Source organism: Struthio camelus, chromosome Z (assembly GCF_040807025.1).
Source record: "Struthio camelus isolate bStrCam1 chromosome Z, bStrCam1.hap1, whole genome shotgun sequence".
NCBI classification, from domain to species: domain Eukaryota; kingdom Metazoa; phylum Chordata; class Aves; order Struthioniformes; family Struthionidae; genus Struthio; species Struthio camelus.
This window is the reverse complement of record NC_090982.1, coordinates 25,150,187-25,294,365: the sequence shown is the minus strand read 5'-3', so window position 1 is coordinate 25,294,365 and position 144,179 is coordinate 25,150,187. Positions and strand designations below refer to the sequence as shown.

The following is a 144,179-nucleotide window of genomic DNA, read 5'->3' as shown; positions in this document are numbered from 1 at the left end:
CACTACCGGGCCGTGGGGCCTGTGGTCCCCAGCCCCTGGGTCGCGGGAGCAGGGACGATGGTGCGCGGGTCCTCGCGCGCCGGCGGGGCAGCGAGTGGGCCAGCGGCGGGGGCCACGGTCCGCTGTCCGCCTTCGGGCCTCGCGGAGCCGCGCTCTCCCCTGCCGCGGCTCCGTCCCTCCCCGGGCACAGGTTCACGTCGCGGCAACCCCAGAAGTGGAGGAGGGGGCGGTGTCCACGCTTCCTCCCCCTTTTCCCAATTCACGCGGCAAGCTCTTTTGAGTGGAAACTGTGCAGACGCCCAGCAAAAGGCAGCATGCAAAGCCGCAGAGAGCCTCTGGCCATAAACGAAACGCAAAGGGGAGGTCTCCGCCTCTCTCCTGAATCAGCTATTTTTAAAAACCGGGCTGAGACTTTGAACCTTTCCTACAAACAAAAGAATAGAAATGGACAAGATTCCCCCCTCCCCCTTTTTTTTCTTGAATCCCACAGTATTGCCATGGGGAGTCATACTTTTCTTTCACGTGGTTTTGATTGGTCCTAAGCGAGAGGCGAACGGAGCTACGCAAGCCGTATTTCAAAGCCGCGGTGCAGGCGCGCGGCCCCGAAACTGCTCTTTTTTGGGGCGGGTTGCTGCCGCGGGGAGAGGCGGGGCGGGGGCGCGGCGGGCCCGGGGGGAGGCGGCAGCACCAGGGACAGCTCCCCGCGCTGGCGGCGCGGCAGCCCACGGCGCCGCGACGGGACAGGCCGGGGCGGCCGCCGGCGGCCGGACACGCGCGTCCCCGCGCCGCCCGCGGGAGCCGCTAGGCAGAGCGGCCGCGTTTCCGCCGCTGCGGACCTCGCTCCTGCGCCCGACCCTGTGGGACCACAGAAAAAAGCCGCTCCCTCCTGCCACCATGCTTCCTACCGTGTCAGCTTGCAACAAGTCTGGTGAAACGAAAACTCATTCGCAAGCATTTCAGAAGACAAAGCTCTGATTTGGACTGGAGGTCTTCATTTTCACAGTCCCCAAGCCTCAGTATATTAACTATTGCCTTTTTGATCAAAGTTCTCTGGAAGAAAAACATGGAGGAGCTGACAACCTTGCTGGACCAACAGAATCACTGTGCTGATAAGGTGCACTGCTGGGCAATTTTTTATTGCTTGTAAGCTCGCTATAATAACATGAAAATGGAGTGTTTGTGCTGCAAAGCTCACGTTTATTTTGAAGTCTTGCTGTATTTACGAATAAGTGGAGGGTTTGTGTTAAAAAGGCAATTCAAGATTTCTTAGGTCTCACTGTGCTTGGTACTGTACAAATATTCAGAGGAAATAGGAGGCAGATGAAAGTGCCCTTGCTTCTGTTACTGTGACAAGTCATGAAAGTGACCTGTTTCATCACCTTGGATTTCCATGTGTCTTAGGATACATTGGCTCTCTAAGTTCATTCTCTTGGGAAATTTGTGATGCCAGTTCTACTCCATATACACGTTCTGTTTTTCAGTCATTTACCATTCACGATGCCCAGTTGTTTATCTACATCTTACAAAAAAAATTTTCTTGGCCTCATACTTTAGCAAGGCATAGTCATGCTATTAAGAAAGCTCTCTGTTTAGTAATGGATGATGCAGACAATTTCCACTAGCAACAAACAGAATAATGCTACTTGGTCTGTGTAAAGTGTTACATTTGTTTCTGGTTTTATTTGCAGTGCTTGGCACGTTCCTATAATTTCGTTAAGCTAGTGCCAAATTCTGCTCCTTCACTCACACTGACTAGGTTTTTTTTGTACGCAGATGTATGGAAATGAGTAGAGTTCCATTCGTGATAAAGTGCTTCATGATGTAACTAGTTGCTTCTGGCTGAATAATTCAGCATTTATATATAATTCAGTGGTTTCTTAATGTTTTGGTTTCTCCTTCCTCCTTCTTTAATAGTGATTTTGCTATTGAAGTGCTGGCTGGCGTAGAAATGGGAAAATAATGATATTTCAGAGCTGTAGAGTTAAAAAGAAAACAAAAAGAAAAGTTGAATCTGTACACCCTGGTATATAGACCACTGCACAGTGGAAAACCTTCATTAGTTAAAGGTATAGTTAAGTCTTAAAAGACTAGAAATTAGTTTTAGCAACAGCTGGAGTGAATAGCAACATGACAGAATCAATTCAGTAGATGCAGTATTCAGAGCCTGATTCTCAGTTACAGGAAAGCCATGCGCTAGCAATGGGAAAAGAATTTTGAAGGGTCTTTGTTGTTGCCAGTCTATTCATAAGGTAATGAGAATCAGCCCATGTTTACTGGAACTGTATAAATATTTTAAGCAGGACACATTTTTTTCATTAACAAAGAGCATGAACATGACGTCTAAAGCAGATAAGCTTTCTATTCATTTTGTTTAAGTCACTTGTCACTCCAAGGCTGTGAGGTAAATAAGATAATTAAAACCAAAATCTTCTTTTGCATTGCTTTCAAAAGAGGCCAGTATTTCATATAAACCTCAAGAAGCAACTTTGTTCAAGCGTAAGTAAATGACAGAGTAAGTGTTGATTCCTGTTTTTTTTCAGAAGGTCAAAAAAACCCACCCACCCCACAATTTTAGGAAAAAAAAAAAAACCCTACAGGCTAAAACACTTGAAAAAGATGCCCAAGCAAATTCACAAATGCTTATTATCCAGGACAAAAAGCAAAAACATGCCAATGACAGAAAATATGGTATTTCACCTTAAAACTGCTTGGCTTTAGAGCTGAAGTCACACACACTATCTTCTTTCTGAATACGCTTGTTACTGGTTGAAGGACAATTTCACTGTCCAACCAGTGATAGCTTTTAAGGCTTTCATAGTTCAAAGTGATTTATTCCGGTTCCGAAGTTAATTGTGCAAGGATAAGTTGTGCAATAATGACCTTAAAATGATAATTTAGGAATGCATCATGTCTTTCATAACTCTATTACAGATGAGTACTGCAGGCTTAATAAATATGCATAAAAATACTGACAAAATGCCAATTAAATACAAATCCTGTGGCAATCAGACGTACCTTACAAGGACTACAATAATATCGATTTCTACAGTCAAATGGAAAAATTGTTGAGAGATCCAGGAAGATAATTATTAGTATGCATAATGTGCAATCAGGTCAATAGTACTCCAAAGCAGCTTACCGCAAAGGAAAAAGTTACTCACAGCAAATTTTCACAGTTTTCACTGTTCTGACTGAAGAGAAATTGAAGTTTCTCAAAAACATTATTTTACAAGCAACTCGGTGCCATAATAAAATTAAATCTAGATTCAAGAGATGTGGATTTTGAAAAACCTGAAAAAGTGGTACTGTCCTGCAGGATAAGCTTAATATATCATGTTCTAATAATGTGAGGGTTGGTGCTAATAAAAATTACAATTGTCAGTTATGTTACTGCTTTCGCTGTGGAGAATAAACATCATTGACTCCTGTTGGAGAATACCAGAGCTATTTCCTGAGAAGAGTGGAATAACATTGGATAGCAGGAATATTTGGGGGTACAATAGTAAGGTTTTGAATCAAAGCAAAACAAAACAAACAAACACCAACAAATGAAGAAAATAGCTTTAAAATCCTCAAGCTGGGATTCTTAGGTGTTCATGTGCCTGCAAGAGTGGCAGTGTCAGAACATCAGCAGCTCCCAGGTCACTTCTCCTACTGACTGCCACCAGCAGTGGTGATAGGTCAGCTAGGGGAGTCTGCTTACCTTTAAATAGCATTCAGTACTCCTCTCAGGTAATATCTGCTGATAGCAGAGAGACTTCGCCCTAGCAAGGAAGAATCTGACTTTCTCTTCCTTAATTTCTTCTGCTTGAGCTGCCAAAGCACTAGGCTAGTTATCAGGCTTGTCACAGATTTATCTTCTTCCAATCTGCGCCCTTTGGGGAGATATGTTTGCAGTGAGGTGTCCCGTTCTTTCCTTAGTTGGATTTCTTTCACTGGAAAAGAGGAAGGGAACCAGATTGAGGCCTGAGAGCTGTGGTTGCTGCTGACACTTGCACACTTCCTGACTGATCGGAACGTACCACTGAGATTCAGGGATATTGCTGGGCAAGAGTAGAAAGATAGTCAGCACCAGTGATTTAACATTCCTTGTCATGGATCAAAATAGATAGGGAAACAGCCAGTTAAAGATCAGAAAGGATGCACGGATAGGATTTGGATTTCTTTCAGGTGGCAGTATAAACACTAACTCAAACTTTATTTTATCTCTTTTTAATAGTATTGACACTGTCATGGAAGTGGCTCTTCTCTTTTTTGCAGTTGCTCTTTATCCATTCTTTCAAACAAGGTGACCATGAGCACTTCAAACACTGCATAGACACACTTCTAACTATTTTATGGCTATCTGCCTAGCTGTGTTTGTGATGTGCTGTCTATGTGTGCAGTTATTCATATTGAATGTGTAAACATCACAAGTTCAGTGAAGGAGACCTTAAAACGTGTTCTTGTGTTTGGTTACCATGCTGGATATAGCATTTGCTTTCTCAGGGCTCTGTAACTAACTATTTCCCCAGAATAGCTCAATTGGTGGTACAGGGAGCACTCAGATAGCAAGCAAATCAATGACTTTCATGTATCAGAGAGGCATAAGCACATGGAGATGCTGGTTGTGGTACTATAGCTAGTGCACTGTCTCCTAGTAAGCTATTTCTGTTTTTCCTACAAAGCATTTAGTTTTGTTCCACAAGAAACAATTTCCTGACCTACAGATGGCTCAATGAGATTATCTTTCTTTTTCCTGTGATGTGTAGGATGGAAATGCTGATGAACCACAGCATCAGGAAATGTGCTGTCTGCATCTATGGTTTTGATTTGTTTCTATATGCCTTCAAACCCAAAAGTTTAGCTGACTGCTGAGGAAGACAGCAATGCAGGACGCAGGACTCATTCTCCAGTTAAGAAAGTCTAACACACAATCAGCTTGTTTTTGTGGTGTCCATGCAGCAGAATGATTTGGAGACTCAGCAGTAATGCTCAGCTTCTCACCATGTAACTATGGTATGGCCCTAAGCAAGTTACTCCGTCTCTGTGACTCATTTTGTTATATGTGTAAGGATTGTGCTCCTGGGTCTGTGGGAGGGAAGGACGTGTGTTGTGCTTGCAATGTATAAAGTCAAATGCTAAATGCTACTGTGTGCCTTGTTGACAGGCTTTGCATTCTGCAGTTGCAGGGCACTGTCATCTTCTGAGTGCCTAAAGCCGGGAGAGAGCTAGGTAACATGGAAATCGAGACTAAAACAGTGCTTCAAACATGCACACGTCATGCATCTTCCACAATCAACGGGTATGTCATTGCATTACATAAACTAGTGAAGACATTTACACTGAGCACTTAATCCAGTCCTCAAGATGCGTACATAGATTTATACTGTTAACTCTTCTGCTTAAGTTTTAGTGTATATATCAGATTGACTTGGGGAATCAGTCACATGGTGCTTTTAACAAAGTGTCCTGTAGCTGAGTTCAGTTGCTAAGAGCTGCTGATGTCTACTAGCGTTTAGCTGCATGTAAAGACATGTTGGGGATCTGAAGGTTCAGTTTAATCTTGTAGTAGTTATTATTATCAATAGCTATATCACTACACCTAGGTATTTGTATTTCTACTGGCAAAGAAGGAAAATATTTCCTAGATATAGTCAACTCACGCTCATGTGAATGTGAATTATTCCAAAGGGCTGCACTTTAGCACTTTATTTCAACATATAGAAATGTTTGAATATGAAATTTTATCTTCTCTGAGCCCATGGACACCAAGGACCAATTATTTTCCTCATTTTTTTTTTTCCAGACATCTTGTCAGCTGATTGCAGAGACAGTTTTGGTAGCTGAGAGTGTAGTGAGTGTTTCTGGATTTTTCACCTGGTGGCTGAGGGGAGAGAGAAGCTTGCACATGCCCTACCTTGAATAAGAAGCATGGGGAGGAGGCTAAAACATTTTTTTAAAGCTGACCTGCAAAGAATTTATATTAAATTAGTTTTGTCCTGCTTCTGTAAAGTTCATGGATTTATAATAACAAGAAAAGCACCCAAGAGTTTTCTTTCCCTCTAGGCCACTTGCCTTTGTAGATCATCTAGAAAATTAATCAGTAGGAATATCAAACTTGATCTTCCCAAGTTGGCTGACAGACTATTGAGAATGCAAAGAGCTGTAAAATTTTAGTCCAGGTTATTGTCAAGCCTAAGCTGTGAGCATTTATAAAACATGCTTTGCATTATCACATCTTAAAGGGTAAACATTTTGGTGATTTTTAGTTTGTCTGTTATTTATATCAGTTCCTGGGTTCAGATTTTAAAATACATTGTAGAAAGCTCAGCTTTTTTGTTTGTTTGTTTGTTTTTTTATACCTAATTCTATAAGTCCAGAAACTGGGGCTATTAAAAGAAGGAAATAGGATAATATCACTCCCCCAACTGGCAACACCAGAGTAGTCAAAAACTGATCACAGCTGTGGAGCAATAGTTTAACCTTAATCACAGCATCCTTTCTCCAAAATATTCACTAAGTGCTGGAACTAAGTGGGTGTTTAACTGAAAACCAGAATAAGATTTTTAATTGCTCAGGTAGTTCCTTTACAAATACTGAACTTTTAGTTCCTTGCCTCTTGGTATGTCACAATTTTCTTCGTTCTCCAAGCTTCATACAGTCTTCCAAAATGAGAGATTGATGTTCTGAAAAGCTAGTCTACATTTTCTTTTGTTGGAAAGTAGCTTTCCATTGTGTCTTACAAACATCAAAAAAAAGTCTTCCCACTGACTTCGGCTTTTGCTGTTTGTCATTCAAAGCCTCTTTGCAGAGGCTAGAAGGCAGAAACACAGCTGTGGAGGTTTAGCAGACATCTGAGTCTTTGGTCAAAACCGAAGGCTAGGCAGGCCAAAGCAGAGGTTTCCATGCTGTAGAAAGGATGAGATAGGAGAGAAGAAAGCATAGTGAGAAGTTTTAGTTTCTGTTCGTCTTGCAATAACCTTTTGAATATGGACTAAATTTGCTCTTTCTTTCTTAACAAGTATGTTAAAAAACAATACGTATGTCAAATATTTTAAGAACAGCTTGGAAAAATCAGGATGTGTTGACACTAGATGTTTTAACATAACTTCAGATTTGTAATTTGGCAATGCTGCCACTCTTGTATTTTAAATAATACAAATATGATCTCATCCAGCAGTACAAAATATTTTGCAGTGCACATATAGCTGAGATGGTCTTGAGGGATAAAGAGAGCATGTTAAGAGATGGTTTAGAATGAAACTGTTTCTGCCTGAGGAGATCTCTGCTGTTTGTAATTTATCCTGGTCTTGTTAGAGCACATAAACTGCTAACTTTTCTGTCCTTAAAATTTTGGCAGATGGCCTTTTCATTTGAATAGTAAAGCATGCTAAACTTCTATCATACTTGTTATAAACTTCACACATATCCAATGTTTCCTTCAAAGACAGTGGTTGGTAAGACTATTCAGAAGAGCAAGCCTGTTCAGAAATACGGGTTAAATCATCTCTATCAACCAGTATAGTCTTCTAACTGTGGAAGAGGCACTGTGAAGTTGAAGATCCTGTCTACTGGGCGATATGTGAAGTGGATTCCTTACTGAGATCATTGCAATCTGAAGACACTCTTCTAAAAAACAGTTACTTGCCGAGCCTCAGTTCTCACCCTGCTGAATTACAATATGCTTCTACATATTTCCATTTAGCTTTAGTTAGCAATCACTTTATAGTGTGGCTATCTATTGTTAAACTCATCCCAGTAAAGCTGTTTTTCCTGGCTCCAGGCCACAGACTGTGCTCAAAGTGAGGAGAAATTAGAGGTTTGGCAATCCACATGGATCACATCTGTGAACAAAAGATGTTCAGAGTGATCTGTGTTGCTGAACAACCAATTGGTGGCATCCTGTTTCAGGGCAAGGCACAGCTTCTGAGTCCCTTATTGCTGCCCTGCAGTGGTGGAGGCCCATCCTCCAGGAGCTCAGCAGCGGCTGGGGACGGCTGCCTCACGTGGAGGTCAGATATGACTAATCAGCTGCTCTCGTTGGGCCTGCTGATGCTGCAGTGCCCTGTGCTACAACGAGTTATCACATGCTGTCTTGTTTTTTTGGGGGCAGCATATGATGGCTGCTATCAAACATATTGAGGAACGTGTTTGCTTTCAAGTTACATATTCACAAAAGAGGCTATTGCCTAGGAAACACAGGTGTTTCACTTTCTTCTGCTCTTGGAATGGCACAGAGCTTACATATAGTAGCAGACGTACATATTAAGCAGCATTCCTGTAGACTCAGGTAGCTCTAACTGTTTTGCAGATGTCTATAAAATTTTGCATATCTTCTTCAAGGTTTTATATAGGAGTGGAATGTGATTGAAAATACCTAATTCTATAAAAAATTGTTTGCAACTTTATTATTTGCAACTGCAAATTGCTAAGCTTGCTGTTTTTTCTTTCAGTTACTGATTGCTGTTTTGTCCAGTGCATCCTCCAGATTATGTGTAGTCTCATACTGATCCTCAGCATGTACTACTTCAGCACATCTTTCTGATCATACTCTACATACCCTGATCCCTTCAAAGTCTAGCATTTTACAGCTCAGGAGCCTTTTTTCCATTGTTCCCTGAGCAAAATTTTGTAACCTGAGGTACAGGCCCCAGGCTGACTGCTCGCTGCTGAGCAACAGTGTCTCTGCAGCTGGCAGGACAGTCCCGTTTGCAGAGGCACATCATTTAGTGCCACAGCCTAAGTCTGCTTGTCCATTCTTCTCTCATCAGTTTTGCAATTGCCACTGTGCTTCAGCTCTGAAGCGGCGTCTCTACTGAACAGGAGGCAGAAAACCCAGGGGTCTGCCTGCAGGCAGGGGGAGTGGGGGTGCCGGCTGGGCCAGCTGGAGAGGCTCTGCTGGCCAGTGGCATTTTTGAGGCATATGATCTCCTCCACATGTTGTGCTGGACATAGTTTTTCTGGCTGTTCAGTTGAATGGAGAGCGTTTCTGATCAGGAAAGTTTTATATGGTTTTTGAAAACAAAATTTAGAAGATCTTAAAATGATCAACAGCACTTCGAAACTGAACAGCCTTGGAACACCCAGAGAATTGCTCCTTATCATCTTAGCTTTATATTTTACACTTTCTGATTATATATGTGTCTATGCGACACATATGTTGATTTCATGACCTGTGGACATTCAAGCTTTACAAGCTATTAATTAAATCTGTATTGCTGCTTACAGGTGACAGCCAAGAAGACCACTGCTTTAGGCAAGCAATAAAAAGGCCTTTAATAATAAATACACTATGGCTGTTTGCTTACCTGTTTTTCCACTTCCTCAGAAACATTTTTAACAGCTGTACTCAAGGACCAAGAATAAGAATCAGGATCTACAAACACAGAGATAAGAGGACTGTGGTGAAATGGTTAACATGGTGACTGTGAGACAACAGCTTGCAGTAGTGCAGAAATGGGATGTGTAGTGAATTTGCCATTAATCTGTGTATAACATCTGAAAGCAATGAGCTACTACTTTTTATGAGATTACAAGCTGAATCGAAATCTTCTCCGTGGCACAGGTAGCTCCTGACTGCGGAGGCTGCAAAGACAGAGTAGGTGAGTGCAGCAGACACGGAAGTGTGCAGCCAGCTCCAGCCCAAGAGGACACGTGACTCCTGCTGACAGGGCTGATGGGTGCATCATCTCTCCAGTTCTGGGAGAGAGGGCAGAGAATGTGGTAGCAGAATTAGGCTTTTTCATGATCTCCAACCGGTTATTAAATTTAAATTTCCTTTTTTACTTTGTAAGTCTGACTTTATTTAATAGTTTCATAGTTTCCATTAGGTACAACAGGGTTCAAGGCTACTAGCGTTTTTCACGTGCATGCTGTTAGCTTCCTGATGACCTTTATTATTTTTACTTGTTTTTTTGTCTGGGATGACAAACAGGGTGTCCCACCTTCCATCTGCTGCCCTATCTCACACCCGCCTCAGGGGAGCCAGCAGCTGCATTTCCATTCCCTGCTGGAAGAGCCCTTGTGCCGTTCATTTTTATTGCAAAAGTCCACAAAAAAGGGCTGTCAAATGCAATCCCCACCGTGCAAGTGTGTGCAGCGGGCCTGTGTCAGATGCTCTGAATTTTAGGAGAGGGGAGTGTGCCACCTAGAGGAAACACGACCTTTTCGGTTGAGCGCGTGAGCGCGTCAGCGCTGCTTTGCACTTGCTGCGATGCTCTGACGCGGTGGCTGCAGGCCCTGCAGCGACCGGTTGCTCAAGCAGCCGCCCTGGACCCATGGGAAGTCCCTGAGTTTTTTCATGTCTGCCCTCTGTTCTGATAACTGCAAAGTAAGGGGTACTTTCCAGTTTTTCCCTGAAGTCGAGACTCTGCGATGAAACAGCAGGGTTTGGGTTGCTTAAGTTGTATTAGATGACTTGCTAAGCTTGTCTATGTGCTTGTAAAGCTTTTGCATAAGTCATTGTATTTTTTTTTCTATTCATGTAAAACAGTGCCTCTGTGTGTATATTTTAGTAGTTCTGACATTTCTTAGTGCTCTCTAGTTTCTAAGACTTAGTAAGAAACAGCTCTGTCATGGCAAACAGAATTCACCCTTCCCCCATACGAGAAGCTTCAATTGAAATTATTGTCTGCTTATTTTTCAAACTTTACATGATCTAAGCCATATGGCTATTCTGCCCTGGACCAGGTTTAGGTCAGCTGATGGAAATTTCAGGATATCTCCAGTTTAGGAGGATACCATGTAGGTTGGAGCAGAGCAGAAGGCAGAAGTGAGAAAGAATGGCTGCAAGAGGTTGCTGTGAGGAGCGGGAAACCTGAGACGGTGGAAAAGTAGAGAAAATAGAATGCAAAAGTATATGAATAAAAGGAAAAAGTGAAAGTTACAAATGCAAAACAGAAAATGTTAAAAAAGGAGGTGAAAATAAAGAAATTCACTTGAGCAAATATTGTCTCTTCTTCCTGCACCTAAGCTGGTCGTTTGCAGATCAGCTTCCCCAGGAGAAGGGGGCCATGACCCTCCTCCTTCTTGTCCTTGCTTGTAGTGTATCTTGCCTTACTAAGACGGAAAGCAATTCGTGGATCAGGTTCACAGATGTCCAGACTGTCTCCACTTCCAGAGAGTCCCAGTTTACATATTGACAGCCTTTTCCTCTCAAATTTCTGTTTTCAATGTTCATTTCTACCGTGCCTGGTTCTTTGTGAAGCTGGGAGTGAAAGGTAGCACCTGCAGAAGCCACCCAGTTTAAAGTTGCGGTTGTTTGTGAGAGAGTTAGCAGCTCAGGAGAGACACACAGATCCTCATAACCTCATTCCTCATTCCCTAGTTCTTGCAATATAGCAGAAAAGCGGTGTCCTGGATTTGCATCCTCTCTGCACCATTGATTGTATTTCTGATACTGAGAGCTTGGTGGATGACTACACTCTGTTTTGCATAAATATAGAGCCTCAAGTGTGGCTGTACTACCCATGCTGTAAATATTTGTTCAAGTCAGGTCCTCTTGCGCAAAGAGAAGCTTCGGTTGTAACTACGTGCACGAAGTTTCTTCTAGGTAAGAGGCCCTCAGCAATGTGCAGACATGACTCTTCAAGCCCTGTTAGAACTGCAGAGTAGGGATTCAGGACAACAGTCACTGCTTGACAGTGTTAGCTCTCTACTTACAAATCATGCATTTGATTTAGTGAACTGGACTAATAAAGGGAAAGAGTTCCACCTCTGTGACATAGGTTCAAGCTAAGGAAACCTGGGGGAAGTAAATTCCTGCACATTGAAGCTATAGGGAGTATGCTCTCTGGAAACAGGTAATATCCAAATGGCAGAAGTACCGCTGAAATACCCCATGCTTGCTGCTGCAGAATAAAGAGACATGGCTGTAAGGCCAATATGTTATGTTCGCTAACTTTACCCCTGATTACGTTGCACTAAAAGAAGTCTCATTTAAAGATTTCTACATAAAAGCTGCAATGACTCAGTGGCTTTAGAGTGCCAAAAGTTTTCCTGAAAACTCATTGCCATGTTGCTTACAAAATAATTCAGAATAACAGTTAATGAACGATATGCTCCGTCCACATTTTGGGACCTTTCATGGCTTCTATGATAAGTGACTAATATTAGCAGATGACTAACCATGGTCAGAGTGTATCTGGCCTGGCTTTTTTTTGTGACCTCATTTGGTCTCGTTTGGTGCCATCAGGCTCACTCATAAGGATCCTCTGTAATATCCATTAGCTTTTCGACTCTGGGATCTCCATGTGTTTGCTGCAATGCGCAGTGGTAGACGGGAAGTACTTTGGCCTATAGACACGTGCTCGCTGAGAGAAGCTGATGAAGATCCAAACACAGTCAGGCAAGCTCAGGTCAGAATATGTAGCTTATCTGCTGCTCCATGCTACCATTTGACTCTGGAGTAAATGTGGAGAAAGAGAAATGGACTGCCTTACCCTCTCGTTTACTCTGAATCATCTATTTATGTGGTTATCCGCTGAGGTTGGCCAGGTCTGTGGCTTCTTCAGTAGTGTCCTCTGTAGCAAAAAAATGATCTGGATTTGGGGTGTTGCAAAAAACAGCCAGCAGCAATGCAGGGCAGTTCTGCCTGCGAGAGTAAATACCTTATGACAGCACCAGGCCTCTCAGGATATTTCTGCATACCTGTGTTACTTTTGAGCTAGCTGGCCTGGTTATTGAAGTCAGGGTGAGAGTGCCTTCAGTTAAGTACTGCAGCATTATGGTGCTGCAGATTCATTGTTTCCTGTACCCCAGCCAGCTAAAAAGCACCTGAAGTAAATATGAGTTGCGATATTGCAATGGTGCCTCCTTATTGCAAACAGATGTAGTGTAGATTCTGCTATTTTTCTGAAGTGGTGGAACTCAGTAGCCTCTTGCATTGTACACAGAGCACAGAGGCAGAGAGCTCAGCTTCCCATTGCAGAGAAGAAGAGAAATACAGCCTCCCCAGTATGGCAAGGTGTGTAGGATGGAAAGACGATGGATTTGTCTCTTGGTGGATGAGTGCTGAAGTTATGAAGAGAGGAGTCATAGACAGATGAGAAGGTGGCTATAACCTTGTATTCCTTCCCAGCACCTTTGGGTCAGATGTGTTTGGGGAGGAAGTTGTTGCTGAGTCAGATTTGATATGAAAAATGAGGTGGGGGGAAGTCCCTTTTATTTTTAACATATACAAGGCTTCCTGCATGGGGAAATGTGGTTCTTCAACTAAGCCATCACAGGTCTTGCATCAACAGTCAGAGTTTTCAGTTTGAGTCGCCTAGATGCCAGATCTTCCTGAAGAAGAGACAGTTTTGATACCGGCAGGTTCATCTCGTTACTTCCAGACAGACTCCCAGGGCGTTCATGAAATTTTGCAATGTAGAAGAGATGCTTATTAGGAGTGGTAATTGGAGTTTACTTTAGCGAAACTTACAGTGACAATAGAGACAGTTCTCAGAGAAGTGCCTTGACACCATATTTGTTTTGAAGATTTTGTTTTGGATGGAGCTAAGAAATGGCTTGTATCTATGCAGCCGTAGGTTCCAGCAAACTAGTCGTGCTTCTGCCAGCGAGAGGAGTGGGACTCTGAGACGCTAAAAATTGAAACAGTAGGCAGGAAATTTTATTTGCGAGATCAATGCCATAGTCAGCTATAGGTCTGTGCCCATTTTGTTTTTGAATATGTGTTAAGGGAAAATGTATATCACAGCTCCTCTTTAGAACATACAGTGATTAATCTTTTTTTGTTTTTTGTTTTTTTTTAAATCTCAGACTCTCTCCATAGGAAACCAGTGGTGTAAAGCAGTGTAAAGCAGTTGTATCCACACAGAGATATTGTCATCTGACTATCTAGTCTGAGAAAGAAACTGTTGCACAGTGAAATAACAGTAAATATGAAAACATACACTTTGGACAGAAATGTTTACTTAGCTCTGGTTGGCCCTCTCTAGCAACATGGGGTGGTTTAAAATGATTAAGCATGTAAAAAAATGAATGTGTTGTGCATCAAATACCAAACTTAATACTGCACATAGTGAATCTGCAAACTATGACTAAAGGGGAAACATTTTTAAAATGCCTCTGATAATGAAAAGATTTATTGTAAAATATGTCTTAAATGGCTTGAACAAAATGCCCATTGTGTGTGCATAAAATGGCTTTACTCAGCAGTCATTCTAGGATTTAGCCCTTGGTGGGATTCAGATGCAGCAGGAGCAAAGGATTTGACAGCAGGGGGGCTGGAATCCGTAACAAACACCTTTTTAATTTAGGGCAATAACAGTGATGTGATTTGGTGTGGGAGAGCTGAATTTGATTATTTTTTCTGAGTGCCTGGAGCCACCACTGTGTGCGCTGATATTCTCATAAAAATGTCTTTAGTGTGTAAGATGTTGAGGTCAGATACTGTATGCCACAAAACTGAGTGTCAGGTTCTGTCTCTAGATTCAGGAGGTCCCTTTTTTGTCAAGTGATTGCACAGCATGGGGTAGTGTCTTCTCTATTTGTATCACCTGTTATATCCTATTTTGTTGCCTCATTCCTTGCTGATGTGTATATTCTCAGTACTCCAGAGAAATGAGGCCTTGTGAGTAGCCAGCAAGGGACCCAAATTCAGCAAATGCTTTTGGAAACTTGCACATATGAATTTTGTTCCTGATTCCACAGCACGAAAGTCGCTCTCACTTTTGCTCATTCATGCTCTGTGAAATACCCCAAAACAAAGAACTGTGAAATTTTTCGTGTGCCAAAACAAATAGGAAATAAGATTTTTGTATACTTGCTTCAAATTGAACATATTAAGCACTAGAAAATGCACATTTCAGAGAGGGGTACTAGGGCCTCTTTTCTTTTCAGCTTTCTTCTCACATAGTCTCTTTTTGAAAATGTGTCTATCTTTCTCCCTTATAACTTTCTATCCCTCAGCCTTTTTGCTGTTTGCCTTTTATCCTAGCCTTTTCCCTGCTATTACTTAGTCTTGTGGAACTTTGGTGGTACAGCTGGAATGAAAGGAAAATCAGAAACTAGAAATACGATCATAGATTAAATTAGCCCTAAAAACAGACTCTGGAATAAGAGGTTATGGCTGTTCTTCCAGAAAAATAACTTTAATCTGTGAGAATTTTCCAGTCCAACATAAAAAGCCTTTTTTCTCCGTGTTTGAACTAGAGCAAACAGGCAGTCAATGCCTTTCTAACCTTCAACACTCACTGTGCAGGTGAAAAAATGACAGGGGTCAAAAAATAACTTCTTTTCACTTAGAGATGCTCATGAGAGAGAAGGGCTACTTTTCTTGTAGTGTTATCTTCCTTACCAGCTCTCTGTCAGAAACTGAAATTAGTACTTCTTTTCTCTGTTGGCAGCTAGACTTGCAATCACAGCTGGGTAAATGCTATGACGATCTTGTTCTCAGTGATTAACTGTGTTGTATTTACATGCTGAAAGAAGTTACTCACCACGGTAAGTAAAACGTGTCAAGACCCTGCTGGTAGACAAACTGGAAGCAGCTGCGTTATCAGAATACGGCTTAGATCCCCACTTCCTATAAACCATGCTGAAGATTAAGTCAGACCTAAGCTAACAGGCCCTAGCAATGGATCCACCCTTCCATTTCCCACCTAAAGGGGAAATCACCTGCTAGCACATAAAGTTCAGAATCCTAGAGGGCCTTCATTTTCATTGCAGTATTTGATTTGAAAGTATCATTTCTTAAAATGTTGGTGCATTTCTGTATTTGTGAAAAGGCAGCTTGAATAGAACAAGAAGAAATCTTCAAATACGACATAGAGTTTGGGGGCTTAGATCATTATTACTGATGGGTCCTCTTGCTTGATTTTGTCATTAATAGGGAGTAGCGCTTGAATAATAATGAAACAAAGTCCATCAGTTGCTCCAATTCTTGCAGGCTAGTCTCCAGTCTTCTTCAACCTGGGAAAGACTGCAGTTCAGCAGATTTGCAAACTCTATTAGACTTCTCAAAGAAACAACGTTCTTGCTGGAGGGAGTCAAATCTCAACAAAGCCCACAGCTGGGTGTCCTTTGGAAATGACCGGAGTAAGACTGCATTGTTATTTCACTACAAAATTTATGTTCTGAATATCCCTTCTTAACTGATGTTAGCCTTAGAGATATCTGAGGACCCTTAGTGCACAAGTTTGCATTTCAGAAAGTCTTTAGATATGTTACCAGAACAGTCTGTGTCTTAAAACACAGTGGACAAATAAATGTGTCAGCCATGCCTGATCCCCGTTGGAATAAACTGCGCATTTCTGTGCCAGTTTGTTCCAGCAGTATTATCAGAGCATTGCTACTAAAGTAGGAATTTCACAAAAAACCCCATCTATATGATGTAATGAAGTTGCAGAATTTATACCCAATAACCCAAAATCAAATCTTTCCCTCCTTTCTAGAAGTGATTTGACCACATCTCTCACTTTCTGGATGCGTACTCTGACCACTGGCTACTCTCTAGGGGCTGTCTGTCAGTCCCTAGGTTCGTGGGACAGTACAGCCAACATATCTGCTACTGAAAGGTAAGATAACATCAGGAAGGGAGGTAGGATTTAGGTTCCTGTCCTGGCTTCACCAGGTGGAGGAACTTCAACAGGAGACACTGAAAAGTCTCAGGCTCTTTCATCTCTAACTCTGGCTCTGCTTTGTGTAAAAATGTATCATTTTAATAAGTTTTAAGTATCTTTATGTGCTTAGTGCTGTGGTTATGATTTGCCTTTTTAAACGATGAGACATTTTACAAGAAGAAGACACTGATGCCCTATAAGAAGGACATGAGCAGCCTGAGGCTCAGCCTGAGACAGCTTGGGGAAGAATTACAGAAAGGCACTGTGAGATCTGAAAAAATAAATTTTAATGCAGGTTAGGACACTAGAAAGGAACATAAAATCAGCAAGGTTAAACCTGAAGTGGAGATTAACGGGACGTCGGAAGAATAAATGCTTACAATTACAAGAGCAGATAACAAAGGTTTCTGGTACAGCAGAAACAGAAGGACTGAAAGAGAATTAAAGACTTCTTCAGGTTATTAAAAAGCCAGAGTATCAATGAAAATAATATAGAGTTTGTAGACTTCTTGATTTCATTCTGCAACAGTTTTTGCTAGGGAGCGTTCTGAACAAATACTCAAGGCTTACTGTCTTTAAGTAGTACAGATGAGACACTATGTTCAAAAGTTCTTATGAAATAAACACTATTAGTTTAACTGTGAATATCAGGTGAGAAGATAGAAGCAATAGGTAAGGTATGGGATCTATTTCTACTTTGGATGTTCTTTGTTCTGTGGCCCTGACCCAGCTGCTCAGTTTGAATTTATTCCGTTTGTTGCATGTGATTATTCTTATTTCAGAGGAGTTGTTGGAAAGATTAACAGCAAAGGATTTCTAAGGATCTTTCATTTCTGTAAAGTCTTTTGGTGAAAGACATGGTTCTGGTAAGAGATAAAGAAGTACTATTTCAATAAATTGTTTCCATAGACTTTCATTGGTCGGGGGAAACCACAACCTACCACAGTTTTCCTGTGCATTGGAAAGTACCCAAATATTGCTGGAGAAGTAATCAAAATACTATCAGTTTCTGAGCAATTTCCTCCACTTTATTGATTTATTGGTACTTTAGTCTGTTTCATACCATGTCCGGGTCACAAAGTTTTAAACACATTTTCTAATGAAAATCGTACTACAAAATGGAAACAGGGGTTGTTCAGTTAGGTTACAGGACTCCAGGTGTTTCTCTCGGGGGATTTGTGGATGTTTATGGTAAACTCATCTGTTGAAATCAGACATTTATAGTTTGTTGGCTCTTAGTGGTGTCATGCCACCACCTCCCTGTGAATGGCAGCGTTCAGCGACTGCACCCCGAAGGTTTTCTGCAGTGCTCTTTAGCAGCCAGTTCCCTGTACTGACTTGGCTCTGCAGTGTTCGCCTGCTGGGGGAAATTTTAGGGCCGCTTAGTCCTCACAGTGGCTTCTACTGCATTCTCTCCAGTGCTGCAGTGACCTAAACCGAGGGACACCTCTACTACTATCTTCCCTGGTTTGGGCCATTAAAAAAGAGAGAAGAGGGGCTTCTATCTTTGCCTTCTTGTCTCCTAAATCTTGGTGCCTGGTGCAAGAGGGTATTAGGAGATTCTGAGAACTGTCTGTGGCTCTCAGAAGTGGAGCTGTGTCCTTTTTGTCCGCGATCAGTTGAGTTCAAAGGGACTGAAGACAGCTGACTGCGTCAGCAGAAACGCACAACCAAGATGACACTTCCTCAGACTTTCTTTTTAGAGCTTTTCCAAGGCCTGCCACCCATAGTCATGAAAGGACCTAAAAATTTGAGTATTGCAAGCTGTTTCCAGCCAGGATTTCAATATGGGACGAGTTTTTACTCTGTACTTCTTTTGCTACAGAGGTAGGTTTGTGCAGATGAGCCATGCCACAGTTTTGATTAGTAGGTAAGCTGCGAAGCCCAGAATAAGGTGTCAGTGCTTTGTATATGTCCTGTGGCAAACATGAAAGAAAGGGAGGGATGGATGTGACAAAGTGCTATCAGAGAGGTGCAGTGGCATAACATGGCTCAGTAGAAGTTACTAATCAGCACATGCTGATGTGAAGACTAATCTCACTTTTTCTTTTCTGTTACCATGTGGATAGACCTACCACTGTTTTAAACAATAGTGAACTTTTTACTATTGCGCCTTCCCTTGTTCTTTTTGCTTGGCATACCACCTTTTCTTGGATTTGTCTCCACACCCAAAACAATTAACATAGCCAGTACTAAGCTTCCCCTAGTAATATTGGCTAGCAGATATAGCTGAGATTCAAAAACACTGAACTGCATTTTAAGGTGTAGAATAAAAACCTGAGATGGAGTAGAATTTCATGTCTGGTTCTCTTATTTATAGTGGCGGCAAAAAAGATAAGACAGTGAGGTAGAGTAATAAATGCAGGACTTAAATAGTGCTAAGAATTACGAAGGAAAAGGCCCAAGTGAAAAAAGCTTCGTATCATGTTTTAGGGGGCAAAATGGTGACAATAGTTGTATTTTACATGCATTCAAGAAAGCCTTTTTTCCCCTCTCTCAGGTTTTTACTTCCAGTATTATCTGATTTTGGTTTTCAGTTTCACACATGCTGGCATAGTCATAATTTGCCTCTGGGTCAAAATGACTAAGATTTGCACCTGAAAAAATAAGAAACTGATATGCGACTGATATGAAAAATAAAGGAACTGATACATAAACAGGTCAACCATTTCCATAAAAATATATGTGAATAATGACACCCAGCATCAAATAAAATACTTGTTTTCAGATTTTTGTAGGGGAAATTTCTGTTAATGGTTTCCTGCTGTGAATCTGATGGGCTGGTGAATGGTATCTATTCTTTTTTTTTTCTCTCTCAGCTTGTACATTAAGCTTCTTCAGAGAATGACTGGGTAGGATGGATACTTCCACAAGGGAATGAAGAGTGTCACTTCCCTTGGGAGCAAGGGAGTGCGCTTCAGTGGTATTATACCATGATATTGATACATACCCAAAGGAAAGAGCTGGAAACTTGCAGCAAAGATAATTGAAACGGCCAACAAAGCCACAGACCTGACCCTGATGGTGGCAGACAATGAGTCTCCTGAGGGATCAGGGAGTCTGAGAAGAATGTGCCGCATGCCTGTAGTGGCTGAAATCAGGCCTGGAAGCAGGCACACAGGCACGAGGCAAGAACTAGTGATAAACACTTTTTTTTTTTTATCTGCTGACTCCACTGCTTTACTTTTTAAAATCTGAAATAAAACTGCCTTTGTGAGTTTGCAAGCCTTCCTGATTTCTTTGGGGAGCTCATTACAAGAAAAATATCTCAACAAATCTGTATCACAGAAAGTACAGCATACGGCTGAACCCTACACGAGGGTATTAGAGAGCCTGTACCACTTCCATGCTACTAAGCCTGACATGCTATTTCTGGAGTCTTTACCCTCCTGTGTTTACAAAAGCAAAAACCAAAGCGTTTCTCAGAAGAAGGCTTAGGTATTGCCTTGTCTGGCAATGCAGCTGGTGCCTTGTCATTACTGCCCTCACAGCCCAGCTAACACCTGCATAAAGCACGTTGGAGCTGGGTGCCTGGCAGAAGTAATCAGAGGAGCCAGCAAGCTGGGTAAGGACCCTCTAGGGCAGGCTGGCAGGAAACTCTCACTGAAGAGACTTCATTGGGTAGCAGGCTCTCAAGGGGACCAGCTGGGTGGGAGAGTTTATCTGCTCAGAAATCACAGCAACATATTTTTGCTGGAGTCAGACAGAGGTGCAGGGTTAGGTTTTGCTTTCTCGCCTCTTCACCGTCCTTCCTCCTTATCCAGATTCTCATGAGAAATGTGAAGGAACCTTTCCTTCCTTCACTTGATTTGGACCGAGACTTGAACCAGGTTTCCGCCATGCAGGGGGATGTCAGGTGTTTGGTGAGACATCTTTTCCAAGTATCTCTTGCTAAACTTGTTCTGCTTTGGCTGAAATATGAAGAATCTCGTGGCTGCCCTGACAAGGAGCAGCCTTCCTGCTTCTCCTTTTGACATTGTATTGTATTTGTGCTTCTCAGGGAAAACAGTGAAGATATGAAAAACATGGACTGGCCTTTCTAATTTTCTCCTCCTTTAATACTCCTTATGAAATTAACATTTCAATAATAAAGACTACTACATTAATTTAAGCTGTGGTCTTGTTATCTGGTATAAACGTCCCCAACTTTCTTGCTTCCTGTAGCACTGGTTTGCATATAAAGATAAGTCTGGCTCCTTCCTCCAGTGCCATTGCTTTATCTGTCATGTGAGAGTGGGAGGGAATTCTTGAAATATCCCTGTATGTGTGTGATAAAAACTGTCTATGGCAAAAAAGTTAGCTTTCTCCTCACTCATATGCTTCAGCTATGCTTAAGAGTCTTCTGGAAACTTCCTGCATATTAAAGAGCCAACTTAAGTCACTAGAGCATCTTAAGGTTTATCCTGGCTAACTGACTTTTTGTGTGTCCTGTTTCTGAAACCTGAGGACCAAAAGTGTTACCACAAAAGAAGCACCTGAAAGCTGGGAATATCGTGCGCCTGCTAGCAAGCCTACTTCTAAAATCAGAAGCTGTCCCAAATCAATGACATATAGCTTCCCTAACATATAGCTTCCTAAATGACTTGTGTAAAGCTTCAGAATTTAGTAACAACAGAAACAAGGACTCATGGATATTGTAAACCACCTGAAGAGAGGGCTGATCTGAGAATAAACTTTGAGTTACACCTTCTGTTCGTCTTCTTTATGCTGGGAGAAAATAGAGGAAACATTGTTTGCTTTGTGCGTACATCTACGACTAGATCACTCTGTATTTTCTTTAATTTCCAAAACTCAAGAATGATATATTACTTCTGGTGATCTTTGCAAAAGCATAATTTGTGCCACCTAAATAAATATGTTTAAAACTGTATAACACAGATGTATATTTACCATCCATCTGCTTGCACACTGAAATGTGTGAAAGGAAGTTGCAAAGGTGCATAGTTTTTAAGTGATTTGCCATTTAAAACATTAAATTGGAGAATGACTAGATTATTTTAGAACATAAAATGAGATTCAGAGTTCAGATTTCATTCTCTGCCCACCAGATTGCAGTATTCCAGAATATTGGTTGAATAATTTACTTTTTATTTCTCCTTTCCAGAACACAAGCATGAGGTCTGAAATGACCTATCATGGAACCACTAGGGGTGGAAGAGACCATGGAGGGCTCTAGTCCAGCCTCCTGCTCAAAGCAGGATCAATGTTGAATACAGATCAGGTGGTTTAGGACTTTATCCAATCTGGTCTTGAAAATATCCAAGGATAGAAACTGCACAGCCTTTCTGGGCAACTTTTTCCACTGCCTGACATTTTTTCCTTTTATCCAGTCTGTGGCTCCCCTATTTCAGTTTATGACTATCTTCTCTTGTGCCTCTGCTGTTCATTACTGTGAAGACTTCAGCTCTGCCTGATCCGTTCCCTGTGCGTGCCGGGGCTGCAGTACAGTGCCCCGAGGCCACCTCTGCTCCCCGCTGCTTCCCCCAAGCTTCTCCTGGCCCAGCTTGGCCCAGCCCAGTCAGTGGTGGTGCCCAGTGCGGTCTGGGAGCACTGCGTGGAGGTGATAACCGTGCCCTACTCGGCCCGGCCTTGCTTTCACCACCCCAGCCCTGCCTTCAGCCCCGCGGCTACTCCACGCAGCGGTCCCTGGCCCCATGGCCCCATCTGGCCCAGGCACGGCAGTGCCTTCATCCTGGCTGAGCCCCTCCCTCCCTGTGGCCCCTTCCTCCCACCTGTCTAGGTCCCATGTCCCTGCCCTCATGCTTTTCGTCTCCATCTCCCAGTTAGATGTCATCTGCAAACCTGATGGAAGTGCACTCCATATCCTCCTCCAGGTCACATAAAGATGCTGAACAGGACAGCTCCCAGGGTATATTCCTGGGGTTTACCTGCCCTGCCTTGTCATTTTGTCACCCCAAAATATCCCTCTAAGGCCTCTTGACCCAGCCTAGGCCCATGACAACCAACAGCTATGAGAGGAGCAAGTGGGCCCCCTTTGAACCCCCCGCTCTATAAGGCGTTAGGGCACACCTTGCTGGGGTGGGAGGGAGGCTCCATCAGGTGCATGAGGACATTAATAGGCCTTAGTTGTCCTGATCAGCCCCACTGGCACCTGCGTACTTGCTGCCTGTGGACCAGGAGCCCCACCTAAGCTCAGGCTTGGGCAACCAGTCCTGGCCTGGGCTACGTGATGCTGTGTGTGTATCTGTGCCCAGCAATGTCTCCTGCTGCTCTTGACCCAACTCCCTTGGTGGACCCTGGCCCTGACTTGTTACCTGACCATGTTTGGGACTGAAGATAAGACCTTTCACTGTCACCAAGCAGATCCTGCTCAGATGCTGTGGGATGGTGCCCTGGTGGGTGCAGGTGCTGCTCGCCCTGGCATCACCCACAGCTCCTAGCTTGCCCCCTTCATGGCATAGTGCCACTCTTGCTACTCACTGACACACCCAATATCTATGAGGAGGCTACCAAGAAGAGGGAGCTGAAGTCCTTACAGCAGTGAACAGCAAGAGGATGAGAAACAAAGATCATGAACTGAAATAGGAGAGACTCAGAAAGGAGATAAGGAAAAGCCCTTTCCCCCACTGGGAACAGCCTGGCAGTGGAGCCGAGCACAGGAGTTGTGCCATCTCTGTCCTTGGAGGCTTTCAAGCCCTCAAAAGGGAAAGCCTTGAACAACCTGGTCTGCCTCCATGGCACCGCTGTGACTACTTTGAACGTGTGTTGAACTGGAGACCTCCTGTGACCTAGCCTGCCTGGGTCTGTGATCCTTGGTCGTTCAGGTGATCCTGGATGCTCTACCATGCTTCAGTCAGGAAAAGAGGTGTTAGAGCTTTGCTAGTGAGGAATTTATTGCTCTATAATCATGAAAGTCACACTGTGGTTTCAGCTGACAACCTCAAGAGTGGAGGGAGGCATGGAACAGCGCTTCTCGTTGTGGAGGTGGGGGGCTTTGCCAAGCCGTTGTGGGCTAACAGCTGCAAGTTCAAATGAACATGGAATACACTTCTTATGTTATTTGGTAAGCGCAACAGGATTATTTGGCTGAAATCGTGGAGGAACAATGTCTATGACACTCTAATTCCACGTTGCCCTTTCTGTTTTTGCTATCATGAGTACTTTTTGCAAGCAACTGAACAAAGAAAAGTTGTTTTGTCTTTTTGAAGCAAGCTTGAATACCATTCATTTCTCTTTTGCAGAGTGAGCTGGTAGGAATAGGCATTTGCAAAGTGTGCAAACCTTTATTTTAGTTTTTTTAGGCTTTGCATTAGCTTTGCATCATTGAATTAGTGACAGGAAACCTCAAGAACTGTATTACTAAGCAATAAATACCAAATAACTTTCAGTAATTCCTGGAAGTCACTGTACTACTACTTGATATTTCTCAGTAATTTTATGAAGGTATTTCCATCTGGCTGGCTTAGATCTGAAAAACAAAACTGTTTGCTAGAAGCAAAACTGAACACAGACAAAGGAAATGGAGTAGAAAGGCTTGAGCTTCATGAAATAGAAATTTCGTATGCAAAAGCTGTTGCTTTTTCTCAGGGAGCTTTCAGATATGGTCCAGCCTAACCAAAATAGCTTTGAAAATGATCACAGAAATGGGATACTCGCAGGCTAGCAATGTTCCTTCAGAGCAAAAAGACAGAGGTCTGAAATGGAAAGTTTGGTTTCAAGGCTGTATTGCTCTTCTTTGGTGTTATTGTGTTAACAGTGCAGAGTGGCATGAAGCTATGTGAAGTGCTGCAATCTTGAGTGCAAGTCTTGGAGCAGGATGACTGAGATGAACCTTGGCGCACTCCTGAATTGCAAATACTATTTCTAGTTGGTAGAGTGGGAAGACTGGAACATGGTTTCTTCCTCAAGGTCACAGAGGGAAACATATCGCACTCCTAGGATTATGAGAACTCCTAGCTCCTAGCCTGGTAGTAACTAATGACAACATTTTTCCCAGTGTGCTATGAGTTCTACTTCTCACATCAAGTAATGGGAAGGAAAGTCTCAGAATTCGGCTGTAAAAATTGGGGAAAGGTTTCTATTGACCAGAAAGGCCATGGCTTAAGGGCAGAGCTTCCTCTTCAGTTGAAAAGAATGCCCTTGTGATGTCCTCCTCCTCAAATGGACATGTGTTGCATCTGTCTCTGCCAAGCATGAGGCACTACTCTTCTGCTTAGATCTGATGACTAGAAACATAAATTATCAAGAGTTTCTGTTTGCTTCCAAACACTTTGTAGGTGAATCATTTTACATCTGTAGTTCATTTTACCCGTTAATAAAAGAGATGCAGTGAAAAAATATATATGTATATGTAAGTATATATAGGTGTGTGGTATATATACCTACATATAGGTATATATAAAGGGTGCACCTCTTTAGGTAAAGGTATATACCTATATATAGGAGTGTGTGTGTGTATGCATGTGCATATAGATATGTAGAAGCAGATAGATGTAGATGTAGATGTAAGTGTAGGTGTAGGTGTACCCCCCCACACCCCCACACACAGAGACTTGTCTCAGGAGTCAAATCGGGCAAAAAACAGTTTCAGGCTTCAGGAAAGTCTTGAATTTTTGATTCACACCTAAATTTGCTGAAAAGCAGAGGTTGCCCTGGTGACTACAAAGGGTCAGGGAAGACCTGAGATTCCGTGCAAGGTGACAGATTTATTACCTCGGAATATTTAAAATTAACTATTCCAAGGTTCAAGGAATAATTTTTTCCTGATGGACAGATGTCCTCTTCTCCTTGTTATTATTTGTACTGAGATGGTGGTTTTCAAGGTGTATTACACCCTAACTCTATTCATTTAAAAATATGTTATTATAAGTACATTAAGCTCTAAAGCCAGTGAAGTAGAGTTTAGAGAATTTCAACAGCCTTTGCAAGTGAATCTAGGAAAAATGCTGAAGAACACCTTTCTGGCTACAACAATAAAAGTCATATGTGCATACATAAATAACCCAAAATAGGTGGCATAAAGCTTTTTTCTCCATTTTGCATCTGGAATATTGAGGCACATGGAGAAGAACTACTTCTCCTAAGCCGTGGAGGAGTCCTGGGATATAGCCGGGAATGGAACCAGATGTCCTGAGTGTCAGAGTAATGCTGCAACCACAAGATCACAGGCAAGCTTGCCAGCTTTTACGAAGAGCTTCAGGAAACTATCTGCTCTGTTTTATGTTGGCTGTTTGCTTTAAATTGATAGTCCTGTGAAATACTTGATGTTCTGTGTTCTTCTGAAGGAGGCTTAAAATTGAGAGTTTAATGTCATAATGTTGTTAAAAATCTCATGTCACTGAAATCTAGGTATCTTTAGCACTGTTAATTTAGGGAACCATAAAAACAGTGCTTGTAAAAGAATCTTTGAATTTTAATCTAATTTCATCCCTCTCTTTTCCTAAAAAAAGTATGCCTCCTGAGTTGAGTATCAGCTTTCTTTTTTTCAGTTGTGCCATCATGGCTTTAAGATGATCTTGGAAGCAATAACACAAGGATATATCTGTGGGAAAAAAATACATCTTTTTCCCCTCTCATGTGCATATTCCAAGTCACTCACTATTCTAAGTGCTTTCATTTTTGATCCTCCTCTACTTTCTCCTACTGTCAGAGAAAGGATTTATTTTTTCACACAAGAATTCTCCTTCCCCCGCTCCAGGATGTGTGCATGGTCTCCAAACTTGGCTTCAGGCTTGCATCTTGGCAAGGAAGCTCTCAATTATTAGGCAATTTTTAAAAACAAATGCAGTTTCATCTGCCTTATGCAGAGGAGGAGTGCAAAATGCTAGATGTTTTCCAAGATACTCTGTAATGCCCTGAAGGGTAACCATTCAGAGCAAATGACTACGATATAAGCGCTTCACGTGAGCAGTGTTGCTAACATGTTTTTTGTTCTGATGTGGACCACGTATGCTTTGGACAACTGGGGATGTGTGTGTGTGATATGTAATATGTGCATCATTTGTATTGAGCCCCTAATATAATTACGTGTCAAACAGCCAGGAGTACACTTACCCAATTTGTCAATTACCCTCTGGGGCTGTGCCAGCTGCAAGATTTCACAGCTTACTTGCTGCAACAAGAGCTGTGACAAAACAGAAATTCCACTTTGCACTGCACTCAGAGGGCCTGACTTTTGGTTTTAGTTCAAGTGAAAATGAATATTCAAAAGAGGTCTGATGAACCCTTGAAAAAAGGGCCCTTTTGGCTTCTTTGCTCCAGTACACAGGGACCAGGCAAACAGTGCCCAGGAATGGAAAGCAGTTGAGGGAATACACCTGGGGAAGAAGCAGGGGAAGAGTAGCGAGTGGCGCAAGCTGCTGCTGGTACTTTCTGGGCTGGGAGAATGAGGGAGAGGAACAGGCCTGTGTTGGAGCAAAGATGTGCAGGGAAGGTGCCGATGGATTGCTGGAAAAGAATTCAAGGCTGTTACCCAATGGAGCTGACCAAGGTTGAGGGAGGCTTATTAGGCAAGCACTGGTTTGATGGCTCTGGGGTTAATCCTCTCTCATGGTGCCTGGGAAATGGAGTTTCCATCCCACTGCATTTCAGCACTTAAATTTTGTAAAGGAAGTGAGGTAGAAAATCAAAATGGCAACATTTGTCGAGGAGGAAAGATCAGACAGCTTCAGCTGCATGTTTTGCTGCAGTAGCAGTTGAGGCTGCTTGATTCATTAAAAAAAATTCTTTTAAATACTGACTCATAATTAAAGACGTTTTAGAAAAAAATTTCCATCAAAATGACCCCCACTATTTCATTTTCCACAAAGTATTCACGAAAGTCTGTATTCTAGGAGGAAATACTTCAATCTAAAATTTGTAATGGGCTCTTGAGCTCTAGTCTGTGTTGTTAGAGCCCACGTTGGGCTTCTTCTTCTGCCCTGGGCTGGCAGAGGGAGGCTACAAGCAGCCAGTGATTGCTGTGGCTGTGTTAGAAATAAGCCTGGTAGATTTTATTCTTGTCGCTTTAGTATCTTGACAGAAGTGGATGGACACCACCTCAGAGCCTAACACTAGGCAAGATTCAGTTATCATTAGCTAGTAAAGCCAAGGTACTGTCCTTCTCCTTTAAGAAATAAACCAAATATAGCTGTTCACATGCAGGCCACCAAAATCAGTCTTCACATATAGGAAGAAAACAACTTGGTTCTGTGACCCCTTCCTTTAGGCTTTCCCGGTCTCGCTAGTGTCCAATTTGGGGAAACCTTTGGGCCACACACGCTGTTTACCAGCAATGAAAAACACTCCATGGCCACAGCGACCTTTGTCAAGCCAAGAAGAAATCTAGGCAGAAGGGGACAGATGAAGAAAGTTCATCTAGCTTTAGCTGAAGCCTTTGAGGGTCAAAGTTTGCTATGTGGGATTCAAACTCTGCTTTCATTCTTGCCATGTCTGGTTTCCATTAGAGAGCAAACATTTCTTTCAAGTCCAAAAAGGTGAAAGGCCTTTTGGATAGAGAAGAACAACTTTGTACCCACAGAGCAGGGATCTGTTAGACCTGATAGACAGGATGCACACAGAAAAGTCTGGGTTCTCATAATGCTGGACAGAAAATTACTTTCACAGTAGTTATGTCCTCAATTTCTAATATCAATAGCAATAAAATTGCAGCTGTGCTAAAAAAAGATGTTTTTTGTTGCAATTTTGATTCAGGTTACTGAATAGAAGTCAGCTCACTTTCCTGTATTGGCTTGTGTTTCAGGTAAACCTCACCCTCCAAGGAAAGGATTCATTGACCTGGAAGTATTCATCATCTCAGCCACAGAACCTACCAGTGATGGGAACTAATATTTTTATTAAAATAATTTTACCTTCTTAATGATCTTCTTGGTACAATTTTTAAGTGAGGGCATCAAAAAGAAACATGTGAAAGTGTTATACTTCTACACGATTCAGGGCTTATGTCTCAATGCACCAAAAGAAGTGGTATAGATATTCTGAGATAAGTGAGAATTTCACAATACTCAGAGATCTCCTTTTCTGAAGAAAAGCAAATGCACTGAATACACCCACACTCTCCTGGCTTCATGGTCAGGGTGGAGCTCCCATCGGTTTGTTTGCTAAAATAAACAAAAGATCTGTAAATGGTTTTAGCTGTTCACACAGTCTCAAAACTTGTGGACTCTGAATAAGTGCTATTGAAAATACCTGTTTGCTCCTGAAAAAAAAAAGAATCTAAATCAATAATTTCTGGAGCGAGCAACACTAAATAGTATTAAAGCATCTTTCTGTTGCTTTCAGGACTATATGTACTATCCTCTCAGCACGGTTCCACTAGCAGGACTTTGTCAATTGCTATTAGGCTGGTGCAGAATTCTCTGAGGAAAGAGAATTTTGAAAATGACAGGTTGTCATTTTCCTTTCCTTCTGGCGCTCACACACAACTGTAGCAATCAAACCAAAAAAGGCCTGAAATTAAAAAACTCTGTTTTGCCTTATTAAAACACTAAGAAAATTCTTGAATATAATTGAATCGGCTTTGCTATGCAAGTGATGATATCATTTGGCTCAGGAAACTGAATTCTCATTGAAGAGTTAGTGCCACGCTATCTTGAAGTATAGTTCTGAGGACAACAAAGGAAGAAGAATAAAACTTAAAAAAAAAAAAAAGGTTAGGGAAGATATGATAACATGAATCCTTGTGGGATAAAATATGCCAGAGATCCTTTTCATTAAAAGGTGTAGGGGTTACTTTAAGCTTAATTCTCTCTTACCAGCTTTGAACAATTTGTCTAAAACTTAGATGCAAAGCCATTGCCAAGGAAGCGTTAAGTTGTTTCCAAAGGGGTGCTCCTACTGACTTCTACTTTATGCAAGATGGCATTCTTTTACAAGAAAATATATTAGACTGCTTTAGTACGGCACTGAGAAAGCTATAAGGTCAAGGCCAGCATGTGCTAGACTTTGTCAAGCTTAAAAAAAAAAAATCTGCCCCTCACCCTTAAACTGTAAAAGCAAGCAATGCTGCCATTTTTGGAATGCTTGTCCTCAGCTATTTTCTGCAGAAATTCAAATAAATGTTTTGGGTGAAATGCTGACCTCACTGAAACAACTGGTAGATTCTGGCATCGATTTTGATGGGGCCTGCGGTAACTCATCTACACTTAGAAATTCAAAAAATTTTGAAATAAAAAAACTTTGAATTTCTACTTCATTGTTTTATATTTGCACTTAGGAAATTCAGTTTAGGGGATATTAGTAAGTAGATAATTTTGAAAACAAACATCTTATTTTTAAGTTTGGAATTTTGAGATCTCTTTATTAAATATATGTTGATTACATACCTACATGTGGGCCAGTGTTTTTTTTTTTTTTTATTTTCAAATAAGCAACAAAAGTTCTCTTAAAACTTCTAATGATAAATCTCCTTCCTATAGTATTTTCTCCTGGGGTGTGGGTGTTGCCAGTGGCCAGACTGCAGGGCTTGTGTGGTCAGCAGATGGCTAATCAGCACTAGGATGTCTTAGGCCTGTTATGGGCTCTGCTGTTGACTTGTTTCATCACCCTGGCAACTAATTTAACATCCCTGGATATATCATTATCTGGCATAAATTGTCTTAGTGCCATGTAAGCCATTAACACTGGCTGTGAGGGTCAGCCTCTCTGTGCCTTGGTTTACTCTTGCGGAGAAACGAGCAGCATTGGCTGTGCTTGCCAAGTATATTGCACTGGGTAAATAATGAACAGATGTCAAATGTTTTGGGCTTCTCAGATGGCGGTGGGGGGGGAAGTGGGGAGAAACTGTAGGAGTGGCTAGGAGTGTTGTTATATTCAGAAATCTTCACAGAGCTAGCAGGTGAACTATTAGGAAAGCGAGCTGTGATACAGATTGGTGACTCTTAATTCCTCATTAGAATATTTGCTTACAGGATGGGGATCAGACAGATCTAAGTTCTTCTGAGCAGCTGTTTTGAAGTCATGGTAATGGGTACATCTGGCTTATGTAATGTTTAACTTGCAGTATTTTATTTGCTCTGGGTTCTGAAAGTATTATAAGATCAAGCGCATGCCGTGGGAGAGAAAAAGTCAAACAATATCTGAATTCCAGTCAGGTTCCAGGAAGACACAAGGCTGCTGATCTAAACTGTTTTTTCTTTTTTTTTTTCCTCTGAGGAAGCTATCAAGTCTCTGAGAATTGGCATTATGCACAAAACATATACCTACATGATGATGATCACTTCTGAAAGAGGGCTCTTTGTAGCTTAGGTTTTTGTTGTTAAATGGATCTTCTTGTATCAAAGAGGCTGTGTAAATATTATGGGCTGAGCTCCAAGGGACAATGCTGTGTAAGCTTTAATGAAGAGTTGCTATGCAAATGATGATGAAGAAATAGTGAAGTCTAACTGATTCCGTGGCTTCTTACTTGCTTTTTCTCTAACTCTGCAGCAGACACAAAAACAACAGGAGCAGTGTAGTGACTAGCCCAAGACAAGTAAGGTGAGAGAGGCAAAACACCTGCGAGGGAGCATGAGCTGTCACAGACAACAGCGGTGCATCTGGGTGGTGCCGCACTGGGAAGGGCGAATGGGGAAGGGAGATCCTGCAGACTTGGTGAGAGATGAAGGAAGGGCTTGGAGGAAACCTCAGGGCCACCACTGGACCTGCTCCCCTGATGCCTCCAGGGACCGCAGCTTTAAGTGCCGTGATAAAAATACAGCAGTGGGCTTGCAGGTGCTAGGGTTTAGACTTCAGTAATAAAATTATCTGTTAAAGGCACTGTGGTATTGGGAGGGTGGGTGTTGAAAGGCTTTTCCTTTTTCTAGAAAAACAGACCTGCTCAGCACCCAGTGCCTTCCTCTGAAAGTCACTAGGGAGCCGGAGCAGAAACCAAGTCCACCTGCAAGGGTGCTTCATGCTCTCCGAAACGTAGCCCTGTCACCCCACCACAGAGAGGGAGCTCTTTCCAAAATATGTCTCGTGAAGCCTTACGCACTCCCCTCAGGCATCAGCAGCTTTCACCAGCTCTTCGTTGTGTTCATATCCTAGGATTTTGCCTGTCCCCACCGCTGGCTGCTGTCCTTCAGAGAACAGCTGCTGTCTGCAGGGTGCCCCTTTCGGCTGGGAGCTGTGGAAGAACGTCTTTCTCCTGCACCCAGAATTAATTTGCGAGGCTGCAGCTCATACAAATAATTAGTGTGGTTCCTCCCTGCCCACTTCCCTTCACACTCGTTCAGCCTGAATTTCACGAGTCTTCTGCGCCACCCTTCCTCAGGGTGAGTAATATCTTGGTGCTTAAGAGGGACAGCTGGAAGGATAGATTTTATGAAAGTTCTCTGAAGTTCTCCACAGTTTACAGCAGTTAAATATCGACTTGACTACATCATTGTTAATTCCCTTCCACAGATTTTGAAAGGAAAAAAAAACCCAACACTTCAGGCAAAAATACATTTCCAGGTGACCTGAACTGGGTTAGATATGTTTGCTTATCCAAACAGTGTTTTTTACTATCCTGGTTTATCTTTTTTGCAATATTTGTCGAAGATCCCATTGGAGCTTGAAAAAAGCCAGGGAAGGAACAAATAATTTGACTGATTTTGTTAGGACCTTTTCTGCAGGTTTGAATTAAATGAAATTTCAGTTAAAGAGGACAAAGAGTGATCTGAGGTGGTAACTGAAGATCAGCATGTCAGCCCTGATGAATTTAACCCAGCACATGAAGGGATTACTGGAGACCAATGCTTTTAAAAGGAAAGTAGGATTCTAACCCTCGCTCCTGAAGACTGTATCTGCAAATATGAACTGGGCTGAAGGGAGCGCCTCAGTGCAGAGCAGTCTTTTTCTGCCTGCTGGAGCTTAGCCAGAAAACCCTTGGTAGACTGGAGGGCCTTTCCTTAAGAAACAGAAAAGGTATTTTCCCCATGTAGAAAACTTCAGCCTTGTTTTATTATTTTTTCCCCACTTGCTAGTGGGAGTCCATCTGATAACAGCCTGAGAAGGCCGAGTGCTCTGCAGGAATGTGTTTCCCCGGAGAGGCGGGAGGGCAGCTGTGCAGTGCCTCCAGGAGTGTGCCACCACTGCCACCGCCTCTGTGGGCACTGCGGGCACGGGCCAGGGAACGTGCTCAAGGCTAGTCCTGACCTCCCACCTCTTGGGGGGAGCCATGAGTGCCCTTGCTGTGTCCCCTGGGTCGCTGAGGAAGGCCTCAACTGTGGCTGCTGCCCTGAGCTGGATGCAGCGCGTATAGATACTTTTCACAAGCCGCTTCAAACCGTTTCCCACAGGCAGCTGGTGTTTACCCAGAGATGCCGGAGGAGTTGCATCCCTTCCCAGTCAGCATTTCTTGTTCTGTACTGTCATCACTTCTAGGCTCGTCTTGCTCCAGAGATTTATATCAACAACGAGAAGAGTGGAGCCTTTGGGAAGGGGAAAAGCTGGAGAGCACTGATTACCATGGAGGGACAAGCTGGACCCGTCGGAGCCTGAGACCCAGCTCCCCCTCTGCTGCTGGCTGCTGTGAGACCTTATGTAAGTTGTTTCACCTCTCCGTGTCCCTCCTTTCCCATCATTTGTTTGTCTAGTATATTTAGATAGCGAATGATTTAGGGCAGGGCCTGTCTTTCCCTGACTGTGTGTATGTGTACAGTGACTAACATAATAGGCTTATGATTTAACCCGGGACTTCTGCTCTAGTTTAAGTAGCCCCAAATACATTTTTAAACTCCAAACAATTAATCTCCAAGTGGTATCTGCTGGCAGGAGTTGGAAGTCCCCTCTGTTTTACAGAAATCATAATTTCTGTTTTGAGTTGGTATTTCCACACAAAACCAAGCACTTAACAATCTTTGAGAAGTTTGATCTCAAGTGCAAAGAGTGAGTGGAGAGGGTTTTTATACTTTGAAAATGTTGCTATGAATCCACAGTTCTCAAGCCTGCGGTCCCTCGCATGTGTGGCACACTTCCCTGCTACTTGACAAATTCTTATAGTCTCTTGATGGGGATTTTTGATAAGACTTTGCATTCCCATAATGTTTGTTACAACTTCTTTCACCTTCCCGGGAACACTGACCTGGGCAAAGATATCTAAAATATCCATGAGAGATTTTTGATTTGCTCTCTCAGACTAAGCCGTAGCTACGCCACGTTTCTGTGCACAGTCTTGGTCGCTGCTGAGGGGAAGCATGTCCTGCGTGCTGCCTTGGCAGGCTCCGCTTGGGGTGGGTGGATGGGTGTGAAAGATGTTTTCTTCACTCCGCTTGTGGTAAATTCCAGACCCCATCTTCTCCCCAGTGCAAACAGTGAGCTGGAATGGAAATGGATTCGGACCTTAAGTCTGCAGTCAGTTTATCTCTAGTTTAATACCAAATGACACCATAAAGTCTATGCTGAAAGTTTCTAGGCATTGATATTACACCAGGCCACCCAGAAGCCAGCCAGCCAGAACAGAAATACCACTGTGATGAAGTTTCCTCCTTTTTTTGTTTTGTTTTGTTTTATTTTGTTGCATGGTACACATAATACAATGCCTCCTAGAAAAGTTTCTAGAGGCTCTCACAAACTCCTAATATGATTCCAAATAAAGGGAAATATTATTCTAATTTTGACATGGGAAATGGGGGCACAGGAAAGGGAGTAGAGCTCTGGACTAAGATTAGCTGCAGAGACACTTATCCAGAGATGCACAGAGATACACAGTATGCCAGACTTTCTCCCTGCCAGGGTCTCATCAGACTCTGCCGCTGGAAGTACATGGGACTCGGGGGAGGTAAGGACACAGGCCAGAGGGTGTCCGTCGGTGGCTGGGGATGGTGTGCCGCTGGTGCCTGCTCCTACAGTGGTCAGGATCATGAGCTGAGAGTACTGGGAGCAGAGGGCAGAGAGGCTGTCATGAATATTTATCTGCACATCTGCACTCAGCTGCAGAGGAGAAAAGTTAATGTTCTCGACTGTTCCCTTCTTTTCTCCCTACAGTGTCTTGTCTATTAGGCTATCTCCTGGCTTTGTAAGGACAGCTAAATCCCTTCATTTTATTATTAGTAGAAGGAGAGGCTCTTTTTCCAAAGTCAGATCCAATATTGAAATATTTGGAAAAGTTAGTTTCTGCCTGCTTTAGTAGAAAATAACTGTACTTTTCTCCTTCCTTCACTTAAAAGCACAAAATGAGAGGGCCTGCCCTCAGTGGATTTAGCCACTAAAGTGAAGCTTCTTTCCTAAAATATTTTCAGTTTGCTGTGGGGAGACAGAAAAGTGCATCTGTGTATGCAGGAGCCAATCACCCTAGACTTGTTACTCGTTGCAGACTAATTGCAGGAAATTGTTTTGATACCACAGACATACAGAAAGGTTGAACTGTGACTTACTATGTATCAGATACCTGACCTGACTTGCTGTTATCCCAGAATATTGCAGGGTTTAGATTACCAGCCAAGCGTACAAAATAAGATTGCTGACATCAGGGTATAGTACGTAAAGGGACGGTCCTACTAGGAGAGCAAGAGGGACGTCTTGCATTTCTACAGGCTGACATCACATCTGGAAAGCTGCTGCCCTCTGGTGAGTCAGCACGCCAAAGGCAATCATACGAGTCTGATTATCCAATCGTTTAGCTGGAGGAAGATGTTTTCGTTCTGCCAACAGACTCATTATAATTAATCCTGTACCTTTCTGTGAGAATTTCTCAGCGTAGAACACTACAAAGAACCTTTCTGTAAATCTCCACCTATTTTTCTTGACTGTGTCCTCCTTTGCATGCTTACAGTATTTTTAAGCTATGTAGGTGTGTACTGCCTGATATGCCTTTACCAGCTGTGTGTACATTGGATTGGGGGCAGGGACGTCTTTTTGTTTGCTACTAGTAGAGCAGCTAGCCCTGTGTGGTCTGGGTCATGTCTGAAACACGGTAGCACTGCTCCAGTACAAACAGGGTAGTGAGAGTGGTGCACCTGGCGCGGTTTTCTTTTTGGCAGCCTGGATATAGTTCTCAATTCCTTTGCAGGTAGGAAAACCAGAACTCCAGATAAGAAGTAACTTTTTGTATCTCCTCCATTGTTCGAAGACTAGTAGAATTACTATACTCTCTTTTATTGTCAGCTGGTGCAACTTTTGAGATGCCAACCAAAACTTATTTTTCTGATGGTCTGTTCTCTTATGGACTATGTATTTTACTGTTGGGAAAAGGAGGAAGTACTGTGGTGTCATAACTACCGCAAATACTCACCTCTTCTGGTCACTGCCATATCAAAGAAGCAAAGCATCTCTTTGTTGCAGGTTGTATCAAATACCCTGCTGCACTCTGCAGCAGAAAAACAACAGACAGTTACCAGCTCATGGGTTAGCTGTCACAGACTCAGATATTTCTAAACTTTATGCCCACGTGTTCTTTTCTGTTCTTTTCCATCTTCTAAGAATATGTGGGGAGAATGTCTAAAGATAGCCCTAAAGACAGAGGCAGAGAGGCTGTTGTACCTCTGGGAAGAAAAGAGGCCAACTACTGTCCTCTCCAAATAGCATGGACAATCAAACTTGCCTAGTAATTATTTCTCTATCAAGCTGGCAGTTGAGCTTCAGTGTGTCTATAGAAAAATTAATGTTATTAATCAGATAGTTTTAATTGGCAGATAACCAATCACTGCCTTAGTGGTCAATCACCCTACTTTTTAAAAATCTGTATCTTTACTGTAGGCCTGATTCTGTTTAATTTTAGCTTGCAGTGATTAAACGGCATTAGGTCTTTTGTCTGCCAGACATAAAGAAACATATAATATTGGAAATCTTTCCCAAATGAAGCTGTGATCAAATCGCTGTCTATTGCAATAACCAATGAGATTTCTTAAGCATCTTTTATTAAAAGGAAAGTTTGCAAGACTTTGGATTGTTCTTGTAGCTTTTTTGTCAGTATCTACTTTGACATGTAGACATCAGGACTGGACAGAGATTTCTGGGAATGACCTACATTCCTGCTATGTAGCTCATTACAATAGTTGTAATATTTGCAGAAGTATCTAAGTAACATATAGACCTAACCATTGCTGACAGATCAGCTTATGAAATTGAGAACTGAGATCTCCTTGACTTTTGGTGAGACTTAGGCTCTACGGTGTTTCAGATACTTTTATTAGAAAGAGTTTGGACTACACATTTATAAACTGTACAGGTCCATTTAGGTCATCAAAATGTTGAATTCTGGTTCTAGAGCTAAACACAGTCTCTGACGTTTCGAATGCTGCTGTCACTGACAGCTGTTTCCCTGTTTTATAGCTGCATGTGACAGGGAGAAGAGGAAATTCCTAGGAAGATTGTGTCAGTTGGGAGGGACTTACAGATGGGACTTGGTAGTTACCAGGGACTGGGAAGGGTGTTAATCTATTCATATCTCCAGAGAAAAATCATTATCATTCTCAGCAGGGTGTCTAAGAAAAATGTGACTCGTTGCCTTATGAAGCTCGCTAGCTCTCTTTGCTGAATGTAGAGGAACCCTAAACAGTTGTGTCAGCCTTGTTTCCTATTTTTTTTACGTGGCTAAAGATGAGAAAAGTCCTATATGAGTTTAGTGTAGTGTGTGTTGTGGTTTAAACGGGATCATAGCTTTATCACAGTGCCTAATGGTGGTGTTTCTTTGTCACCAGCAAAAGCAGGATTAGCATAAATCATCCCACTGCACTGGAGGATTGTGGGGGGAGCAAGCAAGCAAGAAAACAAGACTCTTGTAACAGCTGGCAAAACGTTCAGACCTTGAACAGGGAGCGTTGTGACACTGGTGCAAATACCCAGGAGACTGCGTTTGCCCGAGGTGGCAAGGCTCACAAAGGGATTTCTCAGATAAATCCCTCTCCTCCCTGTTCCATCCGCCTTCCTGCACAAAAGCCCTGCCCAGCCAAAGCCGATCCAGAGAATTGCAGGGAGCAGGCTATTTTTATTTCAACTGCATCATAATAGCAGTGTGCAGGGGGGGGAACTCCTGCTGAATAAACAGGAAGGAAAGGAGGTTTGGTGCATGGCATTATCCCAAAGTATTTCTGGGCTGTGCTGTTAACCCTGTGATGGCTGTTTTATAATAATCCTCTCCTCTCTGTTTCCAGTCTGGATGTAGCCTCCTGGCTAACCTAGAGCTCCTACTGTTTCCCACAGACCTGAGCTTTCAGCTGCGCCAGAGTTTGAGAGGCTTGGTTCAGTCTTTCTGTAGATAAGTCTGAACGGGCTCTTGGCAGAAATACATCCCATAGGCTCCTGAGAACGGTTATTGCTCTAGGGCAAGGACGCACATAGATATGCCACAGTCAGCTAAATGGAGATGGGGAGGCAAAGTATGGATGTTGAAATCCCTGGAAATAGTCCTTTGTGCCCAGCTTGCTTTGGTGTGCCAGATGTGGTCTATTTGAAAACTTTATTTCCCTAACGTTTCTTGAGATAATTTATACTAAGAACTAGGCTGGATTTACACCCACTGGAGTTTGTGGATTTGTTCTATATTTAAAAAATTTAAAAACTGGAGCCAGCTTTGTTTGGAAGCTTCCACTAATGACCTCATTCCTCTTCTGCAATCTCTAAGAACTCCCTCTGCTAGGCATTTAGACCTGGATCAAATAAGGAAGCTTGTGTACAAATTCTTGCTCAGAAAGCCTCTAAATTCCACTCTAAATGTCAGAAATGTGGTGATCTGTGAAATCATGTGTGACAGAAGCCTGTATTAGCTTTTCACAATTAGCAGTGGTATTAAGGCCTTTTTTTTTTTTTCATGAGAAGAGCAGCAAAAGCAAAAATAAATAGGCTGTTTTTAAAAGGAGCTTTTAATTCAATAAAGGCAAACCCTACCATTGAGGATGTCAGGAACTTACTGGTTAACTTACTGTTAACTGTATCGAAACAGTGGGGAAAATCACCTGCTGAAGAGACAGGAAATATGGAATGGAACAACAACCCAGCAACAAGGTAGGCATACTGACAGTGACAACTGCCCTAGCTAGAGGAGCCTCTCTCCTGCATACAATATATTCATCTATTCAGAGACAAAAAACAGGTATAAGTGGTTAATAAATTAAAAGAATATTATTATCAGATTTTGGGATCCATATGTGCTCTCAGTGCACTGTACAACAGGTCTTTGTTTTCTCATCAGAATGAGATATTCAAAAGCCAGCTGGACACAATCCTAGGCAATATGCTCTAGGTGACCCTGTTTGAGCAGGGGGGGTTGGACTAGATGATCTCCAGAGGTACCTTCCAACTTCAACCATTCTGTGATTCATAATTCGAGGCATGCCTATTATTTCATCCCAGTAAATAAATGTTCCATTAGCTAGTAGATCAAAGATATTCTGGAGCAAAGTTCTTGCCATATTTTGTTTGAGAAATTGTGGTTATAGACCACCAGCATTCATTGGCCATCTACCAGCCAGTTTTTTATGGTCACTTGGCAAAGAGGCTGGGAAAAGTATGTAGAGTTTGCTACTATTAGCAAAATCATACGCTGTAATATTAACCGTGGACAATGAAAGTAGATAAATACAAAATGTGGATGAATTAAAGCTGGTCTTAAAAGGATGTGAACGCGTAGGAAAAAACAACCAACCAACCAAAAATCTGAGAATTTAATAGCTGTATTAGGTCTAAAAAAATTTAAGACTGACAGAAAAGGTAACTGTGCACTTGGTACTTTTCTGGAGCTAGTGGAAACTTAAACTAGGTATCTGCCAAAGGAACACAAGATCTCACAGAAAATGGATACCCCACAGCCCATATCCTTTAAATTTCTTCACATAGGATCATAAGTAGTTGTCATCCACTATAACCATTCTACTTCTATATAAATTATGTGCCTTTTCTACGGCCTGGAGATGGTATATGGGGGAAACACAGTCTCTCTTAAATGCAAATGTTCACTTCTGTTCATGAAACAAAGAATCCTGGTTAAATACTGAATCTCATTCGTGGGTGGAAACAATAGCAGTGTTTCTCTGAGTATAAGATGCTCAGGGCAACAATATTTCAATGTTAGTATGAATCACCTGAACGCCAGTCAACAAACCCTTACCTAATTTAACCCCTAAACCAATGTTTTTCTGTGGTCGAGGGATGAGACAGAAACCTCCTGTCCATCAATGATGTTTAATGTATAGCTCTGGGATATTTATGTAATTTCTTCAGGTACCAGAGTCAGGGACTTGGTGACAAAGAGAGGGACAGAGGGCTGAGTGCCCTGATCAGAGCTTCAGCTGAGTCTGTTGCCACAGGCAGTCTGTGCAACCTGGGGCAAGCTAAATAGCACCTAAATGAGGCTCACTATGGGGATCACTTTTGCTTGGCTTAGGTTTTTTTTCCAAAGATAGGTGCTTATCTGCAGTCGAGGACCCTGGGATCTGTGTCCAGGAGGATGCGACCTTATGACTGCAACTGTGGCTGCTTTTGAGAAAGAAGTGAGGTTAAAGGCACACCTTTCTGCATAGTGTTTCTTATGTTTGCCTAGCTACAGATGGTTTCCTGTGCAGCAGCTATTTTTATTGTATCACCTTCCTCAGGTATTAACTCTTCCAGTACGTAGCACAGGGACCTTTCCTTGCTGGTTCTGGACCTCTGAATTTCACTCCAAGGACCAGAAAGCGAAGAATTAGGTATCTCAGCATCTGATTGGAGATTATTTTTAATCCCTTATAGGATCCAGTCCTAAGTAAGTCCTAAGTAAGTTAGAAACAGATTCAGAATTTCTGCTTAGGAGCTCCTGCTCCTTTGTTCAGGAGTTTGGGCTTGTATAAGCCTAGACTAAGAACCACATCTTTTCACATACCAAAATTGTCACTAGATTTTATCCAATACTGACTGAAAAATAACATGAAGAGTATGCTGCTAAATCACCAGCAATTGCCTGAGAAAGGCATGACAATACCTGTGTTCTTCTCGGCCTTTTCTTGTAAGTCTAGACATACAGAGAAGGATGGTGGAAGACAACATCAAGTAAATCTGCAGTGTAATTCAGACTGCCAAAAAAACAGAGGGATAGTTGAGATCCATCTTCTTGGGTGAAAGAAGGAATTCTATATATTAAGGCAGAAGCAGGCCTAAGTAATATTGGGGGTTCTCTTAAAATACTTGAAATGTCTCCTAATATCATTCCATTGTCTTCAACAACACTGAAGCAGAATTTACACTCAAACACAGACCAAGAAATGCCTTCTGTTCATTGCTGCTAATGTAACACTGAACTGCTTGGCTGATCATATAAAACAGGGATTGATGTTTTAGGTGAGGATATAGATCTCCAATGAAGCAGACAGGCCTCAGATAAATTCCTTTCTCTCATTCCCTGCTATCAAGGGCTGGAAATTATAAATTAGATGGAAATACACTAATGCTTTAGATTATAGTTGAAAACTAAATTTCATTGTTACTGAACAATACATTTATGTAGTATTAGGATTTGTCTTGGGAAAATGAGCAGAAACTCATTTATAACTTTTTTTTTTTTTGGAGAAAGAGGACATCTCATTAAGAAGCATGCCTAGAGGGTCCTGGGGCTCAGTATGCAATTGCGATTCTATCAGAATCACAAAATGGTTGAGGTTGGAAGAGAGCTCTGGAGATCAACTAGTCCAACCCCCCTGCTCAAGCAGGGTCCTCTACAGCATATTGCCCAGGATCGCATCCAGACGGGTTTTGAATATCTCCAGCGAAGGAGATTTCACAACCTCTCTGGGCAACCCGTTCCAGTGCTCTGTCACCCTCACAGCAAAGAAGTTTTTTCTCAGGTTCAGATGGAACTTCCTGTGGTTCAGTTTCTGCCCGCTGCCTCTTGTCCTGTCGCTGGGCACCACGGAGAAGAGACTGGCCCCATCCTCTCGACACCTTCCCTTCAGATACTTGTACACGTTGATGAGATCGCCCCTCAGTCTTCTCCTCTCCAGGCTGAACAGGCCCAGCTCTCTCAGCCTTTCTTCAGAGCAGAGATGCTCCAGTCCCCTAATCACCTTCGCAGCCCTCCGCTGGACTCTCTCCAGGAGTGCCATGTCTCTCTTGTACTGGGCAGCCCAGAATTGGACACAGCACTCCAGGTGAGGCCTCCCCAGGGCTGAGGAGAGGGGCAGGATCACCTCCCCTGACCTCCTGGCAACACTCTGCCTAATGCATCCCAGGATCCCATTGGCCTTCTTGGCCACAAGGGCACCCTGCTGCCTCATGCTTAACTTGCTGTCCACCAGCACTCCCAGGTCCTTCTCTGCAGAGCTACTCTCCAGCAGGTCAGCCCCCAGCCTGTCCTGGGGCATGGGGTTATTCCTCCCTAGGTGCAGGACCCTGCCCTTGCCTTTGTTGAACTTCAGGAGGTTCCTCTCCTCCCAGCTCTCCAGCCTGTCCAGGTCCCTCGGAATGGCAGCACAGCCCCCTGGTGTGGCAGACACTCCCCCCAGTTTAGCATCATCAGCAAACTTGCTGAGGGTGCACTCTGTGCCTTCCTCCAGGTCACTGATGAATACATCGAACAAGACTGGACCCAGCGCTGACCCCTGGGGGACACCGCGAGCTACTGGCCTCCAACTAGACTCTGCACCATTCACCACAACCCTCTGAGCTCGGCCATCCAGCCAGTTCTCAAGCCACCTCACCCTCCACTCATCCAACCCACACTTCCTGAGCTTACCTAGGAGGATGTGATGGGAGACACTGTCAGAAGTCTTGCTGAAGTCCAGGGAGACAACTTCCCCAGCTCTGCCCTCATCTACCCTCATCAGCCTGTCATTCCATCAGAGAAGGCTATCAGATTGGTCAAGCATGATTTCCCTTTGGTGAATCCATGCTGACTACTCCTGATCACCTTCTTGTCCTCCAGACGCTTAGTGAGGACCTCCAGCAGGAGCTGTTCCACCACCTTTCCAGGGAAGGAGGTGAGGCTGACAGGCCTGGCGTTTCCTGGCTCCTCCTTCTTGTCCTTTTGGAAGACTGGGGTGACACTAGCTTTCTTCCAGTCCTCAGGCACCTCTCCTGTTTTCCATGACCTTTCCAAGATGATGGAGAGTGGCCTAACAGTAACATCCGCCAGCTCCCTCAGCACTCGTATGTGCATCCCATTGAGGCCCAAGGATCTGTGGGTGTCAGGCTTGCCTAAATGATCTCTAACGCAAACCTCCTCAAACAAGCGAAAGTCTTCCTTTCTCCAGACTTCCTCCCTGGTCCCCAGGGTCAGGAATTCCTGAGGGCTGACCTTAGCAGTAAAGACTGAAGCAAAGAAGGCATTCAATAACTCTGTATCCTTTGTCACCAGGGCACCCACACCACTCAGCAGCGGGCCCACATTTTCCCTAGGCTTCCTTTTGCTATTGATGCATTTAAAGAAGCCCTTCTTGTTGTCCTTGACATCCCTTGCCAGACTTAATTCCAAATGGGCCTTAGCCTTCCTTGTCGCATCCCTGCATACTCTGACAACGCCCCTATATTCCTCTCAAGTGCCCCCCTGACCCCGCTCATTTCCGCTTTTCCACATTCTGCATTCTTCCTTCTTCTGAGTTTGCCTACATTGCTCATCCGTGTAGGTCTCCTGCCCACTTTGCTGGACTTCTTACTCTGAGGGATGTACCAATCTCAAGCTTGGATGAAGTGATGCCTTCTTTGTTTGTTATTACAAGGTCGAGCAGCACACCTCTCCTTGTTGGCTTCTCCACTACCTGTGTCAAAAGTTATCATCAGTGCTGTGCAGGAACCTCCTCGACTGTGCCTAGCTGTGTTGTCTTCCCAGCAGATGTCAGGGGGGTTGAAGTCCCCCATGAGAACCAGGGCCTGTGATCGTGAGGCTACTTCCAGCTGTCGGTAGAAGGCCTCATCGATGACTTCTTCCTGATCAGGTGGCCTGTAGCAAACCCCCACAACAGTGTCACCCAGTTAGCTCGCCCTCTAGTCCTTACCCATAGGCTCTCCACTTGCTCTTCATCCACCCCGAGGCAGAGCTCCATACATTCCAGTTGCTCCCTCTCATAAAGAGCAACTCCACCACCTCGCCTTCCTGGCCTCTCTTTCCTAAAAAGCACGTAGCCGTCCATGGCAGCATTCCAGTCATGCGAGCTATCCCACCGTGGCTCTGTAACTGCAACAAGATCATGGCCCTGCAACTGCACACAGATCTCTAATTCTTCCTGCTTACTCCCCATGCTGCGGGCACTGGTGTACAGGCATTTCGGAGAGCAGGTTTCTCAGGAGGGGTGCGAGAGGATCCTCCATAGCCATGTCCCGTGCGCACTTCCCTGGCTACATGCACCTGCTGGAGGCATCCCGACTTGAGCGGTGTTTTAGTGACTCTCCTGCCACTATACCATTCCCCTTTCCCCCATCTTTCCTAGTTTAAAGCCCTCCTTACCAGGCTGGCCAACCTGTTGGCAAAGACATGTGTGCCCTGCTTAGGGAGGTGGATTCCATTTCTCCTCATCAGCTGTCGACCTTCAAACAGGGTCCCATGGTCAGAAATCAAAACCCTGCTGCCAGCATCAGTGGTACAGCCAGTTGTTAACTTGGAAAATCCATCTACTCCTCCTCCCATCCTTCCTGCTTACTGGCAGGATTGAGGAGAAAACCACCTGGGCTCCCAGGCCCTTGGCCACCATCCCCAGAGCTCTGAAATCCTGCTTGATGGTATCCAATTTGCCCTTGGTGTCATTAGCGCCCACATGGAAGAGCAGCAGAGGGTAGTAGTCTGACGGATGGACAAGCCTTGGCAGTCTTTCTGTGACATCTCTTACTCGAGCTCCAGGCAGGCAGCAAACCCCTCTAGACAAGAGGTCAGGTTGGCGGATAGGTGCCTCTGTCCCCTGCAGCAGGGAGTCACCCACAACAATCACTCGCAGCTTCTTCCAGGTGTTCCCGCATGGCACGGGGTCTGTTGGGCCAGTTGCTTCCCTTGAAGCCATGCCCAGCTCCTCCTCAGCCTGGAGGGCACTAAACCTCTTCCTCAAAGGCAAGTCTTGAGGAGGAGCAAGGCAAGAAGCCTTTCTCCTTCTACGAGAAGTGGCCAGTTTCTAGCATTCTTCAACAGTGTTATGACGTGCTGTTTCACACAGCACAGAGCCCTCCAGCAGCTCCACTGCTGTGGGGTGTTGGGACTCCCGGAGCTGCACGGTCTCTGAGAATCCCCTGTCAATCTCTTGCTCATCTTCTCGGATGCTACTCTGCCTGCTAACTGCCTCCCATAACTCCTTTACCTGACCACACACCTCATCAGCCACAGCACACCTTCTGCAGGAGAGCTGAGTGTCAGCCCAGGCCTCACGGAGAGGCCCCAGGCACTTCCTGCAGCCTGACACCTGTAGAGCTGCTTCTGCTGCCTGAGGGTCTGTCTGGGTTGAAGCCTCAGACACAACTGATACAGCAACTCCAACAGCTACTGGGGAATGTGCTCTGCAGCATGTCATGACCATACCTGAGGAAGCATATGCTACCAGGTTTGGAAACAAAGGTGCCTTCTTGCATCCTGCTGCAGAAACTGCTGCCTCTGTCCACTGGGAGCTGCACTCTAGACCTGGCTCTTATATAGACCTCTGCCTAGCAGTGACTCACAGGGTGCTTGACCCACCCCAGTCAAGGGCCACCTGGATCAAAGGCCCCAACTCCGTCTGATCAGGAGAAACCAAAAGAGCTTGTTAGTAGCAGCTGCACCTAGCTAGAGCTTCTCCCGGGAGAAGTTAAGGCCTCCTGTAGTTGTCCTTGCCAAGCTCCCCTTTCCTACTAGGAGCAATCACCCTCTAGTTCCTCGAGTGTCCCTTGAAAGCCCCCACAACTTCCAACAAGGTCCTTAAAAGTTCTAAGTAGAGCCCAGATGCTGCTACCCCAAACCGGTGCCTCTATTCGCTGCCTCTGTTTGCTGCACTAACAGAAGAGACGACTCCTCACCTCGCCTCACCTCACCTCTCCTTCTTCCTTCCCCTCCCCTTCCCTCCTCTCCCCTCCTCTCCCCTACCATTCTTTGTCTCTGGAAGTTTGGGAATTTGCAATGACGCCTTTTGTGGCAAAGACAGCAGTAAAAATGTTTAAAATGTTTTTTGAGCTTTTATCTTTGAACAAGATTAAGTTTCTTCTCTCTCAGATGTAACTGTGGCAGGTCTGTGAGAAATTTAATTTTGTAGCAAGTTGTTGGCTCATTCTTGACATAGGGGATGAGTCATTATACCCATTCTGACAGTGAATAGACTTAATCCTGGGAAACTCAGTTACTGATCAAGGAAGGATTTTCTTGTTGCTGTTAATGACACAGCTGTATTAAACTTGACCTAGCCTGTTATTACTGTTAGCCTGTTTGAAAACAAAGGTGACTAAAAGTGGGGTGGGGAGTGAAAAAGAAGATCTAACAGGTTGCTGTAATCATAACATTTTTAAAACACCTCCTCAAACCTATTAATTTTAACTTTTGGACTTTGTAAAGTAGCCTGGAGAAAACACATGATTTATTACCTTTGGCTCTTAATGAAATTGCCTAAGTTAAAAAAAAAAAAAGCTGTTAGTGTGATACTACTTTCCAAACAGGGAGAGCAACAATCCCCTCTCCAAAGGCTGCAGAAACAACTGTGCTGCGAATCTGCATGTGAACACCTACACCTGGCAATAGTCAGCATAGAGTAAAACAAAAGGACGAGTTTCTCCAAAACCGCAAATGCTACTGCCCTACATATAACAGTGATTTTCCTAGTCAGACCTCCTCAGCTCTCCTCTCAGCGCATATGAATAGTGCTGTCCCAGGCTTCCAGCCTGTAGCTTTTTGTCTAGCTTGTCACAGGTCTGGTTAAAGTTGCCATCTCTGCCAGCTGCTTGTTGCTCAGGAAGGAGAAATTAAACTCTTTACAGTCAGTGAGACCCAGAAACAGTAAAAGTGTCTGACTAGGGATAGGTGGGGAATCTTCAGATCAGATATTTGTCTTGGCTATTTGTTACGGGGGAAAAGGGGAATTGTTAAGTCTTTTGAAGTGGAAGTTTTCAGCTGGAATGTTTGGAACATTTCTCATCAGAATGAGAAAGAGACATTCATGTGAGACATTTAGCCACACAAAGTAGATAATTATCTAGTTTTGTATCCGTAAGTCTCTTTGTCTGTCTATGTAGTTTGGCAGGGGATACTGCAGATGACTGCCTAGTGGTTATGGCCTTTGCTTGAGACATGGAGGATCATTTTGTTTCCAGACCAGAACTGGGAAGGCCAGAGCTCCCAAATGCTCAGTGATTGACTGGTCTGGAAACAGGTACTCAGTGAGTTGGTTTTTCTTCTCTTCTTCACTCTGATGTGAAATTGAAGGGGGAGGAATTTATATAAAACAATTAAAAGCTGTTGGCATTTTTGGGAAATATGGCTGCCCTTTAAGGGTTGTAAGTTCTGCAGAACACTGTCTTCCTTACAGTAATCAACCTTAAGACCTTTCCTCGGAGAAATATTTTGAATTTATTGCAGTCAGTCAGTACGTCTGTCATAAAGATAAGCACGGGAATTAAAATACCTGTGTGGGTTATTATCTGATAAAACATTTCTTGGTTCAATAAACAGAATCAGAGTTACTTTCTCTTTGTTTGTCAGCTGATTGCAGGCTGAGGAGATAATGAACACCAGGAAGGAGCCTGAACTGTGAACTTTTGCTTTATTGCATTGAATAAGCTCTGTTAACTAGTCTAAACCTTTCCCCTCCCCCTCAGTTAAAAGCTGGATTGGAATTATTCCTGTATGCAAGTGTGACATTTAAGAGTACTCCCTACATTCAGATGTCTAACCACTGGGCCTACACGTGCAGAGTTACGGGAGGTAATGCAACTGCTACTTCTTCCAGGGTTTGTAGGAGCAGCCCTTTTGTTTGCGCCAGGCAAACACGGCTCCATTATTAATTTCCAAACAGTAAATTACAACTATCCCTGCAGCAAGGAGGTGTTTGCATTTCAGAAGGGCATTAAAAAAGTCATTGGGGTTACGCCTACAATGAGCTGGTTTATGCGTCATTTATTGCTTTTTGCCTAAGCTGAGAAACTTGTATTCAGAAAACTTCCACTTAAAAAGCCCTCCAGTTTCTTGTAGAGAGTAAAATATTGCTATCTTCATATGAACTTCAGGGTAGAACTGCAGTAGAAAAATTTGCTATGTGAAGATTAACCTCTATTTTAATAGCTTATCATGAAACACATAATTTTTTGTGAATTCAGGAGATACAGCTGCCTCTCTCTTCAGTAGGTATGCAGGGGCCCAGGTGCCCCAAGCGGGCTTCTGAGGCTATATACAGTTGCTGAAGTCCTCATACCTTGACAAGCTCTCCCTATTAGTTCATAATGATGTCAAACTGGCAAACAGTGCTTGTTGTTTTCTAGTCACCTGATGGATATTTACTTTGGTGAAGATGGCAGGGACATATGGTTCTTCTGAATCTCGATCATACATTTCATATTCTAAGAGGACAGTTTTATAAGTGTAAGGTGTGCTGAGGTTAAGATACTGGGCCTCTACCTGCAAGACCAGTGGGAGAAGATGAACAGAATGCACAGTATGAAGAGGGGGGAAGATGAGGTCAAGGTCATCTTTGCAGACATCCTGCAGAGGCAAAGGCCCAAGCCACACAACACAAGGAGAGGGGACAGCTAGAGGCTATGCGTGGACATGGTGCCTTGGAGACTACCGAACTACCAAAGAGAAGCCTGGGACATGCGAGGAGGGACTAGCCATCAGGGTGTCAGGAGCTGGCACCAGAGCCAGCTGAGACTGCACCAACAATGTGCAGGAAGGGAAAAAGGCAAGTGATGGATGGCCCCTCCTGCTGATCTGATCTGCTGTCATAGGAGGATTTTGCCTGCCAGAGTCCTGATCCAGGGTTGCAGAGAGATTGCTGATGCTCATCCGGCCTTCTGCCATTTCCTCCTCACTGCTCACCCACATGGACACCACTGATACTGCTGGGGTGACCCTGGGCATATCTAGAGAGACTGCAGAGCACAGTACTATTTAACGTCTCTATTATTGACCTGAATGAGGGGGTCTCTTGGAAAGTTTGCAGATGACTGGGGCAACCAGGATGCACTGGAGGGCAAGGCTGCTGTTCATAAGGACCTGGACAAGCTGGAGAAATGGGCCAACAGGAACCTCACAGGGTTTGTTCAACACAGGATAATGCAACACCTGGCCCCGGGACAGATAACCTCCCTGTGCAGGGACAGGCAGGGGCCAACTGTCCAGGAGCAGCTCTGCAGAAAAGCTCCCAGAGGCCTGGAGGGCCAGAGCTCAGCCATGCACAGGGCAGCAGCCCCTGCACCCAGGCAGCAAAGCAGCTCCCATGCCCAGGGCTGTGTGAGCAGGCCAGCAGCCAGCAGGTCCGGGCATGGACCCTGCCCGCTGTCCGGCAGAGGTGGGACTGTATCTGGTGACTGTCTCTGGACGTGGGCTCCCCAGCACGAGAGAGATGGTGCCATGCAGGAGCGAGGCCAGTGAAGGGTCATCGTGATGGTCAGGCCTGGAGTGCCGGCTGCAGGAGAAAAGGTGGAGGGAGGTGGGCTGGCCTGGGCAGGAGAAGGGGAAGGGGAGACCTTAGTGCTGCCTGCTCCTGCCTGATGGGAGGGCACAAGGAGGAAAGAGCCAGGCTCTGCCTGGAGGTGCACAGCAAGGCGTGTGGGGCAACGGGCACAACCTGGAACATGGGAAATCTCAATTAGACATTAGGAAAAGCTTTTCCACCATGAAGGTGATAAAATATTGGAACAGGGCCTGGAAAGGTGGTGAAGTCTCTGTCTTTGGAGAGATTCAAATTTGACTCAACAAATCCCTGAGCAATCTGATCTAACTGAACTTCAGCAGGAAGCTGGATTAACTCCAGAGGTCCCTTCCAGCCTAAATTATTTCGACTCTGTGAAAATCATTTTGAAAAAAAAAAATTGCATATTATTGCATATTAAAAAAAAATAGTTAGCTTGTATAGCTTCATGTACACAGATTTGAATTTTTCCTTTATGTGCTTTTAAAAATCCAAATATTACCGTGCCATTTCCACAGGATTTCTCAGTTATGCACATATATAAAAGAAATTGGAAGGCCATCAATTTAGTTTTTATATATTGTTAAATGCGGTATATAGTTATCATTTAAGACACATACCAGTTACAGTAAGCCATGACATTTTTATTGTCATGGTAATTGGGACCATTAGTCATGGATCAGAATTTGATTTTGCAAGGTGCTAGGCAGAAAGGTCCAAAAAAACAGTCTATACCACAGGGAGTTTTTGAGCTCAACAGAGGTAATGTTTTTGTATTTTTAAGAAGGTTTGCAGGTGGTTTTTCTTTTTACTGAAGTTTAAGAAAGAGAGGCCATGTAAACAAGAGGGATAGTTGATGAGCACCTGAAATGACAGAACAAAAGACCAAAAGTATGAAGAAATTCTATATTAATACAAAGTTAATCCTGAGAAACTTTGTTAATTTTGAATGTCTGGACAGGCAAAATTTCTTTTATTTATGTCAAAATAAAGATAAATCATGCAAGTAAAAAGTTTTGCTTTGCATGTAGTAGTAACATAAATATACGACACTTTCTATAAAATCCAACTTAAAAGTAATATCTGTTTCCCAGACTAAGCTACCCTTATGGAAATCCAGCACTGCTGACGGAAGTCATGCCAAAGTATTGAGGAGCCTTCTTGAGTAAGAGAGACTAGAGTGACATTTTGGAAAATTTCAGATTGCATAGAAATATTACACCAAAAACACAGCAAAACATTTCACGGTGGTGGAAAATGCACAAATATCCATAAATCACACACATAGAAAAAATAGACTTTGCCTAACTAGTTGAGCCTTTAATTTTTTCACAAATTGTGTCTCAAACAGATGTTAAGCCTTTTCTCAATGTCATTTCTTCTATATTTTCTCTAAAAAAGGGGAAGCTGTGTTTTAAAAGGCTCTTACATTCCCACCCCCACCAAGTCTTGCCATTGCTGCCTGTCTCTTACAGCCTCTCTTTCCCCACCTCTTAATTTTCAGATAAAGGATGGACTCAGCATCTTGTAGGACTTGCTTGCGCTTTCTTGTGTGAAGGCTGAGACCGTTTGGGACGACACCCTATACTCACCTTCTCAGGTAAAGCGATACAGCTTTCCAAGAACTGGTTTTTCTTCTTCCCATAACTAGACTGTCCTGATCCAACACTGCCGAGGGAGTGAAAATCTGACTCATCTTTCTTTACAGTTGTAGTTGCAAGGCTCTAACAAAAAACAGATGGGGAAAACATGCCCAAATATTTAACAAATTGAGCTGCTCTTCCCTGAGATCCTTCCCTCCTTCCCCAGCAACAGCATGCCTTGCTGTGAATTGCACTGTCTTCACAGGAGCGGTGCCAGATAACCAGTGGTGTGGCTGAGTCAATCTCTAACTGCTGAAGCTGTGTTATGTCTTTGTTATTGTATCCGGAGCTAATGAGGCCTACCAGTTCCAGTTCTAAACTCTGTCTTTCATGATAAATGTTATTTACTGCTCTGTCAAGGGTCCTCCTACTACTTAAGTCATCCGTCTGAAAAGCTTGGGGAAGATGTGTGAGTTGAAACCAACCCGTAGTTCTTGTGTCCTGATTGAGTGATTTTGTGACCTTAAGAAAAGGGATATTCATAACATCTTTTTCCTCAGTATTCCTTTAAAGATCGAGGTTTGCATTTTTGAAGATATTGGTTTGCTTTTCTCTAAAACTTGTGGCTCCTGATTCAGTACTGTACTTGTAAAATTGTTTAAATATACCAAGGAAATATTAAGTGTTGCTGTTATGTGGATGAGAAGATCTTTTCGGTGGTCAGCAAGCAGTTTTAATGAATCAGTTCTCTTAACCTGCTTGCATATGGTATTTGCAATTCAAGAAAAAGGGAGATAATAGCTAGAGGTTTGGCTTTTCACTAAAATGTAGTTGGGTATATTTGATTTTGTGGTTATGTGTGTGGCCATGACAGATAATTCTCAGAATTTTTACAAACAAAGCTGTGCATTGTTTATAGGAGCTAAGTTAATGCCACTGCATCTACCAGTAAGGAAGCATACATAAAGAAAAATATACTTTAATCTTCCTCTATCCTTTGCAGGGCTATATATGGGCTACATCCCAGAGTAGTAGAAATACGAGGCCCATAGGGCTGCCATCTCACTGATTTCTGTTTCCAGACATGCAAACAATTGTCATATGTTGAAAGAACACTGATTTTTTCAGTGGAGTTCAGCATTGCAGACATTTCTTCTGGCTAGGATGCAATAACTGGGCACAGAAATATAGCTTGAGCTAATGGCTAGAGAACTTTTAAAGCATATTTGATTTCTAGTGGTGCAACTGATATTTGTGCAACTTGCTGCTTGAAATTTTGGGTTATTTCCAGCATTTTTTTTTATTTCAGCCTTCCAACACATTCAAAAATGTGTGTTTTTTAAATGCATTTGCTCAGTAGTTTCATAACCAAAGATATTTGTTACTACTCATGTTCAAACCATGTTCTTAGTAAGGCTGCTGCAACCAAAGTAGGTAAGAATTCTGCACACTGCTGAGGGAGAAAGAACTGCTTGTATGACTATAACATAAAGTAAAGACAACTGTTTCTCTAGTGTTAGTTCATACCCTTGAGTGCATGCATGTGACTTCTGGTAAAGGCAACGGGAATTGTGCTGAGTACAGTTTTATAACCAGCTTTTCAGTTATAAGCTGGCATAACCAAGGAGCTGTTTTCTGCACGAAGTGCAAGACCTGTGATGGAGCTAAAATCATCTTCACAGTGCGGAGCAAAAAAGGGTGTGGTTATAAAATTCAGATGTGGATTTTATATACTGTAGGACAGGTCCTTCACTTATCTACAACAAAAAAAGCCCTGCCCCACCCCCGTCACTGGGTGTATAACCATAATGGGATGTTTGTTCAGCCACTAAGGAGACATTTTACATTTTTGAACGTGGTCCAGATTCACATTTCTGTCCCTCTGCCTTTGAGGAGGGTATTTGGGAATTGTATTTGATCCAGACTAAATGTTAATTAATTTTGTTATTAAATGTTTTTTATTGCATCAGGTACCTGAGTCAAGAAACATCGATTAAAAATGCATACATTTTAATCCCTGGTTCTCCCCCCAGTGCTAAATAGCATTGTATTCTTGTCTGGCTAGACACTGTGAGTCAGATCTTTACCTTTCAGGGCCAAACTGCTGGGAGGGAAAACATTCCCTTGAGAATAAATAGGATGCACTGAGTGATGCACCAGTTCATATTTCTCCCTAAAATGCAATGTTTCTTCCTGAAGAAATGACCCCTTTATGGTAAAAGTGCAGCCTGTTCTTCTGGCCCTGAATTTTTGGAAGCATCAGTTCTAAGATGTTTCGTACTAAAAGGTATCTGGAAGACCAAATTATTTTCTCTTTAATCTATAATAAATGATGAGTCTTAACAGAGTGCATGTTTACTTCATGCTCATTCCTGAAAGGGGCATGAAAAAAAAAAGGACAGACAGCCTGTTGTTCTTGCTTCTATTGCTGTCTATAATACTTCTTTTTCTTTTACAGTTGTTCAGTAGCCCATAGAAAATTCCTGTTCAATGCAATCAGAAAGAGTCTCTTAGTTATTTTTGTGTACCTGTGCACTGAATTTAATAACCAGTTACATTCCTGCTGTAAGTTGGTAAGAGGCTTTGAAAAAAATCCATCATCTACTAAATTCCATGAAACTGAAATCTGCAGAAATTCTCTAGAACTGGACTAGATTCAGTTCTGTTGAATAAAATGATTCTCTAGAGTTACTAGTCTGAGTTATTCTCATCCCACAAAGATGAATTATTTAAACATGGACATGAGGAGGATGACACTTCTTGACTGGGACATTATATAGTATATGGTGTGGTAGGGTTTTCTCCTTCTCCCTGTATATTACACCACTTTTCAGCACACCTATGACCTGTTGCTCCAGCTTTTCTCCCAGGGGAATTAGACTTTGTGAAGCCAACAGTACTTCTGTAAGTGGGAGCATTCACAGTGGATTTTTTAAAGGTAGGCTCAAAGACAAGGGCAAAACTCCCATTGACTAGTGGGAAGAGGGGCCACCTCCATGTCAGCCTAGTGAGGCAGCAGCATCGCCTTCTGTGAGGCAGAGGAGGCTGAGGTCTTACTGAGAGACCTAGGGGCAGGCTGCAAGTTGAACGATTTATCAGACGTGCACTGAAGTCCGAGTTGCCTTCGATTTGGGTAAAGAGCAAGGTGCAGTTTGTGAAAAGCAATGTTCATGAGGCGTTATATGTTGTCAGACCTTATCTGGACAGGGCCCAATTAAGGCTGAGTGTACACTCACTGCGGCTGGTGGGGCTTTTCTAACAGCTGCAAAGATCTCTTGGATAGGCTTTAGGTATAAAGCTAGAGGTTTGACTTCATACCAAAGCGTGCAGGTATCTTGCATGCAAGTCATTTGTGTGTGTATGCAGGAAGGGGGGACGTGTTAAGGATGTGCCTTTACGGAGCACCTGAGCACTGCCGTGACTCTGGCGGGGAGGAGGGAGTCACTCTCCTTGCCCATTGGTGCTCTGTCAGAGTAAAGGTGTATTAAAACTTGTATGTTGGGACTTCTCTGAATCCTGCCAAGAGACAGGAAGACACATGAACTGTTTCTAATGAAGGTAATCCAAGGTGCTGTTAAACCAGATTTTTCTGTCTTATGTTTGGTCCCAAGAGTATTTGTCGGCTGCTGTTTATATATGTTGCTTCTTCAAGCCTTTCAGCTGAGGGAAGTCTAGATATCTGTTCTACTAATAAAAGTTAAGTTAGAAGGCAGGCGCAGTCTGATTAAGCCTCATGGAGAAACAGTCTCCCACGCTGCTTTAAAATTCTACAGTTTAATTTTTTTCCCTTTCTACATTGAAACAGAACCATCAAACACTCCAGAGCTTTTTGTGCAGAAGCTCTACTCAAATGTGAAGGAGTGGCTTCTGTAAGAGGTTGTACATGAATTTGAGCAAGAAGTTTCACTGAACTGAGCTTTTCCAGTTGCCTAAAATCTCCCAGTCTACTCTAAATAGGTAACTGGTGGTGAAAATATTTACAGCAAGATGAGAACATAAGAACAAAGCTTTTCAAGGTAGCTAGCATTACTCCTACTAGTAATAGTTAAAAAATAAGATATATTTATCTACAGTCTGCACAGCTTTTGCTTGTGTCATAGTTCCATGGTCCCTTTGAAGTTGCCTGTTAGTGTATTCATACAGCTAGAAGAATTTTAAGTGTTTTGTATGACTTTTCAGTTGTAAATCCCACATCTATAGTATTAAATATGTTAAGAGTTTCGGGTAACTAAGTGCCTTTTTCGAAAACCTTGTCAGCCACACATTTAGAAATTTGCTTAAAACCTATATGTAAAAAGAGAGCCTGCAACTGGATATAGAAATAGATGGAAAAAAGTTGCATGTCAATGCAGATGGAGTACCTGCATACATATATGTAAATGGCTGGTTGAAAGTTTCCATATATCTGGCTATTCTGAGGCAGAACCGTGAGGCAGCATGAATGTTACATGTAATACACATTGGTTGGAATCACAGCCACCACCCTCTGTGGTGAAGTGCAGTCTTGACCTTTCATACTACACATATGCTGCAGAACTGGAGGATGATTCATCTCTGAAACAAAAATCTTCCAAGGCAAAGATCTTTTATCATGCTGTGAAATAGCCCTGTGATAAAATCTCTACTACTTAACCTTGGGATGATGATAATGTCCATGTCATTAGTGCAAAGTCTAAAAAGATTAGGACAGTGAGCATGTCACGTAACTTGCTAGAAACACTCAACTTGTGAAGTGGCACAGTTTCAGTACGAGTACTGCTGCTCTCCTTCCTCCACACTGCCGTCTGCACCCTGTTTGGCGAGCGGCACCTTGATAGCCCCGTGTGTGGTGACTCAGCTCCTGCCAGCTCCCTGCCATGTTGCTCCCTGCTTCCTCTCTCCCAGAGGGAATCCGTTAAGAGAACTGCAGACTCACATATGCAGTGTTACAGGTGCAGGCTCAGACCAGCCTCTTCCTTTGCTACTGACCAGCTGAGCCCGGACTGCAAAGTGCATTGCGCACACGCTGCTAAGGACACCACTGGGGATGTTTTCCTGTTTTTCTTTCTACTGCTGGTGACGAGTGACAGCAGAGAACAAACCTGAAATAGAAAAAGCTATGAGAGCAGCTTGTTCAGGCCTATCCTATGGAAAGCAGAGCTCTTGGCTAAGCAGACTGACCTTAACTGGTGCCTTAATCCCTCACAAAGATCCAGTCTCAAATTTTCTCTTTCTCTCAAGGGCCAGTGTCTATTTCAAACAGGAAGAAAATGCCTGTATGTCTTCTATCTATTTAAATATTGAAAAAAAAGCTTTAGTGAAAGTAACTGTTTTTAAGCTTGCTGAATTATTCTTAAACTTATACTACCGTATTTAATCATTCACTAGAAACAGCAGAATTATGCCTGGAGCTGATTCCAGAGACCAATGACTTAACAAGTGGGTAAAATGGATATTTCGAGGATCAGTCAAGTCACATGCACAGCCAAAAAAAATCAATGATCCCTTCTCATAGACCACATATATACCATTACTTATACAGACGTGCATGCAGTCTGGGTGGAAACTTCTCAGAAGCTGATAAATAAAAATTGCTGTCTTCTCCTTTTCACAAAACAGAAAAAGAGAAGAACGTAGGGAATGGGAAATGATTTGCCCCCTAAATCATACCGTTCTTTGGAATATTGGAGCTGGCAGTTTATTTACAACATTTGGATTACAAATGTGTATGTTCCCCTAAAATAAAAAGAAGAATAATATGAGTAGGAGATGAGCTGTTGCAACCTGTCATATCTTCCTTTTTGGGATTAATCTGATTGCTCCAAATTTATTCAGGCCTCACATGTTCTTGGCTGTATCCCACAACCTAATGAGAACTGTCAGTCTCTCACCCACGCATAGACTGCATGCACCCTTTCAGAATTTCCTAAAATACTCTTGGACATGTCCTAGCAACAAGATATTGGGGATTCTGCCCTTTTTGTGTCTGAACAAGATAAACGACTGCCTTGCTGACTGCAATAAGGCTGTAAAATAGAATAATTTAGACACTGCTAATAGAAATCTGTTTTAAGCTATAAAGACTTGAAGTTTTTCCTGCTAGAAAAGTAGTTTAGATGCACTAGACTTCCATGAGAAACAGGCATATTTCCCACATAATTTTGGTATGGACTGCAAGACCTTGTTTTTCCTGCTCTCCATTTCCAAACACACCTAGTATCTGCCTACCATCATTATTGTCTTCTGGCTGGGGCAGGCTGAGAGATTTTGGGTGAAATCAGCTAAACAACTCTTGGGATTATACACCAGGTCGGAATGTGCTAAAGCTTCGTCAAGAAAGAAAACATCAGTTTTCTACAGGGATGACAAAAAAACTAGGATCCTTCAACCCTAGCAAATGTCCTTGACTCATTTTTTTTAGACCGAGGCTTACAATTGTGCTTTGTTTCAAAACCGGAGATGAGCTTCCCTTCATGGAGCTTGTGGTGGCGGTTAACTCAGGCTTCCCCAGTGATTCATCAATGCCTTGGAATAAGGGAAGTCTTCAGGATAGGAGTCATGCCTTCAACATCTAATGTCAAAGTCTCAATTAGAAATAGCTTGACGCAAACCAATTGGTACCAAGATGCAATGGCCAGCTGAAAAAAGGCAGTGTCTGAAGGCAGTGGTTTAGCTCTTGGTGCCAGCCAGCTTGGAACTATTTTGATTTGTATTGTGACTTACGAACAACTGAGGATAATGTACAAGTGTGACATCTTGATGCAAGGAGGGCAGAAGTCAAAGGCAAATCGGTAAATGATTTCTAATAGATCTGGCAATCAAAAAATTGGCTGTTGGACAACAGCCAAAAAGCAGGGGTGAGCCCTGCTAATATCCAAATGAATGAAATAATCCGGTAACTGTCGTCCAGCCCACTGACACTGAATTGTCTATTTACTGCCATGGACTTTCTAGGAGACCATTTCTAACAGTAAATGATGGTAAGTATTTAAGTATTTGCTGAACTATTGTCTATGAAATAGCAAGCAATACAGCGACATGTTGTTACCGTCAACAAGGAATACAACAGCTGCAGCTAAACCATATAAAGCCCCTTCCCTGTCTTCTTGCAGTAAAGAAATGACCTGCTGCTTCTAGAGAACAGAAGTTGCAGATGCCATGAGGTCTCATGTAAGGCTGCAAGAGGGGAAGAGAGGAGGCAGGATCCTGGCTCTCTTGAAGCCTCTAGGGACAGAAGTATGCCAGTACAGTGGTGCACCTGATGTTGCTTCATTGTGTTTGGCTATTCTCCTCCTGCGCAGCACAGGGGCTCTGAGACTTGCTGTATCAGTTACCAGCTTTCCCAAAGGTGGGTCAACGAGAGCAGCATTACCGTCTGCTTTTACTGGGGTGGATGCAGCTTAGCTTCAATACCACTGAATCTGGCAGGCCACAGCTGGTAAGAAAGTAGGGCAGCAGTGCATGTCTCTGGGGCAGTGATTGTACTTTTTCCTCAATTACGCACTCGCTTAATCTCAGAGGGGAAATTACTACGTATTTCTCAGTAATAAAAACCGAATCTCTCTCTGCTCTGATTGGCTGAACGTGTGTTGGTGTACATCTCTGTATTACAGAAAAAAGCCTGCAGTTTGGTGCTGTATGGAGAAGTCTGTACATCAGAAATACTGTCACATCAATGTCTGATCTGCTTTTCACCGTATTTCTCCCAGAGTCAAGCAGAATAAAATAATAAAGCTCAGATCTGTATGCAGAGGGAGAACTAAAAGAACAAACCTTGCCCGTGGTCGAGGAGGAACTGTGGAGCTGTATTAGGAAGTTAAGGATTAGGGAAAGTGACAGAGGGAGGTGGAGTTAAAAACTGAAGGGGTTATGTTCACAACAGATGTACATACGGACACCTGGGGGACCTTGCTGCTCTGAACACAAGGAGCTAATAGCATAATGAGGTATGAGAGGGAAGGCAATAGTTCATGCTCCTCTCTGACCACTCAGTGACTGTTGCCTGGGTGAGAGCTCGCTGGGTCTCAGTCTTAAACTGTATTCTGCGGTGTAGTTATTACCTTCAGAAAAATAGTCAGCACTGTGACAAAATACATGAAAGATTTTCTCATAATACTTCATGACATTCTTGTGTTGTAAAGGAGTAAAATATGAAGAGTTAAGTAATAGGAGATTTCCGTAGCCAAGCCTGCTAGAGAAATTCCTAAGAAGATAATATCATTTTTAAGTATGAAGATTAATATATAGTAACAAGATTATCCTGTACTTTAAGAAAGACAGAATTGGCTTTCTTAAAGTACAGGAGGTGGCTCAGAATTGAGAATTAGAATCTCGTTAAAAAATTGAGCACGGTAGCAAAGCTGTGAAAGAATTTTGTCTAGATCTTAGTTAATGATCTTTAGTAGTATGTATTACATATTTTATTTTAAATAAATTTCCTTTCTTTTCTTTCCTGTATGCAAAACCTTTCTTTAATATTTCAGTCACTAGTTAAACTCAAAGCTGTAAAAGAGCAAACCTGTTTTTCAACACAGCAACGACTCTAAGTGTAGCAAACAAGTGTTCTAAGTGGCATTATATTTTTATTGCAGGGTTGTAGGGTCAGCAGTTGTATTGTACCCCGCTACGATAGAGTATAATCAGGATTTAAGATATCAGTTGGTCTCATATAGCAAGGGAAATAAAATCATAACATGAAATAACATGTTTCTTTATCTCCTTATAATACAGTGTTCAGTAGCTTTGGTTTGAAGCGTCCTCCAGCTTCTCTCATCTCCTCCCACCCCCTAGCTTTGATTCATGAAAATGTCTTCTGTTTTATGAACAACTAGAAAACTAAAATGAAACTTAGTACAGTTTTTGTCCCATGTCAAGATGTAATCAACAAGTCTTTGTATGCCTCCTATGAAAAATTAGGAATGTCTTGGGTGTTCTGAACTCCTATGCACCCGTGGACAAACATGTTCCTTCTCTACTATGAAGATTCTGTTGATGTTTCATTAACACTTACTCTGTTATCATGCAGGGGACAATGATGTTTAATAATTCTTTATACAGTGCAGTAAAGAATTCAAATTATGAGGTACGCAGTAATTCATTATCTTTAACATTTTTACTCAGAGGCTGAAATTCTTTCCACACTTTCTGCTCAGAATAGGATCTATTACGGAGCTTGTTATTTACTGTTTTAACAATTTTTTTACAAAATGAGCTCAGCTAATGAGAAGAAAAGTGTTTTTAGCGGCAATTTCTGTAAACCTGAGTCAGGAGAAGGCTGAGTCAAGATGGATTCTTTCTTCTATGCATAGAAACATGTTAATTTCTAGCATTGACTATAGCTATGAAGCAAGCTGTCTATGAGCTATGGCTCCCATTACAGTTTTTATTTTGCAATAAATGCATAGTCTAGAACCCAGTAAACAGCCGAGTACAAGAAGGAAGACAGTCCAGTTTATGTTGTAATGATTTAGGCGGCTTCATCTGTGGTGCCATATCCCACTCCCACTCATATCAAAGGGAGTTTATCTTTGATTTCATGTGTCATATAATGAGGCCTCTGGGCAACCATTAAACACACTTGGACTTGAATACTGAATTTGCCTGCTCCCTCTTTAGATAGAGAAACTCATTTGTAGGTTTGACCTGTGAGATACCTTAGTGGTGACACCTATACTGCCTAGGGATGTTGGATGATAAGGAAATGTTTTCTATACTTAAGCTTATAATGTAGCAGTTAAGTGGGATTTAACCTTGGTAATTTAAATGATAGAGTGTATAACTGTTCGATAAAGGCCAAGCAGAGAGTTAGGGCAGAGTGAATTCAAGGGTTTTTGATTACTGAATATGCTTTGAGTCTACTAGGGAATTGTGCCTCTCAGGTCTGTGAGCAAAGTTTATAATGAGATAATGCATACCAGATGGAGTTATAAAACACAAATGCATCAAACTTTCTGCTAGGCATGGAACGCTTACTTCCTGTTGGTCTAAGCAGGAAGGCAACAGTTAAAGCGCGGTACTGCAAGTTACAGAGTAGGGCTCAGTTCTTGACTTTGCTTCAGATATCCTTGCAAGCTTCAGCACTTTATTTTTCTGCTTCTTATTTTTCATATCCAAAAGGCAGAGATCATGCCATATCCTTGTTTTGCAAGGATAGTCTAAGGATAAACAAACTAGGTTGTTGTAAGGATAAACAAACTAGGTTGTTAATTAGGTCTTCTGTGACATGGGAACAGAAATATACCCAAACCTGGGTAGAATCCAGATGCGGAGTTTCCTCTCAGAGCAAATCTTATGACAACAACAACAAAAAAGAAACTCCTTTCCAGATGAGGATTGCATTATCAATAGTTTTACAATAAATATTTGACATTTATACCTTTTAAACTGATCCCCCTAGGTTACTGATATTACTGTAAACTTTTCTGGCAGTATATGATCAGTTTTGTTCACCTTACACAACAGTTTGGTAATATATATTGGGTAGTCTAGAATTTAGGTTACCTTTTAAATAGCTTTAATCAGATCCATTGACTTCTTGATCGATAAGCAATGGCTTTATAAGCATTCTTTTCATATTTCTCTATTGCCAAATAAAACACTGTGGTTAACAGGAAAAAATTGTAGGAATGAAGGAATTGTAGGAATGTGTAAAGCATTCTCAAGAAGAAAAGAAATCCTTTCTCTGTTTTGTTGACTGGAATGGCAAACCATCAATCATGTGCATAGAACATCTTATTCTAAAAATAAAACAGAGTTTTAAAAATCTCTTAACTAGATAATAAAAAAGAAAAAAGGAAACCACAGGAATCTTCAGCATTAACCTTGAGATGACCTTTAGGTGATTTAGAGGACAGCCTATTACTTAGGTGTGACTCACTTGCCTGTTTTATTGATTTGTCCGACCACTAAAATATATGTAGGCATACATGCTTCTGGGGCTCATTTGATACTCAGCAGAAATATTTAAGAACAGCATGTGCCAAGACATAAGATTGTGCATCCACAACTCTAGCAGACTTTGATACTCTAAAAGAGAAGACATCTCAACAGATAAGGATCACTGCATAATGCATTTATCTTTTCTAGACTAAATAAGATGCTTTCCTACAGACAAAAAAAAAAAACAACTTACTTAATCAAGCCCATAACTTATCTCACAGGAACTTACTAGGTGAAGAAGAATGGCAAGTCTGACAGTGACGCTACCACAGTGTCAAGTGACTCCAGGAGGCCATACCTCAGTCACATTCCTGGGACATCTTTAGTGTGGGTAATCTCCAAAAGGAAAAATGACACTCCTGTACACTGACTCCTTTCTTAACCATATTCAATTATATATTTCATTCCATAGACTTGGCTGTGGTATAAGCTACCAAACAGTCACATTACAGGAGCGTGTTTAACAATTAATTGGCCAAAGTAACCATTTTAAATGACCTATTCCATCCTGGACGACTGCAGATAGAGGATTAGGCTCAGTTTTCACTGATAAGATTTGCCTCAGGCCACCCAGGTCCCTGGGCCTGCTAACACAGTCTGTGGAAGTGAAACACTAAGGCAGTTAGACACACACTAGTCCACAGGACCAGATAGGATGTATCTGAGGGAGCTGGCCAATGCCATTGTGAGGCTACTTGAAACCATCTTCAATAACTTTGGTTCTTGATGATGAGAGAAAGGCAAATGTCCTACCTGTCTTCAAGAAGGCAAGAAGGAGGATCCGGTGAACCACAGGTGAGCCTTGGAAAGCTGATGGAGCTAATCCTCTTGGAAGCCACTTTCAGCCACTGGAGGGACAAGAAGGTAACTGAGAACAGCCAGCACAGACCTACCAAGGGCAAATCCTGACCAATGAACTTGATTGCTTCCTATGGTGCCTTTCCCTGGCTGTGTGGACAGCTGGAGGGCAGTGGCTGCATACCTTGACTTGGCTTTGGCATGCTCTTCTGTAGTCTCATTTCCGCCAAATTAGTGAGATATGGAGTGGATATGTGGATAGGTGGAAAGCTAGCTGTGTTCAGAGGGTTGTGATTGCCATATGAGGTCCAGCTAATGGCCAGTAACTAGTGGTGTACTTCAGGGATTGGCTCTGGGTACGGTACTGTTTAATGCCTTCATTAACAACCTCGATAATGGGATGGAGAGGCCTCTTGGAAAGTCTGCAGATGACACCAAACTAGGGTAAGCAGTAAATGCACTGGAAGGCAGGGCTGCTATTCAGAGGGACTTGAGCAGGCTGGAGAAATGCACTGATGGGAACCGAATGGAGTTTGTTTGACAAAAGGTCAACTCAACGCCTGGCCCCTGGGACAGATAACCTCCCTGTGCAGGGACAAGCAGGGGCCAACTGTCCAGGAGCAGCTCTGAAAAAACCCTCAGGGGCCCTGGAGGGCCAGAGCTCAGCCATGCACAGGGCAGCAACCCCTGCACCCAGGCAGCAAAGCAGCGCCTGTGCTTGGGGCTGCATGAGCTGGCCAGCAGCCAGCACGTCCAGGGAAGGGGGCTGCTTTGCACCTGATGGCCGTCTCCAGGCTTGGGCTCCCTGGCACAGGATGGACAGTGCCGTGTGGGGGTGAGTCCAGTGAAGGGTCATCGTGATGGTCAGGCCTGGAGTGTCGGCTGCAGGAGAAAAAGTGGAGGGAGGTGGGCTGGCCTGGGCAGGAGATGAGAAGGGGAAGGGGAGACCTTAGTGCTGCCTGCTCCTGCCTGATGGGAGGGCACAAGGAGGAAGGAGCCAGGCTCTGCCTGGAGGTGCACAGCAAGGCGTGTGGGGCAACGGGCACAACCTGGAACATGGGAAATCTCAATTAGACATTAGGAAAAGCTTTTCCACCATGAAGGTGATAAAATATTGGAACAGGGCCTAGCATGTTCCTTGGAGCTATTCAGATCTTAGGTGCAGAAGTTCCCAAGCAACCTCATCTACCTGGACCTGCTTCCAACAGTGAGATGGAGTAGATGACCTCTAGGAGTCTCTTCCAGTCTAAATTATCCTGCTATTACTTTTTTTTTTTTATGGTGAATTACTTCAACTACAGCAATTCAACCACTTTGGAGAATAAATTCCAAAGAAAATAAATTCTTTAGCCCATGTTCAAACTGATAAAAGTAAATTTGAGATGTTTTGGAAGAATTGCTTTGGAAATACAGAAAAATAAATTTGACATTGCTTACAGGTTCAGAAACTTACTCTGCTTGGGGATTAGGCCTTTTGCTGGGTGGGAGGTTTTCCTCATTAAGCTAATAGTGGTGCTTCCTTGTAGGACAACAAGAGGATCTGTGCTTCATACAGACACTTGGAGAATCAAGGTACCATTTTGAGAAGGAAAGCAGGTGGACAGAAAAAGGCATGCATTTTATCTGCTCTTAGTGGTGTGGGATGTTTGCTTTTAATGTAAATAATGCCTACTACGAAAAACAGGTTCACCTGCCTATCCGTAATAAAACGCCAAACAGAAAATGCCAAACAGACTTTATAAAATGAAGATAATAAATGGTGTTGAATTCCATCCACATTTCTCAGATAACTGTCACATTTCAAGCCATACACTAGACACAGAGTAGCTATATAAAAAGAAACAATTAATAATTTCCTTATCAACGTTTAGAGATTGTCTCAAATTCATCCACATAAAGGGAATGTACCACTCCCAGTTAGAGTCCTAAGGTAAGATAACTAGAGCAGAAGAGTAATGGTTGGGGGTGACAGGATAGCTTCATGGAGCTCATGTGCTTTCACTCTGCTTTTTTAGACATAACAGAAATGAGAAGGGCTGGCTAAGAGAAGAGGCTTTGGAAAAACTGTCAGAGGTAGGAGAAGCTGGCTCTATCCCTTTTTCCTTGCAAGGGGAAGGAAAGATTTTTGATGTGGTTATGATGCTTAAGGAAAACTGGAAAAAGAGCTGAGGTGGTTTTGTTGCGACAGTCCACAAGGAAGGGGGTGTCTTCTGTGGCTCACTCAACCAAGATTTCACTGGGAAAGAAGTGGTGAGAGGTGGGACCCTCACAGGGACTCAGAGGATGGGCGATGCTGAGCAGTCTCTGGTTAGGTGTCTGTGTCCCTGCCTTCATGGAGGGTAGGGAGGCAGCACAGGAGAGGCACTCCTGCCCGCCGCACACTGGTCAGGGAGGAAAGAAACAGATGACAGGAAATGCGATAGGCCAAAGCAGTATTTGAAATTCCACTCTTCTCCAGGGCTTAGGCTCTTCATGGTGGGTGTCAGGGATGTGCTCTGTCTCAGCAGCGTTCACAGCCTGAAGCACAGTCCAAGATGCTCCTTTTGGAGACACACAGGTGACTTCCTCTTGCCTTTTAGAACAGCAGTACTAACGACTGCACTTTCCTGTTGTAGAAAAGCATTAGTTAGAGCTGTTGTAGTGAGAGCACTGGCTGCATGATGATCAGCCAAGCATGATACCTTTGACACTTTCCTCAGCCTCTCCATGGCACTTGAGCTTCTCCTGGAGAGCTAGAAGACAAAACTGAAACTTCGTCTTTCTGAGTGAGGGCTGTAGCCATCAAAACATGGTAGAAGTTATTTTAGCAAATTTATTTTTTCCTCCTTGTTTTTAAATGAAAATGGGAGAAGACTGTATTTCCTGCTATCCCTCATATGTGCATGATACAGCTAATGGGTCAAGACTGTCAGGGTGTGCATACGAAATGAATCCTAGTTTTACGACTGGTGTTGTGTAATATATTCACTGAGATGCTCAGCATTGGCTTGATGGTGGTGCTGTGCATAGAAAAAGAACCACAGACATAAAAGGAAGTGTACTGGTAAGTACTCAAGTCCAAGTCCTATTTGCAGCAAAGCTTTTAGATGTGGATCAGGGCGTATGCTCTTTCTCATTTCCTTTCACATGAGACTGTTCCATTATTCTTGTCTTTAAAAGACATTTAGTTGGCATAGCGCTGCCTATTGCTGCATAGAGGCAAAGGCACATCAGGCTCCAAACTATTTTAATAGGAATAATTTTCTGCAGCAAATATTCTTGTTTGAAGTGAATGTCGGAGATTCAGCCAAGGCATTGGGAGCGCAAGTCCATAATTCTTCACACGTCCTAGCAACACATCTTCTTTATCAGAATTTGGAAGAGATGTTTTATTACTAGGTTTATGAGTGAGGTTATAAATTAGTTGATACAAGCATGACTTTCTAATTTTGAGCATGCTCTCACTATGATCTTATACAATAATTTCAGTGTGTACCTCCATGGCTCTCGTTGAACTCTCCAGACCAATGTTACAATGATGCTACATCTGCTGTGTCCTTATTTTTCTTCTTGCCATAGAAAGCTATCCCAACATGAAGCAACTGAAAAAAGTACATTGAAGAAAACTGCTAAGTCCTAAATGAAACACATTTTTTTAAGGCCAGGCTCTGCTAAGGGGAGACAGTCAATTTAGACATGAAAAAGGCTCTACTTCTGCAAAGGGATGCACTACTTTGTACAAAATTCAGCCGAGGTTTTGACAGGATCTTCAGCTGGACAGAACTGTGTGGTAGACTTGTCTACACTTTTTCCTTAAAGCAAGAATCCGGTTTGCAACACTAAAAAGGCTCTTTAAAAGTAGGTTTGATTAGAACAGGAACTAGAAAAGGGTCCTTTTAAAACGGAGAAAACTGCAATCACTTGGGTCAAAACAAGAAAAAAGGGGAGTTATAGACCAGTCTCTCTTCTTCAGGTCTGCTCTCAATCCGGCAGCTCAGTGGCTTTCTGGGTTGCAACTAGCTCACCCTGTGTCCCTGAGAAACCTCTTTCTTCATCTCCTTTCTCATGCTTGGCGGCGTTTTCAGTTCCTCCTCTACTCAGTTGCGTGTCCGCTCTTGCTCCTGCCGTGGGCACCGCACGGACAGTGCCGTTTGCCCTGGCTGTCCCCACCTCGGACACTGGGAGGTCTCCTGTCCCTGTGGCTCTTGGGACAGGAGAGGTCTCCCCCTTGACTCCACAGCGTTTCCCCAATCCTCGCTGGCACAGCCTTGACTAGGCAAGCGAGTGCCCTCCGTCCCTGCTGCCCAGCCACACCCTTTTAAAGGAATTTGCTGTATATTCCTATATAGCAGAGGACTGTACAACCTCTCACCTTGCTGAATCACAGCGGCCTACACACAGCTGCTTGTGTCGTCTGAAACTGCAACTGTATTGTTAAATAACAGGAACCACAACCCACACTGCTGCCAGACACTTTCAACCATGCTACATTTCCAGAGAGGTATTGATATCAGCTTTGGACATAATGAGAAATTTCTTGAAGTTTGCATCTTTGGGACAGTAAATCCTAAAGTATCAGTAGCAAGGCTGTTCTCGGTTCATTTCTAGCTGTGCATGCAAAGTAGTAAAAGTGATGAATATGGAGTGAGCGAGAGAGAGCTTATTTGAGGCAGTATAGCATTTGAGCAGCTTTCAAAAATAACGTAGGCACAGAGGATGTCAGTCTTGGTGAAATTCACAAGTCTAAGCTCCTAAGCAACTTCGACATATTTGAAGACGTGTGGTGGTTTCCTGTAGCTCTCCTCCTGGCAAGTCCCTTTGTCTGATGCATATTAGGCTGAGAAGGAGCAGGCATTAGGGAATGATAACAAAGGCATTACAGTACTATAAGGTAGCTAAGTGGATCTGAAAAGAGTGAGAGAAAATGGGTACGGAGGGGTGTGACAGCATTTGTGCATATTCTTTTTTAACATGAAAAACCCAGAGCAGTCCATGCTTTTTTTTTTTTTTAAACTATGTTTCAAAAGAGTGAAGCCTGAAGTACAAAGAGAGATGCACCGCAGAACTGCTAATGGAACAGTTCTACTTTCTTGCTTTACCCCAAGCTCCCATTAATCTCACCTCTCCATTAAAAAAAAAAAAAAGCTATATTTTTCTGTGGAAGACCACATATTGGTCTGTTTCTCCTCCTGCTGGCTACCAGTTAAATTACTTCTGATATCGAGATGTCACACAGTATTACAACAGTGTGAATGGAATAGGGACCTGAGTGTTCCAAGTACCACTAAGAAATGCTGAAACACATCTCTAAAGAACATTTTTCTTTGCAAAGAAGGTTAAGGCAGAAAGAAAATGATGCAGAACTGTGATTTTCTTTTTTAAGAACTTTCTGAACAGCTATCTTAAAAGGACAGAACCAAAGGGAAAATGGTCCCTTAAATGTCTGCAGACAGTAGCACTTTCCTGTCAGATAAATGAAAGATATCTTGCAGACTAACCTTTGTTATTGCAGAAAGGACAGTGCTTATTGGTAACTGGAGTCAGGAGACCTATGTTTTTATTTCCAGCTGAGCTGCAAGTTTCCTGTGTGACCTTGGAACTCCCCTTGTACCTCCGGTTTGTAACATTGGATAATAAATATCTCAGTGAAGCATGAGTGATACTCCTCTAGCAGAAACTGTTTGCAGCTCCTTTGATGGGTAGTGCCAGGAAAATTATAGCTTTCATTTTATGAGATGGATAACTCTTGAGCTGAGGGGAAAACGCAGGGGAATCTCTTGCTCTGAGTGAGGAGGAACGTGTCACTTCTTTATTCACTGCATTCGTCTGGTCATTCAGGGAGGTTATTATGGGAGGAGTATGATCTTTTTGGCTCTCTGGGATGCTAAGGAAGATCCAGAGGTGGGAAAAGATAAGTGTCAAAACTGCATCCCAGGAATGGGAGGTAAATGAAGGAAGTAATTCCTAACCATGAGATCTCCTGAAAACTACTGGGCTCAGGTTTGTTTTTAGGTTCTCCCAAGTTGAGTCTTCTCTTTCTCCTTCTCTGGAGACAAACAACGTGCTGCATGTATGTCTTCTTTAGCTGATTTCCTCTTAACTACATTTTAAATGTAGGAGCTTTGCTGCCTATACATACCTGTGAAAACTGATGTAGAATTCTACTACACAGGCACAACATGTTTTTGCGTTCATTATGCTCGGGTAAACACAGCTCAGTTTTATGTGAAGGTAATGGACAGTGGATCCTCTCATTTTCTCCATCACACTAGACTTTCTCCCAGCTCCCTAAATAACTAGGCTCCTAACCATGTGCTATACCAGACTTTATTGGAATAATGCAAAAGACCTGATTCCAGAAAAAAGATATAATCACAGGGATTTTCCAGATTCATTTTTCTCAGCCTGAGCCCATGAAGTGTCTTCTGAAACAAGGTTAGCAATCAGATGCCAAAGACAACACAGCAGCAGATTTCGAGTGATACCTAACAGTGTCAACAGGTGGCCAGCACAGGGCTGGAGGGACTTGCAAAGAAACAGGAGGGAAATGCAGTGTCTCTTTGATTCAGTTTCCCATGTACCTAAATGGTGGTGCTGGTGGGCTCTGCTAAGTGCACGGCAGCCCGACTCCTCCAGTCATCCAGACCTGGCGACCACGCTCTGCCTCCTTGTGTGCTCCTTAGCTGGGATTTCCTTTCAGAGGATGCCAGAGTGTGCAGAGGTTGGTAAGTACACACTGGGCATGGTCAGTGCTCCCAGTGCCCCACCACGCACCAAGGCTGAGGGATGGGTTATGTTCCCATGGGGCTCAAAACCAAAGAGGAGACAGGAGCCGCTATCTGGCAGAGGAGCTTGACCCACTGGCCAGCAGCACGTCTGGATTTGGGAGGTAGTGTCTGCAGCTCGCTATGTGGCATTGGTTCGCTCACTGAGCTTTTTGCTAGAGAAGAAAAACACAGTCTGACACTTCATTGTCCAAAAGGCTCCTGAGCCCTTCTCTAGGGATTGGCAGACTCTCCTGGGCACCTCCGAAACTGGGGGTAGTTCATGCAACCACTGCTGAGCCGAGAGAATGCTGGGAACGGCATTATAAATCAACTGGTAGGAAACAACAAAAACAAAATCACTATTCATGTCTACCACTCCTCAGGTAGGGTCACAGTTCAAATTTGAGGCTGAAGACCTGGGTGAAGAAATTAGCTCATTGCACAGTAGCTCTGAGCTGCTTGACCAGCTTGGCAAAGAAGGTTTTTTTGCGTTAATTTAGGAGTACAGGAAGCAGTTTAAGGAAGATGCAACCTGTAAGTTCCTGTGTTTCTTCCTGTTAAGTAAGGATCATGGTTAAAAAACAATTAAACCGAAGTTCTACTTAACCTATTTTAGCATGTGTTCCTGCCAAAGGGAACAGATCGCTTCTCAGGCCAGAGTATCCATCTGTGAAATCTAAGGTCCTTCCCCTTTGCCATCTGAGAACTTAAACATGTCTGCTCTCAGTTGCTAAGACAGTGTTTGCATTTATACATCTTTCTAGGGGTGTCAGTGAAACATAGTGAAGCTAAAAGCTGAAGTCTGCTGTGAGACCTGTTCTGCTCCAGCAGCCAGGACCTCAAAGTGCTCAGCACTGACCCTAGGGGAAAAATTGCTCATGAGAAGTGTGCGATGTTTTCAGAATAGGGCTGAAGGGTAGGACTTTCTGTTCTTGGTCCCACATGTTAAATCTGTCATAAAATGCTAGCTAAAAACAGAGCATTGGTTTAAGTGATACTAAGTGACAGCAATGGTATAAACACAAATAACTGGTCATCACCTGTATGTCTACTGACATGCAGGCAATGATTTGAAGGCTATGCAGCTACTTTAATGCATACTTCTGAACTGCACTTCAGTGGAGAGATTTAAAATATTTTTGAAAGGTTTCAGACTGGGAGTATATGCAGCACTGAACAAACAAACACCTCCTTTTGGCTCCAGTCTCTCAGACAGGCGAAACTCGCAAGGCAGTAGAGGTAAACAGTTGGACTCGCACAGAGCCTGGGTCAGATATTTCAGGCCACTGGTGGTTGTATTTCAGCCAATTCAGGGAGATAAACAAGTGCCATTGGCAGGCAGTCCATAGAAGGCAGTGGCAGAACAGTCCATGAAGGAGTACAATGGTAATACTGTTTCCCATAGACTAAAATAATGAATCATGGCTTCCCCTCGCTACTGTCGTTCACATAACCTTTACAATAATTTATAATTAGATTAGTTGCCCTTTGTATAGGTGCACATGTTTTTTTTTTGAAGGGTTGCTAAGGTAACTGATGATTTCCTTATTTCATCCTGTGTAAAGGGAAATTTTACTTCCTAGTGAGCCAGGACTCGAGACTCGGAGAAAACAGATACTTGTTTATCAGGAGTTTCGGTTCTTCTGTGGTTATCAGACAGGACTCTCAACCTGTTTTATTGGGAATTGGTTATATTATTTCATTTTAATGGTAAAAGAAGAGCTCACATGGATTGTTCTGTCTCCAAAAGACAGAGTGGAATTTTTAATTACATTTGTAAAATGCTCGTGACAGTTACAAACTTTTACTTGAACTATTTGCTTTGCTCTGCTTTCTCTCCTGTAACTGTGAGTGCAGTTACTGCTGGACACACACTCACACACAAAGAACAAAAAGAAGAAAAAGCAAGAACTGTCTGTATGGATGAATGGCGGTGTCCCTCAGCTTGAGCTGACTCATGCTGTCTTTTGAAGAGCAGAAATTGAAGCTGAAGCTTCATAAATGTTACAGTTTAGTGCAGATTTCTTACTAGATTTCCACTCTACTCTCCCATTTGCGTAAAGTTTGAGATGGAGTGCATTCTCAGCTGCAGGATATCTAATACACACCTTCAAAATAAACAGTAAAATTCCCCAGTGTACGTGCCCTCTACTACTCTCATAGCTTGTGACAAAAAGAAAGAAGTTCTCTGGCTTCTGGAAAAAGAAAAAATCATTGAAAACATTGTACATAACATTGCATATGTTACGTTCAGTGGGCGGCTGACTCCACGATCCCTTGGGAGCCCCTGCGGGCTGTTTAACAGCAGTCTGTCCACCCACGCTGCACGCTGCAAACAGCCGCTCCCCGGCAGCCTGCTTGTGGCGTGAGCAAATGGAGGAGGCCAGCCATGGGTGACAGCATGACATGCCAGCCAAGTTTGTAAAGAGCGTTTCCCTTCTGTCACTTAAATGCTCTTAAATGCACCAGTGTATTTATCCAATAGTGCTCTGGATTCCCTTTGCTAGCGTGATGGTGAAAGCAGGCCCTGGGAATCTCCAAGCTTTCCCTCCGGTGTCTGCACTGGAGCAGCACGTCGGCACTGCCGGCAGGACAGCAAAGAGCTCCTCCAGCCTGTAATTTACTGCTGCGCTCTTGGGCAGCCCAGGAGACATATAAAAGAAATATCTCCAGGAAATATTGGCTGGAGGTTTATAAGTAGTCTGTAATTTGATGAGTTAAAGGACAAAGGTGAAAGAGTATATTTTATTATTTAATCTGTTAGAAAGTTCAATGCAATTCAAGGTTATTGTAATAAATAGGAGTGTTTACCTAACCTTTCTCCAGCTGATTCATCACGAATTGTATGATATGTCCTCAGTGACAAAGCGCTGTATGACTCTGACCAAGGAACAAGCAGATAAGAGCTTTACAGTGACCTGTGTATATCTCTAGTTTTGTATAAACCAGCACATAAAAGCTAGGCACATCCCGGGATGCAAGTTTATATGTGTAGTCCCACACAGCAACTGAACCCCAGAGAAACTTTCCAAAATATCATCCTAAGAGCTTTCACAGTCAACATTTTTATCTCTGTCTCCTCCCCCTTCTTTTGTTAAAGGTTTTCTATAATGCTCTTCTAACTAATGACAAAAATATCCAGAATAAAATGGTGGTTGCTGCTTTTCCTACTTGCCCACATCAGAGGATTTCCCTACAGAGTAAAAGCACTTGTTCTTCATCAAAAGTAAAGATTTACGTAAGACGGTGTCTTGAACTACTGACGGGGTGTGAAAATCAACACTGGGCCTGTTCTGAGGTTTAGTTTTACTGGTAAATGGATCTCATTGATGATTTTTGGGCAAAGTAGTTCTTTGTCAAAAAATATCATTCACCCATACCAAAGCTTTTCATAAGGAAGGGTTATTTACAAAACGTTTTGCCATGTCAAAATGCTTTATTTTTTTTTATTTTGGTTCAAAGAGTTATCAGAATCCAATCTTTGTTTCTAAAAGAGTTTTTGTCTAGAAATTAAAGATCATTGAAAAAAGTCTATGGTCAAATGACAGCAAAACTCCTCATAACATTTTGAGTTTCCAAATTTCCATTTTTTAATTCTTAATTTTTAACTTTTTTTCTTGATTAAAAAGTTTGGGAATTTCTAGGCTTGAGATCTTGTTTTCTATGTTGAGAACTTGCATTTGGACACAGGAACTATTTCTCTCTTGAGATTTCAAGATTAAAAAGGAGTTCTTTAGCTTGCTCAGTGCACAAAATGGCACACACGCACAGCTACAAAAAGCAGCGGGAAGAGTGACTCAAATCATTTTGCCAGTCCTGGGTTTCTTCCAAGCTGGCTCAACCCTTTCCTTCTGAAAGTTACCCCTTTTTAGATAAGTTAGCAGCTGGTTGGAAGGACCAATCTAATTCTTTATTGTGAAGATTGACATTGATAACAGGGCAGGTTATTTTAAGCCATCTCTGACAGCTTGTTACAGCGCACTGTGCTTTGGTCTCGATCTGGCCTGTTCCAGGAACAGAGGTACTACTGCTAATTGCTAGAAACCCCAGCTGTCAGTTCTTGCAGCACAGTAGGACTATGGACAGCAACAATTTCTCTGATAGTTAGGGTCTGTTGGCTGTGGGTAGGAATTGGGGGTGTGTGCTGACATGCGTGAGGACAGGGAGGTTGCTCATGGGAAGGAGGCACCATATCTTCACACTGGGCCGTGTTGCTGATACAGCCTGTTGAGATGCACCGTAGGACCATGTGGGCAGCATTGCCAAGCCAAAGTGGGGAGAATTACAGAAGGTCACAATATGAATAAACATGGTTAAGGCCAAATCTGGCAGAAGGGTAGCAGGAGCTGACAACAATGCAAACTGAGTGTCGTTTCTCCATAGCCATTTTTTAGTTTAGGGGGAAAAAAAAAGAAACAAACAGAAAAGCCTTTTTGGGAGTAAAAAGGAGTTTATTTTCAGAGGGTAGGGAGTCTACCTGGAGTATGAGGAGAATAATTTTGTTCAAACAATCTGAAATTTTCAGAAAGTTTAACTGTAACTGACATCACATGGGAAAGACCAGTGAGATCTGCAATTGTCTGACAAGACACAGTTTCATCTCATTTTAGAGCGCTGAAGTAGGAAGACAATTTTTAAAGTTTGAAAAGCAAATGATAAAGGTGTGAAATACAAACAATACCGGTTCTGGCACAGCAGGACACTTCCTTTTTACTTTTTAAAGACTGGTAAATCTTTATTGCCTCAGGTGTTCCAGCCCTGAGAAGTGGTGTAAAACTGATTACACTTAAGAACTGACATTATGTGAGGCCTGTACAATTGTAATTGTTGAAGTGGCTATTCCTTTCCAAAGGAAGTGAGTAAACAACAAACAAAGAGAAGGGAAGGGAAGGGAAAGGAAAGGAAGAGAAAGGAAAGGAAGGGAAGGGAAGGGAAGGGAAGGGAAGGGAAGGGAAGGGAAGGATGGTAGTATACTTACTGCACAGAAGTAGTTCAGTGTGCGCTATAAAATATACAATAAACTTTCTGTGCCCAAATTAGTGTCAAATTAAAATCTTATTAATCATTTACATGCCAATAGTAATAAATATTACAATTACATTATTTACAATGCCTTTGAATTGTTCTGGGCATCTTATGCACATTTTTTGAAAGAAATTGCACCTAAGATATAGGTGGCAAGCCATAAAAATCCAAAATTATGATGTAGTCACAGTCCTGTATTCTGGCTGTGGTACTCTAGCACAGAAGAAAAATTTTCTCCTCAGAGTGTTTTCAAACAGCATCTTAAAGAGGTTAGGAATACCACAAAACTGAATTTATATGGTTTATTTGAATAAACCTGTGCCAATGTTACTCTTGACATGCTTCCAGCTCACTGGGTCTCGTCCTCAATTAGAATGTATTTACATAATCTCTTCAAGGCAGGGACTGTCTCTTACTAAGAAAATATAACAGTACACAGTGCTAATGCTAATCAGGACTGCTACGTGCTTCTGTAATACAAATAATAAGATTACCAGGAAGACACTGATTATGCTTCTAATCATGCATAATCTACATTCTTGCCAGCTCTGTTTCATCCTTACCTTTGTAAGCAAACTTGTCTCCTCTTTGCTTCAAAAGCCTTCATGAATCAGACATAGACTGTTCCTCAAGTTTTCTCAGCAGTCACAACACCATCCTCCTCCAGCAATGCCCACTGCTCTAGACTGGATAGTCTTTTTAGCCTACTGCTGCTTTGGCAGAGGACGTTTTCCACAAACCTACTTTCCCTGACATGTTTCTGGGCTTTCCCAAAGGATGTCACTTCACTCCTTCAACAGGGGAAAATAATCTCGTCCACCTCTTTCCTCTGTCAGCTAGTTATCATATTGTCACAGGGTAGAAGAGCAAGGATTTTCCCGATGACCTCAGCACTTATTTGCTCCTCTAGGTTTGCAAGGCCTATGATGCATGCGTGACAACGTGAGTAAAATGCCTCCAGGCAGGTAATAGCGGGGATTTCCAGTGTGTTTTCTACTCCTCTATGCATGCTCTCACTCATGAAGCGTGTGAACATCTCACGGAACAGCAAGTTGTTCAGACCTTAGTGAGCTGGGAAAGGTAGGGCAGTTGAGAGTCCTCTTGCTTTTGCTGCAAGTCACCTCACAGAGGGTAGATGGAATACAGTGGAACGTGGTTGTTCAGAAAGAGGATGTGTGCATTGGTGCAGGGAACCTTTTATATTCAAATATTCAAATATTTGAAGTAAACTTCGCATAATAAGAAATTTTGGACTGCATGTTCTGTTCTCCTCTATGAACATAAACTATTCAGCCTTAATCTCTAAACTGCTCACTCTCTCCTTTAAAAAATCAGGAATTTCAGGCACAAGCCTCTGGAGAGGAGACAGTGTATGCTCTGCTACTATGGTGGCACAAGCCTCTGTCCAGGTGAAGGACATCTACAGGTTGGCAGTAAGGCAGCAGACAGCAAATGCCATCCTCCCTTCTGTTTAATGAGATATCACTCGATAGCCAGCAGCAGCATTTATGTAATGGGGCCAATATCCTAACAACATATGTTGCTGTCTGCTTAGACTTGGTATGGACTAAAGACTGTTGAGTCTGGGAAGGTAGTCACTGAGCATTTTAATTATGCTATTTAATTAATGAAATAAGTAGGAAAGGAATTGGTAAAAAATGAGCATTTTGCAAGCTTTACAAATTCATCTGCTTCAGCGGATGGCCCTCTCTAGTCAGATTTTTCAAATATGCCAAAACCTTGCTGTTCTCATATTTGTTGGTGAGACTTCACATTTTTGGCCTCTATTAAAGAGAAATCTGAGATCTGTTGCCATTGAATGAAGGACTGAAACCTTCCACTATTTGATAGTAAGGCCTAGACAATTTCTCATGAGTCTGAAGCTGAAAGATACGTAAAGCCAAACAGTAATTGTTTGCACAAAGAAAATCTATTAGCAAAGTGTTTTTGTTTCTCCTGTCTCATTCGCCTTTTGACAGTATGACTTCTGACTTTTAATATCAAACATGTGCAGTTTTTCCCTTGCTTGCATTTTTCATAATTTCTTCTTTACTAATATTAGCAGTGCCACTCTAATCAGACTTTACAGTTATTCAGGAAATGGGATTAGAAAGGGGTCCTAAGATGTAGGCATTCACAGAAGACAAGAATGACTCTGAAGGACTGACCACAAGGATCAGACCGTGGGTGGCTGTATCCGTTTATTTCATTATTGAGAGACAAATATCCGGAGGCTTTAGTGGAAAAAAACAGTCAGGAGGAGAGAGGAAGTTTAGTATATTTAAAAGATCTACCAAATCCTTACAAAATTGTAAAGGAAGGATCCTTTGAACAGGTAATAAGAGGAAGAATGAGAATCATTTTGGGATTCTTAGGGGAATCCTGTGTTTTAGCTTATAAACCATTTATTTTTAGATTTTTTTTTTTCTCTGTATAATTTTCTTTATCACACATAGAGTCATTTGTCTACCTCTGGCTTCAGAAATTTTGTCATGCCAGATTCGGATTTCCCTGATTCTGCCTCTGGATGCATAACCTTCTAGGACAGAAAAAAGATTTAAAGGACATTTATGTTATGAGCAATTATACTTTCCACAAAGATCCTGGGGGTTTGAACCTTAGACAGAGAAACCCTTTCTTCCACGTGTATGAGGCTTACAGTTCTATGAATGGGAATAAACAGTCAAAACACTTGTGTTCAGCAGTTCAATTAAAAAATCTTTTTGCACTTTTCAGACATCAACCAACCAACCAAAACTTTCCAGCTGGACATAAAACATCACCAAGGAGCTTCCACAGACCATGAACCCCTATTTTATTTTCTCTTTGAAGATATCCTCTAAAGACATTAATATATTTAAAGATGTAAGAATCAAGAAGATTATACAAATATAAACATTTAAAAATTTATACTGTCACTTGTAATTTACAACTGGGCAGGCTCTGCAGCAGTGGTATTGGGTATGCAGAGGATCCAGCCCAGCTCTTCTCAGGTAGTGTGAGTCTTGCCCATTCTCAGGGTTCCTCTCAGCACAGGGGTTGAGGCCTCAGGAGAGAGTTGAGAAATCTGGGGGCTGATGAAGGGGGTGGGCTGATCCCTCCTAGAGCAGACAATAAGTGTGCAGGTGGAGAACCAACGCAAAGCGTTCATCCGAAAGTATAGAGGTTGGTAACGGTAGCCCAGGTTTATTAATCCTGAGTCAGGTATGCAATGTTTTTACTTCCTCAAATGTCATCTCAAATGTTGAGGTAAATGAGCAGGCCAGGCTGGCATTACAAAAAGTGTGGATTCAGTGGGTGAAATGAGGCAGAAGAGAGGAAAGCAGATAAATAACAGTATTGGAAAGGCTCTTAAAATGGAAAGCTACCAAAACCCTATAGCGGGGCTGGAGCTAATGGGAGAGATATGGAGAAAATACTAAATCTGGAATATTACTTTGGCTTCAGCATTTTGAATGACCTTAAGGAATTAGGAAAAACGATATAGAAGGGATCTGTGGTAGTCAAGGCAAGACTTAAGGCCCCAGCAAGGGAGAGGGTGAAGGACAATCTACTCAATGAAAACAGAATGGATAAAGCAATGGCTTGTATATTCAGAACAAAATAAGCCATCCTTTCTGATATAGGAGGAGGTAAACTCATTTCACAAATGAAATGAGCAGCATGAAAAAGAAAACGAACTCTTTGGAAGAGAAGCTAAACCAGAGGAACTTATGATTAGAAACTACAGGATGACAGTTAGGTCTGTCTGAACTGATTTTGTTGCCCAAGGGGAAGGCAGAAGCACAGAGAGCAAAAGCAAGCTCTGAAGGGCAGTTGCCAAAAGTTGAAGGAAAGAAGGGTAAACCTGTCATGCAAGTTAGAAAGGAGCAACCAGATGTACAGAAAGAAAGGACTCTGAGTCATGAAAGACAAAAAAAAAAAAAAGAATAAAATATCCAGCAGGTAATGATTGATAATCAAAGGTAAAAAAAAAAAATTTGGAAAGCCTTCCACTCTGCAGTACATAAACAGTATTTAATTATTGTGAGTAACAGGAAGAAAAATCCCAGGGCTCTCTTTAAATCCAAAATAGATTGTAAATTCGGAACATAGGAAAAGGAAGAAAGCATGTACAATATTGTTTCCTAAAGCAGTAAAAACTAGACCCAAGAGGTACGCTGACAGCAGCAACACATCTGTTTAAATGTGTTAAATTTGGATAGTGGATATTACATTGCCAATTCAGTGTCAGAGCAGACTACCTTGTCCTTAGCTGCAACATCTGCCTGACCTTCCTCTCCCCGCTGCACTTGGTAGCTGATCACACAAGCAGGAGTTGGGTATGTTCTTGTCATGGCTGTACTTGTGTGGGGCTGTCCTTGTCTCTATCTTGGTCCATATTTGAATTTCACCTAAAGAGAACCAGTGAGCAACGCAGCAGAACTCAGCTCACTCATCTCGTTTTGCCCCAAATGCTGGAGTTTGAAGGGACACACCTTTTCTCTACCAGAAGTGATGAACTGCCCTTTCTGAGAACTCACAATGGCGGGAAGAACAACTGAGCGAAACACATTTCAGCAGATACCACCAGGCAGGTGCCTGATAAGCTAGCTTTCATGTGTGAGGTTAGTTGGGAAAGTGGTTAGCGTGGTTATAATCGGAAAAATGACTGTCATTTGCTCCAGCCCCTTAGAGAGCAGCTTTACTGCTGGGGGTTGATTTTAGAAGTGATAACCGTACCAGTTCACCAAGGCTCAACTTGCCACAGCTCAGGTGTGGTGGAAAGTGGGGGCTGAGAGGAAGGGAGGGACTTTGGCTCCCGGCCACCTGGCAGCACCTTCCCCTTGTGCACCGAGCAGAGCTGCAGGCACCCTGTGGCAGGGAGCTGCGTCCCAAGAGCGGCTGCCCGCCGCCGCCTCCCACGACCCCTGTGCCGGGAGCAGATCTTGCAGTTTTACTAGGAGCGATGGGGATTGCTGAGGAACCAGGTTAGGAGAGGATGAGGCAGCCTTTAATGCAAAAATGCAAAATCTGAGGAAGAAGGAGAAATTAAGGCTAGTCAAAAGGCTATCGGTCCACAGCATGTCTGGTGTAGGCTTCAGCGAAATTAGGATTAGGGCTTTGCTTACCTTGATTGAAAGGAGTAAGATGTGGAAAGGGCTAGGAGAAAATGGGGACAACTCAGCTGGAGAGTTAGAAAATGCTCCTAACAGTGGCTCTGAAGGAGTTCCACAAGTGTGAAAGAGTTTCACAAAGTGGCGGTAGAAACTCAGTACCAACCTGTTTAAAATGGACTGAATGAAGCACTAGAAGCAAATATTGTAGGAAATATTTTGTGCTGAAAAGAATACAGATTTGCAGACTCTGTAGAAATTTTCTGGGACAAAATATTTCTTCCATGAATCTAGAACAAGACTATAAACAGAGAGCAAGAATAAAAAGAGCAAGAACATAAACAAGAACAAAAAATAAAAAAAGAACAAGAATAGACACAAGAACAAAACAGAATAACACAAGAATAAAAAAATAAGAAAGCAACACGAATAACAACAAGAATAAAAAATAGTCCTTTCTCAGTGAGCCCATTAACCCTTAGCAACCTCTAAGTCTCTGTTTTGTAACAAACAGGGACAACTGAGCTAAGTCCCCAGCCAGTCATGCCATCTCCTAGACATGGCCATGTTGAATGCTATTCCTTGCTGGTACTCACCTTATGTGATCACGGAAGGAATGAGTAGGATAGTGTAAAGTACTATGTAGTCCAGGATGTAATCTGATAGAAATCAGCTGAGACCGTGCTGCTGTTGTACTGGTTTAATGCCAATCTAAACAAATATTAAGCCTGAGTTTTTTATGCCTGCATATCCTACAGGGTTCACAGTACTTTGTACACTTACTAAAATGTAGTTGCCAGGTTGTACAGACAGATTTGGTATCCCTGAAAACAGTAAAATATACTTATGCTGTGAGAAGAACGCTCAGTCCAGTTTTCAAGAAAGGCAGATCACTGGGGTTTTATTTCTGACAATCCCAAACATAATTTTTTAAATATATTTTTCTAACTTATCAAAACACCCAGCGTTTTCCTAGGCCTCTGGCTCTGACAAATGTGTTTTTTGTTACATTAAAAAAAAGACCATGAGAAACTAGAGCAATTTCTCAGTACGGAATAAGTGAACAAACTGGGTTTTTTTGGCATTGTCCTAAGTTTCTTTTGTGGCTGAATTATTGAGCTCATTCTTCGAATCTTATTATGACAGACAAGAGATAGAACTTTGTAATGCATTAGTAATGCTTCTGAAACCACTCGTCTTCTGAAGTGCCTGGGCTATTTTCTGAGGTCATGGAAAGGATCCATGAATGGTCTCGTCCATTCTTGGAAACTATAGCTATAAACCAAAATTTATTTTTAAAACATTGACTACTAATTAGAAAGCTCTTCAGATACATGCATCAAGTCAGATGCTGAGCCAGACCTTAAACTGAGTCTAATCAAATGGCTTTGTAAATGATCAATTTTGTTTTAACACTTTTTTCTTGCATTACTCTCTGGTTTTACCAAAACCAGAAGATTTTGAGAGTCAGTCACACAAGTACGGACTGAGTCTTCAGCTGACCTATTCCTGCAAAATTTATCTGGATCAGCAACTTTATGAGATAGTATGCAGAGGAAAACTTCAAATTTGAGGAGTTTCCTTCGTTGCCAACATCAAAGTATTGGGATGAATGACAGGGAAAAAAAGGAAGAACGTATCTCTGAAGGATGCATATAAATGAATCATGTGAAAGAGGGTGCTTAGCAAAAATTGCTAATATTTCTCAATTATTTGCGTATGTAGAGAAATGTATGGTCTGATGACAATGTCTAGTTGCAAACATTTCTCTTCTGTTGAGTTGAAGAACAGCGCATTGGAATCCGAACAGGCTGGCAAAATGATATACAGGGGCGAGTCTTAGAACACTGGGTCTCTGGATTTGTTGCCTGTATTTATTTTAATAAAATAGTCGGTGTAGTTGCCCGTTTTGCCCATTTTTTTGATTGCCTCAAGAATGTGACAATACTATGGGACTCATTCTCCCAGATCTCTGGGGATACGGGAACTTTGCAAGAAGAAGAAAGAAGTACAGGCTACAGACAATGAACAATACAAGAAAACATCTTGCCACTCAGGAAAAAAAGTAGGAAAAATAAGTAACAAGCTTCGACACTTAGATATGCTGTGGACCTAAAGTTTTGTGGAGGAGTGGTTCGGTAGGTGGCAAGATCAACCGCTATGAAAAGAGCTGACATGCAGCAGAAATGCCCCAAGTACACAGAAAATACTAAATCAATGGGGATACTTCTGCCTTTGTGAGATCGGCATGATTGACTAACTGTGAAAAAAGGAACTTTTGTTACCCTGTTGCCACCCCCACACTTCCTCTTCTGCATTAGCCTTGAGACCATGATCCACAAAGCACAGCCATCTTCCCAGGCCCCTCGCTGAGGACCAGCATGTGCCCTGTAACCAGCACCAAGCACCGCAGACCCCATGGTGATGCTTGGCTCTCGGCGAGGTCTTGCCAAACCCTTGCCGTGTCACTGCTGCTTGCCAATGACTGCCTCTGCAGTGGAGGCCTGATGCCTGTCCTGTGCACAGAAAGCAGATTCATAAACAAACCCTCTCACCTAACAAACCAATGAGATAAGTGTTAATTGGAAGAATATTCCAGCTTTTTTGTGGCTTTGGGCAATCAGGGGTATGGGGAAAAGAAAAGGGCCCTCGGCAGTTGGTAGGAAGAGCGTGCTCAGCAGCTGGCAGTGTGAGAATTGCAAGGCATGAGTTTGGCACAGTATCAGGCATCTGAAAATCACTGCAGGTAGCAGGAGCTTTTACTTACCAGCACCATCCATCCCTTTGGTCAAAAGAGACCCTGCAAACCTCCCCATATGCTGGCCCTTTCCAGCACATCTCACCCACTCTTTCTGCCTGCAGGGCTATGCACCAGCTGCAGGAAGGGACTTCCCAGGCAGCAACCCGTGCTGTGCACATTTCACAGGATTTACAAGCATGCACTCAGGTGTACTCCGTCTAAAATCTCTGTTTTTGCTGGCTCTCATTATGAAACATTGTCAGTCTGAAAAACTCAAGTAGGCACATGTCGTGGACAGGAGGAGGAGGAGGAAGAAGCCCATGTCTCCTGTTTTGGTGAAGACGGGGATCTGTGGAAAGGGTGATGCTTGAAAATATGCCCTGGACCAGAAAAGGGAGCTCTGGAATGAGAAAGGTGAAAAACAAACAAAAAACTGTATCAGCCGCGCTAGAGTGAGCAACGACCACAATCTGGGCTGCAAGAAGCTCTGACTTCCCTGTCTAAGCCTTGCCCCTTGGCTAACTAACTCACCCACGCAAAAGGCTGACTGCAGACACAAAAGGCTGGGGCAAGGCTACTGAAAAAAAGAGCTGAAGATTATTACTTTGATTTCTCTGAGCTAATTATGGACCCAGTGGCCAGCCCCTAGGCAAGGGAAAAGCAGAAGGAGGATCCTGTGAGGCCTTCATAACACCTTGAGAGTGTTCATATTTGGTGTTGAGGGAGCATTGCGATGAGCCCAGGATAGCTGCACGGGAAGCTTGGGTGTCCCTGTGAGGTGCCAGCAGGGCTCTGGATGGAGACCTGGGGGAGCTGCGGGGGGGTGAGTCTACCCTGTTGCTGGCAGAGGTTGCACAAGGCTCTGTTCAATATGTTCAATAGTGCTTTCCTTCTGTAAGCTTTATTTACAGTTGATATTAGCGGATGTGCTATTTGTAGCTGGAAGTGAGCAGCTTATTGAGCGAGTCTCTGTGCCCTCATGAGCAAATGTTGCTTTGCAACCAGGCACGATAATGTGTGTGAATCATACCATCCCAAATGTTTGGCATCCGTGTGAGTCACAGTTTTGCTACCATCAGGTCCAGCAATTTTACAATTCCTTCCTGTTTTGCAGCATCTGGAGGTTTGTTATCCTTGTGACCTGCCCACAGCACTTTGAAAACTAACTGAGGCACAAATGCTAAGAGTTGGCTTGAAACTGTATTTTTGTTTCCTAGGAAATCTGACAATTACAGAGTCTGTTTTGAAGTAGAGTGAAGAAAAACAAACTTTGTGAATGTCCTACAAGAAAGAACACTTTGAAAACACCTTGGGTTGACTTTTTTTTGTTCTGAGGGTTTTTTGATAATAAAGATTTTACTCTGATTTTAGCTATTTCCAGGTTTCTAAAAATCACTTAAGACATAAAAATTGCTTGAACTGAAAAATCAAAGTTTTCATTATTAAAAATAAGAAGCTTTGGCAATACCAAAGTACATCACTTAAAAACTTCCTCCCAACTCGAGCTCTGTCTTGTAAAGTGATTTGGATAAATGGCCTTATTTCTGCCAAAGGATTCAGCGAAAGAGTTCTGGAATAACGCTTTGTATACAAAGGCATATACACACGTATATACAAACACAAAACTTGTGAGAAACATGAAAGATAACTCAGAAACATAATCATGCAAATTTATGAGATGACCACAATTTAATAAATTATGGGGCAGATATTGAGGTGGTTTTTACTACTGCTTAGGTCTAACATGTCTGACATTTCTGTCAATAACTTGGAAAAAACCATAACATTATTAATTAAAGTTTTCTGATGGCATAAAGACTGGGGAACAGATAAGCAGTGAAGAGGCTGGATTATGGACTAGCTAATCTGGATTAAATGCATAAATGTATAAATTAATAAATATTAGCACGAAGTCAGAAGGTAGACAATGTTCTTTAGATCGGGAGCAGTGATTCTGAAAAATATTTGTGGATGGTATGTAAGCTCATCCGATAAAACTGTGGCCAAAATAGCTAAAGAATCCATTGGGAGGTACTAAGGGGAGATGGAGGGGTTTTTTAATTTTCTTTCATGTGTCACTGATACAACTATTTGTGCAACACCACGAAAGATGTTGATAAAGTGCATGGGGTTCATGGAGGAGCCACAGGGGTGAGTAATGGCTTGAAAAACATACCCTGTTCTGGGAGATTCAACATAGCTGGTTTACCAAAGAGGAAGTTAGGATGTGATTTGATCACAGCCTGTCAGCACTCACATAACGTACAGAACTTTGACATTTGTCTCTGAAAAGTTGCAGGCAAAAGTATCACAGGAGCCAGTGCATGACAACTGAGGCAAGACAAATGCAGGTTAAAAGTGAGATGCAGCTCTTTAACAGTGAGGCTAATTAACTTTTGAAACTTTTGAATGTATCAGAAGATGTGGCAGATTCTTCCGCTGAAAGTTTTAAATTGGAATTTGGGTGGTTAAAAGAAATATGTTCCAGTTCAAATAAAATACAGGGCAGAGGAATCTTGTGGTCAGTGTTATTTAAGAGGTCATGCTGGATGGCTGAAGTGATTCTTCTTGGCCCTGTACTCTAGAAATGTCTGTGTTTACTGACACCTTAACTGGGTATATTTTTCACCAAAAAGGTGTGATGGATGGTATTTGTTTCACCTGGGTGTTTTCAGTGATATGTTATGTTCTGTTAAGAGGTGATGAGGTTGGTTTGAACCCTTTGGGAGAAGAAGGTGTGTAGGCAGCTGCCACTGCAGCCCCCTAGGTGAGGATGAGAGGTCCAAGTGTCTGAGGGGAGAAAAGGAGAGCTTCCTCGAGGGGGCTGGAGAGAGTTTACTGCGGCTCAAAAAGTTTCTGAGTTGGCTAGAACTGAGCATGGACTCGAGGATCTGCCTGCGGAGGTGAAGGAGGCAGAGGAAGAGTTATGTACAAATCCTTTGTTTCTCTACTGCCTGGCTTACTTTCTTAGAGTTTTCCCAATTAATCAAATTGTAGTGTTCTAGTTTTAGTTCCGTTAAAACTAAACTTTTCTGACATTAATGGATTTTTGGTCTTTTGGGGAGTATTTCATCGTAGGTGAGGGTCTAGGCACATACACTTCAAGCCTCTGGACTAGTCAGGGTATCCCCACAGCTTTCTTTGTTTAGTTCATTGTTCTAATCCTTCCACCCCTTCCAGAAGCTTTAAAGACTTTTCTACCAGCAAGACCAGTGCAGTGCCTGTGCAGCATGCTGGAGGCTCTGGAGCTAGTTCAGATACAAACCTTCTTCATCTCCTGCTTTCTGACAACTATTAGTGAGACCTGTTTGTCTATTGTGTCCGCAAGCACATTTGATGGGGAAGCCTCCACACAGATGATCTGTAGCTATCCAGACCATGCCATTAGGGTCTGACTTCAATCTCCCCTGCCATAGGTTCCCGAACCTTACTGTTCCTTGTCCTGTTCTTTTTCTCTTTGAAGAACTGTATCTCCCTTCAGACTTGTCTCAGCTAGATAACTCCAGTTCTTTCAGTTTTTCCTCATCACCTGTGTTTTTGAGCAGTCTAAGCATTCTCCAACAGCAATATGTTCAGTTACAGGTATTCAGATATTCATCTTTCCTGAGAGATGATGCCTGAAAGTGAGCGCAGAACTCAACTGAAGTCATGTCAGCAGAGTATGGAGAACTTCACCCTGGGCCTCTAAGCTTTGACACCGGTTTGCACCTTCCAGGGTGAGCTCTTTGTCATTGTTGCCGCAGAGGAGGACTTTGGCTTTTTTGATTTAGCATCCGCATTCTTCTAGATGCCCTTCTGCAGGGCTTCACCCTCCATCATTTCCCACCCTGTGTTTGAACTGTTTGACTGTGACTGTTTGTCTAGAATTTTGCGCTTGTCCTTACAGAAAATTGGAACCCAGTGTTTTCAGATCTTCTCCTTAATTTGTCAAGATTATGCTGAACTCTAACCCTGCTCTCCTTCACATCTAAAGAGATATTAATGAGGATATTGAATTCTTGACAAGGATAAACTTACCCAATACATACTTTTTGTTTAACAGTGCTATCATAACTGCTTGAAGCACACTTTTCCAAAAAGTTTAGCAGCCATCTCAGAACAGTGTAATCTGAACCATGTTGACCTAAAATAATGTCATAGGAGAGTGTGTTTCCAAAGCCTTATTTCAATCAAGACCTCTGAAAAACTGTAATGCAGGCCAGAGAAAATAAATCTAGAATGCTTTTCCTTTATTTCCAGGCCTATTGTCCTGTTAGGTCCTGCACATATCCACATGCTGCTTTGGTAATGAATGTATGCTTCCTTCAAATATCCAGAATGGTGCAGATTTTGAACTACAAAACGGGACATACAAAACTGGGAACATTGTTTGTGATCATTGATTTTCATGAGTTACATGAAACAGTGTGTGATGACTTTTGTTTCTTAAGCAACAGGGAATATTAGTTCGGATGGTAGTTCAGTACAAATAGGACAAACAAACCCAATGATTCAGTAATACGCATTTATAAAATGACTTTCATCATCAAGGTACTGTTTAGTTCTTGTAGTAAATTTCACTAAAATGTGCCCGGATTTAAGTGGAAAAGGGCACTAGAATATCACATAATGCACTGGAACGAGTGAATTTAAAGTATGAATGGCATAAAGGGAAGTCTATGCAATCTTTGAATTATGGTGTTCTGTATTCCCTGAATTTTACATTTACATTTTAGGTTAAGAACAACAAGAGGCTGTATCCAGAAATGCTTCCATCAGCTGCAAATGCAGCTCTGTTTGGGCATCTCTGTGCGAGAGTGATGAAAGCATGAAGTGTTATATGCAGTCATCACCCCGGAGAAATGGTTGTCACCTGCCCTCTGCTTATGCATAGTAATAAGGTGGTGAAGCGGAGAGGAGAGGGAAGAGAGTTAGAATTCTTACAGCAGAAAGTGTGAAACCTCCTGCTTCTTGTCCTGTATGTATCCTTGTAATGCTTGTACTTATCCACACAGCTTTTCTGTGGGAGACGTGGAGGTCCTCTACAAAAGTGTGTCATCCTGCCTCACAAATCACCACAGACTTGCCCTCCTCTTCACTTGGTATCCCTCCCGCTCTCTCCATATGAGCAAATTCTGCCTATCTGAAGAGTAGCCTGCATGCTGTAGCACCTGCTGCTGTCCTCAGTAACACACCTGCAGCAGCTAAGGGGTTGGCCCCTGGGATATGGCTGCAGCACAAGCAAATTAGCTTTAAATTAGTGAAATTAGTGTACTTGCAGCTGCAGAAAATGCAATTCAGGTTAAAAAACTTGAGGTCCTCTGAAAGCCCATGAGTGTTTCACTCTGTGCTTCCAGGACTTGGAGCTTTGCATGACTTTCATTCATGCTGTTGCCACAGGGTAGGCACTCACTCCTATAGGTGGGACCAATAAAATCTAGGGACCACACCACTTTATTTTGAGAATTTGAAAGCGTAGGTCTTTCTTCTGGCCCCTGGTGCTCATGTGAATCTGCTGTTTACTGTTTTGCAAACCGTTCAGTCATCTGTTCTGTTTCACTTGAGCTTCCGCTGACTCATTTCCATCAAAGTCCAAATCAGAGCCAGAGAAATCACCAAACATGAGTGAAACAGATACCTTCAGGGATACTTGGACTTTATTTTGAGACGATGAGGCCTGGAAGCCTTCATTTTTTCTTTCCGACATGCCCACGCAGGTGTTAAAATCAGGTGATTGTGATGGCATGTCTCCAGAAAAGCACTGTGAAAAAAGCTGACTGTTTTACTGACAGCAGCAGTGTCAGTGAGGCTGTACTTTCACCTCCATATATGCTAGATTTCACCAATCTTTTTTTTCTTTAAGGTTTCAGTATAAGGATTCCCATGCAGTGAAGGACATTGGGCTTAATACCTTTACTCTGGAAGGAGAAGAAACTGTGACAGCTGTAGGACTCATCTTTACAATTGCAAGTAGAGAGAATTGCACATTACTTTGTTTGTTACTGTTGGTGTTAAACCAAGCAGTTGACCAGTTTGGAGACAGTTGTGATAAAGGTCATATAAACATGCAATAGATGACAGGTCCTGACCAAAGGACACCGAAAATTGCAGCACTGACACCTCTTTTGCTGTACATCGGTCATACCATACTTAGTTCCTGAATACACGAGGTGCTACATCCTTGCATCAAGAAGTCAATATTGCACCTTTGTGTGCAAATAATAGTTTTAAAAGTATTTTGCTTTCAGCTGTGATTTTCACAAAGGAAGTATATGGCAAACAGGATGCAATCACACAGTTCATAAGATGGGCAACACTGTCTCACCGGAAGGGTTACAGAGAGGTGAATTTCTCCTTATTGCTAAAACTTTGTCCAAATATATTTATGTATGCTTAGTTTTGGACTTTGGCAGGAAGCTTTAATGCAGAAACAGCATGCCCTTCCGTCCTTCGTGTATTTAAAAGCTCTTTCGGTGTGAGTCATTGAAATCCTGTGGTTTGTGTATCCTGAAAGGAGAAGGGCTCCATGTGATTATCAGACGTTATGAAAAAGTAACAATTTGAAAATAAAATGATAAGGAAGTTCATTATTAGGTAGGAAATGTCTGCTGATTTTTTTTTTGTTTTTTATCTTGTAGGTTTTACTGTTTTGTTTGGTTGGGCTGTGAATGTACATGGACTTATGTGGCTTTGCTTCATAGATATATATCATTTTTCAGATGTGCTACAGAATTGCAAGAAGAGAAACCTCCTTACGAACCAAAGGGAATAAGATTCAAACCTGAAACTAGTGAATCATTCTGAATGGTTGTCTATATGCTGAACTGACTCACTGTCCTATGCCACTGCATGATACGAAGTAACAGCTGTTAAGGTGCAGATTGCCTCATCTTAACCTAAACTTCTACAAAATAGGGAAGATGTCAGTTTTTACTGACCTTCTGTGGGTGCCCTAATGACATTCTTACAGTCTAAACCTAATGCTTTCTCCCCAAAACGTTTTGGATTTCTTTTGGTGCTTTCTCAGGGTAGTTCTCAGCATTTACTGTTGATCTTTCTGTCTTTATACTCCGCTGAAATCGGAGGACTTCCAAGGGCTTGCTGTTGTCATGAGTTGTTGTGACAGAACAGGTTAACAGAATGGACCAAAGGAATGTGGGGTTTTAACTAAATTCTGTTAATCCATTTCTATGTGTAGATTGAAGCTATCACTATCTGGGATCTCTAACATCTTATGAAAGTATTTCATAAAAAGGCAGTAGGAGAACACTCTCACTGACGTGTTTGGTGTGTATATGCCTGAGGCATCTCTCAGTGAATGGATGGAAGTGTCTGTTGGGGAAGCTCTCTTCTTCCTGGCAGTGAAAAAGCAAATAGAATGAAGAGACATAAAATTTCTCCATGAAGCTAATTACCGCTGACTAGCTCAGCCAGTTTGTAAAACTGAATAACACTTCAGAGAATTGTGGTATGTGAGTTTATTTAGAAAAATTAAACAGTGGCGTAACCTTCTTAGTGATGCTTCATCCCACAGAAACAGACTTCTTTATAAACTGTTCTCAAAATTTAGAGCAAGTCTGAGTTCTAGAAAATGCCTGGAACACCAAGACACTATAATTTTTGAAGGATGGGTTACAGTGTGTGTAGGCCTTTCTGGAGTGCTGTATTCTGTTATAATACTTCTTCTTTTCTTCCTATGTTTGAAAAAGGATCTTTTATGCACAGCAATCAGGTTGCTGTTTGGTGAGAGAATGTGTGCATATACCCCGTTCTCCTCTTCCGAAACACATAGGCGCACTATCGTTAATTGTGATCTTGTGCAAGAGCTGACAGCTGGAGCAATGTTGCGGTGGAGTAGGCTACACAGTCACTCTAGGCAGTGTTGTGTCTTGTAAACACAGGTACAGGTATTTGGTAGCAATAAGTCCATAGACTTAATACTAACGGATTAATAATGGACTTAGTACTAAGTCCATAGCATTTCAGAATGGGGCAAAGGTACACCATGCTGTATGACCTAAGCAGGAGTTACTTGGTGTGTAAATAAGAGACCAGCAGCTTTCCCAGCATAGTCAAGTGTTGTAGTCTGAAATAATAACTGTTTTTATTTGTGTATCGTGCATTAAAAAAATTGTTCTCCACATGACCTTCATCTTGACACTCACTTTATTAATAACAATAAGAATACACATCGCTTCTAGGAAGTAAGATTAGAGATTCTACAATCTTAGAAAGAAAAGAGGGCTATAAAAGACTGCCAAGTCTTTCCATGCCTGTAGGACATAAATGAGGTCAGTCTCAAATAAAGTACAATATAATTTATGTGAACATCTGGGTGACATCCAAAGTCTTTGGTTAAATAGAATTACAATGGAGAAGAAAGTTGCAATCAACAGAATACTAGTAATAACAAAGTTGAGTACAGTTGGTGAAATTCTTCTCAGCTGAGGTAAAATGGTAGACTATTCTTTGATTTTCATTTAGGCAGCGTTTCACTTTAGCTCTGCACCCAGCAATTTAGGGAAAAGAAACTTGAAAGAGGGTTAACATGGAAAAAGGCTGAAATTTGTATGAAGCGCTACCCAGGAGGATGAAGTTGAACTCTGTTTAACCCAGAATCTTGTGTAATTGAGATTCCATTACACAGGATTGTACAGAATTCTACAGGATATTGATTCACTCTCAGATTTGATAGGGACTCTCTGTAAACCTCCCAGGGCAGACGGAAAACCAGTCACATGCTGTGTTGGAGCCTTCTTCAGTAAGCGTAGGAATTGTAACTCAACTCTCAATTTCCAAGGCAGATCCTGAAGTACTTCAAGTGTACAGCATCCTCTGTGGTTACTTAATTGTGTGGGGTTTTTATTTGCTAAAAGTGTAAGGCTCTGTTTTGCAATCATTTCTTACAAACTATATAGTAACATTGTCCTGTTGCTAATCATCTATCTCACATGCATCGGTTAGGAATTTGACCCCAAGTGGTCAGCAGTTTGTTTTATATATTGTAGAAACTGAAGTTACAAGTAAAATGAGAACCCTAGAAAAAGAGAGCATTTGACATGGGTGTAAAGGATTGTGGTTAACCTTGTAAAATTTTATTTGGTAATTTGTTCTAAATCACAAATTATGGAATTCCTTTCTGTTTTGCACAAAGTATTTCCTTATATTCTCTTTCAGATATTGAATGAAGTCAGGAGAAAGGGATAAATGGTGGCTTATTAATTTCATTGTAGGAAATTAAATACACAAAATGTCTCAGAAGAATTAGAAAACAAATTTATGTTCTTCTTTGAGGGAGAAGATATGATGATTCAAGTTTGGTGAAAAACGGATCAAGCCATAATATCCCATCAGAACTGGTCCCCTTGCTGACAGTATCAAAGATTAGTGACAACTGCCCCCAACTCGGTCCCTTCAGGGCAGCTGGAATATGCTTGGAGTTCTACGGGGAGAAACTTTTTTGTTCCCTCCTCTATCAGTCTGGTATTTTCATGACCACTTAATTCACTGAAGAATAACATTTCTGGAAGAAATACTTCTAATGTGGAGAACCTCTTTTAGGAGCAAAACCTTACAAAAAGGTTCCTGAAGTCAAGTGACTTGTGACGTCTGGGAAATGGGCATAAGAGACTTAACTCCAAGCTCTCTCCTTTTCAGGCAGGAGAACAGGAAATACAAAAGGTGCCTGCAGGACTGCATAGGCCTTCTTTTGGCCTATAAGCCATTGTAGCCCATCATTTAGGGTTTTACTTTCAGTAGCTGAAAAATGAACAGTGATGCCAGCTGATGTAGAAGAATTTTGATAGATGTTGATAAGGACAATGTATTTGTTTGTAGATACAATATATTCACTTTTATACCATTTTGTGACCCTATAACACACTAAGTCCCATTTCTTTTGGAGGATTTCCTTCATAAGGCGATCCTTCACCAGTAAAGGTGCTAATACGTGGCTCTTCATGACATCCCTTGCAGATGTGAGACTTTGCTTTAAAGCTAGATTTTATACAGTGTAACAAAAGAGAAGCAAATAGGAATAAGAAAATCACATTAATTTTGAAAGGTATGAATCTCAGCCAGAGCAGAAATCTCTCAGGGTATAATTTTAATTTAAATTATATTTTTCTCTAGCCCTTCACTTCATCTTCTGTGCTGGCAGCTCAAACTTCTCATGGTTAGTGCCACCTTGGCAGAAAGATGTTTTATTAAGACCTGTAATTTTTTTAATCCATAGGCTTTTAGTGTGCATCAGCAGTGATTCTACGCGCTGAACTCAATTTGATACCAAACAAAAAAAATCCACAAGCCCAGAGCTGAATCCCTTTATGAGCAGTAAAAGTAACAGGCATTAAAAAGTGAGCTATGTAAGCAGAAAGCCTTCCTCAGGCATACCAGTCCACCCATATCTCCTAAGCTAGGCAAATACTGCATCTATTTCATAAATTCAGGAAAGCAAGCCAAGGTAAAGCTCCTCTTACTTTAGATCAGCTTACTGTGGCCTTCATGACTGCTAGCTCTGGATGCAGAAAATGTGTTTAATTTCTGCATTTTTCACTGCTTCCTGCTACCTCTAGAGCTGCTAATGTTCCCATCAATAACCAAAGCAAAACAGTGATGAAAGAACGGTTTGAAAGAACAGACTGAACAGTTCCAGTCTTTTCAGATCCTTTTCTCATGCCCGTTCAGCTTCATCCAAAACACAGCTACTAATGTGATATTTCCCCTGTCTTTTGTTATCGTCCCCAGTGAATCCCTTTTGAGACCCTCTGGATCTCTGTTAAATTTACAAAGTCCAGCTACAATGATGGGCATAAACACTCTGACCTGGATTCAGATCATCTCTCCTCTTCATCATCTTCAAATCTTCGTCTCCATCAGACAAGCTTAATTCACTAGCCCATCTGATTCCTTTTCCTGTCTTTTCCCACACTTGCTCCTTGGTGTCTGACCAGCTCCCAGTGCAGGGAGTATCCCTTGCTTGCCACACACGGATTACCCCTCCAAGCACTTCTTCAGACTCCCCAAAGCACCAGGATTTCCTCAGTCAATACCATCTCTAGTCTCACTTTTTAAGGTTAAAAAGATACTGTGTAAAATAAATTCAAACTTTTAGGAAAGAGAAATAGTGTGAACTCTGGATTTAAATTTTAGTTCTAAAAGGGCTTGGGATTATAGTCCTGTTACCTCATCTTTCTAAGTCTGGTCAAATCTGCTCTATTTTCGGTCAATAAAATAGAGATAATGTGGTATCCTTTGTCATGGCTATTCAGCTTATAAAGCTCTGTGAGGCACTAATTCCCTGACCGTGTGGCTAACTTCAGGCATCTAGCTTGAGCAGCTCACCTGGGAGCTGGATAGGGTGTGTGAGCACAGGGTTTGGCACAATGCGCTCCAATCTTCTTTGGAGTGCCTACACAAAAGGTAATGGGAATGTAGCCGATAATTTAATACTTTCCTTAGGTTTATCTCCTATGTCAACTGTAAGTGATTGGGGCGGGATAATGTTTATTTGTGCATTGGACAGTGCGAGAGGAGGGCTAGCAGCGGAGTGCTGCCCGAGACATGCAGGGCCGTGAGGGGAGCCCGGGGAGAGCCCTGTGCACGGTCTGCAAGAGCATGGCGAGAATGGCCGGGGTGCTGGTGGCTTTAGGAAAATTCAGCAAAGTGCAGCTGAGCGTGAGATAAGAAACCAGTCCTGTAAGGCTATTGTGAAGGAGAGCAAATAGTTAAGATAAGTTCCTACTTTTACTGCGGGTGTCTGAGTGAAAATTAGTTTGCTTTATGATTAAGAGTGATCTTTTCAGGTGTTTGAGAGAGGAATGTAGAATTCAGCAGTCGAAAGATGAATCAGAGTCTGCTGCGGTTAGTTTGCGAATTCCCACTGCATAGTGTAACGTAGTTAATTCCTCTAGACTTGAATTGTTCTATGTTGAAGAGGCACAACAACAACAACAAAGCAGACTGATTTCTGCACGTACAGATGTACATGACCTGAAATTACGGATCAATTTCCTTGTAAAGAGGGAGAGAAAAGGTTAAGGGAGAGAGCGCACTGGTCACAGGGAAACAAATACAGTCTAGTGGCTATGAAAGTAAATTGTTGTGGCTTGCTTGGTAAATAATGGTAGATTTTTATGGAAGATAGATAATCCTGGTGAATAACAAACGTGTAAAGTATTTATGAGAAGAATTTAAGATGTATAAAGATGATTCCAATTAGATCAGCCACTTGGCTTAAAAATACAGGAATCTATCCTTAAAAAGTATGAACTTTTAGAGTTTGTAATAACACAGACTTTCTATTAACGTTATGTTACTTGGTGCAACTAGTCACTGAATAAATTTTAGCAGATGTAAAATCTTATCACTAACTTAGAGATTAGTGATCACAATCCTTAGAATTTTGGAAAAATATGGATGATTTCCACAGAAAGAAAGAAACATTCAAGTGGAAGAAACATAAAAGAAATTGTTCATTAAATTGCCAGTAGGATAGTACAACAAATAAAACAACCAAATACTGGTAAACTACCTGCCGGGTGTCAGGTTAGGAACCATTAATTTTTTCTCTTGTATCAGTCTAGAACTGTATAACTCTATATTTTTTATCCAGTTAATTGTCCAGAAGCAGTACTTTTCCCACTCTAACAGGAGTGCCTGAGTTGAATGTTAAATAAAAATTAAATATTAAATATTCTTAAGTCTCTTTCTTGAGTCTCTCTCTGTATTATTTTCAGTACTCTACCTGAAAATGAAAGGAGAAAATGAAGGAAAACTTTGAAGTTGGAAATTGGTGATCTGTCCAAAAGTTGTTTTGGCAGTTAAAGTAAGAACTGAGCGATACTTGAGTATCAGAGCCCAAGACTGCTATTTGGAAAATCTCCTGTCCTCTAGCACCACTCTACAAATTTCTTGTATTATTTTTATCTGAAAGTTATCAGGACTCAGGAGTGGTGCGTCTGGGCAGCTCAAGACCTGCCCTAACCTGAACAGGGCTGTTCTGCGGGTATTTCACACCCCACTTTAATCCAGAAATGAGGCATGGCTCCATCTATGTCCCTTGGGGATCTTGATTCAGAGTCTGTTCTCAGAACAGCCCTAAACACATGCCATTGCACAAAAAGTCGTGTAAGAGGGCAGAGGACAAAGGGGCATAACTAACTGTGACCCTCAGACAAAACAAGAAGACATATCCTTCTTCCAAAAATCACTCTGTACTTTATCCAATGTCTGCTTAATGTAAGAAAATGATACTAGGATCAGGGGCTGAGACTCGGAGTTATTATTGACCAGCCATGTGCTCTTTATTATCCACTAGAACTCTTTTAAGTGAGCATTTACATTAAGACAGGCATTTTAGGTGGAGGCACTAGAAAAACAAAGTATTGCAATGTTCTACCGTTCCTTATCTAAATGTTGCCATCCGTCTTTGCACTGTGCTTGGTACTGGTGAAGCTAGGCAAAATACAATGAACTTTTTTTCACCCATCACACTAGTTTTGCTATTGGCAGTATTTACTGGCACAAGTCCTCGAACAGCCATATAACAAATAGTCTTTTGTATGACACCACATCTTGCTTCCTCATCTGTTCTTGTTTTCATGGCAGCTTGCCTGTAATATATAGGCCTTTTTACTGCTCTTTCCAGACGTTGCCTGCCTCACAGTAGTATAAGACAACAATGTGCCATCCTGCCTCCTCTCCGCTTTCCTAGCAATATTCCAGCTTCTCCTCATGGGAAAGACGGTGTTGACTTGAAGTGCTGATGCAGTTGCAGGAACAGAGGCTCTTTAACGCCTCTGTGGGATTTCAGCGCGAGAAATAAGTGCACCCAGAACCTGGCCCCTCACAGCCAGTGTTCATAGCACATTCACCAGTGTAGACAGTATGCGTTACTGTAGTGCCTGAAGTACATTAAATACCTTTAAATACCTTAACAGCAGATTTTTCATGGGCTTAAGTGGAGACAGATGGTAGCAGTAGGAACCCTACACAGCTCCTGTCCCTCAGGACTGTGCTGGTTCATGCTGCTGCTAGAAATGCAGCCCTGGAGAGACTTCTTCCTCCTATGGCAGGAGGTAAAGTCTCCTTAGGCTGTTTGCAGGGGAGGGCTGAGGCTGGGGGATGGAGGGCACCTCCAGATCCAACCAATCTGGATCCAACCCAATCGCTTTTCTGCTTCTCTAGGACATGAAGCCCAAGAACCACCTATGTGGAGCTTAAGTGAAGGACATTTGGCAAAATGGGAGTTACCACATCTTCAGGACACGGATGCCTACATTTAGGTGTGAGCAAAATTTTGAACGGTAATTAGAAAGATTATTCCAGATTCGGGCTGGTTAATGCATTTGCTTTTGGTGTGCTAACTGAACCAGAAGAACTGCTGACTAAACAAGGAGTAGAAATTAACTAAAGCCAAATCGAAACAGAACTATTTTCTGCAAAGTGTATCAAGAACTACCCCCAAATCCATTTCTGTTCTCCCTCAAGTCAAGCATTTTGCCTATTTTATAGTGATGCCTTCTCCTCATTTTTTGATTATTTAACTCCAATCTTCCTTTTTTTTTCTTTTGTTTTTCTTAAATAGGTCCCCTTTTCAACAAACTACTTTTCCCATTTCCAGTTTTCCATTTGGAAATGCTGAGAAACAAATTGCTGTGTTTTAGGAAATGTTCCTGTGTTATTTTTCAGATACATTTTGATGAATCTGTTTATCTCTTCTAAATAATTTTTATCTCTGTGCTACTTCATTTCCCAGGGAACTGACAATTCATTTGAGTACTTTGTCCAGCTCTGTTCCAGCCACTTGTTTGCTGCAAGTTTTTAATCTGTGCAACGCTGAAAACCACTTAAGCACTCTCTGTGATTCTTTGTTCCCTGGATGTGGTAGAAGACAAGAAAAGAGAAACCAACTTTGAAAGATATGTCTTAGTTGTTACTAATTTCCTCCAAAAGCTGAGCCTAAGCATATCCCTTGAACCACTCCTACTTATATGTATTATTCCCAGCTTGATTGTTAGTGTTCCTGCTGCACAGCACTTTAGAAGATGCTCACCCAGTCTGTTGATCTTCAGGGAAACCCCCTAGCTTTCCTTTCCTGTTATTCATGGGGATTTCCCAGTCTGCTGCAGAAAAACAAGGATCAAAGTGTCTTTAATGCTGATGGATGTCTCCACTTCTCTGCATTTAAAAGCTAAAGCAAGCGAGTGTCCATAAATAGAACTATTAAAACAATAGAAGTGGGAGGAACACAATCGGAGAAGTAATATTTTGAATATTTTGCAAAATGTTTAAATAAAATGGCATTCATAACACAGCTTAAGGCATTAGTATTTACCATACAGAAGGGGTACTGGAGAAAAAAGGAAGGAAATCTGTAGTTTTGTAATTGTACTTTTGCTAGTGAAATAAGCAGGAGAGAAAGAATAAAGTTAGAGAGCGACCTTAAAGCAAAATTGGTTAGAGATAGGCTTGGGCCTGCTGTTTTAGATCTGTCTGTGTAATCAGCATGTTTAACAACAAAATATACAGTGACAGAGATGTTTCAGCCCAGACTGAAGGCATGGGAGTGGAGTGCGGATTTGTGTCTACTGCTTTAGTTGAATATAGCAGCACATACAGGAGCACAACTCTGCAGTGCTCTTTGCTTTCATTATTAGGAATCAATGGTCTCACACCTACGCATCTGAAGTGATTGGTGCTGCCTCCTACAGCTGACCAGCCATTTAAAGAAATGATGTATCTATGCATGCATATGTCTCCCCAAAACGTAGCTGAAAAGAATCTCATACCCAGAGAAAGTATTTCTATATATATTTATGTATATAGTGAGTAATCGCTAATTTGTTTTCCAGCAGAGACAGTGGTGGAAGTGCTGACTTTCAATCATCACCAAAAGACAGTATACCTATTTTACAGATATCAGGATGGAAAAAGAAATTAACATCAGCTCTGCCAAAAAATATCCTGCATAGCAATAACTAGCCTGTGACATCTCTGGATTTCAAATTATTTACCTATTCAGTCAGGTACTTGAGACAGGTATCAGTTACAGTGAGAGGGAATAAATCTACGGGAGCTTTTAAAATCCGGGAGGAGTGTGAACACTTTCAGCCAAAACATATGTGTACAGCTTGTTTGCTCATGTACTTAAAACAAAAATGGAATCATGATGAAAGGAGAAGTCGGTTTCCCACTAAGGTTTGACATGAATGGGACTGACCACATGTTTAAAACTAAACATGTATGTAGTACTATGCTGTTTGTACCCACTACTAGCTCAGAACTTGGCATTTTTTGCAGTGAGCCTTATAGTATTTTGGCATCCAGTTAAAAAACAAGAAGTGCTCTTTCATGCACGCACAACTGTTTGTAATGATTATATTCAATTTTTAGCAGGATGAGGAAATCTGCAGCCCACTTGACATCTGTGCCAAAGCTCACAAATCTGTGTATTTTATCCCCGTTTACCCTTGCATAACACATACATGTCGGTAATGATACTCGACTTGTTAAAAGGTGAAGGATCTGAAGATAGAAGAAAGATAATAACTTTGATTCTACATGAAAATCTGTCCTTGTAAAGGCTGGAAGTCATTGCAGTCTACTTCACATCTATAGATTTAAAAGTTAGAAAGGAAATGCTCACCCAAGTATTTTAGATTAAAGCTAGTAAATAACAAATGGCCAATTGCTTTCACCTTCTGAGAAGAGAGGGCCAAGTTAGCCTTAATACCTCAGATTCGAATGTAGTTAATAGGATGATATTCTCCCCCTAACCTCCATGTGCTCAAACAAGAAAAGATTAAAGATCTGTGCTAAGGTACTAGTGAAGTTATGCAGGAACTGGTCATTTATATCTAGGAAATCTGAGGGCTTAAAACAAGCTTATTTATTATTCAATTCCGTTCCAGGTAATTCTTTTCTGTCTGTTTGTCAAAGGCTTTCATATTTGGCTCAGTGCTGCCTTCTGCGCTGTGCGCAGTACATCTCCCTGGCCCTGCCTGCGTACATTTGAAGCCCTTGTCGGGATCCTTTTAGAAATACTGCAAATCAGACTGACCTCTGTTTAAGATGCCTACTGGCATCTTGGCTTGCGCCAAGCCTTTATCTCCTTGATGTTCATAGTCATGACACTATGAATATCAACGATTAGGTGTTGGAATGCCTGGAAAGGGTCACAAAACTCTCAGTGAACAACGTAATAATGTATAATACTGGTTTTTAAATATTTTTTAATTTTGATCTTTTTTTTTTCTCCTGGCCACGAGCTCCTTGCAGTGCAGGACAGAGAGAGGAGATTATTTGATGCACTTCTATTAGCAACAGGAGATAAAATCGCAGAAGAAATGGATGATGATTTGGCTTTGAGCTGTTCCATATTCTCGTTCATGATTGCTTGGGGCAGAGATGTCTAAAAGTGTTACCTACGTAGCATGTTTCCCAGTGGTGGAGAGATACCATAATGAGTTACCTCTGGGCCCTCAGACCAGTGCGGCTAGTGCAGCAGGTGGCTCTGCTTTGGCTGACTTCCTCTCTCCTGGGGTAACTTGGACCTCGCAGTGCTCTACGACACTGCAGAAATGCTCCTTCGCTTCCCTCTGCCTCACTGCCTCCATGTGGCAGCTGCCTCCCAGGTGCCTGTGACAGAGGGCAGTGACACTACCAGACTTACTATCTCGTGCAACGGGCACTGGGGCTGGGGACAAGACCTCTCTGTTGACGTAACTCTGTCTGCTCTCTGTACAAATGCAGATATGAGGTGCTCTGTGAGAGTCTCCTGTGAGACTTAGCTGTGAAACAGGCATTCTGCTCCAATACTTAATGTTACAAATACATGTAAACAAACCTTTTCCTTACTTCCTCTCTTTTAAGCAAAATGCTCATTTTATTCCATGAAAAGGGGAGAAAGTGAAAACAAACATTCCTGTTAAATTAGAGAGAAGACTCTTGTCCTTGAACCAAAGGTTTCATGAAGACCAGTCCAGATGGGACAGCAAGTACAAAGCCCCTCACTTTGACAAAGAGAAAGTGTAGCTCCCAGAATTGCTAAAAGGTGAGCAGTAAAATTGTGGTAGCACAGTACCCCCTTTCGAAAGACGGGCTCCACAGTGTGTCATTTATTGCTATCCAGGTTGCTCGTTTGATGCTTAGTCCTGATGAATGATGTAGTAATAAGGCCATTGACTCTTCCCCCCACCTTTCTAGTGGCACCTGGGGGGATGCTGGGTCTGTCAGGAGGAAAGTGGTTTACTGCATTAATACCAGGCTGTCTGCCAAATGGCAACGCTAGATGGTGCTCCTAAACCTCCTAGAGGAAGAACACACCTTCCAAAAAAAGTGATCTTAGCCTGAAAATCCAAGGAACATTTCAAAAAGTGATTTGTTTGTATCTGTGCATGCCTTTTTATGCTCTACTCCACACCACTTATGAGTTTAACAGTGACATTTCAAACAATTTTCTCCACTAGTCCCTGGTCATAATTATTTTAAGGAGGTTCACACTTCTCCATTCCCGTTTTCCTTTAATACCTACATAGAATTAGAGAGTAGTTGATTTCATTGCACTTTATTAACGTTTGCAGAAGATAGAGAGCAAATGTTGTCAGCTCTGGTCCCAGTCAAGCGAGCACTTACTATGTAGGGGATGACTCTCGCAATGCAGGTTGTCTCATTGAATTTCATGATACTGTTTGTGCGCATATATCTTTGCTGGACTATGGCCTGCATGTCCACACATGTCTCTCTAATATAATACTTTCTGCACGTTGTTCTGAATCTAACAGTAATACTCACTTAGGACTTGATTCTACTGATAACTGGGAAAAACACATCTTACTTCGCTCACGTGAGAAAAGTTCACATGCATGCTGGTGTTGGCAGAATTGGCTGCGGAGAGTGTGTCCTCCCCTCCTTTCTTTTTGTAACGCTTAGGATCTTTTTGGTGTTCAGCAAGCAGCATGAAAATTGCGGGAAGAAAAGTGTGTCACAGTTTGGAAAAGTGTGTGCTAGACACCAAGTCTGCATGCATGTGGTCGCATCTTTCCTGAAGGTGCATCATCTAAACGTTTGACATTTAGAGAGGAGCCACTTCAGTCTTAGACATTCGCAAGAATTCATCCCCTAAAACTCAAAACAGCCACTTGGACAAGTAAAATCAGCCAGCTGATCTTGTATAGGCATGGAGCAGAGGCAGATAGGCATTGCCAGAAAATGATTTCAGGAAGCTGAATTTCTCTAAGTGCAAGGGGGAGCCCCAGAGAGACAAGTTTCTAACTTAGCTCAGCTAAGGCAATCTAGTGGGTGCCTAACCTAGGGTTAAATGACTGTCACTCACCTCATTACTTACCACAGGGTGCATTTGGTACTAGTATTAGCCTTTACTCTCTGCTGTTACAACCAGGCTGTAACTGATGTTACCTTGTTGCCATGTATTTCGGGCTCATTCCAAGACTCATTATAGACGGAAGTTTTCTTCAAGCCTTTCTTTCTGCTAAAAGGACACTTACAGAATTTTTATTTTGTCTGTTTAATGAATTTCTTAAAGAAAAAAGAATTATTCAAAATTCTTGAGATTGATTTGGAAGGCCTGTCTTAACATTTTGCATCATCAATATTGGCATTAGACATGCTGTGAGGGCTGTATAATTTCGTATTCTCCTGTCTGCGATGCTATCAGCACCTCATGTTCCCAAGTATCTCACACGCCTGGCTAGATCAGTCCAGGATTGCAGGCCGAGCCAGATGCCTATCTGGCTGGTTTATCTGGGAGCTTTCTTCACTGCCTACGCAGTCCTGAAGGAAGTGCTGAGGAAAGATCTGTAGAAGTTAAAGCACAGCCAGGTCTTGAACAGTGGCTTGTTATTGCCAGTGCAATAGTAGAAACATCTGCATTTTCTTTAGCATCTTCAGGGGCTTTTCAGTAGTTATATCATAAACTGCAGGACCTCAGCTGCTGACTGCACCGTGGGAGGGCTGGATAACACCTCGGGATGAGAGGCCACAGTGCCCAGCTTCCCTTCCAGTGTCTCCGTGACCAGGAAATCACATTGAGAGGTTTGCTGTCTGGGTGGTAGATATAGATGAGAATGTATACCCCGTCTGAAGCAGAAATGGCAACGGGGGCAAGCAAAGCCCTTCTTCTGACTTCTGGTTAAACCGTAGGGCATGTTTGGGTTTGTTCAAGGTTTTTTGCCTTTGTGCAGCCCTTTTTCTGGCTGTTGAATTGTGAGCTCCCCCTCCTGTTTTGGCACTCTCTAGTCACACTTGCTGTGTGCCTTTCACATGTGCATATCACGAGTTATAAATGATGGTTAATTCTTTAACTGCCTGTGGTAATTGCGTATTTCAAAAGGTGAGTCACGCTGAGCTTAGGGCTCGTGCCAGCTGATTTCATCATGCGGTAATCTGTGTGGGTCTTGTCCTTGGTGTTGCAGGGTTCCAGTTTATCCACAAGTACAACTTGAATGAGAAAGTTACGGACTTCAGGAGGCTGAGGAGATGAAATAACTGCTGTAATGAGGAGACTAATAGGCTCTGCCACTGTTTCCCTTGACTGTGGGGGAAGGGAGAACTTTTGATGTTAGTAGCAATAGCTGATTTAATCTCTGACATTAGGCCCATGGTAAGCATTAAGATTAGATTTTTGGGCTGATAGAAAGCATGGAGCTGAGTAGTTTATGTGTTTATCTGTGCTGGAGCCAGATTAAGTTTGGGAAATGCAATACAATTCGTTCTGAGCATATTTGGGATTGGAAGGTTTTAATCTCTCGTTGGAGCAGGTTACTAAAGACTTTGGTAAGGACTGGCAGGAGCCTTAGAGAGAGGGTAAATGTGAAGGGAAGAGGGGAGCACGTTCCACTTAAGTTCTTGCCGGAACGCTGTTTCCTTATTGTCCTCTTGTCCAAAGGAGTTCATGTGGTTAAACTCTAAGGTTGGGATCATAGTTTGGGTTATTAATGTCCTAAATGCAGGGCCGCTTCCAGTTAAGATCCCTGAGCAGCAGTGTGCGTCACCATCAGTGAGCTAATTCCTTTTCAAAAGACAGGACTACGGTAAGATGCATGAATAAACTGGCCGGCATCTTGGCAATGGTGAGTGTTGTACTGTGGGCAGGGGAGCACGTTCCTGTTATGGCTCTTAACAAATCACTGTTTTCCCTTCTGGAGCTGAAGGGTTACTTGGCGGGTTAAGCTTATGGTAGGTTTAGGATTTAGAAATGGGAAAACCATGGAGGTAGTGTATTATATGTTTGAAAAGAAGGACTCAGAGGATTTTAGCACAGGTGTGAAAGAAGGTCTTCACTGTTTGGATGGGTGAACCCAGAAGGCCCTCACTAATGTTTTGTCAAAGCTGAATGAACTGAGCACTAGATAGTCTCTAGAAATGCCTGTTTTGTGATGAGAGGGGACAAGCAGCCCTTTTTAATGGGTAAAAGATTTTCCTGCCACTGTTCCTTTCCGCAGCTGGGGACTGTCAAATAGGGTTGGTCAAACCCTGTTGCTGAGGAGCTAGAAAGGGAAAAAACACGGAGCTTGTGTGTGAGCGTGTCTTAGAAAGTGCCAGACTGAGTTTGGGCTGGTGGTAGCTTAAGTCACCTTTGTGCTTTTGTTGTGGGCCTTGAAAAAGTAGCAGTAGGTTGGCTTAGAGGACCTTCTGGCATGGTCACTTGCTGTGACTGTTCTTCTGATGGAAATGAGTACAAAATTGTCAGAGGATTTCACTGGGACATGACACTACATTCAAAACCACAATAAACGTAACACCTGCAGGTCTTCTTGTAACTTGAAAAAGTGACAAATGAAAACACTCAGTGTTCTGCATAGTATGGTGACATAACCATATAGAAATCCACCAGATTTCTCATGGGCTAATAAATTTCCTCTCTTGTCCTACCAGATTTTGTTGTATCTTACTTTATAAAACTTGGTCATTTAAAAAAGAAATACTCCCAAAAATATTACTTAAGCATTAATGTGCTAAGACAATTGCTTGAAAAAGTAGGAACGGTCTGAGCAGGTCCAGGGGCCGGCCGTTGCCCAGTGCAATGGGGGCCAGCAGCATGCATGCACTGGGGAGGGAGGCCAGCGCGAGAACTGCTGCTTTGCCTTCCTTACCTCTTGGGTCTTTCAGATCGTCTATGCTTACAGCTGATTTCTCGGCCTCTTTTCTGGGTATAGGGCCTTGTCTAGTAGACATGCTAAAAGTCTGCCGTGTACAAGCCACTGATACCATTGGTTTCGTAGTTTGCAAATGCATAATCCCTGATATATCACAAGCTTCTGACCAGCAGACCACTGTGAACATGAATTAAATGATGAAATATTTCTAAATGCATCGGCAAGCAGAAATGGAGTAGCGTTCACAATTCATTGTAGGCAGTAAAAAAGCTCTACGTTTTTTAATAGATTTACATCCTGTTCTTCACAGGGAGGTTAACCTTCAGTGTTGTGTTGTCTCCTTAAGCCATTTTTTCAATGTTCAGGTAATAAAATGACGTGTGGGAATTCAGGAAAATGTGAGGAGTTATTGGGTATGTTCATTTCATGAGAGCAGTGCTTTGTGCTTACAGAGAAATTTTCTACTGAAGGAAGGTTCCCTGTGAGCACAGTGCACTGTGCTGCTCTTCATTGTTGCGGGCCCCCTAGGACTGCTTGTTGGTCCGGAGTCCACTGAAGTCAGCGGTGTTATCTCGGCTGAAAGGTGGATCAAGAGCAAAACTGGAGGATAAATGAGCTGTCAGAGTCTGTCCTTTGCTTAGTTCACTGACTCGTTTATGCTCTCTAGTGTGACTGCCTTAAACATGTTTTAAGCTCAGATGTTGAGACACGCTTCCCACTTTTGCAAAAATCTTTGGCTTTGAATAAATAAAAAACTTGGCGGCACCTCTAGGCATACTAGGTTCTTTCCCTTGAACCTTGCAAGAAACAAACCATTACCCTGCTGTAACAAATGTTTGTTGAAGGGTAATGTTAGATACTCAGTAAAATGGCTGAATGGATAGCGAGCCCCTTTCAAACAGCTTAACATGCAGGCCACCAGCTGATGATCAGTTAATAAACAGACATCTGCTTAATTGCACTAAATGACTACCTCTATTACTTAAACAAAGTTAATAAATTTTCATTTTCCGTAAATCTGTTAATGATTTCTGACAGGGCAGGACAAAATTGTCCTTTCCCAGGACAACTCGCATCAGTGCCTGAGCTTGCTGAGGTTTTGAGTGTTTCATGATTTTCACAGTGCGGTTGAACTGGTTTCAAATGAAGGTTTAGATCAGAAAAAGAAAAAGGAAAGTGAAAAATGGTATGAGGATTGAAGAAAAGGAATTAAGAAAAAGAACCCTCCTATCCATACTCTGGAGATCAGAATTAAGAGTTTGCGGTAAACACTGGCAATATAAACTGATTTCCCTTTTTCATACCACTTTAAGTAATAGTTAAACTATATCTGAGACTAAAATATATGTATTCTGAAACTAAAATGCGTGTGTGTATGGATCTGAGTTCAACTAAAGGTAGTGAATTTCACACTGGAGGATCTAATACTAAAGTGGAAGGTCCATTGTTTCTTGACATACAACCAACCAACTTTCTTCCAGTTTTAAACATTTCACGGTAGACTGAGGACCTTTGATCTCAGAGTAACAAATGCCTTTTGACCTCCACATGGAAGTGAAAAATGGCTTTTACCATTTACAAAACCAAAGTAGCTAACAACACTGACAACTGCAATTTTCTCCTTCCAAATTCTCACAAAACAAGTCATACATTTTGTTCTTGCTTTATGTCAAAGCTGGGTCCCTCCTGTAATCCGTTACCTTCTAATTATCCAAGTGCTTTTTTAGGGGACACAAGTAAAAGAGAATTAAAAAATAATTGTTAGGGTTTTCTATGAACTAAGTCAAGTCATTTTTGGCTTTAAAGTATATACTAAATGAAATATCTAGCTGACAATAGTTGTGTGCCAGGTGTTTTTTTAATGGGATCATATTCTGATGAATTTATGCTCTTTATGATATATTTTATAAAAAATCAGTAGCAATAGAGGACATCTTGGCTGTACCGAAACAGTTAGTGTTTGGAGCTAAAATGGAGCTCCAAATGTGTACTATGCTTGCTCAGTGCAGTATGAAAACATTTTTCACTCATTCACTCAAAGACGAACCCAAAGAAGGGTCACGAGTCACAGTTATGTTTATGTATATACATGAATTTACTGGCATGAACAGTCCTGTTGCATGAGGTTTTGGTCCCTTTGAAAAAGGTGGCTAAAATCCCACTGACTTCCATGACAGCAGGTTTTGCCCACTGAACTCACCTGGATTATTCTGTGAACAAGAACAGGATGTGAACAAAGCCATGGCCGTCCTCTGCTGCAGCGGTTACGGCACGGGAGTGTACATGGGGATGGTGTTGGCTGGCCATTGGCACTTTCCAAGATCTCTGCGGGAGCTGAGTATGGAGGGTGTGGAGAGACTTCAGCATTAGGAAAATGCTGCTTGATCTGCAAGAAGCTTAGTCTAAATGCACCTACAAAACAAGTGAGTGTGTGCAGAAAGGAAAACAGGTTAAGAGTTGAAACTGTAATTGCCTACGTGCTAGGATTTATACAAGATGAGAAGCTGTTAGACCACAGTGTTCAGGCCGAAGGATTCCTCTTTGCATCTCTCTGTCAGTCTGAGCTTCAAGAGAAGATTTAAAATTTTCCAAATTGGCTCTTCTGACCGCAGATGTTACCGATAGTGATCAGCCCTTGTAATCTTCTCTCTGGTAATTTACGCATTAAACACACAATTTAGGTGCAGTTTCTGCCTCTTGTGTCAGGACCCAAATGGCTCAAAACAAAATATACTGGAATGGAAAATAATAGTAACTGCCCAGGGGAATATTGGAAGTGTTACAAGGAATTTACACCTTCTTCAAACAATAGTCTCTTGAAGAGTTCTTGCAGTCAGGGGTAAAAACAGGGCAACAAAACTCATTCTTCTGTTACAAAGCTACTTATGAACGATGCCGAGTTCCTGACACAGTGCAGGCAAAGGTAATTTGCATCATCTTTTCTTCCACTTCTCATTTTGGCCTTGCCAAGAGTCTATATGAACTTTGGTGTCATTTTCTTCTCACCTAAGAGAAGAAAGCATTGTGCCTTCCCACCCCTTCTTGAACATATAGAAGTGTTCAGAAAGGGCAAACACTTTTTTTAAAGGCAGAAAAACTAATTTTAAACTGAAAAGATCATATTTTTCTTATGAGACTTAAAATATTATGCCAAACATCACCTCTGAAGGTCATGAGATTCTTTTGCAGGTTAACTCAAGGGGAGAGCAATTGGATCAAAATAGAAAAGTCACTAAAGAGGAAAAAAGAGGATATTTGTACATATGCTTTCCTGGAATTTTGGCTTTAAGCCAGAGGCCTATAAGGCTGCTGCGAGCAGAGGCTGCGTGTTAGATACTGTGTTAGAGAGGTGTTAGATACTGTGCTGATGCACCTAGTCCAGATACTGCAGCTTATTTTAAAGTATACTGCTGTGTTTTGCAATAGTGAAAGGAAGAGCTTGCTGCCCTTCTTGCCTGTTGTCCTCCATCAAAAACTGTATTCTCTTCTCCAGGCCCGATATAATCTAGTATTTGGTTGGTGTTACATTACATTAATTACCACTTAATGGTTAAATTTAATTAATTGTCACTAATTCATTTTTCTTTTCATAGAGAATAATTTTTGAGGAATTTATAAACATGAGGAGTTTTAAAGATCACCTTAGGTCCTTTCTATAGAAATTAAACCATGCCCAGCAATGCTGTAACTTGACTTTTAGATTTGATACAAATCTTGATCACCCAAAGAGGGTATAGTATGATGGATATGACAGCTTTTCTCAGGTGAACCTACAGGCATTTCCAGTCTTCCACGCAAAACATCAGAAGGTCTTCAAGTCTAATTCATTTTGTACTGATATTAATCGTTAATGTTAAGCACCATGTAGATAGCACCATGCAGTCAAGACCATCGAAGAGCTGTTTTGAGAGTGAGGACAAAATAAATATTTGCTCCTATGCAGCTTTTACCAGCTGTAGTCATGGAAAACCTCTGCAGGAGTCAGTGCATGCTGTGAGCAGCTGATGATGCTGTAAGGCTTGGAGCACCTTTACTGAGGAGAGGTGAGTATGGAAGTGGAGTGTGAGGCGCAGGACTGGGGAAAGGCACCTCTGGTTCCTGCGTACCCCTAACCACTTACCAGCTCCACCCGCTTCTCAGCAGCCCCGTCCTCTGCTTGGAGTTAGTCTTGTCCTGCAATAGTTGCATTAACCTTCAAGTAGCCTTTGCAAAAAGCTACTAAGATGCAAACAAAAAATAGGCTAGACACCCACTAAAATGGTGACTGGTCCTGAAAACAAGCATGGCTTGTGAAACGATTGCTAGACCTATGCCTTCTTCTCGCTGCATTATAACTATCTCTCTTGGACCTGCAGCCCCTGGCTCACCTTGTCATTGCTACCCATGTGCTGTTTTGACTCGTACAGCCCAAGCTCCGGTTGTCAAGATAAGCTGTGCTGACAATTTTTGCAAATGTCCTCAGTGAACCTAATACCTTTTTGTCTGGATTAACAGAAGGGAGAAAACAACCCTTCCTTAACAGCTGCTATTTCTGCCTCTGACTCCTCGGTCTCTCTTCAAAGGCCAACCAAGGTTTTGGTGCTTTGTGGCCCGTGTCTCTGACCACACACTGAAACTTCAAGTTGGTCACAAAGTAAGTTCAAATGGCCTTAGGAAATTCAGTGAGAGGTTTTCGATCAGGATGCAGTGGTCAGGACAGACAGCAGAGACCAAACTAAGTCCAATAGTGGCCTCAGTGGAAAGAAAGAAGCTACACACACTGGCCAGCACAGCTTTGTGCAAATGCGGCCTTTTAGTGTCATTTTCAATTACACGAATATGGATGCATGACATCATAGGGTATTTTCGCACCTAAGCTGCACGTTTTGGAGACAGAAGTGTGAAACTAGGTAAGTCAGGCGTACCAATTTAAAGTCAGGCGTAATGGTCATTTGTAAAATCTTTTAGATAGCTGTTCTTGGTTGTCATTGGATTATATTTGCATTCAGCAGAGTACTTTCTGGAAATATCTGGTTGACTCAGCCTTCTCTCAGGAAGGGAGCTGAGGAAGGAGCATCAGACAGGGGTAGTGTAAAAATTATGCACCATTTCCTTTCTCATCCCTGCTTCACAAGCTGATGATATAGGAAGCAGGCAGTGGAACTGGATATATTTCACGTAAGGAAGCAGGAGTATTTGCCCATCCGCTACAAAGTCCTCTCCGTGCCATGCCTGTAGACACAACCAGCAACAGGTTAGCTGCAGCAGCTCAGCTCCATGCTAACAACTCTCTTCAGCTGAGCACAGAGCTGATACAGGCTGCTGGTTATAAATCTGATGTGTGTTGCAAACAGGTGTGTTGGCTGCCACCAGTTATACTGACGAAATAGCATTACTGTTCTTACTGGTGCATGGATAGTACTGAGAAGCCAGGACAACATTTATAATAAGATACGTAGATAGTGGTGGCTATAGTGTCCATAATGGGGAACAGCATACTATACGTAAGAGTAACACAGTGTTTCTTGGCTTCATGTTTACACCAGCATAGCATGCCTTTCGCATAAGGCAAATTCAATGGTAAATGGGTGGAGATTCTGTATTGTTGGACCTTATATCGCCTACAAAGAAAGGTCGGCCTGCGGAAGGAAAGACTTGGCTAAATCACGTAGGGCAGGCACAGGAATTTTAGCCTGAATATTGAACATGTGGAGGAAGCTTTGACTCCTCCATAAACATGCAGAAAAGTATGTTACCGGAATGTGATCTCATGGCGCCTCTTCAATCATTGCGTCCTCTGCTCTTAGAAGAAGATCTCTCAGATGTGTTAATCGGTTAGCCCACCTGAGATCTTCTCTTATTAAACCCAATAGTATTTAGGGGAATAGTCTTTTCCTTAATTACTCTGAAATAATTAGTATGACCAATTTTCTGAAGAAATTAATACCATCATTTTGCTGAGCAGAGAATATAAAAATAACAGGAAAAGGCAAATGCAATAATTTAGTAAAGGGAATCAGTGAAATAATAGAAAGGAAGTCTTCAGTCCTGGAATAAAGAGTGATCTTAGTGCTTGGCTTGCTCTTGCTGTTTATCACTTCTCTCCTCCACTTCTCCTAAACTCCCCTGTGCTCATGATTCATTTCAGTTACCACTGAAATAAAGAGATGTTTTTCCCTTGCCTATTGCGAGGCTTTGGGTGAGGCTAAGGAAAATAAAACCTGGTTATATCATATATTGATTAGGCAACATATTTTTTTTAAAAAAATATATCTTAATTGACTAAAAAGCACTACTATTAGGAGTGATATTAGTACACAGTTACATCACACTGAGTAATACTGAGTTACAATCTTTTGCTTATTATTAGTACTGTTACATGGTTATTTTACTGTAAAGAAAAATTATAAAAGAATAAAGAAAATTATAGCACAGGTAAGAATTATTAAGTTGCAATTCTGTTGCCTTTCCTCCTGTACTTTGTAGCAGTAAGATACAGGTCTATGGCTTCCTCACAAGTTTATTTTTTCTTACTTGATCCACCTATGCCAAGCCTTTCAGAAGCAGACTGAGTCTGGTGGGTCGTCCCAGGCGACCCCCTCCTCTGCTGTTGTCACCTAATTACTTAAGGGCTCCCAAGTAGCCTTCCCCTAGTTACTTTTTTCTCATTGGTCCCGGTTCTGTTACATCTGTACACAAACTCAGTGCTTCTGACGCAGTTAGCTATGCAATTTCAGCCTAAAATGGTATTACTGATATAGTTATCGATGTGAAGGTGGCCTTGAATGTTGAGACACCCTGCTGCTCTCATAGTTCTTGCTGATTATATTTCATCGTCATTACATGCTTTTGAGGTAGAGTTGTCCTACTTTAGCCTTGATACCCCCACCTACTCCTCATGAAGCTCAGGCAGTTCGCATACCAGAGCAACAACATAACCCAGTTAGTGTTCATGCCATACTTCTGCCCTTGAGCAGTTTTTGTCACAGCTTTGGCTCCTGTTACAGGCCACAGCTAGAGCTGAGGCCTTATGTTCCAGCAGGACCCCTTGCTCATACTTACAAATACTAAAACTACATTAAAATATTTCGAATAGTACAGCCAAAATCAGAAGGAGACTTACTAAAATATATTTCCTTTAAGGCAATTTCCATAACAATCTTCGTGTTTGCGCACATTTTTCCATGACTCACTTAAGAAATGGATATTAAAATTATATTCATACTATACGGTGTTCACACATAGCACCTTAGCTTCAGTTCATCTTCTCGTAGACCCAGTTTAAAGACTACAGATGATAAGAGGAAGAGACAATACTAAATTCAGGGATTTTCATCATATGTGTTGTATCATATTACGTGCGTTCAAGTTTGGTATCGCTGAAATCAGTTGGAGTGTGAGCAATGATTTCACAGTGAAAGAGAAAACAGCCCTTTCTTTCCCTTTTCACATCAAGGTCTTCTGTTGACATAGACAGACTTACTCCAGCTTTACACTACCAGACCAATCTAGAAGGGACTTCAGAAACAAACTTGCAAAAAGTATGCAAATTAGTACAGTCAGAAGTAGCTGAAATCACTAAGAACTGGTGAACTCTGGAAAGTTTTTTCTTTTTTTATGTATAGTTTAAGAATACCCACATCTGGCTTGCAATTTTCTTAAATTCATTTTCACTTAGGCTTTTTCTGATTTATGTGAGTTATTTTGATCATCAGTTTGTGAACAAGTTGTATGGAGCAGTTGTTTGAGCTCTTTGTCTGAATATCTCCATTTCTCAAGATGTTTCCGACTTGCTAAGAACCACATCTCCAAGAGGAAGCCTGTGGACTTTACACTAAAATTTCTGTTTGCCCCTCTTTACTCCTTTAAAAAGCCTATGTGTCCATAACGTATGGCAAAAATATACCATTGGCAGGAAGGAAAAAAAAAACAAGGCCTACAGTAGACATTTACATAATCCACAAAGGCTTCTAGGCCAAAATGTTAATTTTGTCATGAATCTTTGCTGAAGCAAAATTTAAACTGTGTGTTATGTCAATAGTAGTTACATGTGTTACTCATTTCGCAGACAATCTTCCTGCTAAAAAATCAGGGCAGTGACAGAGGACAGCAAAGAGCTGAAGTTCTTCAGGAATGCATGATGTTATTCTCTCCAGAGGAAAGAAGGATAACTGGAGGAAAAAACAGGGAAGAGTAACTATGGTTGAATGATGAAAAAGCAAGAGATGCACCTGCTGTTGAGATGAACATTCATTGTTGCACTTGACATAGGTGGGATATTAGTTAGTTTGTTAAGACATTGTTTTAAGGAAAATGGCGAACCTATATAGAACAAGTTACAAGCTCAGTGTTGATTAGGACTGCCAGATATAGCCAGAGTTTTGGTGGCTGCAACCTCTGACACACCAAGCACCTCAGAATCAGTGAATATTTGGCATTAGTATATTTTCTATAAGAAATACTATGTCTTAGCATACAGCATCTGAGTTGCCACAAATTCATTGCTCAAAATTTTTACCCTTAGATTGCCTTCTATACTAAAATATATTGGTATGATTATGTCTTGCTTTATAGACTGAAAACAGGCTAAAAGGCAAGGAGGAAATGTGTGACTATTTTTGACACAATACATTAAAAAGCACAAATGATGTTGGGAGAGTTAAGGATAAATTGATTTGAGAAGGTCTGTAAATCTGGTTTGTGAGCTTGTTTATGCCAGAAGAAGGTTAACTAAGAAGCTAATTAATCGTTGGCTTCCTTGAGCCAAGCCGTGGTTTTGTAGTTTGATTTACAAACAGCTAACTGAGAACACCTACTTGTTTTTTGGCCTGCTGCTCAAAATAGACAGGTTTATGTTTTGGGGTGTTCTGAGATGTTCCTTTTGCTCCTTCAGCGAGGAGAACCAGGCTGCTGGGCTGGAGCCATGGATGGGGTTTGCTGGGGTTGCTGCCCCAGTGGCTCCATGCCAGGGGATCCAGCAACACTGTCCTCCTGCAGGGCCTGGCTTCAAGCCCCAGAGGTGTGCCAGGACAGTGGGGTGAGAGCGAAGACCATCCTCTGTGTGGCCTGAGCTCCTTGTCGTGTTCCCGATCTAGGCTGGGAGCTGAGGAAGAGAGATGAGGACTGTAACACACTAGAAAGCACCAAGACCAGATAGGCGATGCCTATTCTGCACTATTGAACTTTTTTTGTTATTGACACTGAACATATTAAATTGTGCCCCTTGTGAAGAGTTGTAAAGCAGTTCCTTTCTGGGAAAATCTGTACTGATTTTGTAATCACGGGAAAGCACAGCAGGTAGTGGCTGTGAGTGCTGCTTGTGGTTGAGTCTGATGTATGGTGTACAGCTATTTAATTCTCCTACTTTGATGGTAGAAACAATTTCTTCATAACTAAGAAAAATGTTGGTTTATTTTCAGCAGTTGATATTAACCTATTCTAGTAGGCTCTTGCAAAGCTTGGACACAGTTGCCTATCGAAGGAAAGTCTAGGCTTCCTTGTAAAATACTTTTATAAAAGCCACAAGAGGGTGCTCAAAGGTTCCAGAAACGTCAAAATAACATCCCATGGAACAGAAGCTCTCAGCCCTGAGGAAAACTTCACAGATTCAGTGACATCTGGACATCTGTATGGGTAACTAAATTCTCAGATATCATAATTAATAAGACTTACGCAAATTTTGGAAGAGATGCAAATGTCATGCTTCAGGTTTCACTAAACTTTAACTGCCAGAAATCTGGACAAGATATAGAACTGTCTAACTTGAGGGTCTGATATCTTTTGAGGAAATGATACTAGGCAATGCTGGTATGCAGAATATTGGACTAAACCCACCTCATATTTCATCTTACTTAGGAACTCGTTAAAACTCCTGGAATTTGGGTCTTTTCTTAGACTTGAGACCTGGGGTTACTTCCTGAATCTGTTTTAAGCCTGTATTAGCTCATGTGCGACCTGTTTCCAGGCTTTTTTGACAATACCATATGCCTTTCTCACAGTCTCGGTTGCTCTATGTTTTCAAAATGTAAGTTCTTCATGGCAAAATCCATCTTTCGCCACATGCTTGTACAATGCCTAGAGGCAATGTGCAAATAAATTGCAGCACCAAGCTGCCCAGCTGTAATGACATCCTCTTTGCTTGCATCTACCAAGAGTTTTGTTCTCTGGAACTTGCAATCCATGTCTATCTGTTCTAGAAAGTAAATCAAGGACAATCACGTCAATAAATCTTAAAACAGGCTTGGTAGACAGAAGAACTAGCAGAGTCTTCCCTCAAAAAATACATACTGGTACTGATTTTGCTATTGGAATTTCACGATTTTTAAGGAGTAAATTATGTCTTCTGCTCTGTATTTTCTATGGCAGGAAAGGGTATACAATTCTTAATAATGTCAGACATATTCCTAGCAAGAGAAAAGTACTGAGAGGGACAGATGCTGTCCTTATTTACACTAGCACCCAAAGCAATGGTATAGATTACATATGGATTACATCAGAGTATGATACGCGATCCCATAGTCAACAGTAGGGGATACCAGGCATAGTTATATAAAATGTCTACTTATGCTCTGGCAGCAGATTTTCCCTGCTGCAGTGAGTAGTTTGAATCCATAGAGGTTGAAAGAGGGTTTTCCGTTTCTTTTTTTCCAGAGAAAGGGTACATCACGTATCATGCCAACAGCAGATCTTGAATTGAAAAAATTCTACCTTTTTATATCCTTTCTTTTTGTTTCACGGACAGTATGGAAACTGAGACACACCACATTGTTTTCTTCTAACCTGTAACCACCCCGTGCCTCGTTCCCCAGATACTTTACATGACAAATTAATTTTAAAATGGTGGCAGGGCTGTGAGTGCAGTGCATTGGCAGTACCTGCAAGCACACTTCACTTACAGTGAGTGAGAGCGTCCCAAAGAAGTGCCCAATCTGGCCAGTCACATACAGTTCACGGGGGAGTTTCTCTAGGCAGCATCCAAGTCTCGGTAGAAAAAAGTGTTACTTGACATTAACTAGTTTTGTTCAAAGCATATACTCAGCTTTGGCACACAACAAAAAGCTGCTGTCCAGGTTATTTTAAATCAGAGGCTTTAATAATTACAAGGCAATAATTTTAAAATGGGTAGGGTTTAAAGCTGTGAAGAACATCATACTGTGCAGAAAATTACAGAATCCCTATCTCCTCTGCTCCCCAGCCTTTCTTTGCCTAAAAGATTCAAATATACCGTATTATAAGTCCCATTTCCTTAGACAGGCACGTTTTCAGTGTGATTTCTTCAAGGGACATTATATATCACTTTTTTGACGTATTGGCATAATTTCAGGCTTTAAGTACATTATGAAAGAACCCCCAAACTAGCGTGATTTGTGATTTGTTTTGCTCTGATTAATTAGTGATATTCTTAATGTATGGAGGGCTTTTTTGTGGATGAAATGTACTTTGCGTGCATCTAAGATTGCCTCTGGCAGCATGGTGAACCTTCTGCACTTCGTAAGATGGGGCCACAGTAGAGAGGAGATGCCAAATTTGGGTTGGTGATTGTGGGATGGACAGCAGCGAGTGAAAGGAGAAAAGAAGCGGAGAAAGGAACGAGACAGGAGAGCTGAGGAAAACAACAGGAGAACGAAAAGGATTTGGAAAGTCGGGGGTTATTAGCCTTTGTGCCTCGGGAAACTTGAACTGAGTTCCCTGCACAGCCACGGACTCCATTGATAATGAACAAGTCACAAAATACGCCCTGTGCTTTGTTTTCCCATTGGTCTCTCCCATTTTCCCTTCCATCTCCCGTCCAGTAGCACCTACCGCCCCGAGGTGGTGAAATTTAGCCTAACCTCTGCCAGGAAGCTTTGAGTTGGCTCCACTCAGACATAGCACGACATAATCAGGTACCTTGGGGCTGCATAAACTTTACACTTTATTATACCTGCAGAAAAGGCATAGCTATGTGGAAAGACAAGCGCAACCGGGACAAGAACAGGGCCTGTGATTGACCGAGAATGAATAAAATCCGTCAGCCTCTGGACCAACAATTACCATTATCATCAGATGGAAATCATCAGATGTCCATGCTGTCCTATAATCCGCACAATTATTGTGAATCTGCTCTGGTGAGGTGTTTTAGAACTCATAAAACATTAGGGCAATTAAGAGCAGGTTTATGTTTCTAGTCCAAACAGTGCAAGTATTTTTTTAAAGATCTTTTGCAATCTTTTGGATCTTTTGGATCGTATTTCTAAACAGGCAAGCATTTAAGTAACCGTCACTAGCCATTGATATTTGCACTGGCCAGTTCCAAATAACAACATTTTGAGAAAAAATTTCCATTTTAATGAAAGAATAATATGTGGCTATGTAGAAATGTTATAGACAATTTTTCCCATTATAGAAAATAAATTCCTTCTTTCTCAGTGCATAATGAGGCAATCTCTCTGTACACAATTGTGTACATGTATAGAATTTAGAGTTCAGTGCTGTCCTTGCCTTTGCTATTATTTGGTTCAAAGTAAAACTAGGAGGCGATTTATCTGCTAGACCTTGATGAACTTGTACAAAAGTATTAAGGATATCCATTGTTGCACCAATGGCTTTGGAAATCCATACCTTAGTATGGATATTGTGGTACAAACCTCTTGTTTATTTATGGTAACAGAAAGGGAATACATAATAATACCTAAATGAGCTTGTCAGAGTAAAAGCCTATGGCTTTTAACCTTCCTTGTCAAATCCTACCATACTGATTCAGCGCAAATACGCTGATTTTTATCACCTGGAGATTTTGTCCAGTATAAGTAACGTGAAAGTACTACTACCCTCCAAATAATCCCCACTGCACAAGATTTCCTAGAATGGCAGTTAAATTGCAGTAATCTCACGCTGCTTTACTCCAGCAAAGCTGAGGTTAGTGATATATTTTATTCTCAGACCACAGATTTCTGTAGCTTTTGCAATACGCACTAGTCATCAGGGAATATGCCAGCATGTGTGTTTGTATGTGCAAGTGGAAATATGTAAGCCTATTGAGTGCATTGTTATCTTGAATTAAAGATAGATATCAGATTTTTTTGGAACTTGTCATTTTAAAGTGACACTCTAAATGACTACTGTTATTTTTTGTGTTAATAGCTTTATTTAGACAAACCAAAATTCATAAATAGTTCATTACTAATCATCACAGTAAAATGATAGTCACTAAACAGATATTAACATCAAATTGCATTTCAGCCTATCTTTTAAACAGTTATAAAGTGCTTGCAATATTTGAGGCACTGAGGTACCATGAGGTGTCATGGTTTACTAGGGCTTTAACTTTATCAGGCGCAATGTACACTATTTCAATTTATATTCAGGATATGAGTCATTCAGTTTCAGTATATTCCCCCTAAACTCACCTCCTGTGACTGAGTTTCAGATGTGTGAAGGACTGTGGAGGGCTGAACTGCTGTTTGCAGGGACTGAGGAACAGAAATAGTGAGCAACAAGGAGCCATTGGAAGTTTGTTTTACAAAAGTTTTTAGCTCTAGTTCAAGAGGCAATCAGAATAGGCTGTGTTGCCTGATCTGCAGTGTTGTTTGACGAACAAATATATGATAAAGAAAATGCATTTGAAGCATCATTTATAGGAACAATTGTACCTCAGAAAAAGGAAATATTATAAGGAAAAGAAGTTCTATTTTATTTTTTTCCTGGACTTTTCTCTATTCCTGCCTTTTCTACTCTGGCCCTTCTGCTCTTTACCTACAGTAGTTACTTAATTGTTTCCTGTTCCTGGTCTTGGCTAAGCTGTCTGAGGAGTGATGCAGTAGATGCAGACACACATACTTTGTAAGCTTACACACACAGTTTCCTTTATCTAGATGCTACAGCGCTTTTCTGGAGACAGAGTTAAGATACACAAGCACAGGGAATTTATAAAGGTTTGGGTGAAGCAGACAAGAAAATTTCTCTTCAGAATAAGCACTTCTCATTTTACTTTTTTGCTAATAGTTCTACACTATAAGCAAAAGCACTAGAAAATGAATCCATGAAGCATCTTTGGCTCTTCTCATTTACGACTTGTGTAATTCCATTTACTCTGGTAGTGGATCCGGGAATAGACGTCATTAGAGGATTGTGCCTAAGGGCAATTGACACTAGCTGTCACTCTACCGCATGGTAGAAAACTCTATTAACTCAGAGCTTTTCTGAGCTTCCACAAGGGTTTTTAAGAGTAGGATCTGGAAAAAAAGTTTGCTATTTAGTATTCCAGAAAAGCTGTTTCCATTTCTTAATTTGGGATCAAATATTAACTGGGTTTTGCAAAGCTTTTATCTTTTTTTTCCCCCTCCTAAGTCAAGTTCAGAACGGTCAGCTTGCATGTGGGAAACAAGGTACAGGTGAGTTCATCTTGGCAGCTAATCTGATACAGGCTTGTCAAAACACAGCGGCTGTAAGCTTGAAATCAAGGGTAGAGTACGATATGAAAGTGCCATGGAGACTAGCATTTCTGCAGTGCAGCAGATGAAATCCTGCCCCAGGAAAGTCTGTCTGTTTGAGCTCCCAGGCTTGGGCACTGCAGTTTTAGACTTGCTCTTACCTGCAGCTCTGAATTATACAAAAAGTATGGCTTATTCCTGATTATTTTACCATGTAAAATGGTTTCTTTCTTTCTTTTCTTTTCTTTTTTTTTCAGTGAAACTTGATGCTGTGCATTACATTTTCTCTTGTTCAGCATGGAAGAGACTGAGGGCTTACCTGAAATAGTTTTCTTGCAATGATTTCTGTCAACTACGAAGTGAATTTAACATAACTCAAAACATTTTTTTACATTGACTGTTTTCTGAGACTTGCTAGTTTAAGAATGAATTTTGTGAGGCATCCGTACTCCATCAGTCTAAAAGCAGAAATACTGGAATGGAAGATGCAGTATTTACCCTCTTCTGGGAACACATACAAGCTTCTCTGAGTTCACCTCCATGCAATTGAAGGCAGCATGTGACGTAAAATGCTTCAAATGCTTAACAACATTAATGACGGGTTGTCTTTTGAATTCTTGGAGCAAGAGCACTGTCAGACTGAGACAAATCCTGGTTTACTGAGCATGTGCTCTTCACAGAATCACAGAATCACAGAATCGTTTAGGTTGGATGGGACCTCTGGAGATCATCTAGTCCAACCTCCCTGTTCAAGCAGGGTCACCTAGAGCATATTGCCCAGGATCACATCCAGACGGGTTTTGAATATCTCCAGCGAAGGAGACTCCACCACTTCTCTGGGCAACCTGTTCCAATGCTCTGTCACCCTCACAGTCAAGAAGTTTTTCCTCAGCTTCAGATGGAACTGCCTGGGTTCAGTTTCTGCCCGTTGCCTCTTGTCCTGTTGCTGGGCACCACGGAGAAGAGGCTGGCCCCATCCTCTGGACACCTTCCCTTCAGATACTTGTACACGTTGATGAGATCCTCTCTCAATCTTCTCTTCTCCAGGCTGAACAGGCCCAGCTCTCTCCGCCTTTCTTCAGAGCAGAGATGCTCCAGCCCTCTAATCATCTTGGTAGCCCTCCGCTGGACTCTCTCCAACAGGGACATGTCTCTCTTGTACTGTGGAGCCCAGAACTGGACACAGTACTCCAGGTGAGGCCTCACCAGGGCTGAGGAGAGGGGCAGGATCACCTCCCTCGACCTGCTGGCAACACTCTGCCTCATGCACCCCAGGAGACCATTGGCCTTCTTGGCCACAAGGGCACCCTGCTGCCTCATGTTTAACTTGTTACCCACCAGCACTCCCAGGTCCTTCTCGGCAGAGCTACTTTCCAGCAGGTCAACCCCCAGCCTGGACTGGGGCATGGGATTGTTCCTGCCTAGGTGCAGGACCCTGCCCTTGCCTTTGCTGAACTTCAGGAGGTTCCTCTCCGCCCACCTCTCCAGCCTGTCCAGGTCCCTCTGAAGGGCAGCACAGTCTTCTGGTGTGTTAGCCTCTACCCCCAGTTTAGTATCATCAGCAAACTTGCTGAGGGTGCACTCTGTCCCTTCTTCCAGGTCATTGATGAATATATTGAACAAGACTGGACCCAGCACTGACCCCTGGGGGACACCACTAGCCACAGGCCTCCAACTTGACTCTGCGCCATTCACCACAACCCTCTGAGCTCGGCCATCCAGCCAGTTCTCAAGCCACCTCACCGTCCACTCATCTAGCCCACACTTCCTGAGCTTACCTAGGAGGATGTGATGGGAGACACTGTCAGAAGTCTTGCTGAAGTCCAGGGAGACAACTTCCCCAGCTCTGCCCTCATCTACCCAGCCAGTCATTCTGTCATAGAAGGCTATCAGATTGGTCAAGCATGATTTCCCTTTGGTGAATCCATGCTGACTACTCCTGATCACCTTCTTGTCCTCCACATGCTTAGTGAGAACCTCCAGGAGGAGCTGTTCCACCACCTTTCCAGGGATGGAGGTGAGGCTGACAGGCCTGGAGTTTCCTGGCTCCTCCTGCTTGCCCTTTTTGAAGACTGGCGTGACATTGGCTTTCTTCCAGTCCTCAGGCACCTCTCCTGATCTCCAGGACCTTTCCAAGATGATGGAGAGTGGCCTAGCGATAACATCCGCCAGCTCCCTCAGCACTCGTGGGTGCATCCCATCGGGGCCCATGGATTTATGGATGTCAAGTTTGGACAAAAGATCTCTAACCCGATCCTCCTCAACCAAGGGAGAGTCTTCCTTTCTCCAGCCTTCCTCTCTTGTCTCCAAGGTCTGGAATTCCTCACGACTGGCCTTAGCAGTGAAGACGGAAGCAAAGAAGGCATTCAATAACTCTGCCTTCTCTGTATCCTTTGTCACCAGGGCACCCACACCACTCAGCAGCGGGCCCACGTTTTCCCTAGTCTTCCTTTTGCTATTGATGTATTTGAAGAAGCCCTTCTTGTTGTCCTTGACATCCCTTGCCAGATTTAATTCCAACTGGGCCTTAGCCTTCCTTGTCGCATCCCTGCACACTCTGACAACGTCCCTGTATTCCTCCCAAGTGGCCTGTCCCCTTTTCCACATTCTGTACACTTCCTTCTTCTGCTGGAGTTTGGCCAGGAGTTCCTTGCTCATCCATGCAGGTCTCCTGCCCGCTTTGCTGGACTTCTTCCTCAGAGGGATGTACTGCTCTTGAGCCTGGAGGAGGTGATGCTTGAATATTAACCAGCTCTGTTGGACCCCTCTTCCTTCTAGGGCCCCACCCCATGACAGTCCCCTAAGTAGGGCCCTGAAGAGGCCAAAGTCAGCTCTCCTGAAGTCCAGCGTTGCGATCCTACTCATTGCCCTGCTCCCTCCTCGGAGGATCCTGAACTCCACCATCTCATGGTCACTGCAGCCAAGGCTGCCCCCAACCTTCACCTCTCCAACTAGACCTTCTTTGTTCGTTAGTACAAGGTCTAGCATTGCACCTCTCCTCGTTGGCGTCTCCACCACCTGGGTCAAGAAATTATCATCAATCCTCTGCAGGAACCTCCTTGACTGTTTGTGCCTAGCTGTGCTGTCTTCCCAGCAGATGTCAGGGTGGTTGAAGTCTCCCATGAGAACCAGGGCCTGTGATCGTGAGGCTTCTTCCAGCTGTCGGTAGAAGGTCTCATCGATGACTTCCTCCTGGTTAGGTGGCCTATAGTAGACCCCCACAACAGTGTCATCCATGTTACCCTGCCCTTTAATCCTTACCCATAGGCTCTCATAGGCTCTTGTTTACTTGTTGCAGAGAACAACATGAAACTTGAAAAAAAAATCCAGTTTTTTCTATGTATGTTTACTTAGCCTGCTTCTTAGCTACCCTTAAGTAAACTGAAAGTCTGGTTTCATTTTCTAAGGAAAACTAATGTATTTTGTGTTTTGGTTCATGCTAGCAGTTCAAGGTCGAACAACAAAAATGCAGAGAAATAACTATTTAAAAATATTCTTTCTGTTGGATTTTTATTTGTGGGTATGGAATATTAATGCTATTCCTGGCTGCTCTTACAAGTTCTACTTTAGGCCACATTTGACTCGAACATTAGGAGATCTAGAAGTGAGTCTGGATATAGAATTGCATTCAAAATTAAGCTGGAACACTGATTTTCATATAGGTAAACCAATGACATTCATACAAAGAAAGTCATGTATTTCAAGTAAGCTCAAAATGAGAGTCCTAACTGTGTAATATTTACTTAAAATCGGTGGTATCTTACTGCACACACAATCTCCTATATTAACAGTCTGTGATCTCTTGGATGGAAAATGCATATTAAACCAGAATGTAAATATTCAGAAGAAATATCTCTTTTTCACTGATTTTTTTTTGTTATGATAGTTTTCAAAATATTGTACTATACAAAGAAAATCCTGCTTTTTCTCAATTTTTGTTTCTGAAAGGAAAGAAGATGAAACATAACAGTTACATAAGGCTTTTTTTTTTCTGATAGGAAAAAAGATACTTGCCATAATTTTCCGAAAGGCTTTATTCTCCGGACTTTGAGGAAACAACTGGGGACACAATCAGGTCCACACCAAATCCTGCTATATCTGGTCATTACTTATACGGCCATCCCTGTCAACTGTCTCCACAAAACACAAACTCACTTCTCTGCCTACAGAGGAGGACGATATTATTTTATTTCAATTAGCTTCTTGATCACTGGACTGTAGAAAGGCAGTTGGTGCAAAATTATCATTCTTCCACAATCATAGATGGAAATAATGGTTTAAGCATCACCACCATCTCTCTGTATTTAAGTAACCAGAGATCTAAATACTAAGGGTACTTTATTCTCTTCTCTAGAAGAGAAAGAGAATTTCCACTGTATGGAGACTCCAGATGGCAGACTGATTTTTTGGGAGACCTTGAAAGCACATTTTTAACATGATATTAAACTTTGTTGGCTAAAATTGCTTGGAAAAAACAGCAAGCTGCTAAAACTCATATTTTCTCTGTTCAAAGTGAATCCAAGTAGATTTACTGGGAAAGACAGCTCTGGCAATCATAAATATGAGCAGTGTTTTAAGTTTTTTTTTTAATTTAAAACTATTTTATGAGAAATACTGAGACATTATTTATAAAACTCACATCGTACTGTACAGGTTCTGTAGCTGCTACACAATATCTGTTTGAGCTGACATTGAATTATGTAGTTTGGCTTTAAAATTCCGGAAAAATTAGGCAAAGCTCGTGCTTGCTTTTTAGATTTTCGTCATTACTGAAAAACCCGCTGAATCTCTCTATGGCCCTTTGAAATAAAGACCCAGGTTTCGTAATTCAGCAGCACTTTAATTCATTGGGTAATTTTCTGTCTTATGCGTCAGAACTTTTGCCTGATTTGGAGTAGCTTTATGGGTACTTTCTGGTTCCGTTGGGCTGTGAGTGCCTTGACACAACTGTTCTCTTGACACAAAAGTTTCTGATTCAGGTCACCTGTCTGTTTAGAGGCCCCCCTCAGCTTGGAGGAGCTTCTGAAGCAGAGCACCCTGCGGGGCTGCCCTGGGAAGATATGTTTGTAACTGTTCAGAAGTCAGAAAATTTGCATGCTATCAATCAGTGGTGTGCCCATGGGTTTCACAGATCCTCCTCCGTAGCGACCACTGGAAACGTGGCCTATTGAAGAAGAAACTACTTTTCTGGAGCACAGGAAGGATTCTAAAGTCTCAAGACCATCAGACTCTCAGTTAAATTTATGTTTAGGTATCTAATGGAAAGATTAAAATATACAGAAAAATGCAAAGAAAAGGCACCTTCTTTCATATCTCTGGAATTAAATGGAAGGATGAATGTAAAAATCAATTTTTCTTCACTGCTGTTATTATTGCCTACTGTATGAAGCCATTCATAGACCTAGATTACCCCAAACTATTGAATGATTACAAAAAATATAATCTTGGAATGATAATATCTTGGAATATAATCTGTTGTCTAGGAGACTTAATAAATTGGTAGGAAGTTGTTACGCTTCTCTGTTTTCCATGTGTCTTCTATTTCTAGAGCTTGCCACCTGTGCAACATGAAAAGGAGATCTATTTAGAAGTGTTTTTCACTCTTCAAATGTGAATGTCTTTATTCACAGCATGAGATTACAGCTATAACTTAAGAAGCTGGTCTCCCCAACTATTTTCTATCCTTTTTCTTCTTGCTATTATGATCCTGTCAAGCCTGAGGGAAACATTTAGCCCATAAGCTCAGAGTTTTCAGGCTCAGTTGTGTAGAAAATCTAACACTGAATGTGTGCACAAATTATATTGCCACACAATGGGGACTGGCACTCAGCACAAAGGGAGAAGAATAATAAGAGTGTTCAGGGAGCAAAGATACTATCTGAATTCAGTTTCCCTACACTAGCCCTGAACTTTTCTCCCGAGATTCCTAGGTTTGAAAATGATCACAAAGATTATATTGCAAGAGTATTACCTGGACAATACTAGAAACAGCAGTTCCTAATTATGATGTTGGTTTCTGAAGGGTGTAATCTTTTTCCTAAAATCAGATCTAGAATGTGATCCACTGACCTTAATTGCAGGGTTTCAGAAGGCATTCGTATCCTTGGCTCATTTAAGGTCTGATCTGGTGGGACGCTGAGCGCTCTTATTTCCCATGGAGCACAATCAGCAAAAGAGGGTATTTGGCACCTTTGGCATTTGATGAAAAATCAAATCTTTTGTCACAACACATTTTGTAGTTGTAATTTTTACCAATTGCCTCTCTTACGTTGTTCAATAGAATATATTTCTACTAAAACCTCACATCAGTATTATGAATGAAAAAAAGTTTCTCACAAGGTTCATCATGAGAAAATATCTATTCGCTCCTGTCCTGTCTTGCAAGCCAGAACCATGGGAGCAAGAACTACAAGCAAGAGAGATTGTTTGCTGGTGACTTGTGAGACTGCCTTGGGGCTGTGTGAGTTTATATAGGGGCAGGCAGGGAAGCAGAGGGAAACAGCAGATGGGGCATGGCTTGGGTAGCTAGGCATGGCCTAAAGCGATTTCAGAATAATTTGTGAAGTTTTAGGCTCAGGAAGCAGGGACTGAGGGAAACCAGGGCAGTGAGAGGCTGAAGGCCAGGTTGTACCAGTAGGCACAGGGTCAGGGGTCTGTCATAGCCCATGCTGTCTGAAGGAACTGCAGAGTGTGACCAGAGGAAATTCGCAGGATCATGTGGGGTACGTCCCCCGAGGGCACCAGGGATGAGCCTGGTACTCCATGCGGAGGACATCCTCTCCTTGTGCGACCTTCTCTGAGGAAACCTCATGGCATATCTTACTGTCTACATCTCTCACCATTTCAGGAGAGGGTTAACTAAGCACAGATCACCATTTTATTGAAGGCCATCACATGCCAGGCGCTCAGCATGGGCCAACCCGCAGCCTTTAGCAGTGCAAGGGTGTTCACAGAGGTACACAGTGGGTGCAAACCTGCTTTCCTTCTCTCCTTTTCCTCTTTAAAGTAAGGAGAAGCGAAATCTCCACTGCTTCCTCCTCGCTTCACCGTGGAAGCTGCCCGCAGCCAAGGGAAGAGGAGGATGAGGGTCCTGGTGAGGGTCTGTAGGTGGGAGGTGATCGAGGGCAGGACTGTGGAAGAGGAAGGGAGGGAAAACGCTGCTCTGGACACAGAGGGACTCCAGTAATCATGCGTTTGTCCAGCCTGAAAGGGAGATGCAGCTAAAGAGCATTGACCTTCCTGGACCTGGAGGCATAACCTGTCCTCCACCACTGATTTTGATCCAAAGTTTATTTCTCTTAAAGAAAGGAGTATTACTGAAGACCAGTCAAGTTACATGAGTGTAGAGCTCGGCTTTCTGCAGCAGACAGTGTAGTGAGTCATTATTTATACAGTCTAATGTATCAGTAACCTGGCATTGCCAGCATAATTTTTGTCATTTTTTCTGGGAAACCATGATATATTTCATGGTGAAAAGGCTCAAGCGGGCAAGAATGGTTAATTATAACTGAACAATGTATCTTGGTAGGCACTGAGACATGTCTGAGTTACTTCTTGGTTGTGTGGTTGTGTGTTTGGCTTTCAATGACATTTCAATAATTAAAAACAAGACAAAGCACAAGTCTTTTCTACCTGCTGGCAGCTTTAAAGAATGAAATAGTCATTGCCAGTTTTGCAGAAACCCTGAGAGTGAGGCTAAAGAAAAAAAAAAAAGAACCCTCGTGGATGAGGAAGTGTATTTTCCTGAGAAATCATCAGTCACGTGTAGCAGAGTGTTTTTGTTCCTAACTCAGAGTCAGTTACCTTAGAACATACTTCCTGAAATTCAGTCAGTGCTATTACATGTCAATTATATATTTACGGCTTCAGCTGAAAGTAGTTAGCACTTAGGCAGGATTTTCTGGTTGGACAAGTTAGGAGATAATTCACATTCTTTCAGCTTGGAAAAATGATGGCTGTATCTATTCAAGCTGCCCTCTGTCTACAATGTAGCTTGGAAGAGTGAAGGTGTACTGAAGTTTCCTGCTTATTGTCGCTGTGAAAAATACTGTTTGACTTGCCTTGTGTGCAAAAAATGTCCCCACTTTAGCTTCTATGGCGAGAAGCTGTCTGGCAAAGCTGCCATACACAGCTGAGAGGCTGGCAGGACCAAGACCCAGTCTCCCGTTCCTGCCAGCGTGTAGTTACATAAACAAGTTACCACAGGGTAATTACAACAGTTTCATCTTCCAGACAGCCGGCCCACAAACCCATTTCGCAGACATGGTTTCCTGTGTGTGTACTTTTCACCCTGCAGATATTCAAGGTACCTTACTCAGGCTGCAACCTGGAATAAACAACCTGGTATTTGGTGTGCAGTAAATGTACTCCCATGTACAGCTAGCACAGAGAGACTGTCATATCCTAGGCACAACCCTTAGCCTGATCCTTACTAACTTTCTGTGCAGTCTCCGAGTATTCAGGTTGTTCTGCTTGTATTTGCATGGGTGCTCATAGTCAGGACTCGTGGCTGCATACTTAGAAAAGGAAAATCAAATACAAAACAAACTATATAGTAATTGTTCTTTGTATGTTTGGCCAAAACAGAAAATACTTCAGTCTTGACCACTTTTGTGGATAAATAATGAAATATGACTGGCAAGGAATTAAATGTTAATAATACTCAAGAAAAGTCCTACACCGAGTTCATTATTAGGCTCTCAATATTAAAACCATCTGTTAATAGATACGGGAAGTCGCCAAATCTTGTGCGACCTCTAACTAACTGCAGAATAGTGCATATAATGACCATCCTTTCCAGAACTGTTCTGCTGGTGCGTATGCGCAGTTCTTGTTTTACACGCTGCTGCAAAAGCAGATAGCATTATTTCTGAAATGAAAGCCTGACATTCCCTTCAAGCTTTGCTATGGCACTTGGATTAGTTCAATTTTACATTCTCAGAGTATGAAAGCGAAATGTTGTCTCGAAGAATGATCAACAGAGTAGCTTAGAAAATTCATTTATGTGGTGTCCCCTTACCGCTTCCCTTCAGCTGCTTTACGACAGAAAGATGCACTGAAAAGCCATCCACAAATATTTGTCAAGCCATATTCTGAAAGATTTACTAATACAGAGCCACGCTCAATTTCATTTAAGTCAGAGGAAGCTGTTTAAATGCTTGCTATCTAATCTAGCTTGAAACTAAAAGCACTTGCCCAAACTCTGGATGGGCTGAGGGCGTGTGTACTCTTTCCATTCTAAACAGAAACAGAGCTCTTTCCGATACGACTGCGGACACCCTTACGGTACAGTTCTGCCCAGTTCAGGAAGGAACTGTATAAACTAACACGATGATTCATATAATTCTGCATATATTGTTTGCGCTACTAAAAGAAGCCCTGAGGTCCATACACTTAAGAATAGCTTCTAAATGTGGATGCCACATTGCAGGGTTTGACCTGCCTTTTCAGAATCACACAGAGCATATAATGCTAACTGAAGCTAAGTAGCTTTTGATTCTTAATGTTTCTGATAAAAATCTGTCAAATTACTAAACTTAGGCATAGAATTAGAGCTTGTTTATCAAAATGAGGCACAGAACATTTCCTGTAATAAAGTCATTCTCAAAACGCAAGAAGTTTTGAAAAATCCTAAAAAAGCAAAAGAGTTTTAGGGAAATAAATTTTATGAAACATGAAAAGGAGATTTGACTATGTTGCTGTCCTTAGACATGATGAAAAATCTTCATTTCTGAATGAATCACTGTTGCTGAGATAAAAGACAAATCTCTATGCGAGTGGTAAGAAATGTTCAAATGTTCACAGCTTTGTTTTGTTAACAGCTAACTGAATATTTTGTCCAGCTTTACTGATGTGATTCCAATCATAAACACTTGAGAGCATTTTTAAACTTCGAAATAATTTGTTTGAAAGAACATATCATGCCTTTTTTGCATTGTAGTCATCTGGTGACATTGTAGGACTTGTAGACTTTATGTGCCCATGAACTGTAGCTGTGGGTTGGTGATCTGGAAAAATAAGATATTCAACAAACATATAATTTGTCTTTTGTCTGGCTTCTGGCAGTGGGTTTCTTTGCATTAGCGCTGAGCAAATATTGAGAGGAAGTTTTCCTTTAAGCTCTCTTTTTTCCTTTAGTGGAATCTTGTTAAGCTATAAATTAACAAATAGTTTAGTGCTGTTAAAAGCTTTTTCCAACAGCATTTCTATAAAACTTGATTTCATAAGAGAAAATATGTTCTTTCCTTTTTTCTCCCCTGTCCCCAAAGGGGATTTAATGGCTTTGGAAGAAAAATGTTTTCCTGCATTGAATCAACACAGCTTGTGGCTGTTTGCCACTTATCTTAATGGAGAGGGCTGAGAGGAAATATTTGAGTATTTATCTCTCCATCTAGCCTGTGAAAACAGGTTATCATCTTTAAGAAGGTGGCATCTCCCTTTTCCTGAATAGTGCTGTATATCCCCAGTGGAGGCCAGATCTGATTAAATGGAGGCACTGGCATGGGACTTGGAAGTTTAACTAATCAGATAAGATATCAGAATTGGCTTTTGGTGAGATGTGGTTATTTAAAACCCAAGCGGGAATTATCTAGCTTACTGTCTTGGCCAAACTTTGAGGCTTGGATGAATCTATTCCCTCCAAGTACTACAGTGCTCATCACCTGGATAAATATCACAGCATAGCTCTCAAATTAAGGTGCACTCATTAAACAGTTGGCAAATTCTAGCCAAGAGATTTGCGTTTCCCTCAGGAGAAAGTTATTTTAGTAAATGTAAGACTATGTTTTGACCTTGAGATTATACTTTGATTATACTTGAGGTGACAGAACTGACCATCAAGCTGACCTGATCTAACCTCCTGTAAAATGTAGACCAAAGAATGTAATTTAAACTGCATACATGGCTTTTCAGAGAGACATTTAACTTTGATTTAAATGCTTTAAAGTAATGAGAAATCCATGTCTTCTCTTGGTAAGCTCTTCTATTTGCTTTTGTTGTTAAAAACAAGTTCCGTATTTCCAGTTTCTTTTTTGTTCTTCATTTTCCTGTCATTAAAATCTCTAACATATCCATCTGTAAGACAGTTCACACCGAAGCTGTCACATACCTTTTTTAGGGTGACTTCAGAGTGTGAAAAAGAAATGTCTCTAATGGGCAATCCCTCTCCAGCAAAAGCTGGCAGCACCGGTTTCTCAAAACAGTCAACAAATTTTGTCTGTAGAAATGTGAAATGTCACTTGAATATATTCTCCACACCCATACCAGAATACTGTTTTCTTATGTCCTTTCCTGAAAATTGAATAGCTTTTGTTTAAGCTAACATATAAAATTGAAATAAGAGAACTGTCTTCTATTTTTCTAGGAAAAGGAAGAAAGAAGGGAAAATTAGACAATCATGTCATTTCAGCTGTGGTAACCATCTTTTTGCTTCTGTCATGTCATCTTGCCCTGCACGTAAGCTACAACTACATTAACCCAAGACCAGTTGTGTCTAACCTTTGTCTAGGCTGGCTTTTGTAGCTTCTTGTCAGGTCTAATAAAGTCCAGCTGAGCCCAAAAGCTTGTCTGTCTTTTTCATCAGAGTATCAGCTGCTCTAAATAAAGCCATTACTCTTTCTTACAACTGTAACAGAAATACATGGCAGAAATGATCATTTGAAGTGAAAATGGAGCTAATGAAGTCATTCAAGCCAGGAAAGTAAACAAAAGACAAACTGGGAGTATCTTTTTTTCTTAAAAATTGCAGCGTTTTAAAAAAGAATCTCAGGGCTGAAAAACTTGGGTTAACTCATGCCTATTATTTTCTGTATGAAAACCTCTCTGCATCTGTGCTCATAGATGAAGACACAGGTATAGTTTAAAGTTTATTGCAAAAGACCCTCTTTTAAGATAGCTGATTTTGTTAATTGGTCTGTTAAAGTCAAGACTGTAAATCCAACTCACTGTTTTGTTTCCCCTATCTTATGTCTATGTCATTCACTGATATTTCATCAATATAATTCCTCTGGAAAAGAGAAGGGATGATACAGACCTGGACTGGAACCGAAGCTGAACTCTAAGCTTTTCAAAGTTAACTTTTTTAAAGAGATGTAGCACATTTATCATCACTTGGAGTCTTGAAAATAAGACCCACTGTCTTTGGCTCTTCCAAAGTTGATGGGCAAGTTGATGTCACTGGATTTAATTCTGTAGCGTGCTTTATGTAGAAACACAGAGTACACAGAGTACATTAGGTTCATGTTTTATTTTCTATTCAGACAAAAAATAATACAAAGATGACAAAGAATAGTCAGAGGAAGACCAAGCTTTCAGCAAGAGTTCACGACACTTTTCCCTGAAGAGCATATATAATTCACAAATCTTTTTACACTTCATAGTCTGACCTTTTTGTTTTGTTTTGTTTTGGTTCTTACAAGCGCTGCGCATGGCATTCCTTACTGACTTCTACTGGAATTAGATAGTTCTACATTAATTTATTTGAGTGGAGAATTGACAAATTGTTCCATAGTTGTCAGAAGCCACTGGTGGCAGCACAGGCAACCCAACCCTGAATGCTTTACCACTGATCACAGGCATGAAAGCTGGAAGCCACTGAAGCTGCAGACAGTGCAAAATGTGGACGTTTATCTCAGGTCCTAGTTAGGTCTTGATTTTCTCTTTGTAAAATATAGGTAATATGGAAACGGCATGAGGTTATAAAGTCACAGCAAGTATGATGTTGGGGATTATAAAACTACAGGGACAGGGAAACTGTATGCATTTCCTGTCTATGAAAATCAGGCAGTTTTATCTGGCTGAATTTTCAAGAGATGCTCAATTTTTGGCCTTGCAGGATCATTACAATTCCATGGGAATTGCAAGCACTTAGTATTTCAGAAACATGGACTGAAAACCATCAACATTAACACTACAATTGAGGGGAAAAAATTGCCCTCCTGCTGAGGGATTTGTCTCAACCTGCATGCTCAGGAATTTCTCAGAAGGTGGCAATACTTTGAAACACCTTGTCGTGTAAGGACCTGAACTGTGCTAGTTCTGCTTAATTTATATGCCCTGGTTTTGCCATGAGTGTAAGCACAGTTACCAAGGTACGTTCAATTATTTCTTCTATGTTTCTGTCCACGGCACAATACAAAACCTGTCACTTGAACCAAAATCAGATGCAATATTTCACTATTTCCAAGGAATACTCATCTTTAGTTACATAAATCTTATTCACATTGTTCAGGTATTGTACAGAAAATGTGATACTTTACCAGCAGTTGACAACCTTGCTGAAGAAGAAAAGGAAATTTTAGTATGTTAATACTGCTAATGTTTACTATGTGACTGGAGTAGTATTAGAATTTCACACTGCTGGTTATAAAGACAGTAAATAAGTGGATGTTCACTGCAGTTACCCTAGTAAGGCAGAAGCGCTATTGATCGTATTTCCTTACAGCTTGAGTAGGGGCTTGTGAGTTGAAAATAATTTTTTAAAGTCATGCAGTGGTTGTTTTGTTCAAGTTTATCATGCTGTAAAACAGTTGGCAACATAGTAGGTGGGTGGGTAACTCATGTCACACAATACATTTCTGTGTTTTACTTCATAATTGTCATATAACTGTAATGCTTTCTTAATGTACCCGAGTAGCCAGTGAAGGAGCTGGCTCCCACCAAGTCACTGCAGGTAGTGAATGTTTTACTTGATGAAATAATTGTTAGCTCAGCTTTCTTCAGGGAGTTGTGACACAGTGGACATACAGGTCATGAGGCAGCACTGTTTGTCTAATGCACGTCCTGACACACTGTTATTTCAGGATGATAGTCTTTTTTTTTTTTTTTAACAGATGTGATCAGTTTGCAAAGTAAGTAACTAACTCTCACTGTTAAAAATGGAAATTACTGATAGGACAGGGCAGGTCAGTGGGTTATGTACCATGTTCCCGTTGGATTTCAACGGGATTTGGTGAGTTACTCCATTTCGGATCCTGACTGGAGACATAGCAGAGTATGTTCTTGCTGGCAGATAGTCAACTGTGTTCCCTTTACAGAGTGACAGCACATGCAATTTGCGACCTCATTGAGCTTCTTTTTTAATGTAACTTCTAAAAAATTGCTGAAATCCAATACAACAGTTAGTATTCAAAAGTAATACAGAAGAAAATATGGCTTGGAGTAATTAAAATGAACAACATATTTAGAAGAATCCAAACCTGCCTGAATCTAATTCAGCATCACTGCTTGGAGAGACAAGAATGTACAGGGTAAAGCATTAGACAGTTACATAGCTTTGAAAAATGATTTCTGCGTTTTTGTCTATATCTTACTCCAGAAGAATGGCCTATAATAAAACATACCCAAAAGGTAAGTTTTTTTCATAATATGCCCAGCTGCTTGCTCCTCTGGAGTGCAAGTAGGCACCTGAAGATAGAATCTCTGGTCACAACTCCAGAAAATTTATTAAGCTTCAGTCTCCAAACTCATTTTTCTTGTGTGCTAATCTGAAACTGAACAAATTGACTGATGTTTCATTCAGGCAGCTGGATGTGCATGTGTTTTGTGGGAAAAGTGGAAATCACCCCTGTCCTCCACAGAGCTCGACCTGTCCTGGGCTGGATTAGAGGAAATAAGGCTCTCATACCTTGGACAAAAAATATGAGGTTACTGTCTCTGTTATCTTTATCTGGAGGAGTGCATAATTATTGGAGAAGGTGGACGCTTAGAAACTCAGTCGCTGATAGCAAGAATATCTCATGTATTTCTACAGAACTCAATAATTTCCACACACACAATAGACTGATGTTAATCAAAACAATCAGGTGTAATAGAGTTGATATTTGGAAGAAAAAGTAGGTTTTCAGTCATTTAGAGGCAAATCTCTACTATAATCCTTTCTGCTTCATCACTTATCTTTTTGCCTGCCTGCTTCTCCAGTTTCACTGACGTTACTCAGTGGCAAGAAGAGGAAGCAATGACATTTATGCTCCTTAACTTGAGCTTTTGTGCATATTGTGCAGGGCTTAGGACTGTCTCATCAGCTGGCATTTCATTCCTGTCATGTCCTTGTCTGAAAATTAGGCGCGTTATCCCCAGCTGACCCGTGCTGTAAGCAGGTCATGTAACATCAAGCGCTACGTTGTGCTGTGCTCTACCTAGAGCAACTGGACTTCAGGGGAGACTGAGGACAGATATGAAACCTGCTGGCTTATATGGAGTGTTTTCTTTAGGTGTATGGGGAAATTTTGACTACAAAGAATGTTAGAGGAAGAAAATTGTAGGAACACAAAAGGGAGACCAATAGCCTTTTAAATATAGCAATGAGTTTGGCAAAACAAGTACATTTTTAAAAGCAACAGTTAATTTTTATCTCAGATCTTATCATGCTCTGGGAAGGACAAACTGTTTAGCACATATTTTGCTTTTTGTTTGTTTGTTCGTTTGTGTAACATTCCTACTTCAGTTATGTTTGAAAACATGTTAGTGGCCAGGCACTCTGAAGGTAATTCCGCCCAAAAGCTAAGCTGCGGGCACATATTTATTCTTCTTCACTAAGTCATTCTTGAACTCTTTATCCTCAAATTAGCTCCCCCTTTTATTCTTCATATTTTTCTCTTGGCGCCAATGTGTGTTTTTGTAAATGAAGCGTGAAAGAACGTTTCTCTCACTGCCTGTGTGTGCAAGTGTTTGCAACAGCAGGTTCTCCACCTTGTGCTACACTTAAGTGTTTGTTTAGTTAAGGCTGGAATGGAAAGGAGGAGAAAGATTGCTCTTTAGGACTAATTCATGTGTAGCAATGCCACAGCAAGTCTTAGATAAAGGCAAACGGTTATAAAAAGCATATTCCTTCTCCATGTGATGGAGACATTGGTTATTTTATAGATCTTTATTTCCTACTTAGTCAAAATGGAAAATGGTTTGGTCTGCAGAAGGATTAGCTCGTTTCAAAAGCAGAAGCAGCCTTTTTCTCCTCATTTTGCAACACCCTGGAAGTTGGCTAAGAAACTGATGTATCTCTCATTCATGACAAAGATAATTCCTGCAACTTCTGCTTCTCTTTCTCAGTCCTTCTCCTAAATTCCTTATCTTGTCCCATAACCTCGAAATGCTGGGTAATGTAAGAGAAGAAATTTCAATAGGCAAATCAAAGGGCAGAGAGGCAGAGCTAATGCTGCTGGCAGACTGCATGAGAGGAGGGAGGCTGGCTCACAGAAGAACTGTGATTCTCAAAAGTTAGGAAGTTTTTTTTTCCCCATCTCTGTCAAAGCTTTTGAGATACAGATGTTTTCATGTGGATGAGATTATCATAAATAAAGACCCTAGCTTTGCATTATTGTAAATGAAGACCTTAGCTCTGCACTGTCATTCCTTGTCATCAGGTTTATCAGGCACCTGAATCTCCTTCCCTTTAAAAGTAAACAACATGTTAAGGATTGTTAGTTATAAGGTTAACAAGAGTGAAAAAGACAAATCCGCAAGAGCAAATATTGAACCATAGTAAATAACTAGTGGAGGTTCTTTGTTATTATTTCAGTATTTAAGTGGAACCTTCAATCTTACACTTTGGAGTCAGGTTTTGAGGCAGAATATAAACTACAAGAACATTCGGTGTTCTTGTAAGTATTACTAAAATAAAACGCCAATCATTATATTTGCTGATATTATTATTCAAAGTTAGTATTGCATGAACTCTACTTTCTGATACCGAAGGAATTGTCCTTTCTGAATGCTGGCATTTGTTTTTGAGGAATCCTATCTGTCGAACCATTTGGAGTGAGATGAAGAGTGAACAGCACCCTGGTCATTCGCTGCCTCCCTTTCTTAAGTGAATTTTGCTGAAAATAGTACTTCTTAAAGCAGCGCTGTTTCTCTTTTTCAGTTTAAAATAGGTAATGTGAATTTCTGATATGAAATCTTATTGATGGGTTTCTTTGGACTATGTGAAATATTGGGGGAGAGTTTAAAGGAAAATGTGGAGGCAAAGTCTGTTCTTTTTGCACTACGCTGGTAGCGTCTGGTGCATTAACTGTGCTCCTCAGGAGCAATGAGACTGACAATGACAAGAATGAGACCAGAAGGGCAAGGAGACAGCATCCACCCGGGAGGTAGGATTTCACCTCTCAGAAGCGTGCACTGGTAGCGGCAAAGATTAGCCATCAAAATTGCTGTTTGGAGGGTAGCAAAAGTACATCTGAGGGCTCTTGCAAAAGGTAATAGGATGAAAAATCTCAGCTATAATACTTATGCCTCTCTGGGAACAGGCTATGGAGCCCTCATGGAAATGTTTCGCTAGCCTTGTGTTTTCTTTTCAAAAGGGTCTAGCAGGTACAGACAACCTTCCCCTTGCCTAGCTATGGGGCGGGCAGTGGGGCTCTCCATGCTGCTAGGAGAGATGATATATAATAAATATGTGCATGGGGAGATACTCCTTGATCTCCTTGAAAAGACTGTAGTTTAATGATAAACAGTTAAATTTGGTTTCCTACCAATAGCGAATTACGTTTAAAAGGCTTTAAGAATCTTGGCTGATTTCAAACATACTTGTCAGGTTATTACTGAAATTAAGCTTCATTTTTGGGATATATTTTAATTATCAAGGAGCATCTAGGGAACTTCTACACTCCTGATAACACAAAAAACTTTAGGAATTCACAGACGTTTTCACTGAGTTTTAGATTTTAGGAAAGTGTAATACGGTATAAGCTGTTTTAGTGGCAGCATTTCAGTTCCACCTTTGCTATCAGGTAACAAAAGAGCGGTGTTACTTGGAGCTGCTAATTTAAAAGGCAAGGCTCTGCTCAGCTGAAACTGGAAAAATCACTTCTGAATTTATGGCTTTCACCTCACCACTTTCAATGATACAAATAAATTTATGTTTGGTGAAACCCTACTGAAACCACAGGAATATTCCAAGAATTAATTTGGTCCAAGTCAACTATGAAATAGTTGTAATTTGTCTACAGTCTTCTGTAGGCTGGCTGTTAGATGATGCTAGCTGAAAGCACTTTGAGAGACTCTCATTCCTTTGGGATAGGTGATACTTTTTATATTTTGATACTTTGCAAAATTATTTTGAATTTTCGGGAATCTCAGGTAGGAGCAAAACCAAAATTAAAATATTTCTGATTAATTTAAAATATTCCTTGCAGAAATAAGCATTTTGATTTTTCAAACTGAAATCAGTTTCTTGTTTTCATAATTCTTAGTATACTATAAACTGTGAAAAAATAACTGCAGTCCACTGCATTAACTGCTGAGCATTTTTATCTGACCTGTCTTAAGAGAAACAATGCATGTCTGTTTCATTGAAACGACCATAGAGAAATCCATGTCCTCTTTTGCCTTTGTTTACCTTTTTTTCTGTTTCTTTTCTGGAGGAGAGTGTAACTCCACTACACTTCTGCCCAGTTCTGATCCTACAATTTGAAATACTCTTGCATGTGGAATTTTGCAAGTTTAAGGAGGGCTCTGAATGATACAGTTTACATCCCTCACATTTCAGTCATGCATTTCTGAATTTCCTTTCTGAGTTTACTTATGCTTATTCTACTCCATATATGTTTCTGGTATGGGGACTGAAACAACAGCAACTTCCTTCTCTCATTAACTGTTCAATATATCAGAATATATATACATATATACAGACACACATATAAATATACATATATATACCAGAAAAAAAAATATATTCTAACTTTAACTTCATGGCACCTTGTTGTATCCTCAAACTGAGGACAGCAATGAGATGGCTGTGGAAGCATTTAAGAGCAACTAAGCAGAGATTGGACGGCTGCACAGAAGATTTTTTTAGAAAGTGGAAGAGAACATTCACCTGTCTTGTGAGAAGAGCGAGAAGTCAGCAGCTAGGTTATCTGGAGCTATTTTATAATGTGATTGTGAAGAGATGACACTGTGCCTCAACTTCTCCATGTAAAATTGATGAGTGCTTCATTGGAGTGTTATAACGAAGCTTTCGTATTCACAAAACAACTAAATGTAGTAGGTTATTTCTAACTAGTCTTTCCCGTGACAGAAATTTGACTTCCAGGGATGTTCGCTAGTAATTTTAATCAACACTGAACTGACTTCTGGAGAGAGAACAAAGAGATGGTAAATGAAGAATCAAAGCCATAGATAGACGTAGATAGGGTGGAAATAAACATTTGTAGCACTTTGTTTCCTAGGTAGTAATTCTTGGACAAAATCCTAATTATATTATTTAGAGAAAAAGATGGCAAAAATTCCACAACACTTTCTTCAAAATCTCACTGCAAAGAATGTCTCTTGGTATTTGTGCTGCAGACAACAGCAAGTGTGCTTTGTCTTTGCCTGTATCACAAGCTATCTTGGGAACTGAAATGCCAAGAAACCTACAATTTTAGCAATGCCAGAAGGAAAGTCAATATATTCTATGGAAAGGAAGGAGGAAGAAGTAGTGGCATGCATTAGGATCTGCACACACAAGTTCTGTAACAGTTGTGCCCCACTTCTTTGCACCCAGAGCTGCAGGCTTTTTGCATACTTCCTCACACTGGTTCACGCAAGTACTTTTGGGGAGAAAGGTTATTAATCATCTTTTCCCACAAATTTTTTTTACCCACCTGTTTGCAGGATACTTTCGAAGTACGTTATGCTATTGCTATTTTTTTTCCCCTGAGGATTGATTCATTGTGTTGGTTTAGGAGATAAATACACCTCAATTGCACTGAAGAAATTGGCTGCTCCTCTGAAATACTCCAGCAGCAGAGGCTCTGCGACCTCCCCAGAGTACTCCCGTGCTTCACACTAGTGAGCCATTCAGGCTCAATTTTTTAAAACTCATCTAGCTTTGACCATTCTCACTGAACTCTGAGCTCATTACTTTTTACCAAGTACAGGGAAAATGGATTACTTCTGTGAGTGTGAATGGACTCTTTTTTCAGACATCATAATGCCTCAAGCAAAACATTTTTGGAAAACAATGTGCTGTGGAGAAAATCGAGTTAACAGCACTGACTTTTCCACTTCTTGAGTCAGTTGTGCCTGATAATTCTATCAAGTCAGAAGCTTTTGTATCTTTAAAATAACTCTGGGCTACAAAACTTGTATCTCACTTTAACGAACCTTCACTTTTGAATTCACAAAGATTTATACATAAATTAATCCTTTCAGGAAAAATACCATCTTTCAGAGCTTACCTGAGAAGGATCATGATTCTGTATTTCTAAGCTTCTTGTAGAGAGACTAGTTGCTCTTATTTTTAGAAGAAGTAAGGCACCCCAGGCAGTCAATTTGTGTGCACTTTTCTTTGTTCACTTCCCTTGGAAAACCCTGTATGAAAGGGTGAATGAATCTAGCTAGAGTGATGTTATAACTTCTCCATTCAATACTACAGAATGTCAGAATAACTTTTTTAAAATCATGGTACCTTTCTGCATAAACATGTGACTTCAGGACTTTTTAACAGAACAGGATTCTTTAACAAAAGAAATAACTGAAACATCTGAGTATCTACTTTCTTGGTCTTTCAAGAGAGATTTTCAAGATCCTTTGAAATCTGATTGCCTTTCAATGCACTGACAGTTCAAATGGAATTAATTTTCTCATAATCTCATTTATGAGCATATTATTAACAAAGGCCAGAATTTGAAACAGTGACTTGTACGTTTGCTGCTGCAGTTTGCCAAATGCATGTTTTTAAGGTTTCTATTTAGTTAATGTACAGGTTGATTTTCAGTCTATGACATCTTTATTCCATGCTCTGGGTAGTACAAGCCTTCTGTCTTGCAGTGCAGGAGGCATGAAGACATGAAAAAAAAAGATATTCTGCTACATCTGTACAATTTCACTAAGGCAGCTCCAGGGTCAGGGGGTTTGAACAGTCATAAACCAGGAGCTGAGTGTTACCTTATGCCTGTTCTTTCTGTCAAAACCCTCAGCAAGCCAGAGGCACCAACCAGGCTCCCTCGCTGGTCGCCTGGGCCGCTTGGCAGTCCTGGATGCCCAGCTGGAGCACAGCAAACGGGCTGGGAGCCCCCAGGCAGCAGCAACGTGGCAGCTGTGAGCACAGCTGTGCCTGACCTTGCTCCGTGGTCTGGCACCCTGGGGGGCACCTCGAGGGAAAGGGGAAAAGGGTGCTTGCCACATTGGAAAGGTTATGGGCAGCTGGGGGATGTTCATGGTGACAAGGGGTTTAAAATAACTATTTTGCAGTTCTTGCAACCTAACCAAACGCTGCTTCTGTGAAGCGCTTGGCCCGTTTCCTCTAAGCGCAGTCAATCACCAAAAATGACGTCCACAAGGCAGAAGGAATATTGTACTGACCCAGGGCCTAGACGACAAGTGTTTAGCATACGGATTCTTACTTCACTTCATCCTCCAAATTGTTTACTGCTGTAAAAAATCGGAATCACATTCTATAAGGAAAATAGCATAGTGGTAAGGAAGAGCCGGCTATATGCAGCTAGGAAGGCCGAGACCTACAAAGATACTGGGTCTTATTGAGATACATAACTTCCAATAGGTTTCAGCTGAATACCTTTTGGAAACAGGCCTGTTTTCCTGCATTTTGACCTTCTAGTCAGAAGTTCTTTGAAATACACTGCATGAGTAAACTCACTGACACCAGTGGGTTTAAAGGGACTTGAAAATTAAATATGAAGCATTTGCTCCACTGTAGTTTGATAAACGTCAGAATATTCCCTGTTCATTAACACTTGAATATTTGCTAGATTATTTTTTAAGTGCTGTTATTTCTGGGACAGGGAAATCCAGCAAATTCCACAAATTATGCTCTGGCACATTGTCTAAACATTCCCTTAAAAGTACCGCATTTCCAGCATAACTTGCTCTTATAGTTTACAAATAGTTCAACCCATCCAGCTGGGAGACAGAAATTAAGTCATGCAAGCTGAATAGTAAATCACACGACATTATTAGAAAAAGGTGGAAAAATATCAGATGAACAGACTCTGGGCCAAAACTTCATTCGATCTGTCAAAAAAATTTTTAAGCTCTGCAAATGCACATTTTTTGTAAGTCAAAATTAGTTTATTAGCTATCTACATACAGAAAACTGGCTGTCTTAATGAGCATATGTATTCACCTGGAGATTAGAAAAAGTGGCGTTCTCCTGTGAAGTGAATCTAACATCCCAGTTGTCCAGCAGAGATTGCCCTGAATGTGTACTAGTTACATCAGGCTTCTCAGTTTACTAAGTTTACTAACATAGCCTCCTAGAAAACTTGAGGGAGAGTGAGATTGCTGGTAATTGACTGTACTATATAGGGTCATGGGTCCCATTCTCAGCTCAGCACAATAGATTGTACTTTAAGTTTCCAATGTGTTTGAAAGAAATACACGTTTAAAGAAACGTACACCATTTTTAGCTCATAATTGAAGCTGAATGAATGTAAGTACTGGAGGAACTGGTGTTAACTAAATCAACTTTGAAAAAAATAGAATAAACCAGAAGAAAATGATAATATTGAGTCCCTGAAAACAGAACGTTAGTACACTCTATCTGCCTAAACCATTTTGAGAGAACTGTATTTTAATGAGCCAACTCTTCTGCTTTCAAGCTGGCTTGAAATAGTACTAAATATCTCCATGGATCAGTAATGAAGATGGTGAGAAATATATTACAATATATATCTAAGGAACACACCAAGGGAAAAAAGCGCCAGGGAAACAATCAACAGCAGCACAGAAATCCACACATTAGAAAATACGTGAGACAAAATCTATTAAAAAACCTATTAAAACTGAGTGATTATCGGTGAGGGAATAAACTGTGCTGGCTTTCGTTATATCTCAAGTAAAATAACCATGTAATAATGCTATTATTCAAAGACTATTTTCATCTGAAATGTTTGAACTTTCAGGTGGGAGGTAAGAACTTTACAAGTTCTGCAACTTTGCACTTGCCTGCAGATCCTTATCATTTGTTTAACTGTCCTACTGCAAACGTAACAATGTCGTTTGGATTCCTGCTTTGTGCATTAGGATAATACCTGCTCAGAAAGCACCGGCTTTGCTAAGGCAAAGTTCCAGTTCACTCCAGGTTTGCTGGGGGCAGCAGCCTCTGCAGAGAGTGCTCCAAGTCCTGAACCATCTCCAGTTGAGAGGGCAACCTTTCCTTGGCTGGCTACTCAACATTTTGTAAATCCAAGGGAAGAAAACACCTGCTAAGCAATGGAAATATGCTGTTGGAAGGAAAATATTCCACCTCCAGTTTGATAAAAAGGGACTATCCTGCCAGCAGATCATTCACATGAATGACTTGTGAAGCAGTCTGAAAAAGCAGTTCTTCTAAAACTTGAAGCATTAAAAATTTGTTACTGAACAGTGATAGTAGAAACCACTTTTCTTTGTTGGAATATAAATAACTTTATACATAAAGAAATGTATCTCTTTTAAACTCTCTTTATATTTCAGGATTTTTAAATCTCCACAAACAACAGGGAGCAGTTACCATAACTGCATGGGAACAGTGCCTGGAATCCTCCTACACATTTTCTTATAAATTACATTTCTGTGAGCTTAGGCTTTGCTAATGTTTGGGGGCAAGTGTTACCCTAACATTAGAAGCCCGACAGCATTAATGAATTGGTTAAGAAATTAAGATTTCCCATGTAAGCCGTATATTTCTGGAAGCCTCGATCGACTCATTTATGTATTTAAAATTAATGAACCTTTGGATCAGGTACTAAATGGTCATTAGAGCAAAGCCAAACTCCCAGCGAGCATCCTCAGAGGAGAAGTAAGGACATCCTCTTCTGAGGATGCTAGTTCGTGTAGGCAGGGCTGGGACACCTCTGAAGTGCAGACCTGCTCTGGGTGTTCCTACTTGGTTCCCACTTTGGCACCGTCCCCAAGTCCTGTCCTTGGTGGCTGCAGTGGAGGAGGGCCCAGCAATCCAAATCGGTCTGCAAAACTGGATCAGTCTCGTGTTATTTGTTAAGCCTCTATTCTAGGGTGGCCAGTGTCCTCAATACACGTTAGGTGCCTGATTTTCAGCTGTCCTCTGCCTGTTGTTGCCTTCTACACAGACCAAAGTGAACAGAAGAGCAGAAGGATCTGCTTGGGCCAAAGGCCCTTCAGACCTTGTGGACAATTAGAGCTGTCCAACAAGGAGTGCAACTCTTCTCACACCAGACAACACCTACCAGGCATTACTTTCCCAGTTTTCAGTCACTTATGCCTGGGACTTCCTCGTCAGAGGGGATACCTTTATGTTTTATAGTCTTTAATGTTTTCTTTCGCCGTTCTGACAACCCATTTTCTAGTCTTGCTATATCTTTTTTCAGGAACAAACCTTCCTACAGGATCCAAGATGCAGGTACACCATGGACCTGTACAGTGACGTAACAAAATCCTCTATTTTATTCTTTGTTTTTTCCTATTAACTCCTGAGATTGTAGGGTTTTTTATTCTGTTCCAGTTTTTGAGGGAATTTTTTGCCATGGAGTGCTCAGCCACTGTTTTCACAGAACTATTTATTAGGTGAGAAACATTGACATTCTCATTCAGTTTGGTACAAAACCACATTTTGCTAGTAGTGTAGTGGTCGGCCCATTGTCCTGGAGTCAAATGAGGGGTACGAGCTATTCAGCTCTCTCCCTCAGGACAGTTGTAGGTGTTGGCAGCAGCGTCTATAGACGCCCACCCTTGCGGAGACGCCCCATGAGAGAAGATGCAGGGACTGACGAGGCATCTGCGGGTATCCTGGGAAATCGAGCATTTCTAGCCCACCCTGCCAGGAGAACAGTGAGTGTGTGGGGCCTCTGTGCCTCCAAGGTTTGTATCTGCTTAGCTCTCTCTGCTGTGTGATATGGGTCTGGTATCTCCTTGCTGGGTTAAGAAGTTGGAGTCGCAGCATCAGGACATGTGTATTACTCACACCTTAATGGGTATGATGCTGAGAGAGCAGGGTGACAGAATTAGGTCTGGGGTTGGCGCAAGAGTAAATTAAAATAATGTGACCTTTAGAAATTCCGGGACTGTCTTCAGTTCATTCACATTTCTTCCTCGTATCATAAACTGGCGTTTAACCAAGAGAGAGGCAGGCCTAACAGGGATCTGGGGAGTCCATGCTCAAAGGGCAGGTGTGCTGAAGAGTCACTACAAAACTACTTATCATCTTGAGCTTGAAAAAATGCCTCAGTATTTTCAAATAGGAATTGCAAGGAAATTGCAAGAAAAACTTTTTACGGCCCTAAAAAGTTTGGTTTTGAAGATACAAACTATAGGCAGCTATTGTTCAACTTTGTGATGCAATTATGACCATATATCAACAGACAGATGTTTACTATTGTTGTGTTGTTAATCGGAGGGTCGGCAAGAATAAGTAAACTTAAACTTATCCTTCCCCGCAAGCAGTACATATCCATCATTAACAGAAAACAAAGGCACCTCAGGGGAGGGGATAGACAGAGAAGCTTTAGACAGATTTAATGCATCTGACATATTTTTTGAATTTATTTGTAACTATGTTCTTGGGCTGCAGTTGACAAACATGAACTATTTAATATGATTGACAGGTGTCATATGAAGATTTGCATTCTCTGTTAGTGCTATACCTTGGGGATGCTCAAAAGCCTACAGAATTTCTGAAATTGTTTTTTTAAGAAAATAATGTATTTCTTTTCCCATGAGTACTGCAATAAAAGCTTTGAAATCCTGATGTGTATAATTAGTACAATGGCTATATCTCGCTATCCCTAATAACGGAAAAGTGTCAGCTTGAAAGGTTACAGGAAAGTGAGTCCAAAGATGGGAATTTTAAGTGGATTTGTTTGAAAAACTTGTTGTGGACATTCTCATTCAAAATTGAAGTGGCTTTGATTCAATTTAATTTAATGGGATTCAGGCTCAATTTCACCCACAGAGAGATT

At 41.8% G+C, this 144,179-nt stretch overlaps 2 long non-coding RNA genes across 3 annotated transcripts in view; one reads left to right on the top strand and one right to left on the bottom strand.

Annotated features, from left to right (window-relative positions):
• Positions 1 to 30,601: 30,601 nt before the first annotated feature.
• LOC104145485 (uncharacterized) lies at positions 30,602 to 129,800 on the top strand. Of its 2 annotated transcripts, none has more exons than XR_011137772.1 (5): positions 30,602 to 30,980; positions 31,530 to 31,756; positions 32,850 to 33,008; positions 50,439 to 50,534; positions 129,689 to 129,800. It is a non-coding gene; the product is annotated as an uncharacterized lncRNA (long non-coding RNA). The 2 variants fall into 2 exon arrangements; XR_694341.2 differs by lacking the exon at positions 129,689 to 129,800 and adding an exon at positions 96,006 to 96,098.
• A 13,934-nt stretch (positions 129,801 to 143,734) lies between these two features.
• LOC138064512 (uncharacterized) overlaps positions 143,735 to 144,179 on the bottom strand; it is a 4,248-nt gene continuing 3,803 nt past the window's right edge. Inside the window, exon 2 of the long non-coding RNA XR_011137774.1 lies at positions 143,735 to 144,179. This exon is cut by the window's right edge and continues 1,398 nt beyond it. This is a non-coding gene — a long non-coding RNA (uncharacterized lncRNA).